At 42.7% G+C, this 125,893-nt stretch overlaps 3 protein-coding genes across 3 annotated transcripts in view; all 3 read right to left on the bottom strand.

Annotated features, from left to right (window-relative positions):
- Positions 1–24,291: 24,291 nt before the first annotated feature.
- LOC309567894 (phospholipase A2 inhibitor NAI-like) lies at positions 24,292–54,991 on the bottom strand. Its single transcript, XM_082273409.1, has 5 exons — positions 54,896–54,991; positions 41,028–41,144; positions 37,883–38,029; positions 28,364–28,504; positions 24,292–24,487 (listed from the first exon to the last, which is right to left on the bottom strand). The coding sequence occupies exons 1-5, from the start codon at positions 54,942–54,944 to the stop codon at positions 24,294–24,296; spliced, it is 648 nt and encodes a 215-aa protein (XP_082129535.1). The 5' UTR covers positions 54,945–54,991; the 3' UTR covers positions 24,292–24,293.
- Positions 54,992–94,268: 39,277 nt separating this feature from the next.
- LOC309569014 (protein RoBo-1-like) lies at positions 94,269–107,749 on the bottom strand (the record flags this gene model as incomplete). The annotated part of the gene is made up of 5 exons (XM_082274774.1): positions 94,269–94,462; positions 95,516–95,656; positions 97,895–98,041; positions 101,843–101,959; positions 107,701–107,749. The coding sequence occupies 5 exons, from the start codon at positions 107,747–107,749 to the stop codon at positions 94,269–94,271; spliced, it is 648 nt and encodes a 215-aa protein (XP_082130900.1).
- A 12,338-nt stretch (positions 107,750–120,087) lies between these two features.
- LOC309569013 (uncharacterized protein) overlaps positions 120,088–125,893 on the bottom strand; it is a gene marked incomplete at both ends in the record, with an annotated part of 16,837 nt that continues 11,031 nt past the window's right edge. The window contains 2 exons of the mRNA XM_082274773.1: positions 120,088–120,170; positions 125,001–125,129. Coding sequence (XP_082130899.1) covers positions 120,088–120,170; positions 125,001–125,129 — 212 coding nt within the window. The remainder of the gene's footprint in view (positions 120,171–125,000; positions 125,130–125,893) is intronic.

The raw sequence follows: 125,893 nt of genomic DNA, 5'->3' as shown, positions 1-125,893 counted from the left end.
AAGGATAGTGCCCCATTGTTGGTGTCAGTAGGAAGGATAGTGTCCCATTGTTGGTGTCAGTAGGAAGGATAGTGCCCCATTGTTGGTGTCAGCAGGAAGGATAGCGCCCCATTGTTGGTGTCAGTGGGAAGGATAGCGCCCCATTGTTGGTGTCAGTGGGAAGGACAGTGCCCCATTGTTGGTGTCAGCAGGAAGGATAGTGCCCCATTGTTGGTGTCAGCGGGAAGGACAGTGCCCCATTGTTGGTGTCAGTGGGAAGGATAGTGCCCCATTGTTGGTGTCAGTGGGAAGGACAGTGCCCCATTGTTGGTGTCAGTAGGAAGGACAGTGCCCCATTGTTGGTGTCAGCGGGAAGGACAGTGCCCCATTGTTGGTGTCAGCGGGAAGGATAGTGCCCCATTGTTGGTGTCAGCGGGAAGGACAGTGCCCCATTGTTGGTGTCAGTAGGAAGGACAGTGCCCCATTGTTGGTGTCAGCGGGAAGGACAGTGCCCCATTGTTGGTGTCAGCGGGAAGGACAGTGCCCCATTGTTGGTGTCAGCGGGAAGGACAGTGCCCCATTGTTGGTGTCAGCGGGAAGGACAGTGTCCCATTGTTGGTGTCAGTAGGAAGGATAGTGTCCCATTGTTGGTGTCAGCGGGAAGGACAGTGCCCCATTGTTGGTGTCAGTAGGAAGGACAGTGCCCCATTGTTGGTGTCAGTGGGAAGGACAGTGCCCCATTGTTGGTGTCAGCAGGAAGGATAGTGCCCCATTGTTGGTGTCAGTGGGAAGGACAGTGCCCCATTGTTGGTGTCAGTGGGAAGGACAGTGCCCCATTGTTGGTGTCAGCAGGAAGGACAGTGCCCCATTGTTGGTGTCAGTGGGAAGGACAGTGCCCCATTGTTGGTGTCAGCAGGAAGGACAGTGCCCCATTGTTGGTGTCAGTGGGAAGGACAGCGCCCCATTGTTGGTGTCAGCAGGAAGGATAGTGCCCCATTGTTGGTGTCAGTGGGAAGGACAGTGCCCCATTGTTGGTGTCAGTAGGAAGGACAGTGCCCCATTGTTGGTGTCAGCGGGAAGGACAGTGCCCCATTGTTGGTGTCAGCGGGAAGGACAGTGCCCCATTGTTGGTGTCAGCAGGAAGGATAGTGCCCCATTGTTGGTGTCAGCGGGAAGGATAGTGCCCCATTGTTGGTGTCAGTGGGAAGGATAGTGCCCCATTGTTGGTGTCAGCAGGAAGGACAGTGCCCCATTGTTGGTGTCAGCAGGAAGGATAGTGCCCCATTGTTGGTGTCAGTGGGAAGGACAGTGCCCCATTGTTGGTGTCAGTAGGAAGGACAGTGCCCCATTGTTGGTGTCAGCGGGAAGGACAGTGCCCCATTGTTGGTGTCAGCGGGAAGGATAGTGCCCCATTGTTGGTGTCAGTAGGAAGGATAGTGCCCCATTGTTGGTGTCAGCGGGAAGGATAGTGCCCCATTGTTGGTGTCAGCGGGAAGGATAGTGCCCCATTGTTGGTGTCAGTGGGAAGGATAGTGCCCCATTGTTGGTGTCAGTGGGAAGGATAGTGCCCCATTGTTGGTGTCAGCGGAAAGGATTGTGCCCCATTGTTGGTGTCAGTGGGAAGGATAGTGCCCCATTGTTGGTGTCAGCGGGAAGGATAGTGCCCCATTGTTGGTGTCAGCGGGAAGGATAGTGCCCCATTGTTGGTGTCAGCGGGAAGGATAGTGCCCCATTGTTGGTGTCAGTAGGAAGGATAGTGCCCCATTGTTGGTGTCAGCGGGAAGGATAGTGCCCCATTGTTGGTGTCAGCGGGAAGGATAGTGCCCCATTGTTGGTGTCAGTGGGAAGGATAGTGCCCCATTGTTGGTGTCAGTGGGAAGGATAGTGCCCCATTGTTGGTGTCAGCGGAAAGGATAGTGCCCCATTGTTGGTGTCAGTGGGAAGGATAGTGCCCCATTGTTGGTGTCAGCGGGAAGGATAGTGCCCCATTGTTGGTGTCAGTGGGAAGGATAGTGCCCCATTGTTGGTGTCAGTGGGAAGGATAGTGCCCCATTGTTGGTGTCAGTGGGAAGGATAGTGCCCCATTGTTGGTGTCAGCGGGAAGGATAGTGCCCCATTGTTGGTGTCAGCGGGAAGGACAGTGCCCCATTGTTGGTGTCAGTGGGAAGGATAGTGCCCCATTGTTGGTGTCAGTGGGAAGGATAGTGCCCCATTGTTGGTGTCAGTGGGAAGGATAGTGCCCCATTGTTGGTGTCAGCGGGAAGGACAGTGCCCCATTGTTGGTGTCAGTGGGAAGGATAGTGCCCCATTGTTGGTGTCAGCGGGAAGGACAGTGCCCCATTGTTGGTGTCAGCGGGAAGGATAGTGCCCCATTGTTGGTGTCAGTGGAAGAAATGGCGCCTTGTATCGGTGGGAGGAGCAGTGCCCCCAAAGACCAGAGAAAGGCAAGCAAAGGACAACTCCCGGCCTGTCACAGTTTGGAGACCCCCAGTCACCTGCACAGCTTTAATCTTCATTTGAATACATTAATAAATACATTGAAACAATACATTGATTTACCAAAGGCAAATAAGTGTTTTACTTTTCATGAGAATTTTCCCCAGAACTTAGTGAATAATGAGGGGAAGTTCTCACTTCCTTACATAATCCTCTGCAAGCAAAAATGCTGTTTATTTTATTTGCTCATGATTCCGTATTCTTTACAAAGTGAAACTTCACCAATCACCACATTCACTGAGCAAATTCCCTGCAACCTGAGCAGCCTATTTGCCTTTGGTGAATGAACCCCCATTGCATTCAATCTCTGACACTTGTAGTCCATCTGCAGGTGTCACCTTACACAGGAGCAGTTTTATTTTAGCAACTAGTAATGGGGGGGGGGGGGGAGCAGTGCCAGGACAAGGTCACCTAGAGTCCAGGACGAACATCAAAAACTGCCCCCCCCCCAAGATGTATGAGTATTATGTGTCAGCAACCCCCCCCCCCCCCACCAAAGATAAATAAATTGGGATTGGGTACTAGTCTGCATGATTACCCCCTAAGCATAAATTTTCCCTCCTCCCAGTACAAATCCGCCACCTGCTGAAATCCCCCCTCCCAGCACAAACCTCTGCCCCTTCCATCCCCCAACAACACAAATGCCCCCCCCCCCAAAAAAAAAAAAAAAACACCCCTCCCAGCACAAATCTTCCACCCCTCAAATTTCCTCTCTGAGTATATATACTTCAAATCCCTCTCCTAGCATAATCTGCCCCATCCCCCTCCTAAGCAAAAACACCTCCCAATCATCCCTACTAGCACAAATCCCCCCCCCCATCAAAAATAAATAAATCTCCTCTTAGCACAAATCCCCCCCCCCAACAAAAATAAATAAATCTCCTCTTAGCACAAATTCCCCCCCCCCCATCAAAAATAAATAAATCTCCTCTTAGCACAAATCCCCCCCCCCCCCCCAACAAAAAAAATAAATCTCCTCTTAGCACAAATCCCCCCCAACAAAAATAAATAAATCTCCTCTTAGCACAAACCCCCCCCCCCCAACAAAAATAAATAAATCTCCTCTTAGCACAAATCTCCCCCCCCCAACAAAAATAAATAAAACTCCTCTTAGCACAAATCCCCCCCAACAAAAATAAATAAACCTCCTCTTAGCACAACCCCCCCAACAAAAGGTAAATAATTCTCCTATTAGCACAAATCCACCCCCCCAACAAAAATAAAAAAATCTCCTCTTAGCACAACCCCCCCCCCCCAAATAAAAATAAATAAATCTCCTCTTAGCACAAATCCCCCCCAACAAAAAAAATCTCCTCTTGGCACAAATCCCCCCCCAAAAAGTAAATCAATCTCCTCTTAGCACAAATCTCCCCCCCCCCCCAACAAAAATAAATAAATCTCCTCTTAGCACAAATCCCCCCCCAACAAAAATGAATCTCCTCTTAGCACAAATCCCCCCCCCAACAAAAATAAATAAATCTCCTTTTAGCACAAACCCCCCCCCCCAACAAAAATAAATAAATATCCTCTTAGCACAAATCCCCCCCCCAACAAAAATAAATAAATCTCCTTTTAGCACAAACCCCCCCAACAAAAATAAATAAATATCCTCTTAGCACAACCCCCCCCCTCAACAAAAATAAATAAATCTCCTCTTAGCACAAATCCCCCCCCCCCCAACAAAAATAAATAAATCTCCTCTTAGCACAAATCCCCCCCAAACAAATAGTAAATAAATCTCCTCCTAGCACAAATCCCCCCCAATAAAAATAAATAAATCTCCTCTTAGCACACTTTTTTTTGGGGGGGGGGATGTTATGTAGCAGAAAGAGAAAAAAATATTATTTTTTTGTTTCAGAATTGTTGTTTTTTTTTTTTTTTTATTTATAGCGCAAAAAATAAAAATCGCACAGGTGATCAAATACCACCAACATAAATCTCTGTTTGTGGGGGAAAAAGGGCGTCAATTTTTTTTTGGGTACAGCGTCGCACGACCGCACAATTGTCTGTTAAAATAACATTGTGCCGAATTGAAAAACATGGCCTGGTCATTAATCACTTTACCACCGGAGGATTTTGCTGTCTTACGCCTGGGCCACTTTTTGCGATTCGGCGCTGTGCGACTTTAACTGACAATTGCGCGGTCGTGCGACGCTGTACCCAAACGAAATTTACGTCCTTTTTTTCCCACAAACAGAGCTTTCTTTTGGTGGTATTTGAACACCTGTGCGATTTTTACTTTTTGTGCTATAAACAAAAAAAGAGCGTTTATTTTGAAAAAATAACAATATTTTTCAAATTTTTTTATATGAAATCCCCCCCCAAAAAAATGTAAAAATCAATTTTTCTTTTACATTTTTGGCCAATTTGTTTTATGCTACATATGTTTGGTAAATAAAATCACAATAAGCGTATTTTGATTGGTTTGCGCAAAAGTTATTGCGTTTACTAACTAAGGGAAAGATTTCTGTCATTTTTGGTGTTTTTGTTTTTAACGAGTAATGGCGGCGATCTGCGATTTTTTTTGCGGGACTGCGACATTGCAGCGGACAGATCGGACCCTTGACTGACATTTTTGACACTTTTGGGGGACCAGTGACATTACTGCAGTAATCAGTGCTATAAATATGCACTGTTACTGTAAAAAATGACACTGGCAGGGAAGGGGTTAATTTTATTGGAGAGGGAGGGGTTAATGTATGCCTGGTGCTTACTGACATGTGTGGGGGGAGGTGACTAAGTGACACAGGGACAGATCGCAGGTTCAGCTATGCTGAATCCTGCAATCTGACCCTGTCTGTCACTTGGGAGATCCGCCTGCTTTGTTTACACAAGCGGGCGGATGTCCACACTCGATTCCCCGACGATCTGGGAAGAGCAGCGGTGATCACCGCTGCTCCTCCCCTGGCCCGACTCCCGCTGTGACTGAAAACAGCGGGAGCGAGCCTCCGGTGGCGCGCGAGCGCCGCCCACAAGGGGAGGAGTCCAGCGACGTAGGTCTACGTTGCTGGACGGGAACGAGCCACTTTGCCGCAGTACGGTCAACGTGACTGGTCGGCAAGTGGTTAAAAAGGTTGTAAACCTCAGAATTAAAAAAAAAAAAAAAAAAAAAACAAACACCAGAAAGAAAAACACATAATGAGCTAGTATGCATTGGATACTAGCTCATTATGAAATACTTGCCTTAGAAAGAAGCTCGGCAGTGCCGCTCGCTCAACTCCCTCACGGCTACATGTTCGGTCACTCTTCTTCTGGCTCCTGCCATCTGATTGGCTGGAGCCGCGGTGACGTCACTCCCGCGCATGCGCGGGAGCCAACTTTCACGGCACTGGGCTCTGAAGGAACGGCACCAGCGGCCGTTCCTTCAGAGCGCATGCCCCAGTGATGTCACTGGCTGCATGCAAGGTAAATATCTCCTAAACTGTACATGTTTAGGAGATATTTACAGTACCTATAGGCAGGGCTTTTTTTCTCGTAGAAAAGGTGCAGGAACTCCCCTTTCAAGTCACCCCTTGTCTCCGCCCCTACCCACCTCTGAGCACCATCCTTTGATTCCTCCCTCTATCCACCTCCCAGTTCCACCAAGTATAATTTTGTATAATTTTATGGAATTTGTTATTGATAAGCCATAAAATATATCCACTGCATCCAGCAACAATAAACCCCCCTTTCAACAATAGTTTCCCCCAGCAACAAAAGGACCCCCCCCCCACAACAAAGTACCCCCCAAGCAACAATGGATCCATCAGAGCATTTATAGACCCCCTCCAGCAACAATAGATCTCCTAGCAGCCAGCTTCAATAGACCCTCCAGCAGCCAACAGTAGATCCCTCCCTCAATAGTAGATCCCTCCCAGCAACAATAGATTAACCAGGCACACCTCAACACCCCTTGCCATTTCATGCATTCAGTGCTAGAGGTGCCGGAACTGCGTTCCCCCTCGTTCCCACTGAAAAAAAGCCCTGCCTATAGGTAAGCCTTATCATAGGATCATCTATAGGTACAACTTGCAGAGGAGGGTTTACTTCCTCTTTAAGGAGGTAAAACCTTCCGGTCCAGAAGTGGTTAAGCAATGTTGATGCTTGCAGTCTATATAAAGACTAAGTTCCCCTTTTCCGAAAATGTAGTCAAGTAGATGGAGCTGGGACATTAAAACCACTAGAATCTCACCATCAGTATTGCAGAAGTGATCATAGGTGTGCGCAGCCTATTGCATTAGGGTGTGCACCCCAAAGTTTAAATACACATGCATGTGTTTGCCTACATGTATATGGCCCCGATACATTACTCTCCCTGCTGGCAAAGTGAAATAGAAGTGTGTGGCACTTCTCTTATGGCAGAGCAGGTCCGAGGGAGATCTTTCCCATCTCCTCACTGGCAAACAGAGCGATAATGCTAATGTGCCCTAGGTGATTAGGGTGTGCCCAGGCACACCCGGCACACCCTGTGCGCACGCCTATGGAAGTGATTGATATTGATACTTGAACACTGTACCATCTACTTTTGGATAATGTTCTACCTTGTTGTGGTTATTTTCTTTTCTTATTTCACATTCTGATTGAAATCATTGAAAAAATGTAGTGAAGTAAAAGTGGAAGTAGGAGAAAAAAATTCTACTCTAGGAAAGTACAGATACCGCCTTTCTGTGCTTAAGTACAGTAGTGAAGTAGTTCTACTTAGTTACTATACATCTCTGCAGAAAGTAGAGTGTCTCGTTGCCAATATCCCAAGGGAAATACAAAACGAAAAAAGTTTGCGGGACTTTAGAGGCAAGGAGAACACAGCAGCATATATATATATATATATATATATATATATATATATAAATATATATATATATATATAAAAAATATTCAGTTTAACCACTTTAAGACCGGAAGGATTTGCCCCCCTTAATGACCAGGCCCTATTTTGCGGTTCGGCACTGCGTTACTTTAACAGACAATTGCGCGGTCGTGCAACGCTGTACCCAAATAAAATTGACGTCCTTTTTTTCCCACAAACAGAGCTTTCTTTTGGTGGTATTTGATCACCTGTGCAATTTTTATTTTTTGCGCTATAAAAAAAACAAACAACAATTCTGAAAAAAAAAAAAAAAAAAATGTTTCACTTTCTGCTATATAACATTCCCCCCAAAAAATTAAAAATTACATTTTTTTCATCATTTTAGGCCAATTTGTATTCTGCTACATATTTTTGGTAAAAAAAAAAAAAAAAAAAAAAAAAATCCTAATTTTATTTTTTGCGCTATAAAAAAGAAGCGACAATTCTGAAAAAAAAAAAATAATATTTTTCACATTCTGCTATATAACATTCCCAAAAAACAAAAAAAATTCATAATTGTTTAACATTTTAGGCCAATTTGTTTTCTGCTACATATTTTTGTTAAAAAAAATCGCAATAAGCGTATTTTGATTGGTTTGCGCAAAAGTTATCACGTTTATTAACTACGGGAAAGATTTATGTAATTTTTATTGTTTTTTTTTTTTTCTTTTTTTACTAGTAATAGCGGCGATCTGTGATTTTTTAGCGGGACTGCGACATTGCATATTTTAATTGGTTTGCGCAAAAGTTATAGCGTTTACAATCTACGGGATAGATTTTTGGACTTTTTATTTATTTCGTTTTTATTAGTAATGGCAGCGAGCTGCGATTTTTTTAGCGGGACTGTGACATTGCGGCAGACAGATCGGACCCCTAACTGACATTTTTGACACTTTTTGGGGGGGACCAGTGACATTACTACAGTAATCAGTGCTACAAATATGCCCGGTTACTGAATAAATGACACTGGCAGGGAAGGGGTTAATACTGGGGGTGATCAAAGGGGTTAAATGTGTGCCTAAAGTGCTTACTGTGTGTTTGTGGGGGGGGGGGGGAGGGGGTGGGGAGGGTTCTGTGACAGGCACAGAGAGATCGGGGTTGTAGCTTAGCTGAAACTGCTGATCTCTCCCTGCCTGTCTGACAGAAGATCCGCCTGATGTGTTTACATAAGCAGGCGGATCTTCTCTCGGGGAATTGACTGCACTCCTGAGTTTTTCTTGGGTCCCGACCCTTCGGTCCTGACGTGCCATCTTTACTATTGATTTGACCCTGGGCAAATATTTTCTAGGCCCCTCCCAAAACCACTTATTAACTATTTAGAGGCAGTGCGGGCTCAAGGGGCAGCTGCTTTGGGCCCCACAACAATGACTGGACCCAGGGCAGCTGCCCCTTTTGCCCTGTGTTAAAGACGGCCCTGGGTCCTGGAGGGGGAAATAAATGTTTGCAAAAAAGGAGGCTCTGCCTATTACCATCACCGAAGTCTGAATGGCCATTATCACGTCAAACCCGGAGCTATAATCTAAACATTGACTCCACCAATATTGGACTTTTGCTCAAACAGGTAAAGTATGCCGGGGCAGCCACAAGCTTGTAGTGAGTAATGGCTAAGCAAGCGTGGTGTTTCCCAAGTAGCACTGGGTCACCCTGCTACGCATGAAACTTACCATTGCATAAGTATGGTCATATAGTAACACCATATTTCACCAGCAGATGGCAGTGCAGCTGAAAATGATTAGGTCAGAGCTTTAGTCGGAGGAGCTCCTTATTACTACGCCTGTATTGTGATTCTCCATGGTCCCTTGTGATTCATTTCCCTACAAGTTTAAGGAACCATTAACCAGTTGCCGACTGCGCACAGTATATTTACTGTGGCAGTCAGCCCCGGCCAGGCAGAGTGACGTAGGTCTACGTCGCTAGCCTGTCACCGGGTTTTGAGCCAATAGCGGGCGGGCGCGCACCCGCCTCGGCTTGTTCACAGAGGAGTCCGGTCACACTACGATCGTCAGTAGAGCGGGAGAAAGGCGGGCGGCTTATGTAAACAAGCCGCCTGTCATTCTCCCCTGTGTAAAAATGGAGATCAGACGGTTCTACTATGTAGAACCGTTGATCTCTGTTTTTACACTAATAGCCATGTCCAATCACAGTTAGAATCACGCCCCTAGGACACACTTAACCCCTCCCTCTCCAATACAGTTAACCCCTTCCCTGCCAGTGTCATTTTTACAGTAACAGTGCATATGTATAGCACTGATTACTGTAGTGATGTCACTGGTACCCCCAAAAGTGTCAAAAATGTCAGTCAAGGGTCCGATCTGTCCGCCGCAATGTCGCAGTACCGCACAAAAAAATCGCAGATCGCCGCCATTACTCGTTAAAAAAAAAAAACACAGAAAATTACAAAAATCTTTCCCTTTGTTAGTAAACGCGATAACTTTTGCACAAACCAATCAAAATACGCTTTTTGTGATTTTTTTTTACCAAACATAGGTAGCAGAAAACAAATTGGCCGAAAATTTAAAAAAATTTTGATTTTTACATTTTTTTGGGGGGAATTTCATATAAAAAAAAGTGAAAAATATTGTTATTTTTGCAAAATCGACGCTCTTTTTTTGTTTATAGAGCATGATCAAAAAATCGCACAGGTGATCAAATACCACCAAAAGAGAGCTCTGTTTGTGGGGAAAAAAAGGAGGTGAAATTAGTTTAGGTACAGCGTTGCACGACCGCGCAATTGTCCGTTAAAGTCACGCAGTAAAAAAATCGCAAAAAACCCCCTGGTCAGGAAGGGGGTAAAATCTTCCGGGGCTTAAGTGGTTAATAGATCACCATTGCAATGAATATACACAATTACGTCCGTGAAGGAAAGTCGTGACGCTGCCTATTGAACCTAATATTTTCTTTTCAGTTAAAGTAATTAAGTGGAAGAACAATACTGGCAATTGCTGAACATTTTACCGAAACTGACTCACTGAAAGAGACTGGTGCTCAGTTCTTTGTGTTCTTAATTGTCAGTTTGAATTTCAGATTCAATTTCTTTCTATACAATTCCCAAAAGTTTATTTTGCAAGGTTGTAACAGTAGATAGATGTGGGGAAAAATGACTTTGTATATACACTATATTGTCAAAAGTATTGGGACGCCTGCCGTTACACACACATGAACTTTAATGGCATCCCAGTCTTAGTCCGTAGGTTTCAATATTGAGTTGGCCCACCCTTTGCAGCTATAACAGCTTCAACTCTTCTGGGAAGGCTGTCCACAAAGTTTAGGAGTGTCTATGGGAATGTTTGACCATTCTTCTAGAAGCGCCTTTATGAGGTCAAGCACTAAAGTTAGACAAGAAGGCCTGGCTCACAGTTTCCGCTCTAATTCATCCAAAAGTTGTTCTGTTGTTCGGTTGAGGTCAGGACTTTGTGCAGGCCATTCAAGTTCCTCTACCCCAAACTCGCTCATTCTTCCAGAAGCGCATTTGTGAGGTCATGCTTTCCCCCTTTACACTATAATGTCAAAAGTATTGGGACACCTGCCTTTACACACACATGAGCTTTAATGGCATCCCAGTCTTAGTCCGTAGGGTTCAATATTGAGTTGGTCCATCCTTTGCAGCTATAACAGCTTCAACTCTTCTGGGAAGGCTGTCCACAAGGTTTAGGAGTGTGTCTATGGGAAGGTTTGACCATTCTTCCAGAAGCGCATTTGTGAGGTCAGGCACTCATGTGGATGAGAAGGTCTGGCTCGCAGTCTCCGCTCTAATTCATCCCAAAGGTGCTCTGTCAGGTTGAGATTAGGACTCCTTGCAGGCCTCCACTCCAAACTCGCTCATCCATGTCTTTATGGACTTTGCTTTATGCACTGGTCCAAATCATTTGGTGTAGGGGGGGATCATGGTGTGGGGTTGTTTTTCAGGGGTTGGGATTGGCCCCTTAGTTCCAGTGAAGGGAACACTTAAGCCATCAGCATACCAAGACATTTTGGACAATTTCATGCTCTCAACTTTGTGGGAACAGTTTGGGGATGGCCCCTTCCGGTTCCAACATGACTGCCCACCAGTGCACAAAGCAAGGTCCATAAAGACATGGATGAGCGAGTTTGGGCTGGAGGCCTGCAAGGAGTCCTAATCTCAACCTGACAGAGCACCTTTGGGAGGAATTAGAGCGGAGACTGCAAGCCAGGCCTTCTCGTCCACATGAGTGCCTGACCTCACAAATGCGCTTCTGGAAGAATGGTCAAACATTCCCATAGACACTCCTAAACCTTGTGGACAGCTTTCCCAGAAGAGTTGAAGCTGTTATAGCCGTAAAGGGTGACCCAACTCAATATTGAACCCTACAGACTAAGACTGGGATGCCATTAAAGTTCATGTGCGTGTAAAGGCAGGCGTCCCAATACTTTTGACAATATAGTGTAAAGGAGGAAAGCGAGAGGTTGCAGTTTAACTATTGAGCAACACTGTAACTATAGGCAGCATAAAAAAATGACATACAAGGGATTTCATGCAGTCTTTCAGTAGCATTACTGCAGCAGTTTTTGTTTTTATGAGTTCCCCCTAAACCAGGGATTTCCAAACTAAAGCCCCGTACACACGCTCCGATTGTTGGCTGTGAATTTTCGGCCAACGTCCAATCGGATGATTGTCGGCTTGTTAGTATGATGCTTCCGACAACTGACAGCGACTTTTCGGCCAAATAAAATCTGGTGTGCATGCTATAAAATTTTTGTTGGCCGTCAACAGAACGGCCGATTGTTCCTACAGATTTCGGCAGACAAAAATCTGATGAGCAAGACTGGGCATGCTCAGAGAAGGAAAAACACACGGAAAGTAAACCAGCACATGACATCACTTCTGAAGTTGGTTTTTGTTGACCAACAAAAGTCCAGTGCAAGTCTAGAGCACATTTCAACCAACACAACAACACTGGACAAAAGACGGCCGATCGGACGGCCAACAATCGGTGCGTGTGTACGGGGCTTAAGGCCCTCCAGAACTACACGTCCCATGTATCATTGTAAAACTCTGACATTCACAGACATGACTAGGCATGATGGGAATTGTAGTTCCTGAACAACTGGATGGTCATAGTTTGGAGACCCCCGGGGATCACAGTGCAGCTTACCGTGTGATGCCCCATCCTACACTGCACCTGCATCACCTCTGTCCCCTCCGGGAGTGCAGGGCAGGCAGGGATCTGTGGGAGCCACCGAGAGGAAAGCTGTCCTTGTAAACACAGAAGGGCCTTCCATACCCCCCAACTTTTTGAGATGGGAATGAGGGTCAGCAATTGGCAAAAGTATGTAATCATAGGACACACCCCCTGCCACACCCCCTTAACCAGTTCTGGACCGGAAGAATTTGCCCCCTTAAAGACCAGGCACTGCATTATTTTAACGGACAAAAGTGCGGTCGTGCGATGCTGTACCCAAATAAAATTTACGTCCTTTTTTCCCCACAAATAGAGCTTTCTTTTGGTGGTATTTGACCACCTGTGCGATTTTTATTTTGCGCTATAAACAAAAAAAAAAGAGCGACAATTCTGAAAAAAAAAGAAAAACAATATTTTTCACATTCTGCTATATAACATTCCCCCCCCCCACAAAAAAAAATAAATAAAATAAAAAATTTTCATAATTTTAGGCCAATTTGTATTCTGCTACATATTTTTGGTAAAAAAAATGCAATAAGCGTATTTTGATCGGTTTGCGCAAAAGTTAACGCGTTTACTAACTACGGGAAAGATTTATGTCGTTTTTAGCATTTTTTTTACGTTCTTTTTAGCGGGACTGCGACATTGCGGCGGACAGATCGGACTCCTAACTGACATTTTTTTTTGGGGGGGGGGACCATTGACATTACTACAGTAATCAGTGGTAAAAATATGTTCTGTTACTGTAATAATGACACTGGCAGGGAAAGGGTTAACACAGTGGGTGATCACGGGGTTAAATGTAAGCCTTGGGGGGGGGGTGTTTTCTAACTGTGGGGGGAGGGACTTGTGAAATGATCATAGAGATCTGTGATCCTATATAGAAGGATCACAGGCGCTCTGTGATCATTCCAGAGAGAAGAACGGTTGGCTGTGTTTACAACACCTGACCGTCCTTCTCTCTCAGCGGGGAGCAATCGCGGCCGCCGACCCCGCGCATCGGTATCCTCGCTGCCGAGTAGGGGCGGCAGCATGGCATCGGCACACGCTTGCCCCCTAGCCTACGTCGGTCCGCGCAGGAGGGGCTGCCTGCCGCAGTAATCATGCGGCGAGTTGTCCGGAACTGGAACTGTTGAGGGAGGGGTCTTTGTTGCTGGCTGCTGGAGGGTCTATTGATGCTGGCTACTGAGGAACCTTTTGTTGCTGGAAGGGATCTATTTTTGCAGGTGTGTCTATTGTTGCTGGTAGGAATCTATTGTTGCTGGGGGGTGGATCTTATGTTGAAGGGGGTCAATTGTTGCTGGGCGGGATCTATTGTTGCTGGGGGTGGATCTTATGTTGCAGGGGGTCAATTGTTGCTGGGAGAGATGTACTGTTGAGGGAGGGGTCTTTGTTGCTGGCTGCTGGAAGGTCTATTGATGCTGGCTACTGAGGAACCTTTTGTTGTTGGAAGGGATCTATTTTTGAAGGGGGGGGGTCTATTGTTGCTGGCTAGGGATTATTGTTGCTGGGGTGGATCTTATGTTGCAGGGGGTCAATTGTTTCTGGGAGGGATGTACTGTTGAGGGAGGGGTCTTTGTTGCTGGCTGCTGGATGGTCTATTGATGCTGGCTGTTGGGAGTGTATTGTTGCTGGGGTGGATATATTGTCGTTGGAGTGTCCATTGTTGAGTCTATTTTACTGTCTGTCTTCTTTTGTTATTATTAACAAATTCCATACAAAATACTTTAGCACCACAAAATAATACTTGGGTCTGTATTCTCTAAAAGGGGCGGTATTGGGAGGTGGGTAAGGGGTGGGACCAAGGAATGGTGCTTGGAGGTGGGCAAGGGGCAGAGTCAAAGGGTGACTTGCAAGCAGTGGCGTACCAATGGGGGGGGGGGGGCGGGGGTGCGGACCCCTTCGGGAGCCACCCACGGAGGGGGTGTCAGGCCGCTCAGGGGTGCCCGCCGCTGGCGCCGTCGGGCCGGCACGCATCTCCCTGTGAAGGCAGCTGCAATAACAGCTCCTTCAGTCAGCGGCGCCCTGCTCACAGGAGGCGGGAAGAAAGAAGGTAAGTGCTGTGTGCTCACTGTGCTGGATAGGAGAAGCGGCTGGGACAGCTGCATAAAGAGGAACTGATTTTTTCATATATCTCCTGCGCTCATTGAATGACTGATTCTCCTCCTCTCCCTCCTGCAGGCATTCAACAGACGCAGGAGATATATGGAAAGATCAATTCCTCTTTATGCAGCTGTCCCACCGCCCCTAATATACAAATTCCTTTGCTGGCCCCCCAGTGCTATCCAGCACCCCCCCACCCCAGTGCTCTTCAACCCCCCCTCTCCAGCCCCCCCCAGTGCTCTTTAGCCCCCCTCCTCCCAGTTCTCTTCAGCTCCCGACAGTGCTTTGCAGCTCCCCCCAATGCTCCCTGCTTCCCCCAGTGCTTTCCTACCCCCTGTGCACCCTGCCCCCCCCTCAGTGATCTCCAGTTCCCCCAATGCTCTCTACCCCCCTGTGCACCCTGCCCCCCCCCCTCAGTGATCACCAGTCCCCCCCCAGTGCTCTCCACCCCCCTGTGCATCCTGGCTCCCCCCCTCCAGTGATCTCCAGTCCCCCCCAGTGCTCTCCACCCCCCTGTGCACCCTGGCTCCCCCCTCAGTGATCTCCAGTTCTCCCCAGTGCTCTCCACCCCCCCTGTGCCCCCCCTCAGTGATCTCCAGTTCCCCCCAGTGCTCTCCACCCCCTGTGCATCCTGGCTCCCCCCTCAGTGATCTCCAGCCTGCGTCCATTGAATCAGTGATCTCCAGTTCCCCCCAGTGCTCTCCCCCTTTAGTGATCTCCAGTTCCCCCCCAGTGCTCTCCACCCCCTGTGCACCCTGGCTCCCCCCTCAATGATCTCCAGTTCCCCCCAGTGCTCTCCACCCCTCACACTGTCCAACCCCCCTGCAATGCTTTCCACCACCCCCCCTTAATTCTCTTCAGTGCTCTCTGCTTCCTCAGTTCTCTCCGGCCCCCCTAGTGCTCTTCTATCTTCTATCATGTCTGCAGTCTCTGACCATCTCTTGTATCATGTCTGCAGTCTCTGATCATCTCTTGTATCATGTCTGCAGTCTCTGATCATCTCTTGTATCATGTCTGCAGTTTCTGACCATCTCCTGTATCATGTCTGCAGTCTCTGACCATCTCCTGTATCATGTCTGTAGTCTCTGACCATCTCTTGTATCACATCCTCAGTCTCTGACGATCTCTGGTATCATGTCTGCAGAGATGTATAGTAACTAAGTAGAACTACTTCACTACTGTACTTAAGTACCGAAAGGCGGTATCTGTACTTTCCTGGAGTAGAATTTTTTTCTCCTACTTCCACTTTTACTTCACTACATTTTTTCGATGATTTCAATACTTCTACTCCGATATTTTTTTTTTTGTGCTGCATAGTTACTCGTTACAATTATAAAAATTATCACTGCCAGAACAGTAGATGGCAGGTTTCATGAAGTTCAAAAAAACGTGTATAATGTCATGTGTATTATCAGCGCATACGAAAATAAATGCTACTGTATGTATAAATAAAATGGTCTACATATTTGCTGTTAAGGGGAAAGAGAACCTCCCCCAACCAAGGAGAGTCACAAGCGTACATAGAAGACCTTTTTTCTGGTAAGAGGCTGATTTTGCTTTTTTCACTGAAAGTTGAGAGCACAGGTTTTGCAGTTTTGTTTCACTGGAAGAGTCTATTTGGATATTATTTTGCACTTACCTTCATCCGCCGGGTAAGGGGGAAATCCACAAGGTGGGGGGAGTCTGCACCTATTATTTGGAATAGCACCTGTTTGATTCCTGCACCTTTGAAAATATATTCATCTTGTTTTGTCACATATATATGGTATTATGGCATTATATATATGGACTTTTTAGTGACTTTGATTTCATACACTCTTCCTTTATTTCATTATTGGAATATATTGTTGTATATCACATTGGTTTATACATGATATTGCGCACCAATAAGCTGTGGAGAAAAAAAAACATGCAGGGAAGAGAAGGAGGGATGCTTTAAAGGGGGAAGGGAGGGACATACTTTATCTGTTTTTGTTTACAAAAAGTTACAGCCAAAGGAATTGTGATTGTCCTTTAGGTTAATCATTTGAAATAATAAAAAACAATATGATGTTCAAACTTTTGACTTCTTTCTTTAATAACTACATAACACAGTACTGGTACTTCTACTTTCAGTACTTGAGTAGCAAAATTAAAAAAAAAAACTACTTGCAATACTTAAGTACAAAAAATGTTGAACACTTTAGTACTTCTACTCAAGTCACTTTTTGATTGAGCACTTCCACTTCTACTCAAGTCACTTTTTGATCGAGCACTTGTACTTTTACTCAAGTATGGGTTTTGAGTACTTTATACAAATGTGCATGTCTGCAGTCTGACCATCTCTTGTATCATGTCTGCAGGGAGGGGGGGGGGGGGGGGACAGACTGCAAGGGGCACTGTGATGGGGGGCTGTGAAATATGTGCAATAAATACTCTTGAAAACATTACAAATTTTTGTGGGCGTTTTTACATTTTAAAGGAGGGGTGCCAGATATAGGATCCGCTCTGGGTGCCAAATGCTCTAGGTACGCCACTGCTTGCAAGGGAGGAGTTCCTGAACCTATTCTCTGAGAACAGAAGCCCTGGGTTTAGTAGATAAGCCATATTTTATACCTTAGTCATGCTACGTGTGGTTAGTTACAATCTTACATCATACTTTTCCATCATCTTCTGCACAACATCTAAAACAAAGTAGTTCCAATCAGACGTATTGTTCTGGTATGCCCGTATCACTGTTGACTGCCGTATAACCAGTCAGACCTGTTGAAGGTAAACACGTTGATGAACCTTGAAGGAATCCCCAGTGAGTGAATCATCGTATCGCCTGGGGAAAATAGTGGCGCGGACTCTCTCTGTATAAACAATCTTGGCTGACACATCTCCGTGTGTTGAACCATGCCAGGGATCATTATACCCGGCTAGGGGAGTTTATCCAGGAAATTGCCGACAGAATCAGAGACTTTACCATAACTTCAGCTACCGGCAATTAACCCTTTCCAAGAAATGTTTTTAATTTCTCGCCCCCATGTTAACCACTTAACGACCACCTACTGCAGATTTACTGCAGTACGCAGCAGCTCCTGGGCAAAGCAACATAGGTCTACGTCGCTCGCTCTTAGGGGGTTAGAGGGCGAGCGTGCGCCACCGCCAGGCCTGCTCCAGCCCCCCGCTCATCAGCGGGCAAGCCGATGCGTGTGTCAGGCAGCACCGATTGCCGCCTGGCACTCTCGATCGCTCCCCGCTGAGAGAGAAGGGCGGTCTGCTGTTGTAAACACAGCCGACCGTCCTTCTCCCTGAAATGATCATAGAGATCATGTGACCCTTCTATATAGGATCACAGGTCTCTATGATCATTTCAGAAGCCACGCCCCCCCCCCCCCCAAGGTTAGAATCACTCCCCGAGGCTCACATTTAACCCCTTGATCACCCACAGGGTTAACTCCTTCCCTGCCAGTTTCATTATTCCAATAACTGCATATTTATAGCACTGATTACTGTAGTAATGTCACTGGTCCCCCCAAAAGTGTCAACAATGTCAGTTAGGGGTCTGATCTGTCCGCCGCAATGTCTCAGTCCCGCAAAAAATCGCAGATCGCCGCCATTACTGGTAAAAAAAACAATAAAAATTACATAAATCTTTCCCGTAGTTAGTAAACGCAATAACTTTTGCGCAAACCAATCAAAATACGCTTATTGCGATTTTTTTTTTACCAAAAATATGTAGCAGAAAACAAATTGGCCTAAAATATTAAAACATTTTGATTTTTACATTTTTTTTTGAGAATTCCATATAAAAGAATTTGAAAAATATTGTTTTTTTTTTTCAAAATTTTTGTTTATAGCGCAAAAAATTAAAATCGCAGAGGTGATCAACTACTACCAAAAGAAAGCTCTATTTGTGGGGAAAAAAGGAGATCAATTTCATTTGGGTACAGCGTAGCACGTTCGCGCAATTGTCTGTTAAAGTCATGCAGTGCGGAATCGCAAAATAGGGCCTGGTCATTGAGCCGCCAAATCCTCCGGTCTGAAAGTGGTTAATAAATATAAAGTAGGTAGTATCCCTACCCCTACACATTTTATTTGTTTGGCTGGTTATAAAATATTTGCTTTGCACATCTCAGCGTTCACACAAAAAATTAATTAGTACAGGTAATGGTTGTATAATGTGTGAAATTATTTCTATTTTTTGTAACATTCCTTAACATTCGATCCAGTACATTTTTTTTTTTTTTATTATTATTTATAGAGCCCTATGTATTTTTGGAATGCAAAAGGCTTGCAGAATAAAAAAAAAGTAGTTGCAAATTTTCTGTTGCACAACATGCGCAATCGCTTATCACACCTACTGTATATTATCAGTAAAAAAATACAAAAAATAATTTTAGTGTACACAAACACAATAAAATCCCCATTTTTGGTAAAAAATAAAATAAAATACAAGATGGGATTGTGTACATTAACCAGTTCCCTACCGCCCATCATAGATATACTGCAAGTGTGACTGGGGCTCTAATCCTCATTGAAGCAGTAGGTGGAACTGTACTCTTCTGTACTTGTTACCCATTTTGCAAGTGGAAGCTGGCCCTTTAAGGGGATCTTACCACCAAAGGTGTTTCCTGGGCTACCCAATCATGTGATGTCTGTGCTGATTCCCTGCATCTGCAAATCTTCTGTGTCTATAATAAGGGGCTTTCCTATGCTGAATTTTATTTCTCTATACCTGCTGTGCCCATTATGAGGGTTTCCACCATCCCTGCATGAAGTTCCCAGGTTTGTACACCTGCTGAGCCCATCATGAAAGGTTCCCACCACCCCTGTGCTTAGTCCATGGGTCTTTACACCTTGTGTGCCTAATAGGAAGGGTTCCCACCATCTCTGTGATGAGTTCCTGGGTCTGTACACCACCTGTGCCAATTATGGGGGGTTCCCGCTATCCCTGTACTGAGTTCCTGGGTCTGTACACCACCTGTACCAATTATGGGGGGTTCCCACTATCCCTGTGCTGAGTTCCTGGGTCTGTACACCTCCTGTGCCAAATATGAGGAGTTCTCACCATCCCTGTGCTGACTTACCGGGTCTGTACACCTCTTGTGCCCAATATGCGGGGTTCCCACCATATTTGTGCTGAGTTCCATGGTCTGTACACTTGTTGTGCTCATTATGAGGGGTTTCCATTATCCCTATTCTGAGTTCCCAGGTCTGTACATCTGCAGTCATTATGTGGGGCTCCCACCATCCCTGCTGGATATGGTCTTTATTTTATATTACAAAGAATGTAAAAGGAGGAACTGGAAAACACAAAGTAATTAAGAATACCCAAAAACTCTCAGGTGGTCAGGAACTGTGATGGAAAATGGCAGGGAGATCTCATTGTGAGACTATCCAAGAGATATAAATCTCCCCCACCCCCAGGCTCCACCTCTAAATATTGGACTAACCAAGACATAAAACTCTACCTCCACCCCCCAGGCTCCATCTCCAGCTAATGGGCTATCCAAGACATAGAACACTCCCCCCACCCCCTGACTCCACATCCAACTATTGGCCTATCAAAGACATAGAAGTCTCCACCCACCACCCCCAGGCTCCTCCACTAACTATCAGACTATCCAAGCCATAGTACTCCCCCCCCCCACCCCCAGGCACCACCTATAACTATTGGACTATCCAAGACATTGAACTCTTCCCCCACCCCCAGGCACCACCTCTAACTATTGGACTATCCAAGACATAGTACTCTCCCCTCACCCCCAGGCTCCACCTATAACTATTGGACTATCCAAGGCATAGAACTCTCCCCCCACCCCCAGGCTCCATCACTAACTATCGGACTATCCAAGACATAGTACTCTCCCCCCACCCCCAGGCTCCATCACTAACTATCGGACTATCCAAGACATAGTACTCTCCCCCACCCCCAGGCTCCATCACTAACTATCGGACTATCCAAGACATAGTACTCCCCCCCCACCCCCAGGCTCCACCTCTAACTATCGGACTATCCAAGACACAGAATTCCCCCCCCCACCCCCAGGCTCCACCTCTAACTATCGAATTATCCAAGACATAGAAGTCTTCCCCCATCCCCAGGCACCACCTCTAACTACTGGACTATCCAAGGCATAGAACTCTTCCCCCCACCCCACCCCAAGGCACCACCTTTACCTCATTGCATTTTCTGAAGACGTAACGCCCTGTGACGAAACGCGTCAATTTGGAACAGAAGTAGCAGGTGGAACGCACGCTGGTTGCTCACGTGCTGTTCCCTGCCTTTGTCCCCAGGATACTGTTTCACAACAGTCTGCGGGCCCGCACTGTACTCTGGCCCTAGTGCCAAGGTTTGATACTTAGAAGATACTTTTTCTTGTCTGTACCAGTATGTTCTCTGTATAAACCCATTTTTAACACAATAAAGAACTTCCTTTTATGGAATTCACTATGTGGACCCCTTTCTCCAATTACATCCATATCTAAATCTATACTGGCTTGCCTGGAGCACAGGAGGAAAGAGGAGAGTGAGGAAGTACCCAGGAGCATACCGTAATTGGTCATGGAGACCATCTGAGCCTTTGTGATCCCTTTTCCATAAGTCATGAGAGGATCCACACCATCTGGTGAGTGTTCACATATCCCCCAGGCACTCGTGGTGGCCCTGGTTTTCCATCTTTTGTATGACACAGCGATCATCATTCTTTTCTGGGACTAATACCACTCCTCCCATGTATACTGCAAATATTTATTTCAAATTTTTTTCTTGACATAAGCTTTTATTCATGTTTACAGCACTGCACTTTCACTATTATTTGTTTGCTACCTATATTTAGGTCCCCATGTGTGGGAAATCATCTGCATTTGGATAAATTAGAGCACTTTTTATATTTAGCAAGTGCTGTGTTGCGGGAGAGGTCAGAGTGATACTTCCTTCCCATATTTTTTGACTACCATTTGGCTTTAGCAGGTTGGGCCACAGCAGCTACTTTTAAATAATTAAAATTAGTCACATTTTAAACATAAAATACAATTTTACAGTTCTATACTTGGTTTAGTTCTCCTATTCAGTTTTTTTTCCTGGCGCGGGTGATATACCACATCTTTTACCATCTCTACCTATTGGACTATCCAAGACATAGGACTCTCCCCCCACCCTCAGGCTCCACCGCTAACTATCTGATTATCCAAGACATAGGACTCTCCCCCCACCCCCAGGCTCCACCGCTAACTATCTGATTATCCAAGACATAGGACTCTCCCCCACCCCCAGGCTCCACCGCTAACTATCTGATTATCCAAGACATAGGACTCTCCCCCCACCCCCAGGCTCCACCGCTAACTATCTGATTATCCAAGACATAGGTCTCTCCCCCTCCATCCAAGACATAGGACTCTCCCCCACCCCCAGACTCCACCGCTAACTATCTGATTAGCCAAGACATAGGACTCTCCCCCCACCCCCAGGGTCCACCACTAACTATCTGATTATCCAAGAATTAGGAGTCTCTCCCCACCGCTAACTATATTATTATTCAAGACCTAGTACTCTCCCCCCACCCCCCAGGTTCCACCGCTAACTATCTGATTATCCAAGACATAGGAGTCTCTCCCCACCCCCGAGGCTCCACTGCTAACTATCTGATTACCCAAGACATAGGTCTCTCTCCCCACCCCCAGGATCCACCGCTAACTATCTGAATATCCAAGACCTAGGGGCCTCCCCTACCCCCAGGCTCCACCGCTAACTATCTGATTATCCAAGACATAGGTCTCTCCCCCACCCCCAGGATCCACCGCTAACTATCTGATTATCCAAGACATAGGAGTCCCCCCCTACACCTAGGCTCCACTGCTAACTATCTGATTATCCAAGGCATAGGACTCTCCCCCCACCCCCAGGCTCCACCGCTAGGTATCTGATTATCCAAGACATAGGACTCTCCCCCCACCCTCAGGATCCACCACTAACTATCTGATTATGCAAGAATTAGGACTCTCCCCCACCCCCAGGTTCCACCGCTAACTTTATGATTTTATAAGCCATAGGACTCTCCCCCCACCCTCAGGATCCACCGCTAACTATCCGATTATCCAAGACATAGGACTATCCCCCCCACCCCCAGGATCCACCTCTAACTATCTGATTATCCAAGACATATGAGCCTCCCCCACCCCCAGGCATCACCGCTAACTATCTGATTATCCAAGACATAGGACTCCCTCACCCCCCACACCCAGGCTCTACCCCTGAGTAAAATGTCACTGACCCTGACCCTTTTATCATTACAGGACATCATGCTGCAACTAGATCTATTGTAAAATCACTGTCTGAATCATTGAAAGAACTGACAACACATTTTATAGTGAAATTGTGAGCTGAGGCGGAAGGCTTATTCTCTGGCTAGCTGAGAAAGTACACAATAGTTAATAAATAACGAAGGTGAACTTTGATCTATGCGGTCATGGGGAAAAAAACACATTTTAAACTGGAACATTTGTAACATTTTATTCAAAAAACAGGTTTTGAAAATGTAAGTTCATACAGTTACTACAGTCAGACATGAATTTTTACAGGTTACATTAACAGGTAAAGTATACCTGCCCACAGTTTGCTTCCTGAATTCCAATAGCAGATTACTGCTCAGTTCTACTTATTATCTAGTGCTGTTCTTTTAGGGCAAGTGTGGGAAGCTGCTTAACAAGCCACCTGAGTTCTGTCCATATGCTTACAGGAATAATAGGAGCTGTAGTCCACCAAAGTGCACATGTGCCCTGCCGTTGAACCGGTTGTAGTACAAAAAATTCCAATAAGACTATCCAGGAAACGTGGATGAATGAAAAAAATGTACTAAATGATCTAGAGGCCAAAAGTTACAAGCCAACACATTTCAGGGGCTGTAGCCCTTTCATCAGGGATAAAATAAATAAATATATTATATATAATTTTAGATTTATGTAATATATATATATATATATATATATATATATATATATAAAACATTTTATAAATCTATATATATTATATATATATATATATATATATATATATATATATATATATATATAATTTTAGAGATTTATATATATTTACTAAATGATCTAGAGCCCAGAAGTTACAAGCCAACACATTTCAGGGACTGTAGCCCTTTCATCAGGTATAAAATAAATATATATATATATATATATATATATATATATATATATATATATATATCATTTTATATTTATGTATTTTATATACATAGTGGCAATGAATAAGAACTAAATCTCAAACAGAACTTTGTTTGATATACAGCAGGCAGTGCAAACGGTGTCACATTTAGATAACTATTTAATTAGGTAAATAAGTAAAGTGACTAAAAACAAATAGGAAATGAGGATGAGTATTGCTAATGTGAGCTCCTGAGATATGCCATAACTGCCAAGGGGTCCTGGAAGCCTCTTAAGTGGCTTCCTACACCTGCGCTTAAACTGACCATAAATGATTGGACATTATCAAAAATGTTCAAGGCCACAGATCTTTTTTTTTAACTCATTTCCTACCCTACAAGCCTTTGCCTTCTCCTCATTTTTCACATTTAGTAAAAGTGGAGCCTTCCTCTACTGTAGGTGCGCCCATTAACAATGTCTTTGATGTCTTTCAACTCAAGACAAGAACCTGCTTGATGACATTGTTAAGAATCTGGCACTTCATCCTAGGAGTTCTCTATACATCAAGCGCTTTTAAAAAGTCTAATATCAATCAGTCTTATAAACTTCTCAAATACCTAAAAACTCTAAAAAAGTAACTTTGTCAGCAAGAAGGCAACTGCAGTACCCAAGAGCCCAACATGGAGGGCGACTGCCCCGTCACTGCAGAACATCTTCGAATCGACGTTTAACCCTTGGATAGTGGTTGAATGGTTTCCAAATATCTCACAATAGCTTCTGGTGGCACAGCCACGAAGGGCATCATTTTTTGTCACTGTTCCTGGAAAAAATAAAAACACACAAATTGTATATGAGACAATGAAAGAGACTAAAATTGATGAATGTTCTTCCACTTCTGGACTGCCCACCGTGTAATTACGTCGGTATTTTGATGTTAAATACCGGGGGTTATGGCAGCAGTTAGTTGCCAAAACCCCGGGATTTTTTTACACAGCAGGTGATCTGGAATCTGATAAAAGTCGTCCCGACGGCGGATTCACCACAGGATCACTTTCATGGGCAGCGGGAGAGATGCTTCCTGGTCCTTTTTCCCACTTACCAGAGCCATCAGTAGCGGATGAAAATGATCTTATTCGGATGCATGGATGGGCAAGAAGTCGAGTAAGGGTAAGATGGCCCCCACTCCACTCTATGCCCCATGGAGGACCGGAGCGATGTCACTTCTGCCCAACAGCCGTAAAGGGACATTTTTTTTTTTAACGGCAAAAGTAAAATAAAGTTTTTTTTTTTTTGCTTTTAAGTGTAAATGTGAGATCTGAGGTATTTTTGAGGACCTGTCCTGCTTATTTCTATTACAAAGGATGTTATTTCCTGATAATAGGAATAAAAGTGATCAAAAACATTTTTTTTAAAGGGACAGTGTAGAAATAAAAAGGAAAATACATAAAAAAAATAAAAATTTAAAGCACCCCGTCCCCCCGAGTTCGCATACAGAAGCAAACTCATATGCAGGTCACGCCCACATATGTAAACAGTGTTCAAACCACACATATGGGGTATCACCGCGATCGTTAGAGCAAGAGTAATAATTATAGCCCTAGACCTCCTCTGTAACTCTAAACTGGTAACCTGTAAAACTTTTTAAAGCGTTGCCTATGGAAATTTTAGGGTACCTTAGTTGGTCGCCATTCACGATGGACTGAAGGGGGAATAGCCTATTTAAAGCAAAGTTCCACCCGTTTTTGTGTTTAATACAAGTCAGCAGCTACAAAACATGTAGCTGCTGACTTTTAATAACACACGCACCTTTCCCACGATCCAGCGATGTGGCTGGCGGGAGCCTCGGCTTCACAGCCGGGTGCACACTGTGCATGCACGAGTAGCCTAGGCAGCCTGAACAAAAGTGGAAGCAGGTACCTTTCAAATCTAGGTACCCGCTCCCCCTCAAAAAAATGACATGCCAGGAGCTCTTAAAGCGGAAGTTCCATTTTTGGGTGGAACTCCGCTTTAAAGGTAAGCCAATGAGGAGGGAGTTGCAGTAATTGAGATGAGAGATAACCAGGGAGTGGAATAAAAGCTTTGCGGTGTTGTTGGTTAGGAAGGGGTGTATCTTAGAGATGTTGCGGGAGTTGAGGCAGCAAGCTTCGGACAGCGACTGGATGTGGGGCCAAAAGGAAAGTTCTGAGTTTAGGATTACACCTAGGACCTTGGCATGTGGGGGCGGGTTGATAGTTGAGCCGTTGATTTTGACAGAGAAATCAGGGAAGAGGAACATGGGGGAGGAAATATCATGAGCTTGGTTTTGGATAGGTTGAGTTTAAGGAAGTGATATGAAATCCAGACTTATACAGTATGTCTATTAGTAAGTTGGTGATGTGTGAGGAGACTGATGGAGTGAGCTGAGGGGTGGAGAGATAGATTTGGGTGTCGTCAGCTTAGAGATGATATTGAAAGCCATGGGAGGCAATCAGCTGACCTAGGGAGGAGATGTAGATTGAGAAAAGGAGAGGTCCAAGAACAGAACCTTGGGGGGTACCTGAGGCAGAAAGGAAGAGGAGAGGAGGTATTAGAGTTGTAAGTAGCATTGAAGGTGTGATGGGATAGGTAGGATGAAAACCAGTGAAGAGTACATTCACGGAGACCAAAGGAGTGGAGTTTTTTGAGGAGGAGGGAATGGTCCACTGTGTCAAAGGCAGTACAGAGGTCCAGGAGAAGTAATACAGAAAAGTGTTTGTTGGTGTTAGCCTTTAGTAGGTCGTTTGTGAATTTAAAGAGAGAAGTTTATGTGGAGTGTTGAGGGTGAAATCTGGACTGAATGGGATCAAGAAGTTTGTTCTTAGTCAGATGGTCACTCAATCGGTTATAGAATCAGTCGTTCAAGGAGTTTGGAGGAGAAGGGGAGTAAGGAGATGGGGCATAGATTGTGAAGATTGGTGGGGTCCAGTGAGGGCTTTTTAAGGATGGGAGTGACTAGTACATGTTTTAGAGAGTTGTGGAAGATGCCAGAAGAGAGGGAGAGGTTGAAGATGTGAGTTAGAGAGCGTAGAATAGAGTCAGAGGGTGAGCCAAGCATTTGCGAGGGAGCAGGATCCAGGTGGCTACATGGGTGAAGCAGGGTTAAACGAGTAAAGTAATGATTGTACCTGTGGACATGGGGTGTTAAGTGGGGAAGGTTCCTGCACATTGGAGATCTCCTTGCGAATTGTATTGATCTTATTTTTGAAGTAATTGGCGATCTCCTGGGCAGTGAGTGAGTTAGTGGGTGGAGTGGGTGGAGGACAGAGTAGAGAGTTAAAAGTAGAGAAGAGTTGATGGGGACTAGATGAGAATATGTTAATGAGTGTGATAAAATAGGTTTGCTTGACAGTGAGGAGGCAGAAATAGTATTTTAGGAGGGCAGATTTATATTGGTTGAAGTCTTCCTGGGACTTAGTCTTAAGCCACAGGCGCTCAAAAGCATGGCTACATTTTCTGAGACTTCTGGTGTCGTCTGTTTGACGGGGCTGTAGCAGTCGGGGCTGGATTCTGAGTGTAGTGAGGGGATGAATGTTGTCTAGGGAGGCTGACAGTGAGCTGCTATAGATGGAAGTGGCTAGGTTGGTGCACAACAGGGGTCAGATTTTGTCATAAAGATGGTCAGTTGCAGAGTAGAGAAGAGAAGGGTTGAGTTGGCAAAGGTTTCTATGGGTAACTGTTAGGCGGTTTGAGGGAGAGGAGGTGGAAGGCAGGGAGAGAGCGAAACTAATAAGGTGGTGATCAGAGAGTGGGAGAGGATTGTTAGAGAGTCTGCACGGAGTGCATAGATAGGAGAAGACAAGGTCAAGGGTGTTGCCATTGGAGAGCGTAGGAGCCTGTAGCCATTGCTTCAGGTCAAGAAATAAGGTTAGACTGAGAAGTTTAGAAGCAGTAGTTGTGTTAGCATTAACAGGGATGTTAAAGTCGTCGAGAATGATTGTGGGGATTTCAGAAGAGAGAAAGAAGGGTAACCAGGCAGGGAAGTCATCAAGGAAGGTTAATACTGGTCCAGGGGGCTGGTAGATGACCGCAATTCTTATGGAAACAGAAAATAGACGAATACAATGTACCTCAAAAGAGGAGAATATTAGAGAGGGAGGTGGGTGAAGTATGGATTTTAACCTGTAAACAACAAATGTCAGAAATAGGCTTGGTCCTTAAAGCGGAGTTCCACCCAAAAGTGGAACTTCCGCTTTAGGGAGTCCTGACCCCCTGACATGCCACATTTGGCATGTCATTTTTTTTGGGGGGAGCGGGTACCTAGTTTTGACAGGTACCCGCTCCCACTTCCGCTCGGAGTGCCGCGGCGCCCTGAGCGGAAGTTATCCTCTCCCCCTCCCTCCCTGCAATCTTCTGGGACATGTCAAAGGTCCCAGAAGATTGCCGGCCAATCACGGCGCGCAGCGCAACTCGCGCATGCGCAGTGGGTACCCGGCTGTGAAGCCGCAAACTATCACAGCCGGGTGCCCACAGCAGTGATGCCGGCGCCGAGGGAGAGGATCGAGGCTTCGGGCGGCCGAATCGCTGGACCGTTGGACAGGTGAGTGAATGGCTGGAACTCCGCTTTAAGTGGTTAATATAGATGAGCATTTGGGTGAGCATACATCTCCCCCCTAATAACCACCCTTAATTTATAACTGATTTTTTCCAGTTTGTTCTGGGTCCAGGCAGAGGTAAATACCTGACAGTCTTCTGGCCGTACGACCACATTTGATCTCATCTCCGGTGCACTCAACTGTATCACTGGTGTAGCAGTAATCAGAGGTTTCTGAGAAACAAGCCCGGCATGTCAATCCATTCTTCTGTGGGTTCACTTGTGGCACTTTTCAAGAAGAAAAAATATAACTAAACACTTAACAAATAAAACTGATACTAAAAAAAAAAAAAAAATGTTATGAATGGTTGAAGTAAAATTAATAAAAATCAGCTGAAAAAATACCAGCTAAGGGAAAAAGGAGAAGAAGAAGTGAATTAGGGCTGAGTACATTTAACTAAGGTCTTATACAAGGTTACATAGCTGCAATTTGTTGTTTTTTTCAAAAATGAAAACTTTTGCTTTACCTAACAATATATGCGGGTCAATGGAAACTCCTGCACATATAAGAACATACCTGAACATCCGATAACAATAGTATTGCTACAAATTGTTTGCCAGCAAATAGTGTTGGCAGACTTGTTTCAACTGGAGCTGTAAGTGCTGCTGCAACACAGTGGAGGATGTCAAGATGACCAAGATATTTCAGACTCAGGGGCTAGGGGAGGAAGAAAAGTGCGTACCAGATACACTCAAGTTGCTATGACTATTTTTTTGGGGGTTTGGTATTCCCAACATCTAAAACAGATGAAACAGCAAATCCAGGTGTAGCGCTTCTGAATAGTCAGCTGATCATTTGAATCTCCCAGCCTTATGCTCTGGAAACTTCTTTCAGAGATAGGTGGGAGAAATCAAACCCTCAGCTCAGAAAAAACCTGAAGAGACCTTCATATTTAGTCATTGCTCCATTTACTACAAAGAAGCCAAAAACTACATTTACCTAGCAACCTAACCAGAAGAGGGCGCTACACAGGGAACAGAAGAAAACAAACAGTAAGATATGAATGATATATAGTACAAACTGCTCATTATGGCTTACTCTGGGGTTTCTGTAATGAATTGTAGCCACACGTTTACACTATTCTATCACTGCCAGCAAGGGAAGTCGAATTTTACTTCCTATAATCTGTTATGTGATAGAGTGCATCTCTGTGCTACCTACATCACCAAACATGTTCAAGCTCTTAAGGCAAATGTGAACCACGTTGATGGATAAGGGAAACTTGACATTTCCTTTTACATTTCTATATATATTTTTATATATAAAAGGCAACAAGAAGTCTATAGTTTGAGTTCTTGCATCATCAGCAGATGTGGTCCAGGATCATTCATGATAGGGAGGGGTGGGGTGAACTGCTGCACTACAGCAAGGCCTGGATAGAAAACTGTGGTAGTGAGCAGTTAGCCAGTAACACTTGCACCTCAAAGTTCATTGTTTAAATCTGATTGTGTTGTATATTTGAAGGAGGGATTTCCAGATCTTGCTAAGTTTCATGTGTGAATATCTTAAAGTGGTTCCAAAGCCTTAAGGGTTTTTACCTTGAAGGAGAAGTACAGCCAAAGCTTGTTTTGCTGTACGTCTCCTGCAGATCACCGGAGTGCAGTTCATTCTGCACTCCTGTGACCTTTTTTTCAGCAGACAGCAGGCTGGAGCCCGTTGTCAGCTGACGTCACAGAGCCAGCTCAGCCTCCCAGCGACACACAGCCCAGCACTCCAGTGTTCGCAGGGGGGACAGAGAAGTTACCAGCTCTCTGCTCACGGAGCTCTGAGAACTGAGCGATCTGCGGCCTTTGACCACTTGGTTCCATAGGAGTGTGTAGCCTATTGCATTTGGGTGTGCACACCAAAGCTCAAACACACACACATACATATCTGCCAACTGTCCTGTTTTTACCGGGACAATCCCGGCAAATAGGAGCCTGTCCCAGGCATTTTACAGTGTCCCTGTTAATCAGGGACAATGTAAATCACAAAAAAAATGGAATATGTAAATATAAATAAAGTGCAAGGTATAAATAAGTACGATAAAACCTAATTATACCAGATAGTATAATCATACTTATTTACACCTTGCACTTTATTTATATTTCCATATTACATTTTTTCTATGGTCACACCTGAGCACATTTCACACTTTAGTATTGCAGGGAATTGTGATGAGAATTTTTAACTTTAGGCAGAAGTAGTGCAGCTGAATGGGAGAATTATTCCAACTCTGCTACTTTGGCCTTAAGTTTTCAATTCCCTTTTCAATTTCCTGTAATTCTCTCTTTATGAAGTAGACCCTATAATCTGATAAATAGGCGGAGATTAATTATGCGGAGTGGGCGGGGCTTCGGGGAAGTGGGTGTGGTAAGTAATTGATAGCTGTGCTGCAAAGTGTCCCTGGAAATTTTTTTCAAATGTTGGCAACTATGCATATATATATATATATAAAATCTCCCTGCATGCAGATACAGAATGAGAGAAAAATGCTTCCACACTTCTTTTATAAGCAGAGTTGCTCAGTGCGAGATCTTTCCCATCTCCTTACAAGCACACAGGGAAAATATGCTAATGCAAATGGGGTGAGTAAGGCGTGCCCAGGCACATCTGACACACCCATTGTACACGCCTATGCTCGGTTCTTAGTCTTAGAGCCAGCGGGGGACAAATGCAGCACCGTACCAATGCCGTGTCCACCTAGATAAGTTGGATTCCAAACAAAAAAAAAACATTCCCCAACTTCTCTTTTGATGCATTTTATACATTAAGATTAAAAAAAAAAAAAACTTCTGTTGAAGAGGATCCCCCCAGCCAATCCTCGACCCCCCCCCCCCCGATTACTTACCTAAGCCTGATCTTTATCCAATGCTTTGCACTAGAGCAGTGGCTCTCCCTGCTCTGTTCCTCCTCACTGGACAGATTATTAGTAGTACGAGATATTGGCTCCCGATCCTGTCAATCAAATCCTATGATGAGGGAGCTGGGGGCAGGGCCGAGCCCCGTCAAAAGCCATTGACAGAGAGGCTTGGAAAAGAGCCCACATGAGTACTCCCGAAGAAAGCTGCTTTGTACTGGGACACCCAGCGAGGGGGAGAAGCCAGGAGCGTCATGGGGGGACTCCAGAAAAGGAGCATCGGGGCTGCTCTGTGCAAAACTATTGCACAGAGCAGGTAAATATAACATGTTTGTTATTTTATTTAATAAAAAAAAAAGAAATTTTAGAATCACTTTAAAACCTATCTCTGGGAAACATGAAAATTATCTTTGAAGTGGGGCTGCATTTGCACCGCATGGGTCAGTTGCCCAGTTAGTTTAGGGGAGAGGAGAAGTGTTTTTATCTACCTGATGCTCCACTCCCTTGTCAGATGAAACCCCCCCCCCCTCCTCCTCTCTGGCGATGGACTTTCTCTTACATCATCACACCTCATGTAAGAATATAAACCCTGTACTGGCTTCAATGACTTTAGGACCTTAGACCACCAGAGCAGCTTTTTTTAACCAGCGTGCCTTGAGGTTTCTGCAGGCTGCCTTGGCAAAATGCCTAAAAATTGCCCAAAAAATATATACAAGCCAGCATGTGGATGAAGCCTCCCTTTCAGTTACACAAAGCAACAGGGTTTCATTGTGCACCATGGCAACCTTCCAGCTGCTGGCAACCAAATGACCAATGGCATCATCAGTTGATAGGGAGGATGTCAGTCACCTGCACAGCAGCATCCTTATGTGACACTCCCCTGCCCCTCTTTATCATCATTGGGGGTCACATTAGCTGAGTGATGGAAAAAAACTGAGGGAGAAGAGAAACATTGGAATACTAGTCAGTACCAGGTTAAAGGTGTATTTGCTTTGGAAGAATAAATCACCTCTAACGTTGCTAACGTTGGGTGTCCTACTTGGACTTGTGGATGTTGCTGCACTATGTAAAACTATTAGAATAGCTTTTACATTATAGAATAGGGTGCCATAATTTTTTTAAGGGTGCCTGGAGACTGCCCATCATTTTTAAAAGGTGCCTCCAGACTGTCCATAATTTTTAAAGGGTGCCTTGAGACTGTCTATAATTTTTAAAAGATGCTTAGAGACTGTCCATCATTTTTAAAGGGTGTCTCGAGACTGTCCATAACTTTTAAAGGATGTCGCGAGACTGTCCATCATTTTTAAAGGGTGCCTCGAGACTGTCCATAACTTTTAAAGGATGTCGCGAGACTGTCCATTATTTTTAAAGGGTGTCTCGAGACTGTCCATAATTTTTAAAGGGTGCCTTGAGACTGTCTATAATTTTTAAAAGATGCTTAGAGACTGTCCATCATTTTAAAGGGTGTCTCGAGACTGTCCATAACTTTTAAAGGATGTTGCGAGACTGTCCATTATTTTTAAAGGGTGTCTCGAGACTGTCCATAATTTTTAAAGGGTGTCTCGAGACTGTCGATAACTTTTAAAGGATGTCGCGAGACTGTCCATTATTTTTAAAGGGTGTCTCGAGACTGTCCATAATTTTTAAAGGGTGTCTCAAGACTGTCCATCATTTTTAAAGGGTGCCTCGAGACTGTCTATAATTTTTAAAAGATGCTTAGAGACTGTCCATAATTTTTAAAGGGTGCCTTGAGACTGTCCATAATTTTTAAAGGGTGTCTCGAGACTATCCATAATTTTTAAAGGGTGCCTTGAGACTGTCCATAATTTTTAAAAGGTGCCTCCAGACTGTCCATAATTTTTAAAGGGTGTCTCGAGACTGTCCATCATTTTTAAAAGATGCTTAGAGACTGTCCATCATTTTTAAAGGGTGCCTTGAGACTGTCTATAATTTTTAAAGGGTGCCTCGGAATTGTCCATAATTTTTAAAGGGTGTCTCGAGACTGTCGATAACTTTTAAAGGATGTCGCGAGACTGTCCATTATTTTTAAAGGGTGCCTCGAGACTGTCCATAACTTTTAAAGGATGTCGCGAGACTGTCCATTATTTTTAAAGGGTGTCTCGAGACTGTCCATAATTTTTAAAGGGTGTCTCGAGACTGTCCATCATTTTTAAAGGGTGCCTCGAGACTGTCTATAATTTTTAAAAGATGCTTAGAGACTGTCCATAATTTTTAAAGGGTGCCTTGAGACTGTCCATAATTTTTAAAGGGTGTCTCGAGACTATCCATAATTTTTAAAGGGTGTCTCGAGACTATCCATAATTTTTAAAAGGTGCCTCCAGACTGTCCATAATTTTTAAAGGGTGCCTTGAGACTGTCTATAATTTTTAAAAGATGCTTAGAGACTGTCCATCATTTTTAAAGGGTGTCTCGAGACTGTCCATAACTTTTAAAGGATGTCGCGAGACTGTCCATCATTTTTAAAGGGTGCCTCGAGACTGTCCATAACTTTTAAAGGATGTCGCGAGACTGTCCATTATTTTTAAAGGGTGTCTCGAGACTGTCCATAATTTTTAAAGGGTGCCTTGAGACTGTCTATAATTTTTAAAAGATGCTTAGAGACTGTCCATCATTTTAAAGGGTGTCTCGAGACTGTCCATAACTTTTAAAGGATGTTGCGAGACTGTCCATTATTTTTAAAGGGTGTCTCGAGACTGTCCATAATTTTTAAAGGGTGTCTCGAGACTGTCGATAACTTTTAAAGGATGTCGCGAGACTGTCCATTATTTTTAAAGGGTGCCTCGAGACTGTCCATAACTTTTAAAGGATGTCGCGAGACTGTCCATTATTTTTAAAGGGTGTCTCGAGACTCTCCATAATTTTTAAAGGGTGTCTCAAGACTGTCCATCATTTTTAAAGGGTGCCTCGAGACTGTCTATAATTTTTAAAAGATGCTTAGAGACTGTCCATAATTTTTAAAGGGTGCCTTGAGACTGTCCATAATTTTTAAAGGGTGTCTCGAGACTATCCATCATTTTTAAAGGGTGCCTTGAGACTGTCCATAATTTTTAAAAGGTGCCTCCAGACTGTCCATAATTTTTAAAGGGTGTCTCGAGACTGTCCATCATTTTTAAAAGATGCTTAGAGACTGTCCATCATTTTTAAAGGGTGCCTTGAGACTGTCTATAATTTTTAAAGGGTGCCTCGGAATTGTCCATAATTTTTAAAGGGTGTCTCGAGACTGTCGATAACTTTTAAAGGATGTCGCGAGACTGTCCATTATTTTTAAAGGGTGCCTCGAGACTGTCCATAACTTTTAAAGGATGTCGCGAGACTGTCCATTATTTTTAAAGGGTGTCTCGAGACTGTCCATAATTTTTAAAGGGTGTCTCGAGACTGTCCATCATTTTTAAAGGGTGCCTCGAGACTGTCTATAATTTTTAAAAGATGCTTAGAGACTGTCCATAATTTTTAAAGGGTGCCTTGAGACTGTCCATAATTTTTAAAGGGTGTCTCGAGACTATCCATAATTTTTAAAGGGTGTCTCGAGACTATCCATAATTTTTAAAAGGTGCCTCCAGACTGTCCATAATTTTTAAAGGGTGTCTCGAGACTGTCCATCATTTTTAAAAGATGCTTAGAGACTGTCCATCATTTTTAAAGGGTGCCTTGACTGAAAAAAATGTTGAGAAACATAGCACTAGAGTGTAGTGGAAAAGGTGAAACAAGGAGCTGTCTAACAGTGCGGAGGAGAGCAAGAAACCCTTGCAATGTGAGCACAACCCTACTGCAAGGGATACGTTTGACATTTCCCGGAGATAGCATTGAATATGTAATTTTGTTTTTTTTCGTGGGTGTGTACAGTTATATTTATACAGTATATATACAAAAAGCATTATTTTTCCTCTTCTGCTTTCTGGTAGTTCTGATTTATATAGGTCTGTGGGAGATCAGACCAAAAACTATCAAAAATAAAGAAATACATTAGTTAACCACTTCCCGCAAACCGACGTAGCTCTACATTGACTCGGAGAAGTGGTTGTACCGGGGTGATGCCTGCAGCTAGAGGCATCATCCCAGTACCATTTTTAGAGCCGGTGGTCGGCTTTTAGGTGATAATGGCAGACCCCTCCCTACCACCACCCTCCATGGCTCTGCTCGAGTCTCCCGTCCCACCGGTTGGCTGGTGTCCCAATCAAAGCTGGATTTGGCTTTGAACGGGTCTCCAATGTAGTAACCCGGAAGTGGCATGATGACGTCACGTCCAGGTTATTCGACGGCTAAAGGCGCTAAATTTAAAAAAGTGTCAGTATTCAAAAATGCAGATTTCGGCATTTTGAATACATTGAAGTGCAGTGGAGGGGCTTGGAGTCTTTTAGACCCCCGATCCCTCCATAAAGAGTACCTGTCACTGCCTATTGCTGTCACAAGGGATGTTTACATTGATTGTGACAGCAATAAAAGTGATCAGATTTTTATTTATTTAACCACTTGCCGACTGCCGTCAGTAGATTTACTGCGGCAGTCAGCCCCTCACAGGCAAAGTGACGTATATTAACGTCACTAGCCTGTGAGGCTCTGGGAAGCGAGCGCGTGCCGCTGGCGGTGCGCTCCCGCGCGGTCACGGACCCCCCCGCGCGGTTGACCGGCGGACCCGATGTCCGCCGCTCACTCTGCGATCGTCGGGGGAGAGGGAGAAAGGCAGGCAGCTTGTCTAAACAAGCTGCCTGTCATTCTCCCCTGTGTAGAAACCCTGATCATACGGTTCTACTATGTAGGACCGTTGATCAGTGTAACTACACCTCATACCACAGCCAATCACAGTTAGAATCACGCCCCTAGGGACACACACAGCCCCTTCCTCTCAAATAAAGTTAACCCCTTCACTGCCAGTGTATTTTTACAGTAACAGTGCATATATATAGCACTGATTACTGTAGAAATGTCACTGGTAACCCCAAAAGTGTCAAAAATGTCAGTCAAGGGTCCGATCTGTCCGCCCCAATGTCGCAGTACCGCAAAAAAAAATCGCAGATCGCCGCCATTACGCGTTAAAAAAAAAAACAACAAAAATGACAAAAATCTTTCCCTTTGTTAGTAAACGCAATAACTTTTGCGCAAACCAATCAAAATACGCTTTTTGCGATTTTTTTTACCAAACATATGAAGCATAAAACAAACTTTGATTTTTACTTTTTTTTGGGGGGAATTTCATATAAAAAAATGTGAAAAATATTGTTATTTTTGCAAAATTGACGCTATTTTTTTGTTTATAGCGCATGATCAAAAAATCGCACAGGTGATCAACTACCACCAAAAGAAAGCTCTGTTTGTGGGAAAAAAAAGATGTCAAATTCGTTTAGGTACAGCGTCGCACGACCGCGCAATTGTCCGTTAAAGTCACGCAGTGCCGAATCGCAAAATACCCCCTGGTCTTTTAGCAGCCAAATCCTCCGGGGCTTAAGAGGTTAAAAAAAACTGTGCTAAAATTAAAAAAAATTAATAAAATAAATAGGAAAAAAAAACCCCGAAAAAATGTTAAAGAGCCACGAAAGAAAATGCATACGGAAGTCATGCCAGCAAATGAAATGTTCAAACCACACGTGAGGTATTGCCGCGATCGCCAGAGCAATAATTCTAAATAATATTTCTAAATAATATTTAAATAATAATAATACATAACAAATAATAATAATAAAAAAATAATAATAAATAATATTTAAATAATATTCTAAATAATTCTAAAAAAAGAGCTACTCTGTAACTCTAAACTGGTAACAAATAAATAGGGGATGAAGAATCTGCGCACACTAATGAAAAAGCAGCTAGAAATTAATAGAGCCAACATCTATCTTGACATATACTAAACTGGTAACCGTTAAAATTTTTTAAAGCGCCGCCTATGGAGATTTTTATTGACCGTAGTTTGTCGCCATTCCGCTGGTGTGCGCAATTTTAAACCATAACATGTTGGATATCTATTTACTCGGCGTGACATCATCTTTCACAATATAGAAAAAATGGGCTAACTTTACTGTGTAATTTTTTTTAAATGCAGTTAAATATATTTTTATTTCCAAAGCAAATTGCGTTTGAAAGACCGCTGCGCAAATACCACAGGAAAAAAAATATTGCAACAACCTCCATTTTATTCTCCAGAGTCTTTGCTAAAAAAAAAGTATATATACCATTTGGGGGTTCTAAGTAATTTTCTAGCTAAAAATACAAATTTTAACTGATAAACAACATGTATCAGAAATAGGTTTGGTCCAGAAGTGGTTAATTAATTAAAAAAAAAAAAAAAAAAAGATTTGTCAGGTTACGTCAGATATGAGCTGCCTTATCAATACTAGGTTGATAATATCATTTAAAAAAAAAAATTAGGATCGCTTAGTTGGATAGAGATAAGAAAAAAAAAGTGCATCCTTATCTTTCACCAATAGGGGACTTTAATAAAATATTTAACGATCTCTTTCTGAAAATGCTAATTCTATGGCTGCTATGCTGGCTGCCTGCCTTTCCGAAGCATTGACTTGAAACAGATAAGCAAATCAGAAAAGCAAACAGAAAAATAAGCTTTATGTTTTTTCCAGGTCAATGATTCATAGCACTGAGATCAGAGATGCAGAATGACAGCCTGGGGAGTGCTATTTTCAGAGGCAATGGCAACCTTTGTGTTTCCCTAATGACAGGTTGTCCTACAAGCACAGAAGTATTTCATCATCTTTATCTTACTGAAAGCTCAGCAAACTCGTTTGTAACTTACAGGTAGGCAAGGGTGGAATGCAGTTATCGGTATCGCAACACGAAGTCCCCGTCCTCAGTTTTCCGTAGTTGAAGGTCATGCTTCCATTCACATTACAGTCTGAGCGTGATCCACAACTTAAAGCATATTGTGAGGTCTCTGATGTCACTGTGTTTGTTAGATAACAGTAGAGTTAAAGTGTACATCAGGGGAAAAGAATAAAACAGTGCATCTGTTCAATACATACACATTTTACTATGTTTATCCCTTTAAAACAGTGGTCTCCAAACCCCATCATTGGTATCAGTGGGAGGAACAGTGCCCCATTGTTGGGGTCATTGATAGGAATAGTGCCCTATTGTTGGGGTCATTGATAGGAATAGTGCGCCATTGTTGGGGTCATCGATAGGGATAGTGTCCTCTTGTTGGGGTCATTGATAGGAATAGTGCCCCATTGTTGGGGTCATTAATAGAGATAGTGCCCCATTGTTGGGGTCATTGATAGGGATAGTGCCCTATTGTTGTGGTCATTGATAGGAATAGTGCCCCATTGTTGGGGTCATTAATAGAGATAGTGCCCCATTGTTGGGGTCATTGATAGGGATAGTGTCCTCTTGTTGGGGTCATTGATAGGAATAGTGCCCCATTGTTGGGGTCATTGATAGAGATAGTGTCCTCTTGTTGGAGTCATTAATAGGGATAGTGTCCTCTTGTTGGGGTCATTGATAGGAATAGTGCTCCATTGTTGGGGTCATTGATAGGGATAGTGCCCCATTATTGGGGTCATTGATAGTGATAGTGTCTTCTTGTTGTGGTCATTGATAGGAATAGTGCCCCATTGTTGGGGTTATTGATAGGGATAGTGTCCTCTTGTTGGGTTCATTGATAGGAATAGTGCCCCATTGTTGGGGTCATTGATAGGGATAGTGTCCTCTTGTTGGGTTCATTGATAGGAATAGTGCCCCATTGTTGGGGCCATTGATAGCAATAGTGCCCCATTGTTGGGGTCATTGACAGGAATAGTGCCCCATTGTTGGGGTCATTGATAGGAATAGTGCCCCATTGTTGGGGTCATTGATAGGGATAGCGTCCTCTTGTTGGGGTCATTGATAGGGATAGTGTCCTCTTGTTGGGGTCATTGATAGGATAAGTGTCCTCTTGTTGGGGTCATTGATAGGGATAGTGTCTTCTTGTTGGGGTCATTGATAGGAATAGTAACAAAAACAAGAGACAGGTGCACAGACCTAGTGCAATCCCATTAAACATTTATTGAAAGATAAAACAATTGGTGTCATGCATCATACTCATAAACGCATGTAATGGATATGCATATCAAAGCACTGTATGGGCAGATCTCCTCCACAACATGGACTATTCCAAAGACGCAATGTGTCTTTGGCTCTGAAGAAGAGGGTTCTCCCTTGATACGTATCAGCCAACCTATATAGATGCAATCTGACCTCCTTGCAGTATTGGAAGAGTCCATGTCCTCGAGGAGATCTACCCATACAGTGCTTTGACATGCGTATTGACTACATGTGTTTGTGAGTATGATGTATGACACAGTTTGTTTTATCTTTCAATAAATATTCTCTCCACTAATACCAATGATCGGACACTATTATATCCACTAATACCAATGATGGGACACTATTCCTCCCACTAATACCAATGATGGGACACTATTCCCTCTACTAATACCAATGATGGGACACTATTCCTCCCACTAATACCAATGATGGGACACTATTCCCTCTACTAATACCAATGATGGGACACTATTCCTCCCACTAATACCAATGATGGGACACTATTCTCTCTACTAATACCAATGACGGGACCCTATTCCTTCAACTGACACCAATGATGGGACACTATTCCTCCCACTAATACCAATGATGGGACACTATTCACTAATACCAATGATGGGACTCTATTCTCTTCACTAATACCAATGATGGGGCACTATTCCCTCCACTAATACCATGATGGGACCCTATTCATTCAACTGACACCCATGATGGGGCACTATTCCTCCCACTAATATCAATGATGGGACACTATTCTCTTTACTAATACCAATGATGGGGCACTATTCTCTCTACTAATACCAATGATGGGCACTATTCTCTCCACCAATATCAATGATGGGGTACTATTTCTCCCACTAATACCAATGATGGGGTACTATTCCTCCCACTAATACCAATGATGGGGCACTATTACTCCCACTAATACCAATGATGGGATACTATTCCCTCCACTAATACCAATGATGGGGTACTATTCCCTCCACTAATACCAATGATGGGACCCTATTCCTTTAACTGACACCAATGATGGGGCACTATTCCTCCCACTAATATCAATGATGGGCACTATTCCTCCCACTGATACCAATAGAAACCCTTTCTCCCACTGACACCAATGATGGGGCACTATTCCTCCCACTAATACCAATGATGGGCACTATTCCTCCCACTAATACCAATAATGGGGAACCATTTCTCCCACTGACACCAATGATGGGGCATTATTCCTCCCACTAACACCAATGATGGGGCATTATTCCTCCCACTAATACCAATGATGGGGAACCATTTCTCCCACTGACACCAATGATGGGCACTATTCCTCCCACTGACACCATTGATGAGACACTATTCCTACCAATTATACCAATGCTGGGGCACTATTTCTCTCCCTAACACCAAAGATCAGGAATTGTTTACTCCCATTGGCAACAGTCCCCTCCCCCCCCCCAAAGTCTGCAGGACAGTAAACTTGTCCTTTACCTAAAAGTTTGGAGACCCCTGCTCTACAGGTTTCTAAAAATCTGCTTGAAACGTACTAAAAACGTTATAAATGCTTTACAACACATTACTCTTATACAAAGCAATATAAATATGAATATCTGCGTGTTTAAAGTATAAAATATCTATCTGAGACATATATCTATTTATACCATTAGAATGGAAGCTCTTCGGGGGTGAGGATAATGCGATTAGTTCTATAAACTGTGTGACTGCTGTGTAATATTTTAGTACTATATTGATGCAGAAAATACTTAAATAGTAATTATACTTGAATGCAGCCCTGTTCTTTTCACAGATATTCAGTGACCCCCCTATTAGTATACATATAATTATTATGCATTTTATTATACCTGTTGTTATAAGAGTGTAGGAAGCGACACAAACTTGATCTGATGCACAGGTCACGGGTACTCCATTGCACGGGGAGCCCTGCATGTGCCAGCAACTTTTGCATGAGATGCAGAAACCTGGTGTTCAAAAAGAGAATAATTATATACATATATTTTAATTTAAAGTATTACTATAGGATTATTTTTTTGTTAGTTGCAGGGCCCCTGCCCTGGACTGACTAAATTTAGTATATAGCTCTGCTGTAGCCAGCTGAATTCCAAATTACTTTTTCGGACTGATCAGGTTTACCCCTAAACCTGGTGGCTGATTGCTTTTGCCTGCTTCTGGAAGAATGTTACAGAAATAGTGTGGTAGGGTCAGTTACTGGTTCAAGGATAGTTATCTAACCTTAGACAATCCCTGGGATGCTGGCCCAAAAGGTGAGCCTGGGGAGAAGATAAATATTTGGGAGAATCAGAGCAGAGATGTCTTCCCCTGGGGCTTTTTTCCTGGGAGGGGGCTTGTGGGAGAGTTCCAGGGAAGCTACTACTAGTAGACCTTAGCATGTGCTATGGGCTGAGGCAGTGCTGTATTTTGGCCTAGGCCGACAAGGCCCAGGCCTAGGGCAGCACTTTGTAGGGGGGCGTCAAAAAAGTCCCCCTTCACCTTAGACTCTATTGGCCACTAATTGCTAGAGCTGCCTCTCTCACTCCTCTCTCTCTCATTCGCCCTCTCTCTCTCATCCCCCCTCTCTCTCTTTCTCCCTCTCTCTCTCTCTCTCATCCCCCTCTCTCTTCACCCCCTCTCTCTCTGTCTCTAATCCCCTCTGTCATCTCCCCCTCTCTCACACCCCCTCTCTCTTTCTCATCCCCCTCTCTCTCATCTGCCCTCTCTCTCTCTCGCTCTCATCCCCCCTCTCTCTCTCTCATCCCCCCTCTCTCTCTCTCATCCCCCCTCTCTCTCCCTCCTTCACCAACCCCCACTCACCCCCCCCCCCCCTCGTGAGGTCTCAGGGGTTCATGCTGGGACTTGTAGTCCTTCAATTTTGGAGGGAGTCACATCCATTAAAAAGGAAGGAGTGGGGCACATTTACATAGGAGGGGGAGGGGGCGCCCAATTTTAGTCTTGCCTAGGGCAGCACAAAACTAAAATACACCACTGGGCTGAGGGCCTAAAAAAAGACTTGCCTGAAGGAAACTTGCTTGTGGAAGTTCAGCAGGAGAAGTGGGGGACCTTTCTGCTTGAAGTTCCAAGTGTGCAAGTACTTCTTGAGGGTGGGATGCCAGAAGCTCCTACAAAAGATTGTGACTGCTCTTATAGGGTCTCAGATTTACTGGTGCCCCCTCTTTACTCTATTTTGGAGGCTGCTATTATAGGGCCCAACACTGCTGGAACAAAGACGTTCAGGAAGCTATCTTCTAGGATTCATGAGCCTAGGGCAAGGGTCTTCAAACTATGGCGATCCAGTTGTTCAGGAACTACAATTCCCATCCTGCCTAGTCATGTCTGTGAATGTCAGAGTTTTACAATGCCTCATAGGATGTGTAGTTCTGCAACAGCTGGAGGGCCGTAGTTTGAGGATCCCTGGCCTAGGGTATCCTGCACCCTCAAATTTCCTCCCTGAATTTTGTTCAAGAGCTGCAATAAACTCTAAAAATACACTTGGACTGGAGTCTGAGTATGTCGATGTGCTTCTGGAACTAAATACAGGGCAGGCAGGCAGCCAATGAGCAGGTGAAGGGGACCTTGTACATTTCCAGTGGCCCCTCTGGTGGTTATCACTACATGGTTTTGTGTGAGGTAGAGAATGGTTAAAACCTTGTCAATTTTTTTTTTTACTGCAAGACAGATGGGGATGAATAAAGTTTTCAGTCCCAAGTACGATGTCAATAAAACATAGTATCTTTGTTTCTACTAATCTAACAACAATTCTACATATCAACTTCCAAAATACACATAGTCAAGCCTGGAGTGAGAACGAGATGCACTTGTAAGCAGGGGTTAAGCCTCTGCATAGTTAAGTCCCGCCTAGGGGTATGTCATGGGGGTGAGTCATCTTGTTGGCTATATGATGGCTGTTTGGGGTGGAGCTTCTGAGATGTGTGGGAAGAGTTGGTCTCAGATGGACATCATATAGGCTGAAAGAAGGCTGAGGTGAAGCTCTTCCACTGTCTGTCTTATGATGCTCCTGTTTGAAGGGACCTAAATTCCCAATTGTAGTGAAGAATTTTGACACTTGGAAAGAGTGTGTAAACCCCCCTTCCTCTGGTTCTTGAAGCAGCTGGACGGGGTGGATGGGGGCGGGGTGGACGGTGGGGGGGAAGGAATCTTGATAATGAGCTGTGTTTTGGAGCAACCTGTTGGGGTTCAAGGAGCATAAGAAAAGCAACTGGTGTAAACAATTCTTTATTACAAAATATCCTTGGACATATGGAGTGGGGTTAGATTTGACCTCTATTAAGCTTATGAAGGGTAGGTGTCTGCCTTCATCCCTGGGTAAATTGTGAAATGGGGGGGTTGGTACCTTAAGCCAAGTTAAGTGGGATTTTTGAGGCAAAATAAAACGTATGTTGTATTTAATAGAAAAATTGTTACATCAAACATACAAGATGTTTAGCATATTCATTAGTGGTGGGTTATAGACCCAAGTGAAGTGGTGCTTAAAGATAAGAGGTAGTGTGACATGTGTCAATCGGTGACATTATTGTAGGAAAAATTGTCTCTGTCCCTCCATGCTGTTGCTTGGAAGTTTGCTCAGAGATGATTCCTATTTATCCTACGCGTTTCGGCTAAAAATAACCCTTTTTCAAGGGGTATTGTCACCATTTCTGTAACAATAGTATACAATCCCACTTAACTTGGCTTGAGGTACCAACCCCCCCTTTTCACAGGTATATGGAGTGTAGATCTTGGGTCTGGGGTATGTCATATGGGTGGGTCATCTTGTTGTCTATATGATTTATGTTTGGGGTGGAGCTTCCGAGATGTGTGGAAAGAGTTGATCTCAGGTGGACATCATGTAGACTGAAAGAAGGCTGAGTAGAAGCCCCTCTAGGGTAGGCCTTTAGAAGCTTCTCTTTGAAGGGAACTGAATTCCTGTGTGTAGTTGAAGAACTCTGGCACTTGGACACCCCCTGGTTCTTGAAGTGGTAAGATGTGCTGGAGTGGATGGACGGAAAGAAGCTTGACAATGGGCTGTGCTATGGAACAACTTACATAGTTAGTCAGGATGAAAAAAGACACAAGTCCATCCGGTTCAACCAGAAAAAAAAAAAAAAAAACAGTATTGAAAACCCAACCATACAATCCCATATTTACAATCCTATACCACTTGTTGTGGTTCAAGTAAAGCATAGGAAAAGCAACTGGGGTGGACAATTCTTTATTACAAAATATCCTCAGGTATATGGAGTGTGGACCTTGGGCAAGGAGAACAGGAGCAGCCAGGATGACAGAATGGCTTCATACAACAGGTATGTGTGCACTTGACTACGACTCCTGCAGTAAGGAGAACAGGGAAGGTACCCTTGGCCACTTTGATGGAAAGCGTTAGCAAATCCAGATTGCTAACTCAACACTGCTGCCGCTTGGCAGATGGACTATGCAGGACTTTTCTCCCTATTAGTAAATAGCATTTTCAGAAGAAGCTCAGCAATGACAATCTCAATCTCAGTACAGGCATATTTTTTAGTTTTTTTTAAACATAATAGTGCAACATTTTGGAAGAAGCTCGGTAAATGGAAATACCAGAGAACCTAAGATGGAATACAAATCAAAACTATTGCCAAAGCATGTGACCTCTTATGTACATGGTAGCGAAAAGTAGTATCAAAAATAAATAAATTGTAAAAATATTTCATAAAAAAACTGATTGCGACTGAACACCACTTGAAAAGGAATCATGGGGGGAGGAGGGGGTTGTGGTCTGGACATGGCCAAGTAAAGACACATAGCACCTGAGCTCCCAGCCCTCCAGCAGTCTTTGACCAATCACACTTCATGGACTAAGAAGCGGAAGGTTAAGACATCTTGCAAGGCACCTAAAAGCAGTGGACCTAAGAGCGAGATCCAGCAGTATTTTCCGAGGGCACACAAGAAATGGAGTATACAAGAGATCAAGCAACCGGGTTAGCATTGCTACAGGTAACTTCGGACTTGCCTACATCTTCAGCCGGTTTGGATAGTGCTTTGGAAGCCCGGCAGGCATTAGCAGCAGAGAAGCAATCCTTTGCTTCACAGACTGGCTGCTTATCACCTCGATCGAGTGAGGGGGATCTATGTACTCTTATACAAGTGCTCCGGATGAGGGAAGATATAGAGGCTCTCATTTGTAGAGTAGAGGAAGCCCACCATAGAGAGCTTCAATCAGTTTGGATGGAGGTGCGGGAGCTGTCGGACTGTCTCATGGCGGATGAAAACTCAACCATGGCTTTGGAACAGCAGGCGGCAGCCTTGGAAAGGGATCAAGATTCTCAAGCAGAGACAGCTTTAGTGTTGCAGTTACACCTGGAGGACCTGGAAGACCAGAGTCACATTAACAACATGAGGTTCTGGGGTCTCCCCGAAGCTACAGGACAGAAGAACCTCCGAGACACAGGTTTGGCTATCTTTCACAGGGTCCTGGGGGATACCCGGCCCATTGATATGGCGTTTGATAGGGTCCATAGGGAATTGGGCCCAAAATCTTCAGACCCAATGTCTGAAGATTTGGCCCAATGGCCTCGGGATGTGGTATGTCGCCTTCACTATTATGTGCATAAGGAGGCAATACTCCGGATGGCATGTGAGGCAGGTCTGGTGGATTTTGATGGGGCACAAGTCAAGATACTACCAGACCTCTCCCAAGCTACACTGCAGTGCAGAGGTCTCCTCTGCCCAGTATTGGAGCAGGTATGCCAGATGGGACATACCTATAGATGGCGATTTCCAATTTCGGTTATGATACGGAAAGGTATGACTTCCTTCTTTCTCCGCTCACAAGCTGACCTACCGGCTTTTTTTTCATTTATGGAGATTGATCCTTTATATATCCCAAATTGGCTCCAGTTACTCCCACGGATTTTGGGTCGTATGGGAGCTATGTCCCTCTAGCAGCACCCACATGAACATCAATTTAGGGCTAGACGCAGGTCTGGGGCTGATAATCTGGATGGACCGCGGGAGTGTTAATAGTTTATAGACCGGTAGACGTGTACTGTTGCATAACTTCCTCCATCGTATGGATAGGTTTAACCAGGGTATTACATGGCTGAGGTTTATTGTACCATCTCCTGTGAGGTATGATATTTTTTATACCTCTCCCTTTGGATTATGGATAGTTTATGTTTTTCACCAAAAGGCCTTGTATGTTGGCTACTTTTTATTTGCCAACTTGAACTGAGTATTAACTAATGAATGCTTTTTTTTTTTTTTTTTTACACTATATTATGGCCACTAGATGGCGTTGACAGTCATAGGTGGAAAGAATGTTCTTTGGTAGCATCTGGTGGACATATTGCAGTATTCTCTGTTTTTACACAATCTGCAGGGAATGTAGCTGAGGAATGTTTGATCTTGCCTTAATCACTTAGGATAAATGTATATGCAATTTTTTGGATATAGCTATGTGAATTATCTTATTTTTTTGTTTTTTTTTGGGGCCTGCATAGTTATCATGCAAACTACAGAATCTACTGCTACATTGCTGAGTACTTTGGATACCCAATGTGCTCAATGTCGCATTCTAGTATGGGAAATGGCCCCAATTAGCATGGATGTTTAGTTAATCATTAACCCTTATTAAGCTGCCTATAGCCCAAATTATATTTATATTATACTTGGTTATACTTGGTTGGCCTCTGGCTATTAGGCTGCCTATAGCCCAAATTATATTGATATTATACTTGGTTGGCCTCTGGCTATATTCCCGATTGGGGGATATTGAATTGTGATCATTGGATGGAACATATTGATGCTGATCTTGACCATGTTAAATGTTATGACCTATAGTATGATTAGGTCTTCTTTCCTCCCTTCCCCTCTTCCTCCCTGTAGCGGGTTAATGTTTACATTGTCACTGTGGATGAAGATCCCTTTTAAGTATTTTCTTTCTCATTCCTCCCTGTTAGGGTCTTATATATACACATAGTCACTTTGGATGAGGGTCACTTGCAGTGATCTATGAATTGACACCCCCTTTTTTTTCACCCTATTATGGCCACTAGATGGCGTTGACAGTCATTAGGTGGAAAGAATGCTCTTTGGTACCATCTGATGGACATATTGGAGTATTCTTTGTTTTTACAATCTCAATCTGCAGGGAATGTAGCTGAGAAATGTTTGACCTTGCCTTGATCACATAGGATACATTTATATGCTATGTGAATAGCTATATCCATATATCTATGGGGGTGGTGATCTCCACCTCCCAGCTACGAACTTTGAAACTTAAGCCCCGTACACACGTACTGATCGTCGGCCGAACGATCGGCCGTCTTTTGTCCAGGGCTGTCGTGTCTGTTGAAAACTGCAAAAGACTGCACACGAATTTTGTCGGCCAACAACAGCCGACTGCAGAAGTGATGTCATGTGATGGTTAACTTTCCTTGTCTTTTTTCTTTTCTGAGCATGCCCAGTCTTGCTAATCTGCTGTCTGTCGGCCGAAATCTGTACTGACTGACAAACAATCGGCCTTTCTGGTGACGGACAAAAAAATTTTTAAAGTCTGCACGACAGATTCTGTTTGGCTGAAAATGCGCTGTCGGCTGTCGGAAGCATCATACTAACAAGCCTACAATCGGCCGATCGGTCGTCGGCCGAATATTTACGGCCGACAATCGGTACGTGTGTACGGAGCTTTAGTTTCAAATTTAAATTGTCTGATCGAGCCTTGAAATATCTAGGTACCCTTATTCCAGCAGACCTTTCACATACATTCGACCTAAATTTCCTGCCACTACTAAATAGAGTACACAAGTTGTTGGAAAAGTGGCACCTGGGGCTTCACCTCCTGGTTTGAGAGATATAACATCATCAAAATTAGTATTTTACCAAAGTTCTTATACTTGTTTCAAACCCTACCTATTGCTTTACCCTAGTACTATTTTAAAAGAACATATGCATACTGGGTTTATTTGGGCGTATACACACCCAAGGATTGGGAGGTCTTTGTTGAACCTTGGTGGCTTGGCGGTGCCTGATCTTTATAGATATTATCTGGCAGCCCATTTGGGCCGTTTGATTGATTGGTGGCGACATGAAGATTTAAAATTTTGGCCAAATTTAGAACAAGCGCAGAGTTACGTGCTGTTGCATAGGGCCCCGTGATGTTATAGGGATCTTCTGCCTGCCCTTAAAACACGAGTCTTTGAATGGCACAATCAATCTTGAATAAATAAGGAAATAAAAAGTCCAATAGAGGATTCCAATGAAAGTGCTCAGTGCTGAAATGACACACAGGAAAAAAGGTGCTTTCAATCGGTGCAATCCTTCACCAGAGATGCTAGCCTCTCACCTGAGGACTGTGAATGAACAGCCTTAAAACACTCCCAGCAATGAGAATCTCCTGACCAGGACAGCAATCTCAGAGGACATCCTATCGTCTCAGGTTATGATCACAATGGTCCCCATAAAGAATAAAGAGGGGGCAGATCATAGTGCATTATTGTTTAAACATGACAATTATTGATAATAAATGGACAGCCTCTTACTTGTAAGCAGATAAAACACGAGCAGTGTAAAAAGCACAGCTGATATTCGGACAGAGCAGACCGCTCTGCCGACAGGGACAGCGAGTGACGTCAGGATCTCCTCCCCCTTCCGCACGCGTATCGTCCGTGGACGGGACTTCTTCTTTTTTCCTGTGTGTCATTTCAGCACTGAGCACTTTCATTGGAATCCTCTATTGGACTTTTTATTTCCTTATTTATTCAAGATTGATTGTGCCATTCAAAGACTCTTGTTTTTATCTATTGATCTGTTTTTTACCTTTTTAACGCTGCACTTTTACATTATCATTTTCACATTGGGTTTTATCTATTTTACCTTGGTGTCAGCTGCTTTTAAATTTTTCATTTAATTTATTTATTTTATCCCATGCTTGCGCTGATATATTTGTGTTTACATTGCCCTTAAAACACACCCATTTATAGGACCTAAGACACATATATATTATCGGCTGTTTGCCAATGGTAAGCTGTCCTCTGTGGAATCCCCGTTTGTTCCCCATCTTGGGTAATCTGTGCTTTACTCCGGGTTTGAGGAAAGGAGCCTTTGGTACGTTACTTGATTCAAGACTGTACCAGGCTTCTCGTTTTGTGATATCAGGGTCCTGGCCTACATTAAAAGCTTTGATGTCTGGAACAGGCGCATATTATTTGGACTTCTGGCGAGCTGCTCAAATAAGCCACTTTCTTTTTTTTTCCAAACATGTTTATTTCGATTAGCAAATTAGAGAATACAAGGTTTGGTAACATTTCTGAAATAACAATATAAATGTAAGACATTTACATATTGACATATTGAACAGTTCAAAATATTTGTACAGGAATAAAGGAAAAGAACATATGGAAGCGACTTGTCAGTTGGAACAAAGTAAATAAGTAAACAATGGGTTCTTCACCAAATCCGAATGAGGTTAACGTATGAAGAGTATATAGCCCATGACTGCAAACTAATTGGAGCAGTTAGTATATTGTATTAAGGAGGAAGTAATTCAGAGATGAGTATCAATTAAGTACCATATTGTTAGAAAGTGTGGATGAAAGGGTGTTAGTGACCAGCACCAACACCTGGGGTATTCCAGCCTTGTATCGGATTGGACATCAAAACGTAGGAAGTAGGGATATGTAAGGGAGGGGACAGGAAGACAAAGGGAGGGTTTGGGGAGAGGAGTCAGTGCAAGGATGATAACGTTGACACAATCAGAGTTGGTAGAAATTAGTGCACATAGTGATGGTATGAGACATATCTGGTGATATATCTTTAAGTTGATGAAGTTAATTGTCTAGGAGACGAGCAATAGTAGTAAAAGTGCTTTTGTTATCAGGATTGGTAGGTCTGTAGGTATTCAGGGGAAGATTTGAAGTGTGTCCAACAGGACCAAATGGTAGTAAATCTATCTGGGTTGTCTGATGAAATGGATATGAGTTCTTCCATTTCAGCGATTTTGTTGATGCGGGTGTACCATTCTCGTGTAGAAGGGGGTCTTGTTGTTCCCCAGAGTTTAGGTATGCACATCTTGGCTGCGTTAATTAACATCATAGAAAGTGATTTAAAATAAAGTGGGTTATAGGAGAGACAATGATGGAGGAGAAATTGTTCAGAAGTAAAAGGTAAAGTACTTGAGGTGATTTTCTGGATTAGGTCATGGACTTTATTCCAGAAGGTTTGTATGGTAGGACATGTCCACCAAATATGCAAAAGATCGGCTTTAGGTTGATGGCATCTCCAACAATGGTCAGAAATTGTGGGATTGTATTTGTGTACAATATGAGGAGTGCGGTACCACGGAGATAGAACTTTATAATTGTTTTCCTGTAAGCCACTTTCTACATACTACTGCCCAGATGTTTATGGCCGTAGTCTTTCCCCACTGGAAAAATACTGTACTGAGTCAGGCCCACTTCCCCATACTCTTTCAAAGATTTACTCTATGTTGGTTCAGCCACACGAAGATTACCAGTCACCCTTCTTGAGGAAATGGGAGGTAGATCTGGGTAGAACTTTTACGCAAAGACAAAGTACCAATATATTGTTCCTTACATTAAAATCTTTACCTCTTACGAAAGTACAGGAAACAAATTTTAAGATTTTCCCCCGGTGGTACCAGACTCCATTCCTCCTTCATAGGTGTTTTCTGAATGTCTCAGATCGATGTTGGCATTATCAGGAGGAATGTAGGATATTGCTACATATGTTTTGGTCATGCTCTAAAATACGGGGCTTTTGGGGCGAGATTAGGAAGATAATTAAAAAATGTACTGAATATAATATTCCGGATGATCCGGCTTTCTTCCTGTTGCATATATCTAAAATTCCTGTTGAAATATATAAGAAATCTGTTTTTGGTCACTTATTGAATGCAGCCAAGTCTTGTATCCCCCTTACTTGGAAACAGACACAGCCCCCTACAGTAGGGCTGTGGCTTAGGAAAGTAGAGGAGTTGAACCAGATGGAAGATTTGGTTTTGACAGCTCGGCAAAAACTAGAGATATATATGAAATTCTGGTCCTTATGGAATATGTTTATCTATTTAGAGGAGGGAAGGGCTCTAATTGTTGTGGGTCTTATTAAAGCCCCGTACACACGATCAGATTATCGAAAGATCTGTCGTCCGTTTTTTGTGGCATGCTAGTCTGATGTGGAAAGTGAAGAGGTTTTTTTCATACAAATTTTCCCGTACGACAGAATTCTACTTCAGAAGTGATGTCATGTGTTGGATTGCTTTGTATGTGTTCTTTCGTCTCTGAGCATGCCTAGTCTTGCTCTTAACCTCCCTGGCGGTATGATTCTTTTGGATTTTAGGTGCTGAAAGCGGTACCATTATTTTGCATGTAATTCTTGTGAATGAGCAGCCCAAACCAACTGTATACATTTATTATATATATATATATATATATATATATATATATGTATACATATATTATGTATACATATATTATATATATATATATATATACACACACACATATATATATATATATATATATATATATATGTATATATAATGTATACAGTTGGTTTGGGCTGCTCATTCACAAGAATTACGTATATATATATATATACACATACATACATATATATATATATATATATATATATATATATATATATATATATATATATATATATATATATATATATATATACACACATGTAATTCTATATATATATATATATATATATATATATACATATACATATATATACATATATATATATATATATATATATATATATATAAATATATATATACATATATATATATATATATATATATATATATATATATATAAATATATATATATATATATATATATATATATATATACATATACATATATTTACATAAAAAGTACAGTAAAACTGCAGGAAAGGGCACTGGGGGGCAATGTAATGTGATTTTTTATTTTCTTTTTATTTTGAATGGTATCAGTGTGTTTGGTGTGTTTTACATTTGAATTTGCCGCCGGTTCCACCCCCGGCGGATGTCACGTCGCCGGAGACGGAAGTCGGGGCTCGCAGACGATTGGGAGGAAGCTCCGCCACCGCATACCACCCGCATTCTTCGCTGGATCCCGGAGAAAAGGTAAGTAAAACCTCTTCCAGGATCCAGCGATCTTCCTAGCGGTACCCCGAGTGTGACTCGGGGTTACCGCTTTTGGCTCTAAAATCTAACCCCGAGTCACGCTCGGGAATACCGCTAGGAAGGTTAAGATTTTTTTCCGTCAAAATCTGTACTAATGAGACGAAAATCAGACGTTGTATTACGGACAACAAAAATTTTATAGCCTGCACATCAGGATTTTGTCAGCCGAAAAGTCGGAGTCGGACGAAATTTCCGTTCAGATTTTCTTATCGTGTGTACGGGCTTTTAATCATTCAAGGGATGTATCCTGTCTTTGCATTTTCTACTCTCAGCACCTGAGCAATACCTCCCCCCCTTTTTTTTTTTTTTTATTTACCTATGTTGATCAAAATTAAATTATTTAGGTTTTGTATTTAGGGGGTTACTGCCCTGATCTGTTGTTATTATTACCTTTGTTATTTATATTTTACTGGAAATTGTATGATTTGATTTTTTTTTTGTTTGTTCTCTTCTTTTTCAAATAAAATAAATATAAAATTGGGAAAAAAAAAAAATGATTGCACTTAGAGATCCAAGCATCCCAGTTAGGAGAAAATTGAGGCATAGAATCATGACGTGTATGAAAAATACGCACCATTGTCATGACTGAGTCAATATCAGAGAGAATTTGGGAGAACGAACACTGGATGATCTCCAATTCAAAGCAATTAACCACAAGCTAGCTACAGAAAATGCGTGGATAAGTCTTTCAGTGTGATAGGAAGCTCCCGAGATTGGGGCAAATAAAAAACAATTTGAGAAAATATGTATGAGGGAACCTGGAACTCCTGGTGCGGAGTATCTCCTAAAATCTCTGCTAGGTGCAGTGGGAATGAAAGAATGGAGGTAAAGGGGGGGGGGGGGTATAGTACCAACATGGAAAAAGTTTAATAGCCTTTCTGTAAATGTAATGGATTCGGTACATTTACATAAATTATCCTACATTTTATCCCAGTGTAACTCCCTCCTAGTTAGGCTGCAAGGCAAATTTAGTTCTTGGCTCCTGCTTTAACTAGAGGAGCGGAGATTGTTTGTTCTGGTCTGTTTAGAGCTTCACAGACTGGGAGTTTGGTTGTTTCCTCCTGCCTTTAGAAGAAGTTTCTAGAGCTTAGGGAAGGAGACTTCAAATTACCAGCCTGCATATTGAGCAGGGCCTAGCCAATCTCTGGGGGAAGGTGTGTCCAGTTGGTGGCTGGGATGCTGTTAAATAGTCTGTAGCCCTGAGGAGATTGTCTTTTTCCCTCCTAGGGGAATGGATCTGTGAGCTGTGAGGAGGGGAGCGGCTTGCCCTCAGCACCCTTTAGACTGGATAATGGGTTATATTGCAAGAATCTGCAATGGACTGGTCTTGTTCAAGAATCCTGTGAGTTGAGCCTGTGCTACACCTTAAAGTTACTTCTTGGTCCCCAGCCATGATCTTACCTAGCTGTACCTTTCCTAAAGTTACTTCATGGTCCCCAGCCCTGAACATATTTAGCTGTACCTGTGCTAAAGCTACTTCATGGTCCCCAGCCCTGAACATATTTAGCTGTACCTGTGCTAAAGCTACTTCATGGTCCCCAGCCCTGAACATATTTAGCTGTACCTGTGCTAAAGCTACTTCATGGTCCCCAGCCCTGAACATATTTAGCTGCACCTGTGCTAAAGCTACTTCATGGTCTCCAGCCATGAACATATCTAGCTGTAACAGTGCTAAAGCTAATTCGTGGTCCCCAGCTGTGAACATATTTAGCTATACCTGTGCTAAAGCTTCTTCATGGTCCCCAGCTGTGAATATATCTAGCTGCACCTGTGCTAAAGCTACTTCATGGTCCCCAGCCAAGAATATATCTAGCTGTACCTGTGCTAAAGCTACTTCATGGTCCCCAGCTGTAACCATAGCTAGTTGTGCCTGTGCTAAAGATACCTAATGGTCCCCAGCCATGAATATATCTATCTGTACCTTTGCTAAAGCTACTTCAGGGTCCTCAGCTATAATCCTATCTATCTGTACCTGTGCTAAAGCTAATTCGTGGTCCCCAGCTGTGAGCATATCTAGCTGTACCTTTGCTAAAGCTACTTCAGGGTCCTCAGCTATAATCCTATCTATCTGTACCTGTGCTAAAGCTAATTCGTGGTCCCCAGCTGTGAGCATATCTAGCTGTACCTGTGCTAAAGCTACTTAATGGTCCCCAGCCATGAACATATCTAGCTGTACTTGTGCTAAAAGCTACTTCATGGTCCCCAGTCATGAACATATCTAGCTGTACCTGTGCCAAAGCTACTTCATGGTCCCCAGCTGTAACAGCTAGCTGCACCTATGCTAAAGCTTTTTCATGGTCCCCAACCATGAACATATCTAGCTGTACCTTTGCTAAAGCTACTTCATGGTCCTCAGCCATAATCCTCTCTATCTGTACCTGTGCTAAAGCTACTTTGTGGCCCCCAGCTGTGAACATATCTAGCTGTACCTAATGTATATGAGCACATATTTTGAAATGTTGCACTTTTGCAAGCATATTGAGTGTAAGTAATTGTCATGGCAGAGAGCAGAGATGTCCCCGAGCGCTAACAGAATCTTACCTGTAGAAGCGAGGCTGCAAAGCGCGAGCAGGAGTCCCAGAGGCTTCATGATGTTCTCTGTTAATAGATGGATGTGAAGACTCTATCTAGGAACAGATCCGACCTTATACCATAGAGACGTCAGGGCGGAGAGAAGAAGACTGCAAGGCGAGGAGGAGGTACATATGAGAAATCGTCTTTCACAAGAACTGCCTTGTATCCCCTTTCACAATCATCTTTTTTTTTTCCTATGATCATTATCAGCTTTAGTCTTTATTCAGCAGAATGCTCTACAAGTCCCAGCTGGAAAGAAAATGTAAAGCCCAGCTCAAGGCAGGAACAAAAATGATTCGTGCAGTGCCGCCCTCCTCCCCTCCCCCCCGCACAATGGGTTAAATGCTCATTAAAGCAGAACTAAACCCATTAATTTAGTTTCAAAAACAGATACAATACCAGCATGTCACGCTCGTGGAATGGCGACGAACATTGGTACATAAAAATCCCCCATAGGTGACATTTTAAAGCGGTTGTATACTTGTTGAGAGACTGGGGGGGGGGGGGGGCTGTGGACCGGGGGGGTCCCGCGCCTCTGGCTATCTGTCCGATATGTTCTGTTTATCTTGTATATGCCCTTTGCACAACTGTTTCTGCGCTGTATTGCGTGCTGGCCTGCGTGTCATGCGAGATTCTTCTATGTTACACGTTCTTTTGTTTGTACCTTGAAAAATACTAATAAAAATGTATTGAGATTAAAAACATTTTTTGATCACTTTTATTCCTGTAAACATCCCTTGTAATAGAAATAAGCATGACAAGACCTCTTTATTGTGAGATCCGGGGTCAAAAAGATCTCACATCTCACTTCTACACTAAAAAAGAAAAAAAAAAAGAAAAATATTTTTTTTTCATTTTGAAAAAAAAAAAAAAAAAAAAACGGGCTCTTTAATTCCGTTGCCAGGCAGCGACGTATGACGCCGCTCCGGTCCTCCAAGACCATAGAGTAGAGTGAAGGCTATCTCGCCCTTACTCGACTTCCGGTCTCTGAGGAGGCAGCATCGGATCGTTTTTCCCCGCTACCTGCGGGTCCAGAAAGTGGGAAAAACGTCCTGGAAGCGGTGGGAGGAGGGGGGGGGGGTGGCACCTCTCCCGCCGCCCCATAAAGGTGATCCTGTGGCGAATCCGCCGCTGGGGCCACCCTTATGTTAAAGCGAACCGCCCGCTGTTAAAAAAAAAAAAAATACTGGGGTTATGGCAGCTATCTGCTGCCATAACCCCGGTATTTAACGTCAAAGTACTGAAGTATAATGATGGCGGGCGGTCGGGAATTAGTTAAAGCAGAACTAAATCCTCCTCCTCTCTCAGTGCCCTGATTACAATGCAGCCCCAACAGTGCCCATCAGTGATACCTCTGAGTACCCATAAGTTATGCAAATCAGTGCTGCCTTTTAGTGCCTGCCCATCTGTGCTGTTCCATTAGTGCCCATCAGTGCCATCCATCAGTGCCACGTATCAGTGCCCATTACTGTTCATCAGTGCCACCTATCAAAGCTGCATATTAGTGCCACCCCAACAGTGCCCATCAGTGTAGCCTATCAGTGCCCATCAGTGCTGCATATTAGTGCCACCTCAACAGTGCCCATCAGTGTAGCTTATCAGTGCCCATCAGTGTTACATATTAATGCCACCCAACAGTGCCCATCAGTGCAGCCTATCAGTGCCCATCAGTGTTGCATATTAATGCCACCCCAACAGTGCCCATCAGTGCCGCCTATCAGTGCCCATCAGTGTTGCATATTAATGCCACCCCAACAGTGCCCATCAGTGCAGCTTATCAGTGCCCATCAGTGCTGCATATTAGTGCCACCCCAACAGTGCCCATCAGTGTAGCCTATCAGTGCCCATCAGTGCTGCATATTAGTGCCACCCCAACAGTGCCCATCAGTGCAGCTTATCAGTGCCCATCAGTGTTGCATATTAGTGCCATCCCAACAGTGCCCATCAGTGTAGCCTATCAGTGCCCATCAGTGCTGCATATTAGTGCCACCCCAACAGTGCCCATCAGTGCAGCTTATCAGTGCCCATCAGTGTTGCATATTAGTGCCATCCCAACAGTGCCCATCAGTGCAGCCTATCAGTGCCCATCAGTGCTGCATATTAGCGCCACCCCAACAGTGCCCATCAGTGCAGCTTAGCAGTGCCCACCAGTGTTGCACATTAGTGCCACCCCAACAGTGCCCATCAGTGTAGCCTATCAGTGCCCATCAGTGCTGCATATTAGTGCCACCCTGACAGTGCCCATCAGTGCAGCATATTAGTGCCACCCAACAGTGCCCATCAGTGAGGCTTATTAGTGCCCATCAGTGCTGCATATTAATGCCACCTCAACAGTGGCCATCAGTGTAGCCTATCAGTGCCCATCAGTGCTGCATATTAGTGTTACCCCAACAGTGCCCATCAGTGCAGCTTATCAGTGCCCATCAGTGTTGCATATTAGTGCCACCCCGACAGTGCCCATCAGTGCAGCATATTAGTGCCACGCCAACAGTGCCCATTAGTGAGGCTTATCAGTGCCCATCAGTGCTGCATATTAATGCCACACCTGCAGTGCCCATCAGTGCAGCTTATCAGTGCTGCATATTAATGCCACCCCAGCAGTGCCCATCAGTGCAGCCTATCAGTGCTCATCAGTGCTGCATATTAGTGCCCATCAGTGCTGCATATAAGTGCCACCCCAGCAGTGCCCATCAGTGCAGCTTATTAGTGCCCATCGGTGTTGCATATTAGTGCCACCCCAACAGTGCCCATCAGTGCAGCCTATCAATGCCCATCAGTGCAGCCTCATCAGCGCACATCAGTGTAGGAGAAAAATTACTTATTTAAAAAATTTGCTGACAGAAACTAATAAACTTTTTTTTTTTTCAAAATGTTTGGTCTTTTTTTTTGGCAAAAAATAAAAAACCCAGAGGTAATTAAACATCACAAAAAGAAAGCACTATTTGTGTGGAGAAAATGATAAACAAATAATAATAATTTGGGTACAGTGTTTCATGACCGAGCAATTGTCATTCAAAGTGCGACAGCGCTGGAAGCTGAAAATTGTCCTGGGCAGGAAGAGGGTGAAGGTGCCCCGGTATTGAAGTAGTTAAGACCTGTAAATAAAAGGTGACCATAGTAACACCCCCTGGCAGTGATAGGCCCATATGTGACACACTAGCGACCCTGTTGCTAACGTCAACATACCTGAAAACGGGTCCCCAGACTGAGCAAAGAGACAACGCCCCTGTTTCTATGGTGACGCTTCCTTACCAGTGAGTTGTTTGGTTGTCTAGTGATGCTGTGGCTGGCGGGTTGCCATTAGCAACAGGCTCACTAGCATGTCACAGGCCTCAGTTTGCCCGAGCTCTGTTCACTTTTGGTAAACATACGTAAAAATACCAACAATCCTGGAGGTCTTACCGAACATTCACCGCCTGCGGGCCAGTCCCTCACCGCAGTGTCCACATACAAAGAGGCTGCACTTCCTGTTTTTTTTTTTTTTTTCAACAAGCTTTATTGTAAAGGCCGGTTCACACCAGAATGTAGTATTGGAAAGGCATGTTCCATGGGTGTTTCACTCACCGCGTTCAAAACGCACGTCCTTTGCGATCTTTTGGGGTGTCAGTACATTGTTAGCACCCCAAATGCAGATCGCAAACGCAGTACATTTGCGGGCACCATGCTGTACCATGCGATTTGGTGCAACGCGTTTTTTTAACCACTTAAGCCCCGGAAGATTTTACCCCCTTTCTGACCAGGGCCTATTTTGCGATTCGGCACTGCGTGACTTTAACGGACAATTGCGCGGTCGTGCGACGCTGTACCCAATTTAAATTTAGCGTCCTTTTTTTCCCACAAACAGAGCTTTCTTTTGGTGGTATTTGATCACCTGTGCGATTTTTGATCATGCGCTATAAACAAAAAAAGAGCAACAATTTTGCAAAAATAACAATATTTTTTACATTTTTTTATATGAAATTCCCCCAAAAAAAATGTAAAAATCAAAATTTTTTTAACATTTTTGGCCAATTTGTTTTCTGCTACATATTTTTGGTAAAAAAATTAGCAAAAAGCGTATTTTGATTGGTTTGCGCAAAAGTTATTGCGTTTACTAACAAAGGGAAAGATTTTTGTCATTTTTGTTGTTTTTTTTTTTTTTCGAGTAATGGCGGCGAGCTACGATATTATTTTTGCGGGACTGCGACATTGCGGCGGACAGATCGGACATTTTTGACACTTTTGGGGTTACCAGTGACATTACTGCAGTAATCAGTGCTATACATATGCACTGTTACTGTAAAAATTACACTGGCAGTGAAGGGGTTAACTTTTTTGAGAGGGAGGGGCTATGTGTGTCCCTAGGGGCGTGATTCTTACTGTGATTGGCTGTGGTTTGAGGTGTAGGAACAGTGATCAACGGTCCTACATAGTAGAACCGTATGATCACTATTCTTACACAGGGGAGAATGACAGGCGGCTTTGTTTACATTAGCCGCCTGCCTTTCTCCCGCTGTCAAGGACGATCGCGAGTGCCCGGCGGACATCGGGTCCGCCGGTCACACGCGCGGGGGGGGTCCGTGACCGTGCAGGAGCGCGCATTCGGCGGCGCGCGCTCGCTCCCTAGAGCCTCACAGGCTAGCGACGTAGAAGACCTACGTCGCTCTGCCTGTGAGGGGCTGACTGCCGCAGTAAATATACTGTGAGCAGTCGGCAAGTGGTTAAAAGTAGTGCTTGCACACTTTTTTGTGCATTTCAGTGCGATTTGCAGCCCATTCAGATGAAAGGACTAACATATCACACTGCAGGAGAATGCAGGGGAATCGCACAGGGATGTGGATCGCGTTCCTGTGCAATCCTGGTGTGAACCCAGGGCCGGCCTTAGGTGTTCAGGCGCCCTGTGCGAGCTAATCCTATGGCGCCCCCCCCCCCCCATCCTCGCCCCTTGGTCACCTAAACATGGCTGTATCTATTGAAATACGATTTAAGAATATAATTGCTGCTAATTGACTGCAGGTGGGTGCAGCAGCAAGATAAAAACAAGCAAAAAATCATTAAGTATTTACCCTAAAATGATATATAAATATATCACCCAAATCCGTTTCTGTTGTAAAAATTGCACAGTGCTAAATTAATAATTAAATCTGCATGGCTACTACAGTATACAGATCATATACCACTTTGTACTTTTACTCAAGTATGGGTTTCGAGTACTTTATACAACTCTGGTTAAATGTGTTCCCTCGATGTGCTTACTAACTGTTTTGGGGAATGGATTGAGCAGAGGCAGAGAGAGAGCTTAGCTGAACCACACGATCTTTCCCTGCCTCTCTGACAGGAGAGCCGTCTTACATTGTTTACATTCCAGACGGCTCTCCTGTCAGTTTTGCCAAAGATTGCGGGAGGCCGGCGGCGATCGAACCCGCTCCTCCCGCGGTCTGTCTCCCGCTGTGTCTAATCACAGTGGGAGCGCGACTCCGGCCGCGCACGCAACGCCAAAATCACGTGCATGTAATCACGTACATCTATGTGATTATGCGCAGTCGAGCCACCCAGCTGCAGTATATCTGCGTGGGGCGGTCGGCAAGTGGTTAAATTTGGAGCAGTGGCTCCGTCCGTGAACCTGTCCCAGGTGACATCAATGGGACTGCCTGCATGGGGCTGCAGGTACAACTCTGCGCAGGTAGACGTGACTCTCGCACGGGCGTACACTGCAGTACCCTTGTGTGAATGAGGCCATATACTATTATATATACTATTATATTTTATTTTATATACATACAAAAGCTTTTTCAGTTTACAATATATTCCTCAACAGTGCTCCTTATGCCTCGTGCACACTGGGCATTTTAACCGCTTGCCGACCGCCGCAAGTACATATACTGCGGCGGTCAGCCCCGGCTAGGCAAAGTGACGTATCGGTACGTCACTAGCCTGTGAGCCAATAGCGGGCGAGCGCGCGCCCCCGAAGGCACGCTCCCGCCCCGGCTCATTCCCTAACAAGTCCGCGCATTTGACCGGCGGACCCGATGTCCGCCGGTCACTCGCGATCGACGGCGTGAAGGGAGAAATGGAGGGGGGTGATGTAAACAAAGCCGCCTGTCATTCTTCCCTGTGTAAAAATGGAGATCATACGGTTCTGCTATGTAGGACCGTTGATCTCTGTTCTTACACCAGTAGCCATGTCCAATCACAGTTAGAAACACGCCCCTAGGGACACACTTAACCCTCCTTCCCCCAATAAAGTTAACCCCTTCCCTCCCAGTGTCATTTTTACAGTAACAGTGCATATGTATAGCACTGATTACTGTAGAAATGTCACTGGTACCCCCAAAAGTGTCAAAAATGTCAGTCAAGGGTCCGATCTGTCCGCCGCAATGTCGCAGTCCCGCAAAAAAAATCGCAGATCGCCGCAATTACTCGTTAAAAAAAAAAAAAACAACAAAAATGACAAAAATCTTTCCCTTAGTTAGTAAACGCAATAACTTATGCTTAAACCAATCAAAATACGCTTATTGTGATTTTTTTTACTAAGCATATGTAGAAGAAAACAAATTGGCCAAAAATTTTAAAAAATTTGGATTTTTTGATTTTTTTGGGGGAATTTCATATAAGAAAATGTGAAAAAATATTGTTATTTTTGCAAAATTGTCACTCTTTTTTTGTTTATAGCGCATGATCAAAAAAATCGCACAGGTGATCAAATACCACCAAAAGAAAGCTCTGTTTGTGGGAAAAAAAGGACGTCAAATTTGTTTAGGTACAGCATTGCACGACCGCGCAATTGTCCGTTAAAGTCACGCAGTGCCGAATCGCAAAATAGGCCCTGGTCAGGAAGGGGGTAAAATCTTCCGGGGCTTAAGTGGTTAAACACTCCTTTTAGAGGCCTCTTGCATTGTTTTTTTATTTTGCCTCTAAATGTCCCTCCATGTTAGCCTATGTGTCCATGCACACATACAGTATATTACCAAAAGTATTTAATATAATAAAGCCCCTCTCTTTTGTATGGTAATATGGGAACATACTCCGAGTGACACCAGACTGGAAATTCCTCTCGTGGTCTATTCCTGGTTACCTGCTGGAGGAGATTCTGCCTTGCCAAGGGCGCAATGTTGACATACATTCATTTTTTTGATTGTTGTTCTGGTAAGGAGATGAGTGTGACACTATCCTTGGACCACTGGGTGACTGGAAATTTATTTCATCCCTATCACTGTACCTCCTTGTGGATTTATCTTGGGACTTTATCTCTTTCATGTTATGAACTTGCACCATTTATTGCCCAATATTATATGTGATTTGCAGTCGCTATATTGTTTATGAGATTTGGTGCCCCAGGAAGTTTGTTTTAGACATCATTGGTCATTCAGTTGATGTATGCCTGCTCATTATCATCAGTTTTTCAGCGCAGCTTTTTCTCTTTGTAATATTTTTTTTGTGTGGTCTCACTTATAGCTGCTGCTCCCTTTGTTAACATTTAGCGCGGTTACATTATTACATTTAGTAAAATCACTAGGTGACCTTGAGGAATACCATAAGCTAAACCTAATTATATTATATTTAAAAACTGTCTATGGTTATTACAGAGCCTTCGAAAAAATCCAACATATTTTTTTCCTTTTGGATTATTATTATTATACAGGATTTATATAGCGCCAACAGTTTGCGCAGCGCTTTACAATGTGAAGGAAGACAATACAGTTACAATACAGTTCAAAACAGGAGGAGCTAGAGGGCCCTGCTCGTTAGAGCTTACAATCTAGAAGTTAAATTATAGAATATTTAAAACACTTTTCATTTTTTTTTTTTACTCAATTAGTAAGACTTTACTTACTTCTTGTCCCTGAGCAGAAAGAGAAGTCAAAGGACAAATCTTTCCAATGTGCTAAAAATTCCCTCTTGGACAGTTGCAACTGGATTTCCTCTCTATCTTTGTTCCAATGGCAGTTATAAGATGTTGGGTTTCTTGGAGACCAGGTCACCAGGGCGAAATGAGAGAGGGAATCTCCTCATTGGGAACACAAGGTAATAAAAATCCAAAACTTAAAAAATATATATTTTTTTCTTTTAATTTGCTTTAAAACTTTATGAAAATAATCAAGTTAGGACTTTCTTGTTTTTCTAATTTAGAGTAGCAGTTTGGTCAGCAAGGCAACAGTTACAAAGTAGATAAGTCCGTTGTACAGGCCAGCGGCTCCATCGCTGCAGTATATCTTCGAGTCAACGTTTAAACCACTGACAGTATCCTTCTGGTTGCCCAATATATCACAGAAGCTTCCAGTGGTGCAGCCACGGGTAGCGTCCTTCATATTGATTGTTCCTGGTGGAATGTGTGGAGGGAAATAAAAACACCACATTTGGTCAATATGATTCTTTGTATCAGTTCATACACTGGTAATTAAAGGGGATGTCAAGGTTAAATGTTTATCTAGCTTTTTATAGAGTGGGGAAGGTTGTGTTCTGTATCACACATTAGGCGAGTATATCCTGACTATTTGTCCTTGTGACCATTGGTGGGATCTACTCTGACTATTTGTCCTGGTGACCAATGGGGGGGGGGGGGTATCTACCCTGACTATTTTTTAAGGTGACCAATGGGGGGGGGGGGATCTACCCTGACTATTTGTTCAGGTGACCTCTGGGGATCTACCCTAACTGATTTTTCTGGTAAACATTGGGTGGAGGGTCTATCCTGACTATTTTTCCTGGTGACTACTGGGGGGATAAACCTTATTTGTTCTGCTGACTATTAGGGTGATCTACCCTAACTGTTTGTTCTGGTGACCATTGGGTGGAGGGTCTACCTTGACTATTTGTCTTGGTGGCCATTGAGGAGATCCACCCTAACTATTTGTTCTGGTGACCTTTGGGTGGAGGGTCTACCCTGACTGTTTGTCTTGGTGACCATTGTGGGGATCTACTCTAACTATTTGTCCTGGTGACCACTGGGGGATCTACCCTAACTGATTTTTCTGGTAAACATTGGGTGGAGGGTCTATCCTGACTATTTTTCCTGGTGACCACTGGGGGGGATAAACCTTATTTGTTCTGGTGACCACTGGGGTGATCTATCCTAACTGTTTGTTCTGGTGACCATTGGGTGGAGGGTCTACCTTGACTATTTGTATTGGTGGCCATTGGGGGAATCCATCCTAACTGTTTGTTCTGGTGACCGTTGGGTGAGGGGTATACTCTGACTGTTTGTTCTTCTGACCATTGGGTGAGGTGTCTACCCTCACTATTTGTCATGGTGACCATTGGAGGGTGTAACGGAGCTCCAATACCCAGCCTAGGTATCTCCACTGTATAATCCTTGAAGCTGATGAAGTACTAAAATATCCAAGGCAAAATTCCCCCCCAGTAACTGGACGACACACAGTTCTGGGAGTCAACTAGAATGAACTGTTTTTTGAAACACAAAACACAAGAGATCTACACTCTGGGAAAACCCCTCTCTCTTAGAGCCATTCCACACAAACATACACATCCCATAATAAGCTTACTCAAGGCAGACAGGAACAATAGAACAATGGAATGCAGGTATTCAACAATAACAAACCCCACCCCCCTAGCAAGGGTCTATGAAACACTTCTGCCATATTCTAGCAATCTGCAGTATACCTTTATATATTTCCTGAGGGACACTGTTCAGAAATATTATGGTCCCAAGTGAAAGAGTCCTTCACTCTTTCAACACAAACCACACTCTGTGTCCATTCCGCTACAAAGGGAATCTACCCTATTTGTCCTTTTGACCATGGGGGGGGGGGTCTACCCTGTCCATTTTTCCCTGTGACTATTATCGCTGTAAGATAAAGTGATGGGGAATCAAAAATTTTACAGTTGCCACCAAAGAAAGAACAGACATTACATATTCCAATGAGAAGCCTTCAAACATTAGATTTGCCTCTATTTGTTGTGCACCTGCTTCCTTTTGTGTGTCTGAGGATTGGAAAAACAGGGGAAATTCCCTCAAGGGGCATAGAGAGCAATTGCAAACCTTCCCTATTCTGTCCAAAACGAAAACAAAAAAATGGAAAAAAGGAGTAACACATACAATATATGATTATATATGCAGTATATAAGATGTACATGGTCCAAATATGACCATGTTGCCAAATAATGTCAATTATTTTACCAAACTTTCAGCCAGTCCCTATTAAGGAGAACTGCAGAAGCAGATTAGGATAAGGTCATGTTAAAAAGGGAACACATGAGTTTGTATGTTTTTTATCTCAAATGAACTGACTTTTGGACAAGTCCACCAAGCAAGGACAACTATATAAAGATGGCTGTACCCTCTTAAACATAAACAGGATGCATTTGGAACATTTTTAGGTACGCGTTGGTATCATCGCCTAAGGATTACTTTATGTCTGCAAATTTCATACTGTTGGTTACAAAGTTGTACTGGAATAGTAAGATATTAAAATATAAGCAAGTGAACACATACAGTAAGCTCTAGGGAACTGTCCAGGTTCACTCTCATGCAACCTACCAGTTAGTGTTCTACCCATACGTCCACATTTGGTCTGATCCCCGGTGCATTCTATTTTATCTGAGGTATAACAGTAGTCAGATGAGTCCGAAAAGCAGGTCCGACATGTCAGCCCGTTCTTTATTGTGCTCACCGCCGGTACTGAAATAAAGAAAATTGTAATAAGCACTTGAGCAATATTGTATACGAAAACCTAGTTAACAATATCAATGCTATCCTATAGACAAGTCTCTTCTGTATTCATAATCCTGCCCATTCACCCATTTTTCTTTTGTACATGAAAGCGGACTTCTGAGGAGTTCTGCTCCCCCCCCCCCCAAAAAAAAAAATTTAAAGTCAGCAGCTACACATACTGTAGCTGCTGACTTTTAATATTAGGACACTTACCTGTCCTGAAGTCCAGCTATGTTGGCTCTGCAGCCGATGTTTCCCTCGGCTGTCGGGTGCTGCCGCCGCCATTGCCGGTCAGGGAAGCTGGCAGTGAAGCCTTGTGGCTTCACGGACGGGTCTCTACTGCGCATGAGTGAAGCGTGCTGCGCATTTGGATTGGCTCGGTAGCGGGGGAAAGAGGAGGGGGCCAAACTTCTGAGGGATGGCGTCGCGGCGCCGCGGCGCCGTCTCCCGGAAATGGGGAAGGGTACCTGTCAAATATATATGGGAGCTGTATAAGTAGAGGAGAGAGAATGCAGTGCCCAAACAGACATGAATGTATGTAAATGCTGGATTTTCAAATATTTAGCCCTAGTAATGAGCAAATTTGCCCAGGTTTGCACCCGCTGGCAGATAGAAATTGGCCAGTAGTTCACTTTGGCTGCCTCTTTTCTTTCTGATGCAAAACTGTCCTGCCCCATGCTAATTTCTATAAAAATTTCATCCTCTGCCACACTGGATCGTATGCCAGGTTGGCACAGCTGCTTTGTGAAGAGCCGCAGCTTATGTACCAAGTGGCCGGATGATTCCATTCACTCTCACATTGCACAACAAACAGGAATATCACTTTTATATGCAATATAGAATGTTGCGCTACTTCCCAGACATAAAAGTGCAAAAAAGTATGTGAAAGAGTCTCTATATATTAGAAAGTCCAAAAATAAAAAAAGATCATGCCGTCCGAAGACATCAGGTGTGATGAAACGCATTGGGCGTAGCCTGCTGTGACATCATCGCGCCTGAAATCAGTGGGAGGCCATTTTGTTGTTACCTGACGGAGTTAGTTTACAAGCGTTTTTTTACTTCCTTACATGTGAGTGTTCCTACTTTTTAATAAAGAACGATTTTAACTGGTATATACTATGAGGAGCTTTCTGTCTTTTATTTGATATGTTGATCAATACCTGGATGGATATATGGTTGAGCAGTTCCTTCGGAGTGTCGCCTAATATGGTTATGGTCAGTGGCAGCTGGTGCTCAAAATTTTTTTTTGGGGGGTGGGGGGCGCAAAAAGAAAAAATTGCGGCAAAAAACACGGTAAAAAATTACCGGCTTGCCTTGCTCCCATCATCAGTGACCAGCTTGCCATGCCCCCATGCCCCATCAATGCAGTGACCAGCTTGTCTGCCGCCCCCCCCCATCAATGCAGTTACCACTGATCAGCTTGCCGTGCCCCCATCATCAGTGACCAGCTTGCCATGCCCCCATGCTCCATCAATGCAGTGACCAGCTTGCAGTGCCCCCATCATCAGTGACCAGCTTGCCGTGCCCCCATGCCCCATCAATGCAGTGACCAGCTTGCCTGCTGTGCCCCCCCCCCCATCAATGCAGAGACCAGCGTGCGTGCGTGCCCCCTTCAAAGCAGTGTGTGGGCCAGGCCCCCCCCTGGGGCATCACTTCACTTACCTCTCACAGGCGGTCACCGCGTGCTGCTGCTGCTGAGTCTGCCCAGAGTCTTCTGAGACGCAGACGAGAAGAACACTACTCGAGACGAACGACAAGTTCCTCTTCTTCCTCACACGCCGGCTCTCCTCTGGTCTGACGGCGCCGGCAGGCGGGAAGGTGATGACGTGACCCCGGGACGGTGAGTGACTGACGCACGCACCGCTCCCACGCTTCACGTCACCCGGCCCCGGGATGTCCTCCTGTGTGATTGGTCCAGGCTAGAGTCTGGACCAATCACAGCCAGGACATCACTAAAGTGGGGAGTGTCGGGCGCATTACTCTGCGCCCCGATGACCCCCAGAAGGCTGCCAATCGGCGTCTCTGCTGCATGCACTTGGGGTGCAAACCCCCCCATAGCCACCACTAGGTCCGGCGCCCCTAGTGGGCTGAAAATTGTATTTTTTTCCCTTTTTTTTGTTCTTTGGCCACAGATTGGGGGGGGGGGGGGGGCGGCGCCCCTGTGCCCCCTATAGACCCTGGTGACTGGTCATTGAAGATAGCGAGTGGAAGAATATTTTCCCCCAACCTGTGTGAAAATACCCTGTATCTGGCTGTTGAGTAACCAGTGGGAGGCCCAGGCAAACCAATATCCAAGCGGCTCCTGCAGGGGTACCGCTACATTTATATCACATAATATGTTTGCAGCTTTTTCCCCTTATTCATGTTTTTAACTTTTATGGTTAAACCTAAGGGCAGTTAACAAATTTCTATTTATCATAAAATCCCCTACACTGCTCATCCAGTGAGAGAGGAATCAGCACACACAACTTGTGATTTTACAATCTAAACAGACTCAATGGTGTGTCAAGCTGGCTGCCTAGTCAGGTACACAATAGGATCACAGACAGTTGTAATGCGACAGATCAGGCATTAAATAGGTGAGACACCTAGATCTGGATCTGGATCTGGAATTGTTGGTCACATAAGTCCATAGTCCAGCCACATATACATAATTAACCATAAATTCCATGACTTACTGTATGTGAAGTTAATGACTCATTCAGCTGGCTGCCTCTTCGGGTGCATTATCAGATTCTTTCCAGCTGTCATGTATCAGTCTGTTTAACTGATTCTGGACCGTCCCACGTACATATACTGCGGCAGGGCTGCCCATCGGTACAAAATCGCATACCTGTACGTCATTTCGATCTCCAGGTCTGGGGCGCACATGCACGCTGCCAGCGACCTGCAATAGTTACCGAGAGAGAGGCAGAACAGCAATCTGCCTATGTAAACAAGGCAGATCGCCATTCTGTCAGAGGGGAAGATGGTACAGGTACGTGATTTTACTCCTCCAGGTCTATGGCACGCACAAGCGCCGCCGAGGACTAGCTCCCACTGTGATTGGACACAGCGGGAGCCAATCAGAGGGTCCAGCGAACCTGATGTCCACCGGGATCCGCCTATCGTTCCCAAGAGAGGCAGATCGCCGTTCTGCTACTACGGGAGACATAGATTTTGTGTTTCTGCTAGGCAGGAACATGGATCTCGGTCTTCCCCCAGTCAAAGCACCTCCCACACAGTTAGAAAGCACTCCCAGGGAACACATTTAACGCTTTGATTGCATCTAATGTTAACCCCTTTTCTGGCAGTGTCATTAGTACAGTGACAGTGCATTTTGTTTAGCCTTGATCACTGTATTGGTGTCACTGGTCCTCAAAAAGTGTCACTTATGCCCCGTACACACGCAACGATTGTTGGCCGTGAATTTTCGGCCAATGTCCGATCGGCCGATTTTCGGCTTGTTAGTATTATGCTTCAGACAACCGACTCTGACTTTTCGGCCAAACAAAATCTGGTGTGCATGCTATAAAATTTTTGTTGGCCGTCAACAGAACGGCCGATTTTCCGTCAGTCAGTACAGATTTCGGCAGACAAAAATCAGAAGAGCAAGACTGGGCATGCTCAGAGATGAAAAAACACACGGAAAGTTAACCAGCACATGACATCACTTCTGAAGTTGGTTTTTGTTGGTCGAGAAAATTTGTGTGCAGTCTAGAGCACATTTCACAACACAACAACACTGGACAATCGGTTGGCCGATAATCGTTGCGTGTGTACGAGGTTTTAGTGTCAGATTTGTCTGCTGCAATGTCACAGTCCTGCTAAAAACCAATGATCGCCGCCATTACTAGTAAAAAAAAAAAATAATAAAAAAATAAACATTCCATAAATCTATTCCATAGTTTGTAGACGCTATAACTTTTGCGCAAACCACTCAATATACACTTATTGGGATTTATGTTACCAAAAACATGTAGCAGAATACATATTGGCCTAAATTGATGAAGAAATTAGATTTTTTTTTAATTGTTTCAAAATTTTTGCTCTTTTTTTGTTTATAGCGCAAAAAATAAAATACCCAGTGGTGATTAAATGCCACCAAAAGAAAATTCTATTTGCGGGAAGAAAAGGACATCAATTTTATTTGGGTACAGCATCGCACAACCACGCAATTTTGAGTTAAAGTAGCACAGCAGTGCCGCATCACAAAAAAATGGCATGGTCGGGAAGGGGGGGGGGGGTAAACCTTCCAGAACTAAAGTGGTTAATTCAAGTATATCAAACAAAACCACAGAAAATTCCCAGCTCAACTTACGGCACCCTAGTATTCTTTGCAGTCCCAGATCTATAAATTTTGATAGCCTCCTTAGTAGAAGCACATCTATAATAATGGATAGATAGAGGGCAGGTGAGACTGGGGGGAACCCGTCCCCCCGGGGGCCCACTCCCCCCCCCCAGAGCACACCCCCCTAAAAGCACAGGGGCGTATTGGACACCCAGCAGATGGCACAATGGCAGAAAAGGTGTCCAGTGCTTTACTTCACAAGTAGTCCAACAGTATAAACAAATTGTCAATGCCCTCACCTATAACTGGCATGTCAAACAAAACCAAAGAAAATTCCCAGCTCAACTTTCTGACCAGTCTGCAACCAACCAAATTATCCTGTCTATCAGTATGCATTAAAAACATGCATGCTGGACGAGTATGAGAGGTCACGTGAGACACCTAACCTGACAATACCTGACATTCACAATAGCAGCCTTTCCCACCCGTCTAGTACCTTCTCACAGCACAGCTACTCTGCCTTTATAACCAGCCTTAGACAGAGACTGTGGAGGAGTCCACACACCCTGATGTATTCACTTCCCCTCACCCTTTCCTCCCCCTTCTTTACCTACCCCCCACTTTTTATTTTTCCCTACTCCCACCCCCCTACCAAATATACACTATACACGCAATATATCCACATAGGAGTGGAGAAAGTCGGACGGTTGGTTCTTGAGACTGACTGACCTACACCTCCATTTATATTCATTGAGACATACTGGAAGGGGTCTTTACCCAGAGAAAAGAGTCCAGCTAAGAAGGGGGCGCTCTGCTCTACTCAGCACCTGCTGCCATGTGGCCTCAGGTGGGAGGCCTGAAATTTATAGAGCTGACACAAGTATTCTGAAGAGCTGACTGAGGGGATCTGTTTGAGACTCCGCTGCTGGATGAGTGGAAGGAGACAACCATTCAGTCCAGAGGCCTTGTGAGTACAGATTGTAGAAATCTAGGGGCCTGGTTCTTTAGGCTATCCCTCTGTGCTAGGAAAGTCCACTGGGTTTAGCAGAAAGGGATACTGGCTAGTGTCCTGAAGAGCAACAGTCCATAATCCTTACTGAGGACTTGCTCAAGAGTGCACAGTGCATTGAGCGGAAGCTGCACAGTTCAGTAACACCCACAAAGCTAGGCAGTTTGAGAGCCTAGACAAAGATTTACGATCCAAAAAGCACTTAATAAGTGACATCGGCATCAGGGGCTTGATAGCTGCTGCTATTGCAGGACTGATTTATTTTGATAAATGTCAGCCTGTCCACGGAGTCTGTGGACAGACACGCACTCTTATCTGACACAAAACCTCCGGCAGCACTGAATGCCATTGTCACCAATGTTATTAGTCGAATCTGGAGCATCTCTCCACATTCCCTTACCTATCCAATTTCTCAATAAAACATTAAAAACAACCAAAACCCATATACTGATTATTGAAGAAACAAGCCTAAGTGTGTGCCTGGCTATGGAAAATATTGTGTGCCTGGTTGAAAAGCTGAGCAAGATACTAGCGGCTCCTACAGGGATGGCGCTACACTTACTGTATATGCTTACTGTACATAATTGTTGGCCGACCAGACCATTTTTTTAATTTTTTTTATATTTTTATTGAAAAACAACATGGTGTACAAACAAAGTGCATAGTCTAGTAAGGCAACAATATGGTGTACGTTTTACCACAAAATCGTGAGGCATTTTGAAACTATATGGGTCCAAAAGTTCACATATATGAGGGTACAAATGGTAAATACAGACTACAGGACCTCGGGGAAGAAAAGTAGCAAAGGGGGGAAAGGGGGTTGAAACATTCTCGCATGGGACAGGAGGAGAACATCAACCAATAAACATCAAAAAGACAGATACGGATGACTCTGTACTGGCCACGTAACCTGACATAAGCTATAACAGTGGTGTTGAGGGTGGGGAGGAAAGAGGATATAGGAAGGTGTAGGGGGGAGAGTTGGAATACGACCATGAGAATCAGATTGAAATGAGGGAAGAAGGGTTAAGTTACGTTCCTGAGATTGACGTGGATCTTTGTATGTCTTAGACCTTCAGACTACCCAAGACCAGACCATTTTACTTCTTAGTTATCCCTTGAAGAGCTCAATCATGAAAGAGACAGAGAGAAGGCAAGAAAGAGAGCGATAGACTTTTGAAATTTGGGTGTTGTCAAGTCTTTATCGATCTAGAAAAGAGCCCATTATGTACTTACGTTGCGGTATTGGCGGATCGCAGTTATCAGTGGAACAGCATGAAGTTCCCGTCAAGATCGTACCATAAATGAAGGTCAAGCTTCCAGTAACGTTACATTCACTCCGTGTTCCACATGATATGGAATATTGTGGTGAAGTTGTAGTTCCTGCAAATTATATAAGACGCAGTATTACTATATAAGAACCTGAAATAAATAAATAAATAAAATAAATTACATCTTGGTAGATATCAGCCACATGTGAATCAAGATCATTGTATTGTAGAGCAGACTGATGTAATGTAGGATGTTTGGTTTTTAAATTCCCATGGACATCGCTGAGCAACTAGCAGTGTAAGATTGTTTTAGCTTTTAATTTGTGTTAGCTGCAGTCAACTGCTCCGCACTATAGAGAGAGACAACTGTTCAAGGAGTTGTGCTATGGAGGAATTCTATACTACACTATAAAGACTCTGTTCAGGAAGTTAGATTACGGAATGTAACGCTATGAAAATCATGAAAGGTACACCGTGTTTATTCCAGTAACAGGCCTCAGGCTGAGAATATGTAAGAAGGTGGGCCTCAGACCTGGAGAGTGAGTGACACAATATGACAGTCTTCTTCTCTAAAGATAGGTAGATGTATGTCCTATCTGGAGAGGCAATGGGCCAGCTTGCCAGGAATCGCTGTCCAAGCCAGGTCCCTTATATGTAGCCATATGTTCTGACCACGTAGGGGTTCCTGTATATACAGTAATAGGGAAAGATGTGTGTGGAGGACAATAAGGACACAAAACAAAAACTATGCATAACTCAGTGGCAAGCTTACCCACGATGACCTCAGTTAAGGCTGCAACACAAATTTCATCATTTGGACATGACACAGTTGGTTCCTTACAGGGTTCTGTTGAAAGTTGCCAGCAACTTTTGCATGTGATCGAGTAACCTGTAAAGTAAAATGCAAAGCATTTTAAGATGATCCCTAGGCAACTCAATAAATTCACAGATGAAACACAAATATGGAAGCTCTTTTTTAACTTGTCAGAGGATTCATCATTTTATCCAGATAGTACTGAGATTTACACAGCTCTGCTAGGTAGCATAGCCAGCCTGGTGACCTCACATATTTCCTGTGCAGCAGGGGCTGACTGGCAACTTTCAGCCCAGGGGGCAAGTACAAACCAGAGGCCCGTGGTGCAGTGGCTCGGCCCCCCTCCCACTCTCCCTCTTCTCAGCCTCCTCCTGACCCCCATTCCAGGCTGAAGCTCAGCTCCACTGGTCGAATCCGGGTTCCCGGCCTGGTCAGCAGGGGGGCAGTTGGGGGGACAGCTCGGGCGGGGCTGCCTGGGAGAGAAGAGTCTTCAGTGGGGCATGGAACTGGCCTCTGCTCAGACTCAGTTTACACCATGCATGCTAGGGGGAGGCCTGAGCTCTGTCCGTGTCTTCATCCCGCACTCAGTAAGCCAGCAGTGGGGACTTTTTACTTCTCTTCACCTAGAATCCTTTGGGCACGTCTGTGGCAGAAGCGGTGCAGCCTTTTCATGGGGCATGAGAGCGGCCCGGGGGGCAATTGCCCCCCTGCCTCCTGGCCCAGTCTTCCCCTGCTGTGCAGTTAAAGCGGAGTTCCACCTAAAAAAAAAAATACATAAAAATACCCCCAGGACAGTCAGGGCTAGTGCATTCCACAATGGATAGCCTCCGAAATGTCCTGGGTTGCACTTACCTGCAAGAAGAAATACTTACCTTGAAAATGTCTTCTCCAGTGCTGCCATCTCAGGTGTGGGCAGCTTGAAGCCAGCGCGATCCTCTTCTGCGTCCTCTTCCGTCCTCTTCGGTCCCACGATGCACTGTGCCGGCCCCGCCGTCACTTCCGGGGCTGCAGCGTCATCCCTGCACAGCTTCTGAGATTCCTGAGAGCGATGACGTTCAGCTCCCAGGAATCATTGCAAGCCAGGAAGTGACGACGGGCCGTGGCCGCCGAGGGGAGGAAGAGGAAGTAAGGTGAGTATACTTTCTTCTAAAATAAGGTAAGTAAAAAAAAAAAAAAATTGTGATTATCCATTTGTGTTTCAGGTGACCCGGACCAAGAAGATGGACGGAACTTCAATTTTAGGGTGGAACTCCACTTTAAGTAATAAAGTTTGGTAGTGTTCCAGCCCCCAACCAGTGACATGACAATGAAGCAACAACTAACTGATGAGGTTATCTTTCTCCTCTCTCCTACTTCAGCATGTTACTTGTAATCACATGTTCATCACATTCTGATTCCCTCTAGCAGGCTGATCTCTTCTGTACATGATATTAAAAGTAGTTGATATCAAGACGTAGGTACTTAGACTAGTTGCATCTAAAATTACCTCTAAACCATTTTGTAAAGTTTGGGGAAGGGTTGTTTTTCATTGCTATCTGTTCTCCAGTGGGTCCTCAATGGATATATTCATCCTCTCTATTTGAACTGGTAACCATTGTTATGGGGACAGAAACTGATGGGGAAGCCAAACTTTTAGGGTTGGAAAACCCCTGTTACAAAAGACTGAAAAAACATCTTGATGGTAAAAATTAAAGTTATACAAACATTTGAATAGAGTAATTTTATCATTTATTTTCATTACTGTACTGTCTGTGATAGTTTAATTTGAACCACTTAAAGACCAGGCCTATTTGTGACATTTGTTGCTTACAGGTTAAGTTAAGTTTTCGTTAGAAAATGACGTAGAACCCCAAAACATTATATATATTTATATATATATATATATATATTTTTTTAGCACAGACTCTGGAGAATAAAATGGTGGTCGTTGCAATATTTTATGTTACACGGTATTAAGGGGGCATTCAAATGCAATTTAAACATTTTTAACGGTTACCAGTTCAGAGTTACAGAGGAAGTATTTTACTAGAATTGTTGCTCTCGCTCTAACAATCGTGGCAAATTCTCCCATGTGAGATTTGAACACTGTTGACATTTGCAGGTGCGACTTTCGTATGCTTATTCTTTGTCGCGCGAGCACGTGGGGACGGGGAGGGGGGGGAATGTTAAAAAACATTTTTTTTTTTCTTATTTATTTATTTTTTTACCCTGTCCATTTAAAAAAAAATAAAAAATCGAAATTCTTTTAATGCTATCACAAAGAATGTCAACATCCCTTGTGACAGTAATAGGCAGTAACAGGTACTCTTTTTGGAGGGATCTGGGGTCTAAAAGACCCAAAACCCCTCCTCTGCACTTCAAAGTATTCAAAACGCCAAAATTGGCTTTTTTGAATACTTTGGACTTTTTTTTAAATCGGCGCCGTTTGCTGCCAAGTTGCGACCTCGCTTCCAGGTTATACATCAGACACCTGATTAAAGCCGATTCTAGCTTTATTGGGGTCTTTGGCCAGCCGGCGGACGTGGCGGCTGGTTGCTCTAGTCTACCGTTGGGACAGGAGACCCGGGTGGAGCGGCGAAAGGCGGCGGGAGGGACGTCCCCTCCCACTGCCTGTGATAACAGCCAAGCGGTTGCTTAGTCAGAAGATTGCGCCTCACTTTTTGTCCCTGTGCCAATTCGATTTTGAAAATTTTGGGTTGTTGTGGAAACAAGGATTGGTGATGAAGCTTCAGTGGAGACACCTTTTTCCCATGAGAATTTCGCTTCCTTGGGGTAGGTTTCCTCTCACCTCTTGTTGTCTCCTTCTGTTAGAGAAGATTAGTGAGAAGTTGTCCTCCTGTTATTTTGGCTATTGTTTGGAGTATCCTGATCCCTGAACCCCTCTCCTGTTCCAAGATATTCAGCATTGAAATCTAAAAGACATCCCCTAGACCAGTGTTTGTCAACCTTTTGTCACTCAAGGCACCCTTTAAAACTATGTACAATCTTGAGGCACCCCATTCAAAAATGTAAAATATGAAAGTAATAGTTTTATGGAACATAGCAACATCTACACATGCAGGACACCCAACCTGACTTATTCTTCCAAAGCATATATACCTTTGCCCACTGGTATTACCTAGTTTTGCAATGTTTCTCTCCCTCACTCAGCTAATGTGACTCTATTGCTGATGGAGAAGGACAGGAGAAGGGCAAACAAAGATGGCGTTCAGACAACCGATGTCCTCCTTATCAATTGATGACATAATTAGTTGTTAGAACACCGACGGCTGAAGGGTTGTAATTGTGCACAATGAAAACCTGTGACTTTTGTGTAACAAAGGCAGGCTTAGTCCACCTCCGGGTTTGTATACAATTTTTGGGCACTTTTTAACCATTTTACCACCGGAGGATTTTGCTGTCTTACGTCTGGGCCACTTTTTTTGATTCAGCACTGAGCGACTTTAACTGACAATTGCGCGGTCATGCAATGCCGCACCCAAATGCCCTTGTTTCCCCACAAACAGAGCTTTCTTTTGGTGGTATTTGATCACCTGTGTGATTTTTACTTTTTGCGCTATAAACAAAAAAAGAGCGACAATTTTGAAAAAATAACAATATTTTTTCACATTTTTTTATATGAAATTCCCCCCCCCCCAAAAAAATGTAAAAATCAAAATTGTTTATCATTTTGGGCCAATTTGTTTTCTGCTACATATTTTTGGTAAAAAAAAACCGCAATAAGCGTGTTTTGATTGTTATTGCGTTTACTAACTAAGGGAAAGATTTCTGTCATTTTTGGTGTTTTTTTTTAATGAGCAATGGCGGCGATCTGCGATTTTTTTTGCGGGACTGCGACATTGCGGCGGACAGATCGGACCCTTAACTGACATTTTTGACACTTTTGGGGGTACCAGTGACATTACTACAGTAATCAGTGCTATACATATGCACTGTTACTGTAAAAATGACACTGGCAGGGAAGGGGTTAATTTTATTGGAGAGGGAGGGGTTGATGTATGCCTGGTGCTTACTAACGTGTGTGGGGGGAGGTGACTGAGTGACACAGGGACGGATCGCAGGTTCAGCTATGCTGAACCCTGAAATCTGACCCTGCCTGTCACTTAGGAGATCCGCCCGCTTTGTTTACACAGGCGGGCGGATCTCCACACTCGATTCCCCGACGATTGGGGAAGAGCGGCGGTTATCACCGCCGCTCCTCCCCTGGCCCGACTCCCGCTGTGACTGAATACAGCGGGAGCGAGCCTCTGGTGGCGCGCGCGTGCCGCCGAGCAAGGGGAGTGTCTGGCGACGTAGGTCTACGTCGCCAGACGATAACGAACCACTTTGCCGCAGTAGAGCTCTAGTGAGCAGCGGTAAAGTGGTTAAGCATTTTGCTGAGGCATCCCTGAAGAAACCTGAAGGCACCTCAGGGTGCCTGGGTACCCTGGTTGAAAAAGTCTGCCCTAGACTGAGCCTGCATTGTCGGTGTTACAACAATTTGACTACAGTTTCGGACAATAAACCCTTCATCAGACCAAGAAAGATAGATGAAGGGCTTGTTGCCTGAAACTCACCAAATTGTAACTTTTTCATCTGATGGACTTTGAAATACATGTATGCTGCAACCCCTGGTTTTTGATTCTTGCTATATATTTAGCATGGAAGGCAGGGCTCTGGTTGCATGTCTCAACTATAATAGCTGCAGGTGCATTCACAGCTGTGGTAGCTGGCACCAAGCCATCAGTAAGAGATTACTGCCTCCAGCGGCTTGTCTTATTCCCATAATGCACCCTGGGGCCATCTCGTCCCCAGGTAAGTGACGCACACGCACCCGGCTATCCACATAATATAAATGAAAATATGATTCGTCAGACCAGATTACATTTTTCTATTGCTCTGTGGTCCAGTTCTGATGTTCACATGTCCGTTGTAGGCACTCTGGGCAGTGGGCACGGGTCAGCATGGGCACTCTGCAGCTATGCAGCCCCATACACAACAAACTTCGATGCACAGTGTGTTCTGACACCTTTCTATCAGAAATAGCATTCGATTTTCAGCAATTTGAGCTCCAGTGGCTCTTCAATTGGATAGGAACACGTGAGCCAAACTTCACTCCCCACGTGAATCAATGAGCCTTGTCACCCATGACCCTATTGGTGCTTCACCGGATTTCCTTCCTTGAACCACTTTTGGTCATCCTGACCAGTGCAGACCAAGAACATTCCACAAGAGCTGCAGTTTTGGATTTGCTCTGACTTATGTAGCCATTACAGTTTGGCCCTTGTATAAGTAGCCCAAAACCTCACACTTGCCCATTTTGTTTCAGCTTTCAACACATCAACTTCAGGGACAACATGTTCACTTGCTCTCAAATATATTCCACCCACTTTCAGATGCCGTTGTAACAAGATAATCAGTTTTTCCCTTTAACTATCAGTGGACATTATGTTATGGCTGATCAGTGTGTGTGAATATATTTCTATATATTATATAAAAACTTATTCTTCAGATATTTTGTTGTAAAAAAATATATATAAATTGTGTCTGTGTATACTATATATATATATATATATATATATATATATATATACAGTATCTCACAAAATTAAGCACACCCCTCACATGTTTGTAAATATTTTATTCTATCTTTTCATGTGACAACACTGAAGAAATTACACTTTGCTACAATGTAAAGTAGTGAGTGTACAGCTTGTATAACAGTGTAAATGTAATGTCCCCTCAAAATAACTCAACACACAGCCATTAATGTCTAAACCACTGGCAACAAAAGTGAAAATGTCCAAATTGGGCCCAAGGTGTCAATATTTTGTTTGGCCACCATTATTTTCCAGCACTGCCTTAACCCTCTTGGGCATGGAGTTCTCCAAAGCTTCACAGGTTGCCACTGGGGTCCTCTTCCACTCCTCCATGATGACATCACGGAGCTGGTTGATGTTAGAGACCTTGCCCTCCTCTACCTCCGTTTAGGGATGCCCCACAGATGCTCAATAGGGTTTAGGTCTGGAGACATGCTTGGCCGGTCCATCACCTTTACCCTCAGCTTCTTTAGCAAGACAGTGGTCGTCTTGGAGGTGTGTTTGGGGTTGTTATTATGTTGGAATACTGCCCTGTTGCCCAGTCTCTGAAGGGAGGGGATCATGCTCTCATTCAGTATGTCACAGTACATGTTGGCATTCATGGTTCCCTCAATGAACTGTAGCTCTCCAGTGCCGGCAGCACTCATGCAGCCCCAGACCATGACACTCCCACCACCATGCCTGACTGTAGGAAAGACAAACTTGTCTTTGTACTCCTCACCTGGTTGCCACCACACACGCTTGGCACCATCTGAACCAAATAAGTTTATCTTGGTCTCATCAGACCACAGGACATGGTTCCAGTAATCCATGTCCTTAGTCTGCTTGTCTTCAGCAAACTGTTTGTGGGCTTTCTTGTGCATCATCTTTAGAAGAAGCTTCCTTCTGGGATGGCAGCTATACAGACCAATTTGATGTAGTGTGCGGCGTATGGTCTGAGCACTGACAGGCTGACCCCCCACCGATTCAACCTCTGCAGCAACTGGCAGCACCCATACGTCTATTTTCCATAAACAACCTCTGGATATGACGCTGAGCACATGCATGCAACGTCTTTGGTCGATCATTGTGAGGCCTGTTCTGAGTGGAAGCTGTCATGTTAAACTGCTGTATGGTCTTGACCACTGTGCTGCAGCTCAGTTTCAGGGTCTTGGCAATCTTCTTATAGCCTAGGCCATCTTTATGTAGAGCAACAATTCTTTTTTTCAGATCCTAAGAGAGTTCTTTGCCATGAGGTGCCATGTTGGACTTCCAGTGACCAGTATGAGAGAGTGAGAGCGATAACACCAATTTTAACACACCTGTTCCCCATTCACACCTGAGACCTTGTAACACTAACGAGTCACATGACACCAGGGAGGGAAAATGGCTAATTGGGTCCAATTTGGATATTTTCAGTTAGGGGTGTACTCACTTTTGTTGCCAGCGGTTTAGACATTAATGGCTGTGTGTTGAGTTATTTTGAGGGGACAGCAAATTTACACTGTTATACAATCTGTACACTCACTACTTTACATTGTAGCAAAGTGTCATTTCTTCAGTGTTGTCACATGAAAAGATATAATAAAATATTTACAAAAATGTGAGGGGTGTACTCACTTTTGTGAGATACTGTATTTATATTATTTATTTGTTTTCTGTTTTTAAGTGTATAAACCTCTGTCCGCAGTGTAGCCCCCTATTTTCTTAAGACGACCCCAAGCACATACTGTGCATATATCCTCCTCTCCTCCACTCCAGGCACCTCTCACCTTCAGGACTTCTCACAAGTCCTCTCTCACTTTCGAGGTAGCAAGCTGGCCATTATATTAGGGACAGTCTGTAAAAATATACTCTCCTTTTGCTATCTACAATCTGCTATGTATTTACTATCTGCAATGTCCGTTTGACTATATTTTTTGTCCATAATGAAAAAAAAAAACCTCTATTTATATGCAAGTACTATATTCATGCTGACCCCAGAAAACAAAGTCCCACCACATAAATTCTTCTTCTTTGGAGATGCCTTCTATACACCGTTTGACAAAATCAAATGCACTTCTTAAAGCAGAGTTCCAGCCTGGGGGAAAAAAAATTAAAAGTCAGCAGCTACAAATACTGTAGCTGCTGACTTTAAGTAAAAGGACACTTACCTGCCCAGGGAACCTGCGATGTCGGCAACCCAAGCTGATTCGTCCATTGGCTCCAGATGAAGGCCCCTGAATTGCTATAGTAAGTGAAACCGGCAGTGAAGCCTTCAGACTTCTCGGCCTGTTTCCTACTGCGCATGTGGGAATCGCACAGCGCTTTCTGAATGGTCCCGTCGTCTTCTGGGACACACACAGGTCTCAGAAGACAGCCAGGGGAAGGAGGAGGGCATGGTGCAATTGCGGAAATTATGTACCTCACCGTAAAGACATAGGATGTAATTCCAGGAGAAAAATAGCAGAAAAGGTACCAAAAAGCCCCAAAATTAAAAAAGAAAAAAAAAAATATATATATATATATATATATATATATATATATATATATATATACAGGCAGTCCCCGGGTTACAAACATCCGACTTGCAAACGACGCCTACTAACAAACGGAGGTAGAGAAGAGGAAGTGTTCTAGTGAAGAGTTCTCATGGGAAAAAGGTGTCTCCACTGAGGCCCCGTTCACACTGGGGCGATCTGACTTGCCGGGGCGACCTCGGAGCGGCTGGCACGGACTTCATAACATTGAAGTCTATGCAGGTCGCTCCGGGTCGCCCCAAAGAAGCCCTGGACCCTTTTTCTAAGTCGGAGGGACTTGTGCAGCTCCTATTAGAACGGGTCCATAGCTTCTCTATGGCAGGCGACCTACCAGGTCACCTGACAGGTCGCCCCAGTGTGAACGGGGTCTGAAGCTTTATCACCAATCCTTGTTTCCACAACAACCCAACATTTTCAAAATCCAATTGTCATAGGGACAGAGAGAGGTGAAATCTTCTTAACAGGGGCACAGACAGCAAAATTAATGGTACAAGGGTGTCAACTCTTCCCTATGCTATCCAAAAAATGTAAAAATTATTCTTTTGGCTGGGCTACACTTAAAAAAATGTACCTGTTCGGACTTACAAACAAATTTGACTTAAGAACAAACCTTCAGTTCCTACCTTATTTGTAACCCGGGGACTGCCTGTATATACAAAAATACGGGGGGAGATACCGTACTATTGTTTAACCACTTGCAAACCGGTCACGTTGACCGTACTGCGGCAAAGTGGCTCGATATCGTCCAGCGACGCAGACCTACCTTGTGGGCGGCGCGCGCTCGCCGCCTGAGGCTCTCTCCCACCGTATTCAGTCACAGCGGGAGTCGGGCCAGGGGAGGAGCGGCGGTGATCACCGCCGCTCTTCCCCGATTGTCGGAGATCGAGTGTGGAGATCCGACCGCTTGTGTAAACAAAGCGGGCGGATCTCCTAAGTGACAGGCAGGGTCAGATTGCAGGGTTCAGCATAGCTGAACATCCGATCTGTCCCTGTGTCACATAGTCCCCTCCCCCCACACACGTTAGTAAGCACCAGGCATACATTAACCCCTCCCTCTCCAATAAAATTAACCCCTTCCCTGCCAGTGTCATTTTTACAGTAACAGTGCATATATGTAGCACTGATTACTGTAGTAATGTCACTGGTACCCCCAAAAGTGTCAAAAATGTCAGTCAAGGGTCCTATTTGTCCGCCGCAATGTCGCAGTCCCGCAAAAAAAATCGCAGATCGCCGCCATTACGCGTTAAAAAAAACACCAAAAATGACAGAAATCTTTCCCTTTGTTAGTAAACGCAATAACTTTTGCGCAAGCCAATCAAAATACGCTTATTGTGATTTTTTTTTACCAAAAATATGTAGCAGAAAACAAATTGGCCAAAAATTTAAAAAAAAATGATTTTTCATATAAAAAAATGTGAAAAATATTGTTGTTTTTTCAAAATAAACGCTCTTTTTTTGTTTATAGTGCAAAAAGTAAAAATCGCACAGGTGATCAAATACCACCAAAAGAAATCTCTATTTGTGGGAAAAAAAGGGCGTAAATTTAGTTTGGGTACGGCGTCGCACGACCGCGCAATTGTCAGTTAAAGTCACACAGTGCCGAATCGCAAAAAGTGGCCTGGACGGAAGACAGCAAAATCCTCCGGTGGAAAAGTGGTTAAAAAAACCAACAAAAATGACAGAAATCTTTCCCTTAGTAAACGCAATAACTCTTGCGCAAACCAATCAAAATACGCTTATTGCGATTTTTTTTTACCAAACATATGTAGCAGAAAACAAATTGGCCAAAAATTAAAAAAAAAAATTAGATTTTTACATTTTTTTGGGGAATTTCATATAAAAAGGGGGAAAAATATTGTTATTTTTTTCAAAATTGTTGCTCTTTTTTTTGTTTATAGAGCAAAAAGTAAAAATCGCACAGGTGATCAAATACCACCAAAAAAAATCTCTATTTGTGGGAAAAAAAAGCACATAAATTTAATTTGGATACAGCGTTGCATGACTGCGCAATTGCCTGTTAAAGTAATGCAGTACTCCAGGTTGAGTCAAAATCCAGATTTATTGACTGGACATCCAAATAGGACAATCGTGACAAGGTAGACGCGTTTCACACACTGACTGTGTGCTTAATCATTACCAATGGTAATGATTAAGCACACAGTCAGTGTGTGAAACGCGTCTACCTTGTCACGATTGTCCTATTTGGATGTCCAGTCAATAAATCTGGATTTTGACTCAACCTGGAGTGCTGCCAATTCCTTTTCTTTTATCAAGTTTTCACGGAGACGAGCCGGGGCATGCACCGGTGTGAGTCATCAGGCAATTACACCACCTTGAGCAGTGAGTCCTTGTCTGTTCAAAAGTAATGCAGTGCCGAATCGCAAAATATGGCCTGGTCAGGGGTAAAATCTTCCAGTCTTAAAGCGGTTAAAAATGCGCTCATTGAGAACTTTTTTGTCAAAGACATGTAGCTAAATACATTTTGGCCTAAATATATGACAAAAATTGAATATATTGGATATTTTTTTACTGTCAAAGTAGAAAAATATTGTTATTTTTTCAAAATTGTTGCTTTTTTAAATTAATATCGCAAAAAATGAAAATCGCAGAGGTGATCAAATACCACCAAAAGAAAGCTCTGTTTGTGGGAAAAAAAGGACGCAAATTTTGTTTGGGTACGGCGTTGCATGACCGCACAATTGTCAGTTAAAGTCGCACAGTGCCGAATCGCAAAAAGTGGCCTGGACGTAAGACAGCAAAATCCTCCGGTGGTAAAGTGGTTAAGACAAAGTTGTCTTTTTGCCTGGAACTCCGCTTTAGGGCAAGCATACCATAAAAGATGATCTTCATTTACTGACCCAGATTTGCTTCCTCCTGATTCCTGAAAAGGCACACATTGCATTCTCATAGACAATAGGCGTGTTCCCTTGCGTCTCGTTTTCACGCCATATCAATGTTTGCACGGGCAGGGTTCTTTGTCCTGTTGGGTTCTTTGTCCTGTGTTGTCTTGTTACTGCTGTAATGTTTTTTTCTCAACAATGGTGTGTATTTGTTTTAGAAAAATGTGTGCACATCCGTCATATCCACCGATCTCTACATAATTATTTACAATGCCACAGAAGATTAATATTTCCATCCATAAATATGCAGAGAGGATTTACAGAATTTGTTTCTACTTGAGGTTTAGTTTATGGCAATATAATTATTATTTTTTTTTTTTTAATATACAAGGGTCGGCCACATCCTAATTGTATTTCAGAAAAATGTAAGAAGGAAGGGGCTTACCTTTCGAAGAGAAAGCGGAGAGCACAAGCAGGATTCCCAGAAGCTTCATCTCGACGGGGATCACTGAATACACAGATGTGGAAGTCAGAGGTAAACAATATATAGGCAGTCCTGTATTTATAGCTCCCAGGTTACAGAGGCAGGGCCAAACCATCAGATAAAAAGCTAATGGTGTATATGTAAAGAACAAAGTGTAAAGAGTTCTAATTGCAACAAAAGTTTCTAACCTTAGAAACACACAGTATAGATATATATATAAAGTATCTCACAAAAGTGAGTGCACCCCTCGCATTTTTGTAAATATTTTATTCTATCTTTTCATGTGACAACACTGAAGAAATGACACTTTGCTACAATGTAAAGTAGTGAGTGTACAGCTTGTATAAGGCTCCATTCACACTACCGCGACTTGTCAGGTGACTTGTCAGCCTGACAAGTCGCGGTCCCTCGCGGTCCATGCAGTGCTACAGGACCTGTTCTAATAGGAGCGACACAAGTCGCTCCGACTTAGGAAAAGGGTCCTGTAGTACTTCGGGACGACCTCGGAGCCACTTGCATAGACATTCATTATATGAAGTCCGTGCAAGTCGCGCCAAAGTCGTGGTGCACGGGACTTCACTTGTCGCCCCCAAAGTCGCGCAGAAGTTGTGCCGCTGCAGTGTGAATGCGGTCTAACAGTGTAAATTTGCTGTCCCCTCAAAATAACTCAACACACAGCCATTAATGTCTAAACCGCTGGCAACAAAAGTGAGTACACCCCATAAGTGCAAATGTCCAAATTTGGGCCCAAAGTGACAATATTTTGTGTGGCCGCCATTATTTTCCAGCACTGCCTTATCCCCCTTGGGCATGGAGTTCACCAGAGCTTCACAGGTTGCTACTTCTCTTCCACTCCTCCATGATGACATCACAGAGCTGGTGGATGTTAGAGACCTTGCGCTCTTCCACCTTCTGTTTGAGGATGCCCCACAGATGCCCAATAGGGTTTAGGTCTGGAGACATGCCTGGCCAGTGCATCACCTTTACCCTCAGCTTCTTTAGCAAGGCAGTGATCGTCTTGGAGGTGTGTTTGGGGTCGTTATCATGTTGGAATACTGCCCTGCGGCCCAGTCTCTGAAGGGAGGGGATCATGCTCTGCTTCAGTATGTCACAGTACATGTTGGCATTGAAAAATGTGAGGGGTGTACTCACTTTTGTAAGATACAGTATATACTTGATTTCCAAATAGGTTGAAAATATTCTAATTTTAGCATCTACGTTCCTCAGTTCGATATATTTTCTGTAATCTCTGACTAATATAATAAATACGGATGGACGCATGGTTTTGTCCAAGCATGAGTTCGGGCTGAACATTTGCCTGTTCGGCCATTCGCCAAACACCAGAATTTTCAGGATGTTCACGCTTTGCCCAATCAGGGTGTAGTGTAAGCTGGTTGTTAAGGATCGGGGGCCGGGAAGCCGGGAGTGGCGTCCTTAACAACCTATGAATCAACAGCTGTCAACGGGTGTAAAGTGCTGGTGCTATATCACTGAACTGAAGTGCAAATACATGAAACAACTGAAAAAAGTCTTTTGGATTTGGTCAGATAAAGTCCTTATGCATAAAGTGCTTGTGCTCTTAACCACTTTACGTCTGCCTGCAGTAATATTACTGCGGCAGAGTGGCTCGTTATCGTCTGACGACGTAGTACTCCCCTTTCTCGGCGGCGCGCGCGCGCCGCCGGAGGCTCGCTCCCGCTGTTTTCAGTCACAGCGGGAGTCGGGCCAGGGGAGGAGCAGCGGCAAACACCGCCGCTCTTCCCCGATCGTCGGGGAATCGAGTGTGGAGATCCGCCCACTTGTGTAAACACAAGCGGGCGGATCTCCTAAGTGACAGGCAGGGTCAGATTGCAGGGTTCAGCATAGCTGAACCCTGGATCTGTCCTTGTGTCACACAGTCACCTCCCCCCCCACACGTCAGTAAGCACCAGGCATACATTTACCCCTCCCTCTCCAATAAAATTAACCCCTTCCCTGCCAGTGTCATTTTTACAGTAACAGTGCATATATATAGCACTGATTACTGCAGTAATGTCACTGGTACCCCCAAAAGTGTCAAAAATGTCAGTCAAGGGTCCGATCTGTCCGCTGCAATGTCGCAGTCCCGCAAAAAAAATCGCAGATCACCGCCATTGCGCGTTACAAAAAAACACCAAAAATGACATAAATCTTTCCCTTAGTTAGTAAACGCAATAACTTTTGCGCAAACCAATCAAAATACACTTATTGTGATTTTTTTACCAAACATGGGTAGCAGAAAACAAATTGGCCAAAAATGTAAAAAAAAATTGGTTTTTACATCTTTTTTGGGGGGAATTTCATATAAAAAATGTTAAAAATATTGTTATTTTTTTTAAATAAACGCTATTTTTTTGTTTATAGCGCAAAAAGTAAAAATTGCACAGGTGATCAAATACCACCAAAAGAAAGCTCTGTTTGTGGGAAAAAAAGGACGTAAATTTCGTTTAAGTATGGCGTTGCACGACCGCGCAATTGTCAGGTAAAATCGCACAGCGCCGAATCGCAAAAAGTGGCCCAGACATAAGACAGCAAAATTCTCCGGTGGTAAAGTGGAAAATAGATGATCAGCTGAAAATAGATGATCATTATAAAAGTGCTCGTGCTTGAATACTTAATAGGGCAGACTCCGTGCTCCCCTCTTGTGTCCCCACTCACCAAACAATGGGGAGATCAAACGTATATTCAGAGACTTTGCTTTGCCACTTAGTGGATGCTGGAACAAGAATTTCACCCAGGTTCTCCCAGTGGACTCAGACAGTGGGGAATGGATTTATCTCCTGTGATTCCTGGACTCTCCGGTACCCAAATATAATCTAAGAAGAGCCTCCATAGCGTAAAACCATTTATTAAGGATAAAAAGCAAAAGTAATACACTTACATCTGATGATAGTAACGCGCTTAGCCGTATAGTGGGAGAGCACCGTCTCAGCCTGCGGTTCACTACTATATCAGAAATGACGTTAATGCGTTCCACAGACCAGAAATTACGTTTGATGCTAGATTCCTCCTAGACGCGTTTCGTCCCTCCAACTGGGCGTCATCTGAAGCTGTTTACATATATATATATATATATATATATATATATATATACATATACATATGTACATATTTATTTGGTCACTAGAGCAGCGCTGATAGAATACATATTGGCCTAAATTGATGAAAAAAAATGATTTTTAAAATTCTTATTAGATGTGTTTATATATATATATATTTATATTTAGCAGAAAGCAAAATATATATATATATATTTTTTTTTTTCAGAATTTACGCTCTTTTTTTGTTTATAGCGCAAAAAAATAAAAACCCCAGAGCAGATAAAATACCACCAAAAGAAATCTCTATTTGTGGGGAAAGAAATACATCAATTTTATATGGGTACAGCATTGCACGACCGCGCAATTGTCAGTTAAAGTAATGCAGTGCCGTATCACAAAAAAAGGCCTTGTCATTAAGGGGTTAGAACTTTCCGGTCCAGAAGTGGTTATTGATACATGTCCCCCAGGGCAGTACCTGGACCCCCATACCCCTTTTATGGCCAATTACTTGCATATAAACCTTCAAAATGGACATTTTGATTTTTCCTATTTGGCTCCCATGGGGTTCTCCGGTTAGAAAATTTCCCCTGTTTGGGAGTTCTGCTGTGAACCGAAAAGAGGGGTGTTCGGCCCGTCCCTAATAATAATAAATATGACACTATAATAATTTTTGGGGAAATTTTATGCGCTTCTTTGCAGAAATGCTGCTATCCAGTATTTCATAAAAAGGTGATATTGTTTTCAAACCATTATATAAAATAAAGTACTATTTTATATTGACTTGACTAGACAAAAAAGCATACACTATGTTGTCAAAGCATTGGATACGCCGGCCTTTACATCCCCCCTCCCAAAAAAATTATTGGATATTCAAGGGTGCCTGACTTTTTTACTTTTCTATACTTTGTCATGTGAGATAGCGGTCAGCTTCTATTAAAATATACACTATATTGTCAAAAGTATTGGGACACCCACCTTTACCTGCACATTAACTTTATTGGCATCCCAGTCTTAGTCCGTAGGGTTCAATATTGGGTTGGCCCACCCTTTGCAGCTATAACAGCTTCAACTCTTCTGGGAAGGCTGTCCACAAGGTTTAGGAGTGTGTCTTAACAGCAACAATATTCTCCTGAGCACTGGTGTGATGGTACAAATTGGAAGAGGACTTTGTAGTCGCACATGGATATTACTGCAAAGCCCTGCTGCCCTCCAGGACTGGAGTTGTCCTCAGAACACTGTAGAAAATAGATAAAAACAAAGGGTGCACTGGCCTTTTGCATTATCCAAGGTAGATTTATTGAGAAAAATTTAAATAATTAAAATAACATAAAACTATGCACAAGTATATGTAATAAACTTGCTCATCAAGCCACTGCAACTGGCTACAATCTCCTAACTTTGCCAAAGCCTCTAGCTGAGGACCTCACCAGGGTCAGCCGGCAAGATGAGAAGGCCTGGCTGGCATTCTCAGCTCTAACTCAACACCCAAAGGTGTTTTATCGGGTTGAAGTCAGGACTCTGTACAGGCCAGTCAAGTTACTCCACCCCAAATTCACTCATGAATGTTTTTATGGACCTTGCTTTGTACACTGGTGCGCAGTCATGTTGGAACAGGAAGGGGCCATCCCCAAACTGTTCCCACAAAGTTGGGAGCATGAAATTGTCCAAAATGTCTTAGTATCCTTAAGAGTTCCCTTCACTGGAACTAAGGGGCAAAGCCCAACCCTTGAAAAACAACCCCACACCATAATCCCCCCTCCACCAATTGATTTGTTATTTAACAAATAGCAATAGCCATTTTTCAAGGAGATGGTACTCATTTTTGTTCCTTTATTTATGTATGTATATGTTAAACAAAAAAAAAATAACAACGAAATAATCAACTCTGGTAAAGCAAATTTGTCCAGGGTCGCTCCTTTCTGTCTGCTATTGGCAGGGCCGGCCCTACCATGGGTCCCACTGGGTCCATTGTTGACAGGCAGCACTTTGAGAGGGGCAGCAAATTGATGCCCAAGATTTTTTTCCAGCAGTTTTGTGTGTCATCAGTTTGCGGTGCGTTACAGGTGGCATTTCCCCATCTTATACTGCCGGCCCGTCTGCAAACTGATGAGTATGAGGAGGCGGAGGATCTCCTTCGCAGAACGTTCTTATGTGATTGTGGTGTGCGTAATGACGTCAGACATTCAGACAAACAAAATAATACTGGAGTTTGTGGTTTGGAATTGAACATAATTGGTATGTCATATAATTGTGCATGTAGACAAGGTGTTGTTGCATATAAATCTGACTTCCTTTATTTTAGTTTTAATTAACATGATATAAAATAAAATTGTGTGGGCCTTTTGTTGGGCGTGATTTTTTTAAAATTGTTTTTGGGGGGGGGGGGCAGCATTTAATTTTTGGACCCAGGCAGCACAATGTCTTGGGCCAGCCCTGGTTATTGGTCTATCCCTGGCTTAGAAGCTTGTATTTGTAAGAGAATTTCCCATTATGCAATGCATTGTGAGATCATGAGCTCAATCTTTACAATCATACTTTACAGCTAAGTGGAATCAATTATTTCTACTTGTAATTTGTAAATAGGAAAGTTGTACCCATTATCACTTGGACTTTGACAAGGCAGTGGAAAAACAATGTGGGAGTCTTACAATGCACATGTAACCTGAGAAGTTTTCCAGGAAGTGTAATTGATCCAAATAATCTATATCACAAAGGCTTAATGTCCACGAGTAGTATACTTCCGCACTACATGGCAAGGTCGTTTGTTGGGTTCACACACTTTAAAGCTCAATGCCAGCCAAAATGTTTTCATTTTGTTTCGGAGTTGGGAAGATTTAAAGCCTCCAATAGCTTTTTTAATGCTGAACTGTGTGATTACACTGTGGGACAGCTTTAAAGGGAGAACTGTGCTATGGACTGGAACTGTGGAACACTACACTGATATAAAGAGGGTTCTGTGCTGTAAATGGGGGTTGTGGTTTAAAGGGATCTGAGGATCAACTCCATGAATAAACCCCCAACCCCCCACCCCCCCGCCTCTGGAAAAATTGGCTGTAACTAAACCGGTGAGAAAATAGGGAGAGAGCCGCTCAGGTGTATGTTCCAGACCCGGTGCAGGTCAGATCCGCCATCCAGGAGTAGAAGAAATCCAAGTTTGAGACCGCACTCAGGGTATTATGATGAAATCAAAGGTTTCTTTATTCCTCAAATAAAGTAGACAGACAGTGTACAAAACAGACGTGTCTGGTTAACGCGTTTCACAACGTTGTAGTTGCTTACTCATAACCACCAATGGTTATGAGTAAGCGACCTACAACGTCGTGAAACGCGTCAACCGGACACGTCTGTTTTGTACACTGTCTGTCTACTTTATTTGAGGAATAAAGAAACCTTTGATTTCATCATAATACCCTGAGTGCGGTCTCAAACTTGGATTTCTGTAACTAAACCGATCCCAAAATGATATTGACTGTCACACTAATGTGTCATGAGTTGTAGATTTTTAATTACCGTATTTTACGGCGTATAAGACGACTGGGCGTATTAGACGACCTCCTAATTTTCAAGTTAAAACATAGGTTTTGGGCTATACTCGCCGTATAAGACTACCTCCCTTCCGAAGCAAGGCAACACCATTGAAAAACATCAGATTTCTCATAGATCTCCAAGGTACCCCAAGTACTGTAATACATGTAATCTCTCATATTATCTCCAAGGTACGGGAATCCTGTACCGGTATACCGTATGTACCGTAGCTTCGGCTACATACAGTATACATCGCTGAGCCAACCACGGAGAGCGATGTATTCTATTATTGAATGCAAAACCTGCTCGGATTGGCAGAGTCCGAGAGGATGGCTGATGTTACTCTGCCAATCCAAGCAGGCTTTGAATTCAATAATAGAATACATCGCTCTCCGTGATTGGCTCAGCACGGTATACTGTATGTAGCCAAAGCTACGGTACATACGGTATTCCGGTACAGGATTCCCACACAGCCAGCGTCTTGAGAGATTACATCTACCAGTAATACTTATAATTGGGGTACCTTGGAGATATTATACTCGGCGTATAAGACGACTCCCCATTTTTGGAGGATTTTTTGGAGGTTCAAAAGTAGTCTTTTACGCCAGAAAATACAGTATTTAGCAGGGGTTTCCCCGAAACCAGACATTTATTTCAAGGGTTCCTGTGTTGAAAAGGTTGAAAAAGGCTGCTCTAGAGAGAGAGAATACTGCCAGATGTTCTTTAGCAGGAACTGTTTTTCTTTCTTTCAACCAAGTGAACTAAATATACTTTTCTAAGCACCAATAGAAGTGTTTTAGTTTGTCACAAATTTATGTCACTATTGCTTTTGCTGGGAACCTTAGTCTACATGTAAATTTGCCAAAAATACAATTAATGACGTGAAAAAACAAGGAGGAATAGATATACTTATATTTAAGATACAGTTATCAGAATATATTGTATTTCTGGTTGGTAATCCCATGGTTTCATGTACAGCCATAGTAAGTGTTGCAAAAAATCTCTGGACCAGGTCATATGGAAAGGCTCTGGCTTTACACCAAAATTATGTCCATCTCTTGATCTTTGGCTTTGGTTTTGCTTGGCATTGATATGCAATATATTCTTATCTCTTTTTAAAGGAATTTTTATCTCAAATCCGAGAGAGCCCAAACCAATGAACATCATTATTAAATGGTATGTAATCCCCAACAATGAGCTTTGCTTATATATCATCCTAACACAGGGAGTGGGTTGTCAGTTGAAAATAAAGGCAAACAAATTAAAAAGTAGCCTTCCATTGTAGTGAAGAGGAGCAAAATACCTACATGGCAATATACTTATTCCATTTGGACTTTCTTTTCCAAAAATTGGTGGTAGATCACATGGTAAGGAACTGGCTCATCCCACTGGTAGAACCCCTTCAAGGCTCTGGAAATGACATCACTTACATCAACAAACTGCTTTGGCTACTTACAGTATTTAGTCCCAACAATTAAAACATATCTACATTTAAATTTGAGAAAGAGAGAAAGCGGCCTTAATGGGATAGAGAGTCTAAAAAAAACTGGTTCAACCCACCAGTAGAACTGTATGGGGCAAGTCCTCCGAGGCCCTGGAAATGACATAACTGGTCACATGACACAGAGCTCTGTGGAGGTGCGGAAGCTGGTTGAATAACTGTGGAGTAAATCTTATTCACTGATCTACATATGACTGTATGCCCATAAATGTTGGTTGCTTGGCTCTGGGAGAACTGACAATGAGCAGGTTAGCCGCTCTTCGTGATTCATAGTAAGGGCTGCCTGGTTTTATTAGTTTCAGTACTGTATAGGGCGTTTCTTGTAATATTTTACAAAATAATATGGTAAATCATTCTGTAGACATGTTTCTAGTTAGCATCCTCCTTGATAATACTTTGCCCAGATAGTCCTAAGACGTATACACCCGTGCAGATATTTCAACAAGATCAGCAAACTCCTGTAATTAAACCGCAGCTGACCAATCAAGCTCAGTCACCTCCTTTTCCCTGGAACAAGTAGAAATGATGACATTGGATTTGGATTATCAGTAGATCAATCAGATTCTGATGAGGTGCAGTGGTTCTTGTGATGCTGCTCTCAGCAAACAAGGGGGGTCTGTAAAATTGAAAGGGGGGATGGGGAGTAATTTGAAGATTCACTTGTATCAAGTCCAATGAGAGAGCCCAAAAAAACGTTTAATATTGATATTGATTATGAAAAAGACAACATAGAATATCCAATACACGTTGTTGCATTTAAAGTATAGATTTTTATTAATTTTATTCAATAGAAATTACATTGTTCCTAAAGTGTGTGTGATCAAACATTTTCTTTTCTAATCTTCTAATGGGGTCATCTGTAAGAACTGTCTAAGATGAGATTTAACCTTGCTTTTTAAAATAAAATGTATGTATATATATATATATATATATATATACTGGTATATATATATATATATATATATATATATATATATGGTATATACAGTATCTTTTCACATAGGTCTTAAAGCCCAACTCCAAGAAATTTGAAAGATTTTTCAAATTTTGTGGAGTTGGGCTTTAAGACCTATGTAAAGGTATATATATATATATATCTTGCCTCACTGTTTAGATCTAGGAGGAACCATGGAAAACTAGACTTACAAACCCAATCCTCTGCTCCTCTGCCCTGCTAGACTGGTCCTCGGAGCATCCTCTCCCCAATGCTCCACTGGTCTAAGGTCTCAAAGTCATCAAGACTAACACAGGATCCATAGCTCTGCATTGGATGTGAGGCAGCCAGCAAAGGGATAGTTCACCACCAGAGCATGGGAGAGCGTTGTCCCCAGGGGAGCAGAGGATCAGGTAAGTAAAAGGGCTTTTACACTCTCCCTAAATTGTCTTTGAAGTTCTCGTAGGTTATTGTCATTAGGTGACCTTGAGGACCTAACTACAGTATATGATAATTAAAAACTGTATATAGTTATTACAAATCCTTCAAATTATATCCAACGCCAAAACATTTTTTTGGGATAAATTATAGAATGTTTAAAACCCTTTTCATTTGTTTTACTTCATTGGGAAGATTTCCCTAACTTCTTGTCCCTAAGCAGAAAAATAAGTCACTGGAAGATTTCCTCTCTATCTTTGTTCCAAAGGCAGTGGTAAGGTCATGAATATCTTGGGGACCAGGTCACCAGGATGAAATAAGAGAGGGAATGTCCTCAGTGGGAAAACAAGGCAATAAAAACCTTAACCCCATCCAAAACTAAAAAAAAAAAATATTTTTTGGCTTTTAATTTGCTTAAAGATTTTATGAAACTAATCAACAGTTATGACTTTCTTGTTTTTCTTATTTTAGAGCAGCAGTTTGGTCAGCAAGGCTACAGTTACAAAGTAGATGAGTCCGTTGTACAGGCCGGCGGCTCCATCGCTGCAGTACATCTTCATGTCAACGTTTAAACCACTGAGAGAAGACTTCTGGTTGCCCAGTATATCACAGAAGCTTCCAGTGGTGCAGCCACGGGTAGCATCCTTCAGATTGATTGTTCCTGTTGGAATGTGTGGAGGGAAATAAAAACACCACATTTAGTTAATATGATACTTGATATCAGTTCATACACTGGTAATTAAAGGGGATGTCAAGGTTGAGTGTTTATCTAGCTTTTTATAGTATTGGTCTATATTACACATTGGAAGGATCTATCCTGACTATTTGTCCTGGTGACCATTGGTGGATTTACCCTGTTTGTTCTGGGGTCCATATGATAGGGGTCCATGCTAACTATTTGTCTTGGTGATCATTGGGGGCATCTACCCTAACTGTTCTTTTGACCATTGGGTGGGGGGTCTACCTTGAATGTTTGTTCTTGGGACCATTGGGTGGGGGGGGTCTACACTGACTATTCATTTTGGGCTTGGTTCACATTTGTCACGGTTTCAGTGTTTGTCTGGGAATTGGAAGTGCAGGGGAATTTCTCTTAACGGGCAAAGGGAGCAATTCCAAAACTTCTCTATTCTATCCAAAAAATGAAAAAAAGGAGTAACACATATAATATATATTTATACTATATATTTATATATACAGTATATAAGATGTGCATGGTCCAAATATGGCTATGTTGCCATAAAAGGACAACGATGACACAAGCATCTGGCCACTTTGTTACATGCAGCTGCGGGGGGAGGGAATTCCAAGGCTGAAGCTAATTGAGATGGCAGCCTTCTTTAATGTGGCAGTTTGCCATACTAAGTTTCACTCATTCCCTATTAGGGTGAACTACAGAAGCAGATTAGGATAAGGTCATGGTAATAAGGGAATATGTGTATGTCTTGATCCCAAATTAATGGAGTTTTGGACAAGTCCACCAAGCATGGACAACTGTCTAAAGATCGCTGTACCCTCTAAAACATAAACACAATGCATTTGAAACATATTTAGGTAGGAGTTGGTACTTTTACCTAAGGATTACTTTATGTCTGTAAATGTTATACTGTTGATTACAAAGCATTGTACTAGAATGGTAAGATGTTATCAATTTAAGCATGTGAAGACATACAGTAGGCTCTAGGGAATTGTCCAGGTTCACTGTTATGTAACGTACCAGTTAGTGTTCTAGCCATACGTCCACATTTGGTCTGATCCCCGGTGCATTCTATTTTATCCTTGGTATAACAGTAGTCAGATTTATCGGAATAGCAGGTTCGACATGTCAGCCCATTCTTTATTAAGCTCACAACTGGTACTGAAGTAAAGCAAATGGTGATAAGCACTTGAGCAATATTGTACATGAAAATGTAGTCAACAATATCAATGCTATCCTATAGACAAAGCGTGTCTCTTCTGCATTCATAATCCTGCCTGTTTGCCCATTTTTGTTTTGTTCCACTTTAAGACCTACTTTGACCACTTCCAGCCCAAGGCCGTCATATAATGTCCTGGGCTTTGAGTGGAGATATCTGAATGATGGGTGCAGCTGCAGGCATCATTCAGATATCATCATTTCCAGCCGGCGATTCACTGCACCGTAAGAAAAATCATAGCGGCAACCACTTGATCGTTCTTACAGGCGGCGTCCTCCCTCCCGCCACCCTTTGGTGCTTCTACCAGCTCGCCCATGCGATCGGCGAGCTAGAGAAGGAATCCGCTGGCGGCGTAAGTTCACCATAGAGAATACAGAGGACCAGATAGTCGTGAGTAAGTTTGCTAGAGAGGTACCCAGCAAATGTTCACATGTACATTGTACTCCTTGACACCTTGTATTGCTTCTACACAATTCTTGATATGTTTTTTTTTTTTTTTATAAATTTTTTTTATAAATTTGAATATGTAACCCTTCTGTCACATTTTCTCTTGGGAAACACCCTGTATGTCTTTATTTCCAAAATTTTAAAAAAAAGCTATTGAAATGAAAAATGTCATCCTCTCCCACACTGGATCGTATGCCACCTTGGCACAGCTGCTTTGTGAAGAGCCAACAGCCTATGTGCCAAGTGGCCGGATGAGTACAATCACTCACAGTGCACAACAAACAGGAGTATAATTCCCTATACCAGTCATCCAAAGAGTGAGGAATCAGATTCCTGGAGCATGTAAGCATGTAAGTCCACTCTAGCACACACAACTTGTGACTTTACGATCTAAGTGGACTGGTGTGTCAAGCTGGCTGTGTGGTCAGGCACAAGATACGATCACAGACAGCTCTAATGTAACAGTTAAGGCATTTAATAGGTGAGGCACCTAGATCTGGATTTGGTAGTCATGTAAGTCCAGCCACGCATACATAATTAACCACAAATTTTATGGCTCATGTGAAGTTAAAGTGGAAGTAAAGTCTGCTTTGTGATTTTTACCTACACTACAGGTAAGCCTATAATAAAGCTTATCTGTAAGTAAAATGAATACCTCCTAAACGTACACTGTTTAGGAGATATTTGCTCTTTTGGCAGCCTGTGACGTCACCGTTGCATGTGCTCTGAAGGAGCGGCTTACCCGTGCCTTTCCTTTAGGGCACTGTGCCATAGTCGTGCCTCCCACACGCAAGCACGGGAGTGACGTCTTCGTGGTTCTGCCATTTAAGCTGCCAGAGCCTGCAAACCCTGACCCCGGGTGAAGATGGAAGCCCTGTCAATAGTGAGACCTGTCAGTGGTGTCTAAGGTAAGTATTTCATAATGTTCTAGTATGCAATGCTGCTGCTGCTGCCCCTGGGATATGACTAGTGAGACAAGAAACTGCAGTCTGGGCCTCAGCAGGTGCTGGACTGACAGCCTGGGGAAGATTGCTAGAGGATATTATGCTGGAGGGCATCATCCTGGAGTCCTGTCCTGCAGATTGATCTTTTGTTTCTCTCATTGAGGAACTACCTGTGGGTTCTGGGTGGCAGAAAGTTCCTAGGACATTGTAAGTAAAGACTTTGCTGTGGACTCTTGACTGTGCAAGTTGTAGAAGGGAATTAAATGCCGAAGGCTGCTCTGTTGACTGGGACTGCTCCTATAGAGTCCTAGATATAAAGTAATGGCCACCCCCTAGTTACCTCCAGGAGAGGCTATTTAGAGAAGATTAGTGAGAAGTTGTCATTTATGCTATCTTTTGGAGTAACCTGACCCCTGAACCCTTTCTCCTGTTCCATGTTATTCAGCAATAAATTCTAAAAAAGACATCCCCTAGACTGAGCCTGTACTATGGGTGTGCATGGAACTGTGTAGCCAATGTACTAGCAAGGGAGACCTAAGTCATATAAGGCGGCCCCTCCAGGGGTGAGCACTACACAGCCTGGGCCAGCCACTAACTCAGTAAATCAGGACTAACACGACCTGCTTACATGCTTGTTGGCCCCTATGACCATTTTTTCTTCTTAGTTCCCTTGAAGAACTGAATCACAAACGAGACAGAGGGAAGGTCGGAAAGAGAGCGATAGACTTTTTGTAATTTTGTTGTCGCCAAGTCTTTACTGATTCAGAAAAGGGCTCATTATATACTTACATTTCGGTGTAGGTGGATCGCAGTTATCAGTGGAACAGCATGAAGTTCCCGTCAAGATGTTACCATAACCGAAGTTCAGGCTTCCAGTGATGTTACACTGATTCCATGTTCCACATGACATGGAATACTCTGGGGTTATTGTAGTTCCTGCATGTTCAAAAGGACACAGTATTACATCTTGGTAGATATCAACCACATGTGAAACAATATCACTGCATTGTAGAGCAGCCTAACATAATGTAGGATGTTTGGTTTTTAAATTTTTTCCATGGCCATCACTGAGCAACAAGCAGTGTAAGCTTTCCTATTTTTGATTCCTTCGATTTAGCGCCTATTCAGACTGGCGCGACACGACTTGCTGGGGCGACCTGTGAAGTCGCGGTGCACAGCGTGCACCGCGACCTCGGCGCAACTTGCAGGGACTTCATATAATTGAAGTCAATGCCAGTCGCCTCCAGGACGCCCCAAAGTTGTACAGGACCCTTTTTCTAAGTCGGAGCGACTTGTGTCGCTCCTATTAGAACGGGTCCTGTGCTATTCAATGGAGAGCGACCGACTGCGACTTGTCAGGCGACCAAGTCGCCTGACAAGTCGCGCTAGTGTGAATGGACCCTTAAACCCCAATTAAAATTTCATTTTTTTGTAAAGTATTAAACACAAAACCAGCCCTACAGTTATACCCTTGTCCCGGCAATGGGCCAGTAGCACATATCCTGTCTTGGGGTGATTCCGCTCTGGATGGAGGAGCAATTGAGACACCTTTGGACAGGAGCATTGCCAGTGAAACCACAAAACAAGACCGAGGGTGCACCGGCCTAGTGCATTATCCTCAAAATATACCTTTATTTCATAAAAAGATGGTAAGTATTATACTCAGATGCTGACAGATACATCAAAGCTTATCATATAAAAACAGCAACTTCCAGTCCACGATACACTAGTCTGGAGATGCTATCTGTCTTGTTTTGTGGTATCAGTGTTTGCAGACTTCCCCAGTCTTATTAGGGTAGCAAGGCGAGTCATATCCGGGATGGAAATATAGTCAACTGTTATCTCTGGGCCCACTCTCAAGCGTAGGAGATTTGGTGTTTGTTATCTACTTGCCATTGACAGTCTCGAGGGGGAAGTGTTAGATGCCCTGATAAACAGATTTAGATGGACTTGACTAATAAATTGAAGCCACATTCCAGATAATATTTTTAAAGCAGTTACAGTTACAACTGCTTTTTTTTTTTTTACATTTTGGGATAAAGGGTTGTTGTAACCACCCCTGTCAGTTGTAAATGTTTTGTCTCAATCCTTTTTATACTGGACAGATTGGTCTGTTAATGGAAGTTCAAAAATAATAGACTTACTGGCAGGAGACTGGCAATTATGGTTATGTTAACCGGTTGCCGACCGCCTCAAGTACATGGGTACGTCACTCGCCTGTCACTTGCTTGTGAGCCAATAGCGGGCAAGCGTGCGCCCGCCCCGGCTCGTTCCCTGGGAAGTCCGTGCGTGTGACCGGTGGACCCGATGTCCGCCGGTCACTCGCGATCGTCCGCCGCGAAGGAAGAAAGGCAGGCGGCTAATGTAAACAAGCCGCCTGTCATTCTCCCCTGTGTAGGAATAGTGATCATACGGTTCTACTATGTAGAACCGTTGATCACTGTTCCTATCAGTAGCCATGTCCAATCACAGTTAGAAGCACGCCCCTCGGGACACACTTAACCCCTCCCTGTCCAATACAGTTAACCCCTTCCCTGCCAGTGTCATTTTTGCAGTAACAGTGCATATATATAGCACTGATTACTGCAGTAATGTCACTGGTACCCCCAAAAGTGTTAAAAATGTCAGTCAAGGGTCCGATCTGTCCGCCGCAATGTCGCAGTACCGCAAAAAAATCGCAGATCGCCGCCATTACTCGTTAAAAAAAAAACACCAAAAATGACAAAAATCTTTCCCTTTGTTAGTAAACGCAATAACTTTTGCGCAAACCAATCAAAATACAATTTTTGCGATTTTTTTTTACCAAACATATGTAGCGTAAAACAATTTGGCCGAAAATGTTAAAAAATTTTGATTTTTACATTTTTTTGGGGGGGAATTTCATATAAAAAAAAGTGAAAAATATTGTTATTTTTGCAAAAATTACGCTCTTTTTTTGTTTATAGCGCAAGATCAAAAAATCGCACAGGTGATCAAATACCACCAAAAGAAAGCTCTGTTTGTGGGAAAAAAAGGACGTGAAATTCGTTTAGGTACAGCGTCGCACGACCGCGCAATTGTCCGTTAAAGTTACGCAGTGCCGAATCTAAAAAAAAACCCTGGTCGGAATGGGGGTAAAATCTTCCGGGGCTTAAGTGGTTAAGGTGATTTCAGCATGTTGGCAGGTGTAGAGCCCCTTAAGGTACCACACACATGGTGATGTCATGGGTGGAGTCTTGCCATTTTTATTATCTGCAGTAGGCTGGGACAGTTAGTTTGGGTATGTAGGCTTATGACCTGTGCTTAAGAGTGAGAGAGCCCTCTGCAGGGCTGAACTAGGTAGAGGCTTTAATGGAGGACTCAAGTGTGAGGAAGCAGAAGGATGAAGGTAGCTACATCTAAACCATCATTTAGCAGGTCTGTAGCTGAAAGTGGAGTAACCCTTCGGGGCTTGGGTCGAGAGAGACTTCTTAGGAGAGAGCCCCATTCTGGAGAACTCAAGAATGAGTAAAAGGAAATAGCCAGACTTCATGAGTTTGTTTAAGCTGCTGCCAAGTGCTCCACATGTATGCTGGGCTTTGTGGTTGGCTGAATTTGGGTGCAAAAGCATAATTCCCTACTCCCACTCCAGCCCTGCTACAACACTGCTCTACTTACTGAGGCTAAACCCTCCACCATTGTGTGCCCTGCTCCTTGCCATAAGCCTCCGCACAACATTCCCAGCCATAGACCTTTTTATCCTGAAGAAGGAATGTCCACACAATAAATACATTTCATGCAATTTACTTGTTGCTGTTCAGGAAATGGCATTACAGTCACATCACAAGGACATACTTACTGGAGTCAATTGACATACAAAGTCAATTACATATAGTGGATGGTCTGCACTAGTCACTGGTGAAAGCATGCACAACACTTAACCAGCCATCTCCCTACAATCTCTCCTCTTCCCAGAGTCATTAGTGCTCCCCGTAGTCTCCTCCTTGCTAGGTACATGTCCCTGGAAAAGCAGTCTCACATAGGGATCTCCAGGAGGGCTAAAGGGCCTTTTGCAACTCACCCTAGCCCCTACTTTTATAAGAGACAGGATGGCTACAGCTGATTCCTCCTATGTACAGGTCGACTCCACCTGGCCACTTGCCCTGTCAAGGGCCTGCATGGGCTGCTTACATCCTCACAGGTATGGGGTGTTTGGCTCTCATGCTCCAAGAGACCAAATGCTCCTCCCTACATGACTTTTATATGGGTGCTGACTCACCCCTGAGATCACTGCAGGGGGACTCTGCCTAAACGGGCCTAGCACCTAATGACACTGTCTGCTGTATCCAAACACTATTCTGGTACAGAACCACCTAGTGGCAAAGTAGCTAACTGCACCTGCCTGCACACACTACAGAGACTACTCTTCAGAGAGTTGTGTTATGGAGGAATTGTGTTCTGCACTATAAAGACACTGTTCTGGAGGATCAAAGCAACCGCCTCAGACAGGAATATGTTAGAAGGTGGGCCTTAGGCCAAGAGAGTGGGAGACATGATATGGTGGAGTTCCTCCCTAAAGACAGGTATGTGAGTCTCCTATCTGGAGAGGCAGTGGGGCGGGGCCTGGGCCAGCTTGATGGGAACCACTGTCTATTCCAGCTCTCTTACAAGCAGCCATTTGCTCTGAGCCCATAGGGGTTCCCGTGTATGCAGTAATAGGGAAAGATATGGATGGGCAATAGGGACAAAAAAAAAAGTATACGCCAGTGACAAACTTACCCACAGTGACTTCAGTTAAGGCGGCAACACAAATTTGATCATTTGCGCATGACACGGTTGGTTCCTTACAGGGTTCTGTTGCAAAATGCCAACAATTTTTGCATACGATTGAATAACCTGTAAAGTAAAATGCAAAGAATTGTAAAGAGGAACCCCAGGCTACCTAATAAATGCACAGATGACATGCATACTGTATGTGAAAATGTATCAATTCTGATGTACTGCCTATCTAATTTCTTGAGGCCCAAAAATGTAAGGAGTACAGATACCCCCCAAATGACCCCTCTTTTGGAATGCAGTGTTGAAATCCAAAGTATTTAGTAAAAGACATGGCAAGTTTTTTGAAGTTGTAATTTTTTGTAATAATTTTATGGAAAATGAAGATTTTGGATTTTTTTATTTTTTTTTATATACTGTCAACAGTGCAGTACAGCGTCATCCTATAACTAGTATGGCAGTTCTCACTATTGACTGGTGACAGTATGAAAATTCAGAATGAAAATTCTATTTTTTAAAATGTATTTATTTTTTATTATTTTTTTTGTTTTATTTTTTTTTTCACAATTATTTTTTAACACACTTTGCCGGGAGCAGTTTATTGTTACCATAGTAACATTGTACTACTCTGGGTAAGGGATCAGGATTTTTTTTTTTTTTTACACATTATGTTTGCTTATAGCAATGAATTTCAATGCTATATGCAAGCATTTTGCTGAATGAAATTGATTCATTCAGTTTTTTTTTCAGTTATTTATTTAGTTTAACAGTGGCAGAATTGGAACAAGACAGCTTTACTATTGGAAGAAAGTCACAATAAAAATGATCAATAATATTGTCTTTACAGAAATACAAAGTGCTCACTGCACATAAAGTGAGAAAGGTGACCGGGATAGCCACAGCCTAGCAGATAAGGATCAGACAAAAATTGTTTCAGTTTTTTGTTCAGTTTGTGATTGGCCACAGCTGATCACATGGCACAGATGGGCTCTGATTGGCCATTGGATAAGATTAGCCATTAGCCAATCACAGCTAGCAACGCAATTGTACACAATGAATGGCTTGAAAGAAAGCCTTCCCATGTTTACAACTGTCATGTGACCTGCTGTTTTTGGTTAAGCCCCGTACACACGTACCGATCGTCGGCCGAACGATCGGCCGTCTTTTGTCCAGGGCTGTCGTGTCTGTTGAAAACTGCAAAAGACTGCACACAAATTTTGTCGGCCAGCAACAGCCGACTGCAGAAGTGATGTCATGTGATGGTTAACTTTCCTTGTCTTTTTTCTTTTCTGAGCATGTCCAGTCTTGCAAATCTGTTGTCTGTCGGCCGAATTCTGTACTGACCGGCGAACAATCGGCCGTTCTGGTGTCGGCATGCAAAAATTTAAATGCTTGCATGACAGATTCTGTTCGGCCGAAAGTGCGCTGTCGGCTGTCGGAAGCATCATACATACAAGCCTACAACGTAAATCCCAGATATGCATTCTGTTGCGAGTTCACTATACTCCAGCTAAACTAGCCAGGTTGTGTGTGCGGGATGACCCCACTTGCACTCATTGAATAAGGGATCATGGTGACCTGATATGCCTTCTGTGGCAAAGCCCAAAGCTACATGTCTACTGGAGGGGGGTAATAGGTGTTAATAATCGGGTCTTTCAAGTCCAGATTTGAGAAGACCCTAAACAATGTCTGTTGGGTATAATAGATGACATTCCCACTGATGTTTCAAGCAAGCCATAGCTAGAGCTCTTTTTCAGGCTCTGAAACTAATTTTGAGACACTGGAAATCTAAAAAGCCCCCTATGGTGAAGGAATGGATTACTTAAATAGGTAACACCATAAGATTAGAGACATACATTTCCCTTGTCTGGGAAATTTGACAAGCTTTGGTCAACCTGGTTAAGTGTGCCAGGCTTAGCCCATGATAGATTGTCTATTGTTTTGATTAGGGCACTGTAAAATAACTGCAGACACTGAGGACCCTGCAGTAGGGATCGATCAATTTTCGGCAAAGCCGATATATAGAGGGCCGATCTGCACTTTCCCTGATATATCGGAATCAGCTACCAAGGTGAACGATATTTCCAATATTTCGGGAAAGTGCTTGTACCAGAGTGATGCCTGCAGATAGAGGCATCACCCCGGTACCGGTGTCCATAGCCGACGGGTGGCTGTCTTGTAATGACAACCGATGCGGCTGAGAATCTTGACCCTATATAGGTTTCATCATAAATGTGTTTATAAAAGTATTATGTGGGAATCAGTAAATATCACATTATCCTTATATATATATTTATTACAGATGCAGTGAGCAGCACTACAGCATTGTTTCATTTATTCATTAAATCAAGCCATCCCACAGGCTACATATATAAAGAGAAAAGTCCACAGGGATTGCTGCACAAAAAATGTTCTTTTATTGGAAAAACATCCAAGAAGTACATACCAGTACAATTGCAGAGTATTTCATCAAGTAACAGTTTAGGGCTAGTGAGATGACGCCCTTCCTCAAACGGAAATACATCTAAATCCTCAAACACATACAAAGACTTATATATGCTTAATATCAATTAGGAATCCTCCAAGTCATCAATCATTAATTAATTCAAAATAGGTGTCTCCAATTAGTCATTAAGAAGACTGAGATAAGGTTACAAGTGTTGGATCCTTCTCCCAATACAATTAGTAATGTCCAGTTTATTCCTTCCTATTAATAAAAAAAAAATATATATATATATATATATATATATATATATATATATATATATGTATGTATATATATATATATATATATATATTTTTTTTATTAATAGGAAGGAATAAACTGGACATTACTAATTGTATATACTAATTGTACTAATTGTATATATTGTACACACATATATATGTATACACATATTATATATATATATATATATATATATATATATATATATATATATATATATATATATATATATATATATATATATATTTATATATATAGATATATATATATATATATAGATATATATATATATATATATATATATATATATATATATATATATTGTATATAGATATATACATATATATTTTTGTGTATAAGCCACTGTCTCCAGTGTGGCCCCCTATTTTATTAAGACCACCCCAAAGATATACTGTGCTTATATCCTTCTCTCCCCCACTCCAGGCACCTCTGTACACTCTCACCTTCAGGACTTCTCAGAAGCCTCTCACTTTTGGGGTGGCCAATAAATTAGGGACAGTCTGTAAAAATATATTCTGACTGTCTGCAATGTCTGGGTTTTTTTTATATATATATATATATATGTCCTTAAAAAAATATCATGTTTTTATAGGCATGCACTACTTTCATGCTGACCCCAGCAACCAGGTCCCACCACATAAATGTGTCTTCTCTGGAGCTTCCTTCCATACATCGTTGGGCAAAACCTTTAAGCGCACCTTAAAAACTCACTTCTTCAGGCACCCATACCATTTGACAGAATATATTGTGTATAGAGCCACATAAAATTATTATTTCTTTCCATAAATATGCAGAGATGGAAAAGATTTTGGCTTTACAGAATATTTTTCTACGTGAGCTTTTGTTTTTGGCGATCATGTTTTTAAAATTTGGACCAGAAAACAAATTCCCCTAGAGGGTGGTACTTTGAATGGCAATGACCAGGACTTGAGTAGTAATTGTATTTAAGTAATTTTATTAACAAATATTATACAAAAATATATTACAAAAAAGCATGATATGATGGACGAACACATTAAGTGGCCATAAGTTACGTCTCGAGAGCTGGAAGTGGCTGAGATTTCCAAAGGAGACCACTTTTTTTTTTTATATTTTAAAATTTAGTTCAAAGGACGATGTAGTGCAAACACCAAAAATTATAAATAAAATCAATAAGCAATACAAAAATAGCCCAGAAAAAAAACTGTTCATAAAAATATCCCAATTTTCTTTAGTCTCCAATATGTGCTCATTCTTCCCAACTCTTCAATTGCTTCTTATACTTTAGCTATTATATGCACTCACCTCCTACTTATTATTATTGAAGTCATTAACACATGTGAACAGTTTGGAAATGGCCCTTACTGTTCCAACATGACTGCACACCAGTGCACAAAGCAAGGTCCATAAAGACATAGATGAGCGAGTTTGGGGTGGAGGAACTTGACTGGCCTGCACAGAGTTCTGACCTCAACCCGATAGAACACCTTTGAGATGAATTAGAGCGGAGATTGCTAGCCGGGCCTTCTCGCCACAAATCCGCTTTTGGAAGAATGGTCAAACATTCCCATAGACGCACTCAAAAACCTTGTGGACAGCCTTCACAAAAAGTTGAAGCTGTTATAGCTGCAAAAAGTGGGCCAACTCAATATTGAACCCTACGGACTAAGACTGGGATGCCATTAAAGTTTTTGTGCGTGTAAAAGGCAGGTGTCCCAATACTTTTGACAAAAATATACATGAAGGTCTCATAGGCTTACGGGGTTCACTCCATGCTCTCTGCTCTCCCCTGTTTCCCCTTCTTTACCTTCTCAACTCAAAACTGTAAAACTATATTTGTCCAGCCACGTGCATATAGCAATGGACCTCATAGTGTATAGATCTCAAAATACTTTTTATTAAATGTTGTGGGCTGCTTAAATGAATGTGAGTTGAATGTTTTTGGTCATTTTTCATCTCTCTACTATCAGAGTACAGTAGATATTTTTTATTTTTTATTTGTATATATGTATGTATATATATACACTGGAGAGAGTGAGATTGTGACTACGGGAAGACTTGTGGACACGCTGAGTGTGGTGGAGGTTCTGGTTGGAGTTTACAAACACATGCATTAATGACCTTCATATAAATAAGGTCCACGTTAGGAGGTGAGCGCATATAATAGCTAAAGTATAAGAAGCAATGGAAGAGTTTAGAAGATTGAGCACAGATTGGAGACTAAAAAAAATTGGGATAATTTTATGGACAGTTTTTCTGGACTAATTTTGTGTTGTTTATAGATTATATTATTCATTTTTGTTTTTGCGCCGCCATCGTCCTTTCAACTAAATGCACTAGTGATCGACAGATATCCTTTTTTTAGTGCCGATACCGATATTTTGGTCATCAGATATCGGTATCGGCCGATATTTTCGGACATTTAAATTTTTTTCTTTTTTGACACAGGTACTGTGGTACTCCTCTGCACTTAAAAGCATTCAAAACGCCAAGTTTGGCTGTTTTGAATTCTGTCATGCTTTTGAATTTGCCGCCGAGTACCCGGAAGTGATGTCATGACATCACTTCCGTTCTTTTTACATGGAGACCCGACAAGAGCCGGCTTTGATCGGGTCTTCTCTTCGGCGGCCATGAAGTTAGGATGCCCGGGTCTCCTGGTGAGATGGGAGACCCGGGCGAGCAGTGAAAGCGGCGGGAGGGGGGGACGTCCCCTCTGGCTCCTTGTTATGACAGCCGAGCAGCTTCTCAGCCGCATCGGTTGTCATTACAAGACAGCCGACCATCGACTATGGACGCCGGTACCGGGGTGATGTCCCTAGCTGTAGGTATCACTCCAGTACAGCACGTTCCAAAATATCTGCAATATCGGTAACCTCCGGGGCCGATTCCGATATATCGGGGAAAGTGCATATTGGCCCTCCAAATATATCGACATTGCCGATAATCGGTCGATCCCTAATATGCACACATGGTGTAGTGAAAAACACTTTTGATGTTTAGCTGCAATTACCCACAAAGAGAATTTACACATTTATGTAAGAGGTGACACAGCGCTGGTTGTACACATCTATAAAATTTACAGGGGTCAGTGAAAGCCTAATTGTATTTCAGAAAATTAAAAAAAGTAATTTACCTTTCGAAGAGAAAGCGGAGAGCACAATCAGGATTCCCAAAAGCTTCATCTCGCCGGGTTCACTGAAGGTACGGATGTGGAAGTCAGAGGTAAACACTGTATGGGCCGTCCTGTATTTATAGCACCCAGGTTACAGAGGCAGGACCAGACCATCAGATAAAGAGGTAATCATCTGTATATGGAAAGAACAAAGTGTAAAGAATTCCGATTGCAACAAAAGTTTCTAAATTTAGAAACATATATATATATATATATATATATATACTTCTTATCCTCCAAATAGACAGAATCATTTTAGCATCTTTGTCTCTCTGATCGCTGTATTTTCTGTAATCTCTGACTAATATAAGAAATATAACATAATAGCAAATTTTGAGAAATTGTATGCACTTTTTCAAAGAAATGTTGCTATCCCGTATTTCAAAAAAGTTCAAATTTTTTTCAAACCATTATATTAATTACAACACTATTTTATATTGACTTTAATAAACATGAAACATATTTTAAAAAAAGCTGACAGCTATCTTACATGACAAATTAAGAAGATGAAAAAAAGAACAGGCGCCCGTGGATATCCAATTATTTTGGGGGTGATTTTGTTGAGATGCTTTGGACGATTTAAACCTCCACTGTCTGTTTGTTGGAGATTCCCTTCATGTGTATGTTAGTATGGGGGAACTGCATGCTGTTTGTTTTGTATTGTCCCCTATGTGATTTTGCACAGTGACCAAAACTGCTTCTCCGGGACCACACCTGTGGAACTGCAGATAGTTTGGGAGGCCTCACACAGCGTCATTTAAGGCCCAATCCCTAGAGGAGTTCTGCTCTGCAGTGGGCCCACATTTAGGGATCCATCTGCTTGGTAGGGTGCACCAAATGTGAGGTCACCTCCCTTTTGGAACCTCCATCATCACCAACCACCACTGTTCCTTCTCCCGAGGTGTCTGCTACTCCTTCCCATTACTTTACACTCTTCATCAGTGGAGGATTAACTTAAAAGTTGACACTTCCCTCCCCAGTTCACATATACAGTGTAGAAGCACACTCTCTCACTCTTTATTAGAAATCAATCCAGACCTTTTTATTAAGCAGAACTTTTTTATCTGAAGTCATTCAGTTGTACATTCCGTTCTTTAGTAGCTTGCATAGGAACACATTAAAGTGATTGCAAAACTTCACATTTTTTTTTTTTTAAATAAACATGTTATACTTACCTGCTATGTGCAATGGTTTTGAAAGGAGCATCTCCAATCCTCCTCTTCTCGGGTGGCCCTGGCGTTATCTGCTTCTCCCCCCTGCCAAGTGCACCCCATAGCAAGTCGCTGCTATGGGGTCACTCATGTGGGCTCTCTCTTGAGCCAGCTCTGTGTGTCCATTGACACACAGAGCACAGTTTGGCCTCGCCCCCGAGGTTCCATTGGTTGGTTATGAGTAAGCGATCTCCAGTATCGTGAAACGCGTCAACCTGTTGCATTTCCCTGTGATGTACTGTCTGCACTTTATTCATGGTGAGGAATAAATGCTTCAATGTTTTCATTAAGTTCCTGAATGCGGTCATTTTTTCTTTTTGACTGTGAGAATTAAACTGTCTATGGCCAGCTTTAGGTTAACACAAAGCAATTAAAGATAAATAAGGGGAATATAAAAAATAAGACTAACTATTCAGATTCCAACATACCCCCAAGTGTGACTGGTTCTCAAAATATCCACAAATATGAATAATCAAGTTAAGATAATTTTTTGACAAACCAGTTTTTGACACAAAATTGGCAAGTCTTTCTCTAATTTCTTAAAGGAAAATAGAAAAGGTAACATAAGCAGACACCCAATGTTAAATTTCCAAATGTTGCTACTTTATCGTCTGTTTTACTTATCTTCTGTTTTACTTTTATCTATCTAGTAACCCCAAAACAAAATACAACACAAATGTGATAAAAGAAAAAAAGTAAAACAAATGATCTCTTTTGTATCATAATCATAGTTGTATAAAAAAAAAAAATCAAAGAATTATTTAAAAAATAGAAACCTTCCTTCATGCGCTTCTCCCCGGCCTCAACCTTTCCAAATTCACATTAGCAGGCATAACTGACGTGGCTCAGCTTTACCAGGGGGACATGATCAAACCATTTTCAGTCCTACAACAGGAATTCCAACTGCCTATCCAGGCTACCCTACCGTACAATAGCATCTCCAGTTTCTTACATAAATTTCCCCCTCCCAAGCTACAACTACCTCCAATGATTTGGCAGTTCCTCTCTAGCCCTTGCAATCATGTGAAAGGTATATCCCTGTTCTATAACTCCCTTGCCCAGAAAACTACCTTCTGTAAAACACCGCACATGTTCAAGTGGGAAACCGACCTCAAAATCACTCCCACGGAAACACAGTGGAAATTGGCTCTTCGTGCATCCTATAAGTTGACCCAGTGTGTTTCCCATTGGGAACAGGCGCAAAAACTCCTTACACGCTGGTACCTGACACCTTACAGTTTATCTAGAATATACGAATCTCAAAGCCCCTTATGTTGGAGACCAAGTTGGAACGATTCTTCATGTCTTTTGGTTATGCAAGGGCTTGACCAGTTTTTGGGGTAAGGTGTTTGAGATTATTTCTGCTGTTACTGGTATTTTGACACAACCTGATCCTGCTTTGGCTCTTCTCAACCTGGGACTCAATCTAATTCCGCCCCATATGAGAACGGTCGTGGTCCATATATTGATAGCGGCTAGAACCGTTATTGCTCGTTATTGGAAACAATCTATTGTTCCCTCCCATCTGGAGGTCGTTAAACAGGATAACTCTCAATACTCCCTGGAAAAGGCTTACGCCTTTTCACTTCTTCGTGGTCCAAAGTTCCACAAAGACTGGTCAATGTGGTCACAAACAAAGTCATTACTATGTTCCATCCTGTTGAAAACTCTAATATTGTTTTATGCTCTTGGTTCCGATTTACGTTTTGGCATTTGTTGTTGTTGTTATACACTACTACTTTGTAACGTGGCATTTTCTACAATAATGTCTTTGTATGTTTGTTCCCTGTTGTATGTAAAATTATTCAATAAAAATATTGAAAGGTAAAAAATAGAAACCTCATAAATAGAAAAAAAAATTAAATTTTGACCTTTACTCTTTCTTTTTTTGTGTATTTTGGAGTTATTTGAAGTTCACGTCCAAAAAGCAATAGACATATTTGAAGAGATGAAAAAATTAAGTGTAGAAACCCCTAGACGGGTGCGCACAGGGAACAATTTCCAATCAAAGTGATTAGTGCTCACGTGTTAAATAAATTTAGTGAGTGAATTAAATAGATGAACTTAACCTATGATAGGTATTTTGTATGAGCTGCTTGTCCACACAACAATGTGGTTGTGAAATAGTGAATTTTAGTGGGGACCGCGCTCCAATACTAAATAATAAATAAATAAATAAATTGGTGCGTGATGATATATCAATTGATGATTCTATGTGTCTCCATTCATTAATAGTCAAATAAATATCTCATAAATAAATACAATAAAAATTCATATATCCAATATAAAAATTGTGCATAATCAATATACCAATAAATATTTATGAGTGATAGTATAAGTCCACAGTGATTTTAAATATAATATTGCAAAAATTGTCCAATTTGTTAATATCTAACCAAGTGAATGTAAGTGAATGTGATCTTGCTGTCACTTATCTATCACTTTAATCAAAGCACAAAGAGCACTTTGCAAATTGGACAATTCTTGCAATATTATATTTATAATCAATGTGGACTTATACTATATTTATTGGTTTATTGATTATGCACAATTTATATATTGGATATATGCATTTTTATTGTATTTATTTATGTATGAGATATTTATTTGATTATTAATGAATGAAGACACATAGAATCAGCAATTGATATATCATCATGCGCCAATTTTTTTTTTTTTATTTACATAAGTATTGGAGTGTGGTCCCCACTAAAATTCAACATTTGAAGAGATGGCACACGTTTTTGTTGCTTTTTTTTATGTATGTAAATGTAAAAAATAAGAATGAAATAATTAAATCTAGTAAAGGAAAATTGTCCGGGCTCATTCCTTTCCATCTATTATTGGTCTGTCCCTGGCTTAGGTGTTTGTAATGAGGGCATTCCCCATCCTGCAGTACATTCTGAGATCATGAGCTTATTCCATTAGGAATCTTTACAATCGTACTTTGCAGCTGAGCGGAATGCAATTTTTTCTACTTGCAATTTGTAAATAGGAAAGTTGCACCCGTTATCACTTGGACTTTGGCAATGCAGTGGAAATACAATGTGGGAGTCTTACAATGCACATGTAAGAGGTTTTCCAGGAAGTGTAATAAATCCGTAATAATCTACACTTAATTTACAACTAATACACTGTAGTTTTACTTTATCCATCATCTCATCTCCTACAGTTATTACCTTTTGTATCACTTGACCCTCCCTCTTAGATTGTAAGCTCTAACCAGCAAGGCGCTCTGATTCCTCTTGTATCAAATTGTATCGTAACTGTAATGTCTGCCTTCATTTTGTTTGCACAAACTGTTGGCACTATATAAATCCTCTATATTATTCATAAAGGCTTAATGTCCATGAGTACTATACTTTCACACTACCTGTATATGGCAAGGTCATTTGTTGGGTTCACACACTTTAAATTTCAATGCCAGCTATAACTTTGTTATTTTGTTTTGGAGTTGAGAAGGTTTAAAGCCTCCAATGGCTTTTTATGCTAAATTGTGTAAACCCAAGGTGCTGGATTTTCAACTATTGATCTTATAAATGGGATTAGTTTAATGTATAGAGCTTGCTAGTTCTGGTAAGGCTACCTCCATAAAGCAGGGTAAGCCCAATGCTGGCGTTACACCTGTAGAATTTTGTTTGACTGTTCAGACAAGAAAGTACAAAAATCGCTCGTCTGACCATTGGTGGTGCTTTCATGGACTTATTTTGAATGACTTTTCATTCGAGTAACATGCCAATGTCTCAATTTTCGTAGAAGTGACTATTCAGTGATGACTCTTCCACAAATTCAATGATTACAAATGTGTTCATACCTATTAGATTCTACAAAAAATTTCCATCCTTGTCCTTAATTTGGCCAAATCCAATTGTTGCATCGTCCCTTTTAGTTCTTAGATAATCAAAAAAATGTCCTAAAAACAAAAATTTCCTAATGAAGTTCTACAGGTGTAAGGGAACCTTAAGTGAAGGACCCAGAGTGAACATCTAAATGTAAACTATACAGAAATAAAAGCACCACACAAATGATCAAAAGTTCAAAAGAGTTTTATATTGATAGTGATATTTTAGGTAATTTTGAACATCCAACGGGTTTCAGTGGCTCAGACATCTCACCTTCATCAGGGCTCAGATAATATATGAACTTGATATGCAAGGACTCGAATGTGGGAATAATAGAAAAGGAGAATGAACTCAAATGGTAACCTTAGGTTATGGTAGCTCAGTGGCCTTTCACACAGCATAGGCTATTATACCTTCAATTAAAGCACTATTAAAGCCAAAAGCAAACATGCAACACTGGACATTTTTTTCTGCTGTTCCTAGAGGCATTTGGCCTTTTTTTCCTTCCTGTAAATGCCCCTGCATGTTAGCCTATGTGTCCTTGCCCACATATGCGTTTAGAGAAGTTTAGAGGCAGGGGCTTTTAGAGACTGGACAAAAAAAAACCCATAACCAGTGCATCTAAGAGCAGCAGAGTTTTGGGAGAAAAAAAATGCTTACCACACCTAAACACATCTAAATACACCTAAGGGCTAGGTGCTGTGAGCACTTGAGCATTGAATAATTTCCAGACAGGACTATCACAGACCATGGACTCTGCGGGTGATCCCCCGCTTGTTAATATGATAAGTTGGGCAGCTCCCACCCTTCATCCAGATCTGCAGCTCCTCCCGCCCCCTGCTCTGCTTATAGAATGACATCAGCAGCTGGGCGGGACTTACGGGAGAGGATACACAGGTTGATAACTGCATCTGCCCTGCCAAAGGTAGGACTGTGCAGGGGAGGCCAATATTTCGAGGGGTCACTGTGATGTTAGAAAGGAAATAGGGGAAGGGGCATGACTGCAAAGGGCACTGTGATAGAGGCATGTGATTGCTAGGGGTGCTGTAATGTAAAAGGGCACTGTGATATAAAGGGGACTGTACTGTAAAGGGGCAGTGTAATCATTACAGTACCTTTGCAGTGCATTCCTCTTTACATCACAGTGCCCCTTTACAGTGCAGTCCCCATTACATTAATTTAAAGGGGACTGCACCATAAAAGGACACTGTCATTTAAAGGGAAGCTGTGATGTGAAGGAGAATTGAGTACACTGTGGGACAGATTTAATGGGGGAACTGTGATGTATAGAGGGAGTATGGAACATTACACTGATATAAAGGGGGTACTATGCTGTAAAGGGGGGTTGTGGCATAAATGGATCTGAGGATTGACTATCCCCAACCCCTGACCCTAGAAAACTTGGCTGCAACTAAACTGGTCCCAGGTGCCAAAAAAGTTGGGGACCGCTGCTCTAAGGGGCAGGGGGAAAAATGGGGGAGAAGCCAAGGGAAAGACTCTTACAAGTGTATGCAGATCTAATAAAAAGGTTATAGTTTGGTTCAGAGTAATTAATGACAAGTCAATTCTCACACCCAGAAGTTCACAAGACGCCCCCCCCTAGAGATCAAGCAACCTATGACTTTAGCATTTAGGGAATATTGGTGTCCCCAGTACACAGAAGGTAATGGGACTCAATGCCTAATAAGGTTCTTTTGAAGTTTCCTCTACTGTGGGTTGTAGGATCCATGTGTATATAGATGTAAATTAGCTTTATCCAAAAAGTTGAGCCATGGGGGTAGCAGAGATGTCTCTGCTACCCCATCTACCCTTCTTTAAAAGTAAAACTCTTTCATAACTTTTGAAAAAGTTTTTTTGTTGTCTGTACTCTTTTTTTCAGATGACAGCTGCTTTCCCCAATTTCTTCTCATGGTTGCACAAGAATAGGAAGTGAAGGAAAATCTCCCAAAAGGGGTCACTGGCAGGATAACATTTTTTTTTTTAATACTGTAAATTGAAGTTATTCTCCAAATATGATCATTTTGACTTATGTCTACTTTAATGGAAAAGGACTTTACACTGTGATGGTTCACTAAACTATAAAAGCCAACCTACAATAGATAAGCTTATCATTTCCATTATTACTCATTTATATAACGCTCAACATTTTCCTTAAGGAAAATTTAATTATTCTTATCAGTTCTTAGCCTTAAATGAGCATTTTGTACACTCTAATGCCCCTCGGGTTGTCATACATCTTCACATACCTGTATTCTGCCAGTGGTCTGGGATTGGCACTCTAGAGTAACAGAATAATGCCAGATGTCCTTTAGCAGAAACTGTTCTTTTCTTTCAACCAAGTGAATTCGATTTACTTTTCTAAGCACCAAAAGAAGTGTTTTAGTTTGTCCCCAATCCATGTCACTGTTGCTTTTACTGGAAACCTTGGTCCACATGTAAATTTGCCAAAAATATAAATAAAAACGTGAAAAAAAAAAAAAAAAAGAATGAATATACTGAACACTTTAAATATATAATTTTAAGATACAGTTATCAGAATATACAGGTCCCTCTCAAAAAATTAGCATATTGTGATAAAGTTCATTATTTTCTGTAATGTACTGATAAACATTAGACTTTCATATATTTTAGATTCATTACACACAACTGAAGTAGTGCAAGCCTTTTATTGTTTTAATATTGATGATTTTGGCATACAGCTCATGAAAACCCAAAATTCCTGTCTCAAAAAATTAGCATATTTCATCCGACCAATAAAAGAAAAGTGTTTTTAATACAAAAAAAAAGTCAACCTTCAAATAATTATGTTCAGTTATGCACTCAATACTTGGTCGGGAATCCTTTTGCAGAAATGACTGCTTCAATGCGGCGTGGCATGGAGGCAATCAGCCTGTGGCACTGCTGAGGTGTTATGGAGGCCCAGGATGCTTCGATAGCGGCCTTGAGCTCATCCAGAGTGTTGGGTCTTGCGTCTCTCAACTTTCTCTTCACAACATCCCACAGATTTTCTATGGGGTTCAGGTCAGGAGAGTTGGCAGGCCAATTGAGCACAGTAATACCATGGTCAGTAAACCATTTACCAGTGGTTTTGGCACTGTGAGCAGGTGCCAGGTCGTGCTGAAAAATGAAATCTTCATCTCCATAAAGCTTTTCAGCAGATGGAAGCATGAAGTGCTCCAAAATCTCCTGATAGCTAGCTGCATTGACCCTGCCCTTGATAAAACACAGTGGACCAACACCAGCAGCTGACATGGCACCCCAGACCATCACTGACTGTGGGTACTTGACACTGGACTTCAGGCATTTCGGCATTTCCCTCTCCCCAGTCTTCCTCCAGACTCTGGCACCTTGATTTCCGAAATTACATGCAAAATTTGCTTTCATCCGAAAAAAGTACTTTGGACCACTGAGCAACAGTCCAGTGCTGCTTCTCTGTAGCCCAGGTCAGGCGCTTCTGCCGCTGTTTCTGGTTCAAAAGTGTCTTGACCTGGGGAATGCGGCCCCTGTAGCCCATTTCCTGCACACGCCTGTACACGGTGGCTCTAGATGTTTCTACTCCAGACTCAGTCCACTGCTTCCGCAGGTCCCCCAAGGTCTGGAATCGGTCCTTCTCCACAATCTTCCTCAGGGTCCGGTCCCCTCTTCTCGTTGTGCAGCGTTTTCTGCCACACTTTTTCCTTCCCACAGACTTCCCACTGAGGTGCCTTTATACAGCACTCTGGGAACAGCCTATTCGTTCAGAAATTTCTTCTGTGTCTTACCCTCTTGCTTGAGGGTGTCAATGATGGCCTTCTGGACAGCAGTCAGGTCGGCAGTCTTACCCATGATTGCGGTTTTGAGTAATGAACCAGGCTGGGAGTTTTTAAAAGCCTCAGGAATCTTTTGCAGGTGTTTAGAGTTAATTAGTTGATTCGGATGATTAGGTTAATAGCTCGTTTAGAGAACCTTTTCATGATATGCTAATTTTTTGAGATAGGAATTTTGTTTTTTCATGAGCTGTATGCCAAAATCATCAATATTAAAACAATAAAAGGCTTGCACTACTTCAGTTGTGTGTAATGAATCTAAAATATATGAAAGTCTAATGTTTATCAGTACATTACAGAAAATAATGAACTTTATCAAAATATGCTAATTTTTTGAGAGGGACCTGTATGTATTTCAGGTTTGTAGTCCCTTAGGTTTCATTTGCAGCCATAGTGAGTGTTGCAATAAATCTCTAGATCAGGTCATCGGCTTTGCACCAAAGCTATGTCTTACTCTATTGGTCCAGCTCTTGAGCTTTGGCTTTGGTTTAGTGTGGAATTGGTATGCATTCTATTCTTTTCTCTTTTTAAAGGAATTTTGATCTCAAATTTGAGATTTGAGCCCAAACCAATGTCATAAACAAAACATCATCATTAAATGGTATGTAAACCCAAACAATGAGCTCTGCTTATGTCATCCTGAGACAGGGAGTGGATCGTCATTTGAAAATAAAGGCAAAAAAAGCCCCAAAAAAAGTAGCCTTCCTTTATAGTGAAGAGGACCCTGGTGGAGACCAAAATACTTACATATCAATATACTTATTCTATTAGGACTTTCTTTTCAAAAAAATGTGTGGTAGATCACATGGTAAGAAACTGGCTCAGCCCACCAGTAGAACTGTGTGGGCAAACTCCTCCAAGGCTCTGGAAATGACATCAACAAATTGTTTTTGCTACATACTTGGTCCTGGCAAAAAAAGTGTCTAAATTTAAATTTGGGAAAGGAAGAAAAATGGCCTCAATGGGAAAGAGAGTCTTGTAAAAAAAAACTACAAAAAAAAAACTAGTAAAACTGTGTGGGGAAACTCCTGGTTGGGGAAACCCCCCAGAGGCTTGGGAAATGACATCACTGTTCACATGACACAGAGCTCTTTGGAGGTGGGGCTGCTAGTTGTATAACTGCTGAGTAAATCTGAATTACTGATCTACATATGGCTGTATGTATGCCCATAGTTTTTGGTTGCCTGGATCTGGGAGAACTAACAATGTGCAAAATAACAGCTCTTCGTGATATACAGTAAGGGTTGCCTGGCTTTATTCGTTTCTGTACTATATAGGGAATTTCTTGTAATATTTTACAAAATAATATGGTAAATCCTTCTGTGAGCATATTCCTAGTTAGCATGCTCCTTGATATTATTTCGCCCAGATAGTCCTATACACCCATGCAGATATTTCAAGAGCATCAGCGATCTCCTGTATTTCAACTGCCGCTGATCAATCAAGCTTACGTAGAAATGATGACATTGGTTTCGGTATATCAGTAGATAAATCAGATCTAGACAGTGGTTCTGGTGATGCTGCATTCAACAAAAAGTGGTGTTTGTAAAATCCGAGGGGGGAGGGGGGTTGGTGTGGGGTGGGTGGCGTTGAGGGGTTAATCTGGCAATTGATTTTTCACTTGTATAAAGTTCAATGAGAGTGCCAAGCAAGACGTCTGAGAGCCCAAAAACATTTCATATTGATATTGGACACGGAACATCCAATACGTTTTGTTTCATTTAAAGTATAGATTTTATTTATTACAGTCAATTAAGCGATTTGATAGTTTGAGCTCTAGAAAACCAGAATTTCAAGGAATTATTAATGTAGGTAGATGATTCCTAAGTGTAATTGTGCCAACATCCCTGGTAAGTATACAAAAAGTTATTTGGTTCCTCAGGCCAGTAAGTGGGACTTTAAGGCAATAAAAGAACGTATCAGCATGAATGCGATTTTAGATTTTATCGTAAAAAACACATGAATTACAACATGTTAGGTTCATAAATTGTATAGTGCAGGGTGGGTAAGAGACCCATCCGTGATAGTGCACGAAAGGTAAAGAAGTGACACTGTGAGTATTGGTGACTTTAGAAACACAAGAATCCTGCCATCCGTCGGTATTGGATGTTGCAGGGAGCGTCTCAATTCCAACGCGTTTCAGCTGCCTAAAGCGGCTATGCCTTTTTCAAGGTATCACCATATCTAAAATGATATTTAGACATTGTTAGTGTCATTATTGCACTAAATACTTGGTTGGTGTGATCTAGGTTAAATAAAAAGCTTACATTTCGTTTTTTGTACAGTTTCTCGGTCGTTATGTGTGGAAAATGCCCCTCTTTTTCCCAAGGTAGTCACAAGATCCCCACAGAGGAAAGGAGTAGCGGTGATACGGGCACTAGAAAGACCAAATTGCTGTTTCATAAATATCCATGACATACATTAATTCTTAACCACTTGGAGTTCTCAGGGATACTCACATGGTCCAGAGTAACTGGTTTCCTCATTCAGAGTCCCTGATGAAAGTGGTAGCTGTCCCTGGAAATATATATTTATTTTGTATATCCAAGGATTGTATATGGGTAAGAAACATAATTGGGCTTTTGACAGAAAGGTGTAATTACCTCCTCTGCGGAACCAAATAACTTTTTGTATTACAGTCAATTAAAATGCAATTGTTCCTAAAGTGTGTGTGAATATCCAACATTTTATTTTCTAATGGGGGCAGCCATAGGGACTGCCTAAGATGACATTTACACTCACTTTTATACACCAGAAAAAAAAAATATATACAGTATAAATTTGATATAGGTGTTAAAGCCAAACTCCAAGAAACTTGAAAATTCTTTCTAGCCTCACTCAACAGAGTAACTTATTTAGGTCCAGGGACCAATGAAAATTAGATTTACTAACCCAATCTTCTGCTTCTGCTAGACTGGTCTTTGTAATATCCTCTCCCCCATGCTCCATGGTGTTTAAGGTCATCAAGACCTACTAGGGTCCATAGCTCCCCACTGGATATAGGGCAGCCAGCCAAGTGACAGTCCACCACTAGAGCATGGGGGCCACTAGAGCATGGGGGAGGGTGGGGGGCGGAGGATGTCATTATGTGGCCTTGAGAAATATCATCAATTAAACCTAATTATATGATAATTTTATGCTATAGATATCACAGAGCCGTGAAATTATATTCAAAGCCAAAGCATTTTTTATATTGTGGATAAATTATAGAATGTTTAGAACCCTTTTTATTTTGGTACCTAATTGGGAAGATTTCCCTTACTTCTTGTCCCTGAGCAGAAAAAGAAGTCAAAGCAATATATTTTAAAAGTGCCGGAAGTTCCCTCTTGGATAGTTGAAACTGGCACAAGTGTTCCCACTGGAAGATTCTCCCTCTATCCTTGTTCAAATGGCAGCTGTAAAGTTTTGGAATTTTTGGGGATCAGGTCACGAGAGAGGAAATATCTCATGGAAATGTTTTTTTGGCTTTCAATTTGCTTTAAATCTTTATCAAAATAATAAACAGGTATGGTACAGCAGTGTGGTCAGCAAGGCAACAGTTACAAAGTAGATGAGTCCATTGTACAGTCCGACTGCTCTTTTACTGCATTACATCGTCATGTCAACTTTTAAACTACTGACAAAAATACTTCTGGTTGCCCAATATATCACAGAAGCTTCCAGTGGTGCAACCACGGATATCATCTGTCAGATTGATTGTTCCTGGTGGAATGTGTGAAGGGAATTAAAAACACAACATTTAGTTCATATGATATATTGTATTAGGTAATACGCCGTTAATTACAAGGAATATCAATGTTTGTAATCAAAGGGAGAGGCAACGCCGCTCCAGGTGAAATAATCCTCCCTCTAATAACTGGGTGCACGTCCAGTCCGTGGTCTGAGCATGATACCCAATATGAGAGAGAAGATGACCACACTCCAGAGTGTAGAGGATGAGGAGTTTATTACATAAAATTCCATATAATACCCTCTAGCTAAAAATCTATTATACAATAGGGCAGACTCCCTATCAAAATCAGACTGTTCACTACAAATACGTAAGGAATTGTCCCACTGGGGTGCTCTTAATGGTGTTCTGCAGATGACTGGAACAAGCAAATAGTAGACTATTGCCCTCTAGTGGTTTCCTGTAGAGTTGGGTAGAGATATTATCCTCATTGTGAGTTAATTGTACATCTAAGAAGCAGATGGTATACAGATCCATATGTCCAGTAAACTTAAGATTGCAAGTGTTGTCATTGAGGTGTGAACTGACCCTAAATGTTGCAAACCCACACACCTGGACTGTGGCACACCATCATGGTGAAGCTCCTACTGGGGAGAAATACTTTCAAGGAGTAGACAGTCTGGTCCTGAAAGAAATGCTATAGTCCAGTTTTGTATGTGTGCACTACAATCTCATTGATGTCAATTGGAACTCAGCGAGCGGGTGCATTGGAACTCAGCGGCTGCATGGAAACAGCCGCTGCTCCCAATTTAGCATCCGTGTGGGTGCACTGCTCTGAATGCCCACTGTCTACATTTGGGGCCATGCACCCACACGGATGTTAAATTAGTGCAGCTGCTGATTCTCAGGTGACATCAATGAGACTGTCTGCATGGGGATGCATGGAACACCTATGCATCTCTGTGCAAGTAGACATGACTCTCACACGGGCGTCCACTGTAGTACCCCTGTGTGAATGAGGCCATATACTATTATATTTTATAATATACTGTGTATACTGTTATAATTACATGTAGTAGGCATATTCAGTATACAATATTTTTCTCAATAGTGCTCCTTATGCCTCATGCACACTGGGCATTTTAAGCACTGCTTTTTAAGGCCTCTTGCATTGTTTTCTTCTCCCTCTTAATGTCCCTCCATGAAATCCTATGGGGTAGATAGTGTTGGGCGAGCAGTTCGGACAGAGCATATGTATTTGGCGAACACCTGAATTTTTGGATTCCAAGCACCCTACAATGCAATGTGTGCTGCACAGTGAATTCTAAGCTCCCTTTAACAAGGGGGTGCCCAGATCCCAGCCCCCCCCCCAACAATTGTGAAGGAGTATGGGGTACATTGTACCCCTACTCATTCACCAAAAAAAATATTGGCTTATGTTCTATATTTTACCAGCCTGCCTGAAAAAGTGTGGCTTGTTACCAATAATATTAAAATGAAAGTCCAATATTTTTCTGATATTTTTCAAAAGGTGGCAACCTTACTGGAACTAAAATTAAATTGTACAATAAAAGGCTACCTGCTCATCTGCTGCCCATACCACTGATATCTGCAGTAGTTAAGAGAGGTTGCCAGATGAAGGTCCTACAAAAACCAACACGGGGGAGAAATATTTCTTGGATCCCCCCACTGTGTGCTGTAGTTTCTCCCAACAGCCCTTTCACCACTGCAGGACACATTAGTGATGTAGGGACTGGTCGATCAACCCACTAACCACAGTAGGGGGGTCAGATGTCTGACACTTCTAGGAAGGTTTTCTTCACTACTGAAGAGAGGGTCAGCACAAGCAGCAGAAGAGGTGAGTATTCAGTAACCACTTTAAAGCAAAGCATAAGGCAGGCTTCTTACATACTTCCCAACCTTCTGAGATGGGAAAGTGGGACACCTATTAGCAAAAATATGTATTCATAGGACACACCCCCTGCCACCCCCCCCCCCCTAAAGGGAGAGTTATATAAAAAAAAATTGATTAAACCCGCAAGTATTTTTTTTACTACTATCCCTTTATATTGGCTTTTGGAATTAAAAGATGCAGCCATTTAGATTTTGAATGAAAGGTTTAGCACTGTAAAACACCTTTGGATTGATAACTAATACATTTTATATGCATCTATATAGATCAGACCAAAATGAGAGACAAATGAGGAGTGAAGAGGGACTTTGTTCCAAATGAAGGACAGTTCCTTGAAATCAGGGATAGTTGGGAACTATGTTCTTAGAGCTGTCATGTCTCCATCTTGTTTCTGCTTACCTCCCTATTGGCCAGACAACCCAAAACAAACTGCTTTGGCTACATATTTGGTCCAGACAATAAAACATATCTAAATGTAAATTTGAGAAAGGGAGAAAGTGGCCACAATAGGATAGAGAGTCTTGTAAAAAAAACTGGCCCACTCCAGTGGTAGAACTGTGCAGGGAAACTCCTCCGAGGCTCTGGAAATGACATCACTGGTCACATGACACTCCTCTGAGGTTGGGAAGCTGGTTGTATAACTGCTGAGTAAATCTGATTTACTGATCTACATATGACTGTATGACCATAGTTTTTGGTTGCCTGGCTCTGGGAGAACTGACAATGTGAAAATTATCAGTTCCTTGTGATTCACAGTAAGGGTACATTGCATTATTAGTTTCAGTACTGTATAGGGCAGGGATTCCCAAACTACGGCCCTCCAGTTGTTCAGGAACTACAATTCCCATCATGCCTAGTCAATTCTGTGAATGTCATAGTTTTACAATGCCTTTGGGAATCCCTGGTATAGGGTATTTCTTGCAACATGTTTACTTAATAATATGGTAAACCCTTCTGTGGGCATGTTCCTAGTTAGCATGCTCCTTGATAATATTTTGCCCAGCTAGTCCTAAGACTTATACACCCGTACAGATATTTCAACAGGATCTGGGGCGTCCGTTATTTCAACTGTGACTGATCAATCAAGCTGGGTCACCTCCTTTTCCCTGGAACAAGTAGAAATTTTGTAATTGGATTTGGATTATCAGTAGATCAATCAGATTCTGATAAGGCAGAGTGGTCCTAGAGATGCTGCACTGAACAATAAAGGGGAACTGGAAAATGGATGGGAGTGGGGGGGTCATTTAAAGATTCACTTGTATAAAGTCCAATGAGAGTGCCAAACAAGAGATCTGAGAGCGCAAAAGCTTTTATTATTTATATTGATTAACAAAAAGCCAACATAGAATATCCAATACATTTTTGCATTTAAAGTATAGATTTATTAAAAAGTAATTGTTCCTTATGTGAGTGTGATGAAACATTTCCTTTTCTAATCCAATAGGGGCATCTGTAAGAACTGGTGTCTAAGATGACTATTACCCTTTCTTTTGCACTACACACATATATATATATATATTTCAAATAGGTCTTAAAGCCCAACTCCAAACAATTTGAAAAGTCTTTCTTGCCTTCATGGGGTAACTTGTTTAGATCTAGGTACCATAAAAAAACTAGATTTACAAACCCAATCCTCTGCTCAGCTACACCAGTCCTCTTAGCATCTTCTCCCCTATGCTCCACCGGTCTAAGATTTTTAAGTCATCAAGACCAACGCAGAGTCCAAAGCTCTGCACTGGATGTGAGGCAGCCAGTCAAGGAACAGTTCACCATCAGAGCATGGAAGAGCGTTGTAGCCCAGGGGAGCAGAAGATCAGGTAAGTAAAAGTGCTTTTAGTCTCCCCCTAGATCAGGGGTGTCAAACTCAATTTAATCGCGGGCCGCATTAGCATTATGGTTGCCCTGAAAAGGGCCGGTTGTATCTATAAGACTAAATGTCTAGAGCATTCACTACCCTTACATAAGACGTCAAGAGCCTCTCCACCATTAGAAGTTGAGTCCCTCACCCTCCCTTACATCACAGTGCACCCCCATTGCCTTGTGCTGCTGCTGGGAAGAAGCTGGAGGCAATGCTGGAAAGCAGAATGTACAGCATCTGGGGGAGGACCAGAGGAGCGCTGGAGCTCTTCTGCAGCTGCAGGAGAGGTGTGAGGGCCACATGAAATGGCCTGGAGGGCCCGATTCGGCCCTCAGGCCTTGTGTTTGACACATGTAACCTAGATTGTCTTTGAACTTCTGGTAGGTTAATGTTATTGGGTGACCTTGAGGAATGTTAAACCTAATTATATGACAATTAAATTTTTTTTACAGTTATTACAGAGCATTCAAATTATATCCAAAGCCAAAACATTTTATTTTTATTTTGGATAAATTATAGAATTTTTAAAACCCTTTTCATTTTTTTTGGGCTCCATTAGTAATATTTCCCTTACTTCTTGTCCCTGAGCAGGATAAGAAGTCAAAAGAGAAATTTTTCCAAAGTGCCGGGAGTTCCCTCTTGTACAGTTAACTGGCGCAAGTGACCCCACTGGAAGATTTCCTCTCTATCTTTGTTCCAATGGCAGTTATAAGGTCATGAACATCTTGGGGACCAGGTCTCCAGCGTGACATAAGAGAGGGAATGTCCTCAGTGGGAACGCAAGGCAATAAAAACCTGACCCCATCCAAAACTAAAAAAAAATGATCTTTGGCTTTTAATTTGCTTTACAACTTTATGAAAATAATTAACAGTTATGACTTTCTTGTTTTTCCTATTTTAGAGCAGCAATTTGGTCAGCAAGGCAGCAGTTGCAAAGTAGATGAATCAGTTCTTCAGGTCGGCGGCTCCATCGTTGCAGTACATCTTCATATCAACGTTTAACCCACTAAGAGAGGCCTTCTGGTTGCCAAGTATATCACAGAAGCTTCCAGTGGTGCAGCCACGGGTAGCATCCTTCATATTGAATGTTCCTGGTGGAATGTAAGGAGGGAAGTAAAAACATCACATTTAGTTAATATGATACTTGGTATCAGTTCATACACTGGTAATTAAAGGGGATGTCAAGGTTGAATGTTTATCTCGATTTTTTTTAAAGTACTGTTCTGTATTACACATTGGGGGGAGGGGGGTGTCTATCCTGACTATTTGTCCTGGTGACCATTGGAAGGGATCTACTCTATTTGTCCCTGTGACCATTGGGGATCTACCCTAACTATTTGTCTTGGTGACCATAGGGGGAATCTACCCTGACTGTTTGTTCTGGTGACCATTGGGTGGGGGGTCTACCCAGACTATGTGTTTTAGGCTCAGTTCACATATGTCTGTCCGCAGTTTCAGTGTTATTCAGTTGGAAATTTTTACTTGAAATCGCACCTGAATCAGACTGAAAAACTTACAGGACTCTTTTTAAAAACAGACTGCAGCCGGCCCAGACAAATGTGAGCAGGCTCTATAGAAAGCCGGTTCGGTTCCCATGTGATGCGAGTCAGATGCAGTTCAAAACACATCCAATTCTCGTATATATAAACTGAGACTTAGGGGACCATTGGGGGGGGGGGGGGGGGGTTGACCATTGGAGAGATCTACCCTGACTGTTAGTTCTGGTGACCCTTGGGTGAGGTGTCTACCCTGACTATTTGTCCTGGTGACCCCTGGGGTGGGATCTACCCTATTTGTTCTTCTGACCATTGGGGGGGGGGGTGGCCATTGGAGAGATCTACCCTGACTGTTAATT

Source organism: Pelophylax lessonae (genome assembly GCF_965119305.1).
Source record: "Pelophylax lessonae genome assembly, chromosome: 12".
Lineage (NCBI taxonomy): Eukaryota > Metazoa > Chordata > Amphibia > Anura > Ranidae > Pelophylax > Pelophylax lessonae.
Note: the sequence above shows the minus strand (reverse complement) of the source record. Positions and strands in the feature narration are given on the sequence as shown.

What these genes read in the sequence shown, in the direction of transcription:
- LOC309567894 (XM_082273409.1), bottom strand. Translation starts at nt 54,944, where the DNA reads ATGAAGCCTCTGGGACTCCTGCTCGCGCTTTGCAGCCTCGCTTCTACA. An exon ending in TTGCAGCCTCGCTTCTACAG is followed by an intron (nt 41,145 to 54,895) that starts GTAAGATTCTGT and finishes TTTGAACACCAG; the next exon opens with GTTTCTGCATCTCATGCAAA. An exon ending in CATTCCACCCTTGCCTACCT is followed by an intron (nt 28,505 to 37,882) that starts GTAAGTTACAAA and finishes CTTCTTGAAAAG; the next exon opens with TGCCACAAGTGAACCCACAG.